General features: G+C 45.5%; 1 protein-coding gene across 2 annotated transcripts; it reads left to right on the top strand.

The window, feature by feature from the left end:
• The first annotated feature begins 41,453 nt into the window (after nt 1-41,453).
• On the top strand, nt 41,454-98,826 carry pcdh17 (protocadherin 17). Of its 2 annotated transcripts, none has more exons than XM_052062631.1 (5): nt 41,454-42,022; nt 42,726-45,331; nt 67,328-67,386; nt 67,721-67,893; nt 97,888-98,826. In XM_052062631.1, the coding sequence occupies exons 2-5, from the start codon at nt 43,046-43,048 to the stop codon at nt 98,577-98,579; spliced, it is 3,210 nt and encodes a 1,069-aa protein (XP_051918591.1). In that variant the 5' UTR covers nt 41,454-42,022; nt 42,726-43,045; the 3' UTR covers nt 98,580-98,826. The 2 variants fall into 2 exon arrangements, with proteins under 2 accessions (XP_051918591.1, XP_051918590.1); XM_052062630.1 differs by having other exon boundaries at nt 42,726-45,541.
• Nucleotides 98,827-144,179: the final 45,353 nt, after the last annotated feature.

Genomic DNA, 144,179 nt, shown 5'->3' with positions numbered 1-144,179 from the left:
AGTGTTAACCCCCTGGAACAAACGCATACGAGACAGGCCGAGCGTGTTTCCGTCAGTGAAATGACCGCCTGCCACTGACGGACCCTCCGTTAGATAATCGGGTGTCCGTCAGTGACAGACTGAAGGACCTTCCGGGACAGACAATATACGTGGAGCATGCGCCATCTTGATGTGTTGTTGCTTATGATACTTTGTTCAACTTGAGAGGAAAAACAAATAATAATTGTGGTTGCATCCCTTGAATCATGGAGTGTAAATCCCACAAATGGCAGTTGATGAATTTTTTTTTGTGGGGTGCGGGGGTGATAAAACGGATGCTCCATAGCCTATTGATGAAAGGAGACTCATTTAGAGATTGTGTACCTGGGCAATGAAATACACCTGGCGGTCTTATGTTCCTTTAATTCAGTACTAATTTTAAGAATTAGTTCACATTGAACAGGCAAACCCTGGAAGTGGTTAAGGACGTCAAATACATTGGGTCCTTTGTGAGTGAGGATGGCAGCTCCACAAAGGAGATTAAAGCAAGAATTGGCATCGCAACATCAGCCATGACAAGACTGGCCAGAATTTGGAGGAGCAATACCATCAGCTTCACGGTGAAGGTCAGGCTGTACAAGTCCCTGGTACTCTCAACCTTACTATACGGCTGTGAGAGTTGGATACTCACAGCAGACACGGAACGCAGGATTCAGTCCTTTGAGAACAAGAGCTACAGAAGGATGCTCCATATATCTTATAGAGAACACCGGACAAATGACTATGTCAGACAGCTAGTCACCACCCTCGCTGGAGAACAGGACCCCGTACTGTCAACGGTAAAACGTCGCAAAATGGCCTGGTATGGCCACGTTACAAGGCATACCTCGCTATCCAAAACCATCCTACAGGGGACAGTGGAAGGGAAACGGAGAAGAGGCAGACCGAGAAAGTGCTGGATGGACAACATTAAGGAATGGACTAACTGCAGCTTCCAGACCCTGCTACGAACAGCTAAGGACCGAGAGTGCTGGAGATCCCTGACTGCCCAGACCTCCACCATGGCACCCCGACGGCCTCTTAGGCCATGAGATGAATAAGAATAAGAAGAATTTTAAGAAAAGGGGTCAATTCGGAATTGTTGCTATCATCCGTTTTCTTTTTTATAGCTACATGCTTCGGGTCTACTGGGATCATCGTACAACATGTTCCATTCTTTGGAACAGCAGAATGTGCTCCGCTTCCCTCCAGAGGTGAGGAGGCAGCAATCCTGACGCTTCATGACGAAGCACACGCAATGATGAAGTGTTTGTCTAGGAGGCGAGTCATTAAAAGTCCTCTGACCCGGTCGGGCCACGGCAACACTGCAGGATGGTTGGAGGGATGAATGCCGTCGGAAAATGGATGAAAAGGAATTAAGATGACGGGGTGAGACAAATTCTCCGCTGTAGAGACTGCGATTAGAAAATATTATGAACCGCATGGCCACAGGGGACTTAATCGTATGAACGAAAATGAAGATAAAGCTCCATAGGAGCGAAGAGAGTAAGAAAAATTACACATGGGTTTACAAACATTATTCCTTGATGGTCGTGACTATAGAATATTCCATACTTTGCTCCGGGGTGTATTCAAGTCATCCAAAAGGAACTTTTCCTTTGCAAACCCTTTGACACCATCATGATTACGTTGATTTAACCCTCGTAGTGCACCGCTTGCGATAAATGTAAAATGATGTCTTTGAATCAAAGGCAAAGGCATTCAGAAAAACACGAGAGAGCTGAAACTTATGGAGGGGTTCTAAAATGGCCTAAATTTCATGACGTCACCGGCTGATAATTCTCAGGCATTGCAGCAATAATAAAACAACGTTTTGATACCTTAATCTTCACAATTTACATATTTTGCACCATAGAGACCCATTATAATTCATATTTTTGAATGCATCGTAAACCTAATGTGTATACATGCATTTCACGCGATTTTTACGTCAATGGCTTTTTTTCGCTTGGACAGACGTAAGCATGCCACATTGTTGGGTTGAGGTCATTCCAATTTTGCAACTTTAGGTGGCGGCAGAGGATCGCAAATGAGTTTGCCTTTTTGCAGGAGGCTTCAAACCAATGCATTTTACATGAACACGTCCGGTCGGGATTGTTAGTAGGGCTTGGTTGGGACCTCCAGACACAATTTTTTTCCCCCTTTTGCAAAAAATAAAGAATAAAAAATCCCAAAGAACTAATAAAAACTATATATGTATTGATAGCAAGGATGCCTCTGAACATTTTGAGTGTTTGAAAAAAAAAAAGAATGTTTTTATAACACAAAATACATCATTACAAAAATTGTAAAATGCGTAACTTAAGGCCTTTTTAATTTGGAACACACAAGGGATTTAAACAAATAATCATAATAAGCAACTTTATTCTGAGGCATATCAAATTAAAAAAATTAAAAAAGTAACTTTGAGTACTCCCAATATTGTGTGCTCCAGTGCCGTATCCTTTTTGAAAATGTTCGCCAGTGTCTTCAAGAAACATCATTTGATGACGACAATTACAATTTGTTATGAACCGCTTGTTGGAGGAAAAAAAAAAAAGAAGTATCAGCAGCAGGATTTGCATGGACTGAAATAAAACTGCTCAACTTGACGAACTGGCCAAGACCCAGAATGGTCTTAAGGCAGCGGCTTAATGGGCCGCGGTACATTAATCCCCTTTCACACTGCGCTTGAACAACGGCGACCAGCACGAGCGTGTCCGTATTTGACACTGGCTGCTCAGCTACCGGATAAGGAGTAACCTCACGCCCTTTCTCACTGCGTTGGCAATAAAATCATTTGCTTAAAATGAGGAGGAGGAGGAGATGCAATACAAGTGGATCAAGTGTTGCGATGCCAATCTTTTTTCATTCATGCTAACACACATTGTTCACAGCAGAAGTAAAAAAAAAAAAAAAAGGTCCGTGGAGCTGAAGAGTGGATTTAAAGCGCCCGACTTAATAGTTGACACCTTCCATCGGATTGGAGACATGCAAATTTTTATTGACGTTTCAAAAATGTTTCGACAAGCAGGAAAGTTCTGCCCAACCCCCGTTCATTTTAATAATACAGTAATAATCATACATTTTATTTGTGGGCGCCTTTCTAAGAACTCAAGGACACCTTACAACAAGCAGTTAAAAAACACAAATACAATATTAAAAACAACATCAAATAAAATAAGATAACATAAAAATAAATAGAGACAATGGATTTATGGTTAGAGTCAAGTCAAGTCAAGTCAACAGTATTTCTAGAGCACTTTCAAACAGCCATCGCTGCATACAAAGTGCTGTACATGGAGCGATTTAACATACACAATAAACAGTAAGACAAATCCGTAATAAAGGCGGTAGAAAGCACCAAGCAGTAAAATCAAGAACAAATCTAAGTCATGCTGAGTCGAACGCCAAGTCTAAACAGATGTGATTTGAGGCTGGATTTGAAAAAGTGTTAATGAGTCTGTGTTACGAAGGTCAGCGGGGAGTGTGTTCCAGAGTTGGGGAGCAGAGCGATCCCCCCCCCCCCCCCCCTGGCACCGCTTTGAACGCTGATTCCACGTGCTACTTGAAGACGCACATTCAGCCTACGCATTTGGTCTCGCGTTTGATAAATCACCGAGTGCGTGAAATCACAAACATGTAATACAATCTAATCATGTCAATTACAAATACGTGTATACAGTATGAAGGGAAAAAAAAAAACGTTATTAGACATGAACGCATGTGCGCCGTGCCCCCGGAAGTACAACAAGGTACGTATCCGGTCAATCAGTAGTTTACAAGGGAATGCGCGTTGTAAATTTTGTTCCTAAGCAAGGTCGCGGCGGCAATTAGCTTCCCGCGGTTCGGTGTCACGAAGGCCTTTTCGCGACTTTGTGGGGAATATCTGCTCGTGATACTGAAGTTAATGTTCTCAAGGTGTTTGTTGTGAGCAAAATCGGCAAATCGAAAATGACTGACGTGAAATCGTGACTTTGAATTGTGAACGTTGATGGGGTGGAAACATAAACGGGGTATGTTGAAATGAGGTTTGACTGTGATATGAAAAAAAGGGTTATACTTGCTCCAAGCAAGTATCCCCCCCCCCACCCAAAAAAAAAGTACGGTATTTTCCACACTAAAAGACGCAGTGAATTAAGAGGCACACCTTCAATGAATGGCCTATCTTGTAATTTTTTTCATATATTGGACGCACTACATTATAAGACGCAATATACAATACATCCACTAGATGGAGCCACACTCTAGGAAATGGCAAAACACTCCACTACACTCTGATTTATATTGTGAGGATCAGATGTCAGTAAAACTTATTTGATAAAACAGCGACACAATTTACTTAGCCAACAGCAAGTTATAACAGTGAACTCTCTTGCTCTATTTCCTTCTTAAGTTTGAACTCTGCGTTGTAAGCACGTCTCTAGTACCATTGGGATTCCCAGAGATTTTGGTGCTCCCTAATTTTACCAGTGGTCTCCCCTTTTGGGACATAACATATTTGCCCGGATGTTAGCCCTTATACTCTGACCACAGTGGGATAGTCTTGGGGAGGATCCCAGGGGGAATCAAACATGGATGACCTTGGGTGTTCATGTGCTAGCAAGGAGCCATTTTGGGGTTGACACATTACCGTAATGACCATACACAAAGCGCATCGGCTTTTAAGGCGTGCTGTGAGCTATTAAGAAAATTGAAGGTTTTTCAGTGCCCCTCTAGTGCGGAAAATACGGTAATACTTGCCCCAGGCAAGTATCGGTACACTCAGAAGCATAATGAACACAATCATTATCTTGGCCAGTTCGCTAAACCTTGGTCTCAATTCCCTACGCTATGGAGGCATCATTATTATGAGTCGGGCCATGTCTGCATTCTCGAAGGGTTACGTGTTCTATTGTAATTGACCACTGAGGAGATTTTATAAATGGTTAAGCATTATTTTTTTTAAATCAAGCCATGTAAAAGAAAAAAAGTGACCTACAAAGTGTTGAATAATTTACGATGAGAATAATGATGCCAGAGAATTCCCAGTTTGAAAATAAATAAACAAATAAATAAATAAATCGTGACAACAATGAAATGAAACGTGTAAATAAGGTCAAAGAGATGCCAAAGCCTCGGTCAAATTGAAATGGGCTTTCCCTGGCTAGAGTGCTTTTCTACATCAAGATATTTAAACCCCTTGACGGCACAAGGAGTCAAACCGACGCTCTTCAGGTTTTGGGACAATCACTCTGCCATCTGAGCCATGTGTGGCACCCTTAAGTTATAAATAAATTAAACGGACGTACCACCTTTGCTCGCTACGACACTGCAACGAGCTAGTAGCGTTGCTAGCCAGTTTCCAGACTCAGTGTGTTTCGCAGCTTGCGCGTTGATTTAAGAGCTAGCTAGCAAGATTCAGGGTGGCCCGGTAGTCCAGTGGTGAGCACGTCGGCTTCGCAGTGCAGAGGTACCGGGTTCGATTCCAGCTCCGACCTCCCTGTGTGGAGTTTGCATGTTCTCCCCGGGCCTGTGTGGGTTTTCTCCGGGTGCTCCAGTTTCCTCCCACATTCCAAAAACATGCATGGCAGGCTGATTGGACGCTCTAAATTGTCCCTAGGTGTGATTGTGAGCATGGATGGTTGTTCGTCTCTGTGTGCCCTGCGATTGGCTGGCAACCGATTCAGGGTGTCCCCCGCCTACTGCCCGAAGGCGGCTGGGATAGGCTCCAGCACCCCCGCGACCCTGGTGAGGATTAAGCGGTTCGGAAAATGGATGGATGGATAGCAAGATTCGGAAGTCTGTGGATTGCATAACACATTGGCCATCATCACTTCATACATATTTCGTGGTAAGATACTTCAGTTCTGTCAGGATTCGGTTTGGGACCAACAGGTGGCACTGTAGGGCTTCGTCTGCAGCTGCACACCTGTTGGTTATTAGATAATTAGTGGCTTTAAAAGGACTCCCAGCCCGAGAACTCATTGTCGGGTCATTGTTGCTGTTTGCTCTTGCTACTGTCATGTTCGTTTGTTTGCTGTTGCTGTTGGCTACTGTCATGTTTGTTTGTGGCTGTTTGCGGCTGTCATGTTTCTTCTGGTCATGTCTCGGTTGTTGATTGTTTTTGCTTCAGTCACGGTTTTGTTTGATACTTTGTATTCTTTTTGTTTCGTGACTTTGTTCTGGATTTAGTTTTCTGTGTTTTATCAATACACTTCTTCAAGTACACCCTGCTCCTCCCTCCTGCCTGCTTTTTTTGGGGGTCCACCACCACCTTGCAAACGTGACAAGTTCAGTGCAGACTATTATTTATTTTAATATAGATTTGAAAGAATCAGAACGTGTTACGGGGAGTAACGTGTGAGCATTTCAGGAACATTTCACAGTTTTTCATTTCAATGTCTTTGATTGAAGCACAAAATGCAAAGCTTTGCTCCCGGAATGCAATGTGAAACTGCTCATTTCGAGTATTCGTATTATTGTTTTTTATGTTATATGTTCTGGGAAGCGTTTTTTTTTCTCCCACTCTTAGCTTGAACGTAAGCATTACCTTGGAGTGTCAGCACATAGCTCTTTTTTGGTGAAATGTCAGCCCAATGCAGCATGCTGTGAAATGAACGGAGCTGAGCTGAGTTCGTTCCCACCATCAAGAGTATCTCAAAAATATCCGCCGAGCGATGTCTCGTATTTTGAAAAACTCGTAAGAGCTGGACCACTCCTAAGTGAAGATGCCGCGGTTATTTGTTGACCAATTAAGAACCGCATCACTGCTAAAGGTTATAATTAAGCTAAGCGGGGAAACGGATATTCATCTAGCCATGAAGCTTGACCTTGCTGAGTTGTTATTGATCCCCTCCGCTCTGCCGAATGGGGACGAGATGAAAGACGCAGCGGTAGTCATCAAGCAATAGGACAGAGACTGCAGCAAAAGGGATCGGATGTGATGAGTTGGGGAGGGTAAAGAAGCCACGTCTGTGTGATGTCTGAAAGACTGAGGCATAAAATCAACCACCTTCAGCTTTAGGTAAACAACACCGTTATTTTTTTTTTTAAAGTACAGATTGTTTGTTACAGAGAGCAGAAACTCAGTCACTCTTTGACATGTGATGGGAAGAAAAGATGAATTCATTGGCATTGAAACATTTCAATAGTAACCAACGAGCGCAAAGTGTTTTTGTAGCTCTGCGCCTCACCCCGATCATCTGCCTTTTTGTCTGTCAACAAAACGGCATTTATTGATTGTAAAAACTCCACCCCAGCACTCAAGTGTCAGGGCATCAATGAAAACACAGCCCACCAAGCAAGGAGGGCAGTCTTCAGCCTGATGAAAAATGATGATAAATCTGTAGGAGCGAGAGCCTTAAAACGTGTGTGAGGGAACTCGTCGCTGATGAGAAAGGTACGTGACTCACAAGGACACTCCATTTTAAATGGGCTTTCGAGCAGCACAGAAATTGAAGACTTGAGCAGCAGTCGGTGGCAAGGACAACGAGTAGTGGGTGTGAGAAGGGCAGAAGATGAGCGGCCGGGTTCCCATCACAATCACATTTTCTGAACCCATTGAGAAGATACTTTGAAAATGCAATTTGATACGAATCGAGGCATTAAAATGGCAGCAAAGTGTACAAGTGAGAAATGCAAACGGGGGGGGCAAGAGTATCGTAGGAGAAGGGGTGGTGCAGGAGAAATGGCAAGTGATGACCGAGAACAAATGGGTGCGCCGGTAATGGTCAAGAGGAAGAATCTGTTTGCATTTGATTACTTTTCATGTTTATGGAAATTGTTGAAGGTGAAGATGAAACTGCAAACTTGCTTCATGAACCAGTTGTTGATTTTCTTTTCTACTTTTCTAGATGGCATTGTTGGTTTAGCCCACTGCTGAACAAAGGCTGCCATCCAGAGGAGTCAAAAACATTTACCAACTGGTTTATGAAGCACATTTGAAGCTTCATTTTCCCATCACTCCCGAATATCAATACTGGGTAAAAAGCCACACACAATGTCTTGTATGGTTGGGAAGATGTAGAAAAATATGTCAAGAAACATAGAGTGGTTTTCGCGATGAATCCGTTCCAAAAAGTCTTATGAACAAAAGAAATATTTCACTTCCGAAATAATGTAAATCCAATAAATCCTTTTCGCTCACCATAAAATACTACCAAAAAATATATATATTTTTTTTAGAGAATACCTACTGTTGGATTAAAATACAGAATACAATGTGAAATAAATTTATATTAAGGAGTCATTAAATATCACTTTCACCTTATTGAAGACTCGGATTGGAGAATCCCCCGTTCCCTTGCATGTTTGTAATTATTTCTTGAAATATTTTGTGTTTATTATGTAATTTATCAAAAGGCTGCTTGGTCTCGTGGTGGCACTCAGTCACATTCAATATATAAGTAGAAAAAAATCTATGGTCGCGCTTGCGCCGAGCGTGCGGGGTGGATTGTCAGTGTCGCTCACTCATGAGCAGGTGCTGCACCAGTAACATAGCAACAACTCACCGTACTTAAAATTCATCTGACACAATCTGAAGGGAACAGAAAGACAGACGGAGGAAACACCGTGGCAGCACACGTTGACATATTAAACAACAGATCGTTAGCATCATTAATGATGCGTCTGTCTATAATGCCATAATGAAACGGGGTGGTAGGAGGGGGGTGAAACACCAACCCCCACCCCGAAAGGGCTGGTGGAAGTGGGATTGCATCGGGGACCTTGAAGCTGATGAACAGTAGGTATGTCACTGATTTTCCTTGAAATGCGCCAGTTTGTAATTCGTAGCTACAAGGTATGATTAAAATGCCCTTTTCTGAGATGCGCTTTATTGGAAAAAGAATCCGGTTGTGAGGTCATGAAGCTTTACGGCCGAAAGGCTGAAAAGACATGCGGCCGTCACGTCACATGAACAAAATAAGGCTTCATCTCATCTTCTGTTGTACTTCACGTATGGCATGTGGGCAGTGTGGATCAGTGGTAGAATGGCTGTCTCCCAACCGAGGGGGTGGCGGTTCGATCGCTGGCCATTTTGTCTATGAGCAAGATAATGAGATACTCAGTTGTGGAAAAAGGGAACAGTGTTGAAGCGCTTTGAGTACAGTGAAACCCCGCTATGCGACCACCTCATTTAAACGACCACCTTAAAAATACGACCGCTTTTGTACAGTCCCAAATAGAACGCCTATGTATTGATCGCCTATGATTGTATGATTGCCTATGTATAGATCTATAATATAATAAATACATCTACAATCCATCATTTATTACTCATTGTGTGTACATGACGCTACAGTACATTGTTGCATGTGAGCCACATTACTTCTGCATTATCATTACTGCATGCCACTTCAGAAATCAGACCACCCCGAAAATAAGACCACCTTGAGCAGTAACATAGGTGGTCTTATTTCTGAGGTTACACTGTACCTGAGAGAGAAAAGCGCGGTCCAACTGAAAGTCTGGGAGCCACGTTGTGGTGGTCATGCCAGAACTGCAGCTGGCCCCCTTTCGTCATCATATCATTTGATACGTTTCAATGAATATTTCCAAGTTAACATCTCTATGCTGTATTATTTACACCCTTAAGAAAATATTGCTTCTGTGTCGTTACTTTTTTGCATGACACGTTTCCCCGCTCCCCTTCTCAACATAAAATATAACTGAAAGTTTTGTTTGTTTTTTTGTTTTTTTTGTTTATTGAACATATAAAAATGTACAGTAATAAATTGACAGAATGTGAAGGTAAGGTAAATTAGGAAAAAAGGAAAGGAAAACGGTCATCATACAGCACAATATGTTCAAATCATACTATATGTTTCTGGCCTTTAAATCCTAATTCCATTCCTCATTAATATTTAATCATAAATATTTTTGAACATGTTGAATTAATTGTATTTATTTGTCAAAATGGCCCCAGGCTCCTGTTAATGTTAAACTATTGGGTTTATTATTATTTTTTTATATTATTTATTTTATTTTTTAAAGATTGTTTTTCCAAAAGATTACTCAAAGCTTGTGTAAGATGACAGGCTTTTCAAAATTTGTGCCACAATTCTATCTACAGAAGGCTCTGTGGACCCGTGCCCGGTCACTGCAAGAGATAATGCATAAAAGTAATATTTAAAGGCAAAGAAATTAAGCCAAAAGGTCAAAGCAAAGGCGATAAAGATGTTTGAAGCAAAGAAAAAGAGCAAGCGCTTAATATCGAGAAGGAATGATCTAATCTCCCCAGAAGATAAAGGAGAATGGGGATTGGACGACTTGTGTTTGCCCAGCTTTGGGCTTTGAGAAAGTTACGCAAGACATCATCTCCGTTTCACAGTTGGCTGCCAAAGCAATCTATTTTCCGTCATTGGACGATCCATCTCGACTCCTCATTAGGTTCCGTACACAGAAGAAGAAAGTGTCGGGCGCGTGTGCGCTCGCATGCGTGCGAAAATGCGCACACGATTCTGTTTGGCGGTGGACACACGAAGAGATTAGAAAGTTGTTCTCTTTCACTTTGCGCTATCCAACGCTTCATCAGTGAGTCATTTTCCCCTTCATCATCAGGCTGGCTAATTCCTTGAGGAGACGAGAGCATTAACGCTCTACGCCAGTGTTGTGGCACATTTCTTTCATTGAAAAAAAATCCCGCGGCACACCACTCGCTGAAAAAGTGAAAAAAAGAAGCTTATTTTAACAATTAAAGTGTTATATTGTTATTATAAGCGTTTTTGTACTTTTTTTGTAATAATGTTGCATCTCCGGTAAAAGTCAATCCAAATGAAGGCACCAGAAACTTCCCTTGTTTCGAAGCACAAGGCCATTAGCTAGCTGCTAGCTTGCTGCTGCTGCTACCTGTCAGTACGGGAGAGTGCTACATGATTACTCTGCCAGGCGATAGACCGCACAGGCACACAATTTGGATAATTTCCCACGGCACACCTGACAATATCTCGCGGCACACCGACAGTGCTTGAAAAACACCGCCTTACACTTTCATTTGTACGGATTTATCAGCATCTAATCTCAGGGCTCGCAACAGAACGCTAGCTCTACTTTTATGCTAAAGGGATTAGCTTTTTGTTTTTTACTAATCTCTTCATTTCTTCTTTTTTTTTGTCTCTTGTTGTTGGCAAAAGGAGTGGCGCAACTAAGCCAAACATACTTGCATTTTGGAAGAAAAAACAAAAAATCTGCTCAAGCAGATTATCGTTGTGACAAGATCGGGGTCTGTAGCACGTTCTGTTTTTTGCTTATTTATGAAGTCGGCATCCCACCGGGGATCGGCTTGTGTTGATATCGTCTTGGTTTTGTTCAGCTATTTTGAACTCCTTTGCTAATTGGTAAAGCGTTCACTGGGCAGACAACAGGTGACACTCTTTCCCTCTCTTTCAGTCAAGAAAATTTGATTTGAGGATCTCAGTCGTTTGATGAATCACTCAGTTAACGCGCACGCAATTCTCCGCGCCGGTGTTCGATCGCGTAAAATTGATTGTTTTGGGCCACAACGTGTGATTTGACTGTTAACGTGTCACCGATGTACGCAAATGGGGACAAGGACAATTATTTCTATTGGCTGCGGGCATATGGGGCAGTTAGCCCAGCAATTACAAGCAGGTGCCTCTGTCCTAGATCTTGAAGGATAATAGAGGCAGTAATTATTGTGTTCGTTTTAATGGGGTTTTATTGACAAGCATCATTGCAGCCTTGCAAGCGCTTGTGAAAACAGCTTTGCAACTCAATTAGCTTTGACATTGCATTTGACTTCATCACGCCGCTAAAAAAAAAAAAAAAAAAAAAAAAAGGAAACGGAGTTACGCTGCAATTATTCGGCTATTCGGCTATTTAAAGCGCAGAACAATGCTTCATGATAAACTTGAAACACGATGAATTAATTGGATTCACACTCGATAATTTTGCTCGATGGAAAATTATCAGGAAAGGTCAGAGGATGTTGTGAACTCTTTCTCGCCAGCTGGCTGGAAATGTAAATTTCAAGGTAAACTCATATGTTGAAAGTGAAAAATGACTTATTTACTGGAAGGACTTTACCGTACCCTCATTGATTGGGTGGGAGAATTCGTACGGCGCATGTGGTTCAGAGTGAGGCATTTACGACGAGAAATAAACTTGCGAGTGAGGAATAGAAGCTTTGAAACTGCGAAGCGGCTGATTATTGCCATTCCCTCAACTCCTCCGCACGGCCTTCAAGTTACAAACCAGTATGACCTTTATATCGCTTCTGTGATGAAACAAGGGGGAAAAAAACACTCGTAACTGTTATGTAGTAATATAAATATTTCCATAACAGGGCAGGACGGTGGACGGCTGCTCCGCCTCACGGTGCAGAGGTCCGGGGTTCAAATCCAGGCTTCAGCTTTCCTGCGTGGCTTTTCTCCAGTTTCCTCCCACATTCCAAAAAAAATATATGCTAGGTTAAGTGGAGGGCGGCCCGGTAGTCCAGTGGTTAGCACGTCGGCTTCACAGTGCAGAGGTACCGGGTTCGATTCCAGCTCCGGCCTCCCTGTGTGGAGTTTGCATGTTCTCCCCGGGCCTGCGTGGGTTTTCTCCGGGTGCTCCGGTTTCCTCCCACATTCCAAAAACATGCGTGGCAGGCTGATTGAACGCTCTAAATTGTCCCTAGGTGTGAGTGTGAGTTGGTTTCACAGTGCGGAGGTACCGGGTTCGATTCCAGCTCCGGCCTCCCTGTGTGGAGTTTGCATGTTCTCCCCGGGCCTGCGTGGGTTTTCTCCGGGTGCTCCGGTTTCCTCCCACATTCCAAAAACATGCGTGGCAGGCTGATGGAACACTCTAAATTGTCCCTAGGTGTGAGTGTGAGTTGGTTTCACAGTGCGGAGGTACCGGGTTCGATTCCAGCTCCGGCCTCCCAGTGTGGAGTTTGCATGTTCTCCCCGGGCCTGGGTTTTCTCCGGGTGCTCCGGTTTCCTCCCACATTCCAAAAACATGCGTGGCAGGCTGATTGAACACTCCAAATTGTCCCTCGGTGTGAGTGGTTGTGCGTTTCTGTGTGCCCTGCGATTGGCTGGCAACCGATTCAGGGTGTCCCCCGCCTACTGCCCGGAGACGGCTGGGATGGGCTCCAGCACCCCCCGCGACCCTAGTGAGGATCAAGCGGCTTGGAAGATGAATGAATGAATGAATGAATGAATGAAGGTTAAGTGGGCACGCTCAATTTTCCCGCGTTGTGAATGAGAAGGTTTGTTGATCTACGTGTGCCCTGCGAGCCTGCGCCCCTCGTGAGGAGAAGCGGCTCGGAGAACGGACGGATGGATTTCCATAACGTGACCCACTCGCCGCCTTTTATTCCACTTTTAGGTCAAGTGAGTGAGCCCAAGCATGATGAAGCGTACCTGCACGTACTTCAGCCAGCATGTCGCACCTCCAGCGTACCATAATACTCTTGTGTAGCTCTTTCAGTTTGATCATCTCTTTTGAAGCCAGAGTACAGGGCAGGTGCACTACAGCAGAACGCTGACTAAATGAGACAGCGCTGGCCCGTCACATGATTCAGTGAGCAAGCACCCATCGTGCGCGCTCCCAAGTCCAAGGACACTGACGTAATTGGCGGAAGCAGAACTTGAGCGATGACTGTTGTCAATGTCACCTTAGGTTCTGCTTAGCTGTTAGCAATGTGTGCTGAGTGTCCCGGCCTGCCATCCTCGAGTGGAACGTCGGGCAGACGGCAGCCGAGTGAAGGACAGCGACGCTTTAAAAACCTGCTGCGGCTAACGATGTGAACGCAACGGCTGCAAGAATGTGTGTGTGTGTGTGTGTGTGTGTGTGTGCATGCATGTGCAGAGGTATTGGATGCATGTACAGTACATCCCTTGAGGGCAGGGGTAAGGGTGAGGGGTGGAGGGGCGGGGGGGTTGTTTTGTCATTGTATACATTTAATTTAGCAATAAAGACACTGTCCATTAACTTCCTAATATGATTTTATTCATCTTCCGTACCGCTTGATCCTCACTAGGGTCGCGGGGGGTGCTGGAGCCTATCCCAGCTGTCTCCGGGCAGTAGGCGGGGGACACCCTGAATCGGTTGCCAGCCAATCGCAGGGCACACAGAAACGCACAACCATCCACGCTCACACTCACACCTAGGGACAATTTAGAGTGTTCAATCAGCCTGCCATGCATGTTTTTGGAATGTGGGAGGAAACCGGAGCACCCGGAGAAAACCCACGCAGGCCCGGGGAGAACATGCAAACTCCACACAGGGAGGCCGGAGCTGGAATCGAACCCGGTACCTCCGCACTGTGAAACCAACTCACACTCACACCTAGGGACAATTTAGAGTGTTCAAGCAGCCTGCCACGCATGTTTTTGGAATGTGGGAGGAAACCGGAGCACCCGGAGAAAACCCACGCAGGCCCGGGGAGAACATGCAAACTCCACACAGGGAGGCCGGAGCTGGAATCGAACCCGGTACCTCTGCACTGTGAAGCCGACGTGCTAACCACTGGACTACCGGGCCGCCCTAATATGATTTTAATCTAGAGATAAAAATAAAATCAAAATAGCAAACATAACGGCATGCAATAACAATAAATTGAATGTTGGTCTTTTGATATATGTTTTAATAAATGCCATTTGGGGGGGGGGAGAAAAAAAAAAGGCGGAGTGGAGGAATGGTTATGTAGCACTCCCCGGTGTACATGGGGAATGCCAACTGGCACGTACACTCCTAGCGTGACCCTCGAGTCGGTGAACGCCGTGTGACTCGGGTCCAAATTGTAATGGTTCAAATCACAGACAGCCAAAGACCAAAGATGCAAATGCCGGACATGCTCAGCAGCTGCCGTGTGTGTGTGTGTGTGTGTGTGTGTGAGTGTGTGTGTGTGTGAGCTGCGTGTCATCGTCGGTCGGATAGACAGGCCGACGCTAAGTAGCACGCGTGCCCGGACGCCCTGTTAGCGCTCCCTGGAGTGCGGCCGATCGGATTTAGCTATTCTGCACCAGCTGGGGCCAACCGATGGGGCAATAATGAAAGGCCAGATGACCAGCCAAGAAAAAGGAAATTCGGACTCGGTGCTCGACCGTTGAAAGTAACGTTTGTTGACTTTGTTCGCGCCAGGACTGGAACGGCCGCGTCATCCTCTCAGGAAAAAAAAAATGTTTGTGAGTTGGTGGCGTTTGAACGTTTAGTCACTCTGGGACTTTCGAAATAAATACATGTATAGTGGATACATTTTGCCTCCCCTGAATGGGGTTTACTGACAATTTCAACATGTGTTTCATTTCATTTCAGAACATGTGAACACTGAGGCACAAGACCAAAAAAAAAAAAAAGTCATTAAATTTCCATCCAGGGCGGCCCGGTAGTCCAGTGGTTAGCACGTCGGCTTCACAGTGCAGAGGTACCGGGTTCGATTCCAGCTCCGGCCTCCCTGTGTGGAGTTTCCATGTTCTCGCCGGGCCTGCGTGGGTTTTCTCCGGGTGCTCCGGTTTCCTCCCACATTCCAAAAATATGCATGGCAGGCTGATTGAACACTCTAAATTGTCCCTAGGTGTGAGCGTGGATGGTTGTTCGTCTATGTGTGCCCTGCGATTGGCTGGCAACCGATTCAGGGTGTCCCCCGCCTGCTGCCCGAAGTCAGCTGGGATAGGCTCCAGCACCCCCCGCGACCCTAGTGAGGATCAAGCGGTTAGGAAGATGAATGAATGAATAAATATATAGTGGATACATTTTGCCTCCCCTGGATGGGGTTTACTGACAATTTCAACATGTGTTTCATTTCATTTCATAACATGTGAACAAGACCCAAAAAAAAAAATGTCATTAAATTTCCATCTAGTGAGTTTATTAACACATTTACTACAGCCGCTTCATAATTTTGATCGTGTGCGCAAACGGGAAACGGTACAAGTAAAATGTTGAAAGTTACAATGACTCCTAAGTCGCTGAGATGTTATTGACTCAAGTGCAGATCAACGGAAATGTCATCATTGAGCACTTCTTTACGCTCAGTATAAAGAAAACATTCATTCATTCATCTTCCGAGCCGCTTGATCCTCACTAGGGTCGCGGGGGGTGCCGGAGCCTATCCCAGCTGTCTTCGGGCAGTAGGCGGGGGACACCCTGAATCGGTTGCCAGCCAATCGCAGATAAAGAAAAGCATGTGTGAGTATGAGATGGGTCAAAAGGTTCTTCTCGCGTCAGCGGGCCGAGTTGGACTCACGACAGCGGCTCGGCTGGCAATATGCGCAAACGACCGATCCACAATCTGTGCATTCAACGCAGCATTTAACTTGGTCAAAAACAACGATGAGAGAAATCGTGACTTCAACGGCCACCCATATCAAATCTTGGGATGTTCATCTGGCCGGTTTGTGGGATCCCCGCGACTTCTCTCCTTGACAAATTTTCAACATTGCATCGCCGTATCCAGTTGCCAGGATACCACTCTTCTAAAGCCGAGTCTTAATGGTTTTGACTGAGTTACAAGCTGTTTAATAAAGGCACCTTGTACAGTGTTGTGATGCAAGTCATGCACAAGCTTAGCCAACCAATTTGACTGGGGGGGGGGGGGGGGGGAGAAGGGGGGGCCTGGCTTTGCAAATGCTACCAGATTAATCTCTTCAATCCAAACAGTTGCACAAACGGTTACGAGGGTGTTTGGGTTCCGGCACGTCACGTGAGGACCAGAGTATGATCAACACATTTCGAATAATATCCGAACAGTCTCGTCCAGTTCTGTTTTTCTCAAGTTACCGGAAGTAGATGCCGTGCACTGCCTGTGTATTGTCGGTCGAGCATCTCGGATCCACTATGCGCGGAATACTCTTGAGTACCGTCTCAGAAAAAAATCCATAGAGGTGGTAGTGGTTAGTGTGATATTGATCTATGAAATTATGGACCGTCATTTTGGTAAACATTAGACTGTACTCCCAAGTATTGATGCGACCACTCCCCACCAACTATTTGAATGTTTATTATTGATGATGATGATGATGATTATGTTGATTGCATGATAATGTCCACTTTCTCGATCAATCCGGGGTTTTTTTTCAGGGGTGTTGTTGTTTCATGATGTCAAAGAACACCAGAGTGAAGGTGCAGCTGCAGACGGCACAAGTTCGATTCCCATGCGGCTTCTCGAGATCAAGCCAATCTGGATAAAGATTGGAAGTGAGATTTGGTTCCAGACACTTCGGAATTGCCAGCCTAGCTAATGGCTCGAAGGACTCAATACAGAATCGCTGCATGGATTTGAAATAAATAGATAAACAAGTACTATATTTTTGATTGGCCAGTAAATCTCGCTTCCAGTCGAGATAAATTAGTCATCGGTTAAGCATCGGGATGCAAGCGTGCCTGCTGCATGCAAATCAACGGGTTGCCTGGCCTAAAGGAAATGGAAAAACGTGCATGTTATTTAGGATGCAATTCAGATTGGAGCCATACAAATGTGAACTCGCATCTGGTGAAGTGAGGGGGCTGTCATTGACATGCGGCAACAGGAAACCACTTCGCATGTGACGCGATCGCCTTGCCAAGTCGGGCTTCCTCGTCTCGCAGGTAGATTTGCCCACGTGTTCTCCTCTACTCTGGGAGGCGGCTGATCGTGCAGCTCATTTCAAAAATCGGTCATAGGTTTCCTTCAAAACCATCCAGAAATGACACCGGAGTGAATCGGCCGTATGTAAATGACACCGGTTTTGAATGCCTTCACCTTGAGGCTGACCCTGGACCTGAACACCCCTCGAAAAGTATGGCCTGTCATACAGAGTATTCAATCTATAATGTTGTATTTTCATATACATTTACTTGACTTGATGAAATGACTGGCTAGCAAAACAAATTATAAATCTTTACATTAAAACATCATAATTTTGTTATGAAAATCAACTAGTTTCCACACATGTACTATATATACAGTACATATATATACATTTTGCCATTTCTGACTGATCACAACTCAATGAGAACCCAGGTTTGTCGCTTTAAGGTTTCACTGACAGAACCAAAAAATGTGTGAGAATCAGAATCTGTCACGTTGTACCCGAAGCGACAGAATAAACGCTTCGCATACAACAAAATAACTGAAGTGGATCCCCGAAAAAGCAGACACAGAAAGATGTTTGTCAGAAAACAAAGGAGTTTTAATACCAATACAAAATACCCGTCCGGGTGAATAACAAAAGGCGCTGGTCAAAATAAGGACCAGGAATACAAATAAGGAGACAACAGAAAACGCTTGCTGATTGGAGAATGCTTATAGTTTCCCACGAAAGAGAAATAACAACGCGCAATAACAGCCACAAGGCTAAGAGGCAACGAATAATTAGAATAGGAATGAATGGGCGAGAGAATTTGGCACGGCGTGGAATACTCCGGCAGTGAGTCGACTGCCACAGCCCCCAAATAAAGCATGAGAAATTAGTCACCAATGGGTGACGGGTGTGCAGGCGGCAGGCAAGAAGCCTGCCCCTGCTGGCAAACACGGGACGTGACAGAATCAGAATCAATTTTATTGGCCAAGTATATAAAACCCGGCGGCCCGGTATGTCCAGTGGTTAGCACGTCGGCTTCACAGTGCAGAGGTACCGGGTTCGATTCCAGCTCCGGCCTCCCTGTGTGGAGTTTGCATGTTCTCCCCGGGCCTGCGTGGGTTTTCTCCGGGTGCTCCGGTTTCCTCCCACATTCCAAAAACATGCGTGGCAGGCTGATTGAACACTCTAAATTGTCCCTAGGTGTGAGTGTGAGTGCGGATGGTTGTTCGTTTCTGTGTGCCCTGCGATTGGCTGGCAACCGATTCAGGGTGTCCCCCGCCTACTGCCCGAAGACAGCTGGGATGGGCTCCAGCACCCCCCGCGACCCTAGTGAGGATCAAGCGGCTCAGAAGATGAATGAATGAATGAATGAATATATAAAACCCCCAAATTCCTTACTTTCCCAGTTACAACCTGTCCAGAGGAACATGAAATATAACAATGCCCAACAGGGGGAGACAGAACAGGAAGTGTTAAGTAAGAGGAAAAAAAGTGCCCTGAAATATTAGGATGACAGCTGATGGACTTACTTTTGCAGTCCAAACCAGAACTGGTGTGATCAGGACCTTTCGATCAAATGAAAAAAAAAAAAAGAAATAACATGCAAGAGCCCCCTGCCCCCCCTCACATAAAAGCAGCAGCCGTCATCATTTTGCGCATTAGGTATCTAACACCTGCACTGTATTACTTGTTCGCAGACTGTAGATACTCACTACTTAGGAGGCAGGCGCAACCGCCATTTTATCAAATGGATTTCAGTCACAGCAGGTGGACTGGATTGCAAAGAGTCGCGAAGGAAAAGAGCGAGGTTGGCTGTGTTTGTAAACGATAAGTGGTATGACTCCAGGCGCATCCCCATCACAGAAAAGCTTTGCTGCAGGGACGTTGAGCTTCCGGTTGTAAGCGGCTGTCCTATCTGCCACAAAACTATTCAAATGTTTGACCCTCGTATGTTCTCCCCCTCTGCAAATGGCAAAGCGGCCTGCGATGTTCGCAACTTGCCCCTTTAGCGGGCTGCAAACACAAAGATGCAAACGCTCTTCCTCATCTCTGAGGACCGAAATCATATTTCTCTCTTATCTGCTCTTCCCACCTTCACGCGGAACGTAAGCCGCCGCAATAACAAAATGACTTTGTATATGCCAACATGGAGGTTTTGCGTACAGCTCAGTCACCATTTGTCAAACTTTGAACCGGATCTTGGACTTGGCTCACTGACTGTCCGCAGATGTCAGGAGCAGTTTTTCAGATCTGGTCCTCTAGAGTCTGGGAGTTATTGCGCTTGTATTTTGGTAGACTCTCCGTGGCCTTGTCAAGGAGGATGAAGAGTGCAGAGAACACATTTTGGACTTCTTCATCAATGCGGGATGATTAAGGAGAAGGCACACACACACACACACACACACACTCAACACATCCAAGCAAAGGACATTGAGAGAGCAGACCTACAATAAACTGGACATGCTGAAAAACGGAGAAGACTTTTCTGACGCCACCGTGGCATCCATCACAACAGCCATCCATCCATTTTCTGATCCGCTTCTCTTCACGAGGGTCGCGGGCAGGCCAGCAGTCCTCAGGCAGAAGGCCCGAGCCGGCCAATCGCAGGGTGCACATGGACGGACCACCATTCGCACCTCAATGTGATCTTTTTTTTCTCCATGTACCCCATGTACTTCTCCGATGTACTTATTACAAGGCGTCGACTAATACGTCATGCATGTGCTGCATGTATTTCATCAGCCCAATTCAGTAAGCCCCGCCCCAGCTCCTCAAATAACTCAAACACACTCTTCTTCGGGGCTTCACAAACTGCCAAGTATACCATAGGATACCTTTTTGCTCCTCTATGGTAAAGTTTTCTGTACCCTGCACCGTCAATTATTTTTCGGCAAGTGATGGCCACCGTCCACGCACACGTCCCTGGATTTTCCTGGGAGCGAATATAAAATTCTGAAGTAGCAGTTAGAACAGAATTCCCTTTGGTCTTTTCTTTCAATAATATATAGAAATGATTATGAGAAAGTCCAAGACATTTATCGTCTTTGCATGTTGACTTGCAACGCTGCAAGACAATTGCAGCATTTAGAACAACCCCGGGGGGGGGGGGGGGGGGGATGCTTGTATGCTTATTATTTAAGCCTGTGACTCATCCTAGTGGGAGAATAGGTGAGGATAGAATAATGGGGGGGAAAAAAAACGATGCCTCTCCTTTCAGTCATTTTCAAAGGAAACAAGCTGTGACTACTCAATGCAACACACAGCGAGAGAGTAATTTGTTAAAAGCTAATATAAGCAATTTAATAAAAAACAAATACTCTCTGTGTACTTCAGTGGGTACTCCGACTTCCTACCAGATGTGCTGTATGTTAGCTTCATTCAAGGAAAACTGGAGAGTAAAGAGGCGGCACGGTGGTTGACTGTTGAGCACGTTTGCCTCACAGTGCAGAGGTGCAGGGTTCGGCTCCGGGCTTCCTGTGTGAAGTTTGCATGTTCTCCCCCGTGCGTGGCTTTTCTCCGGGTACTCTGGTTTCCTCCCATGTTCCAAAAACATGCATGGCAGGTGAATTGAACACTCCAAATTGCCGTTCGGTGTGCGTGTGAGCTCGAATGGTTGTTTGTGTGCCCTGCGATTGGCTAGCATGTAACCCCGCCTACTGCCCCGAAAACAGCCCGCCACCCTTGTGAGTGCCTGCGTGGGTTTTCTCCGGGTACTCTGCTCTCCTCCCATGTTCCAAAAACATGCATGGCCGGTGAATTGAACACTCCAAATATTCGTTCGGTGTGAGTGTGAGCTCGAATGGTTGTTTGTGTGCCCTGCGATTGGCTAGCATGTAACCCCGCCTACTGCCCCGAAAACAGCCCGCCACCCTTGTGAGTGCCTGCGTGGGTTTTCTCCGCGTACTCTGCTTTCCTCCCATGTTCCAAAAACATGCATGGCAGGTGAATTGAACACTCCAAATTGCCGTTCGGTGTGAGAGTGAGCTCGAATGGTTGTTTGTGTGCCCTGCGATTGGCTAGCATGTAACCCCGCCTACTGCCCCGAAAAAAAGCCCGCCACCCTTGTGAGCATAAGCGGATTAGAAAATGGATGGCTGGATGGATAGTAAGGGTATTCAGAATTGGTTGAGAGAGTATATGACCCCAAAATTATCCACTTGCATGATAAAAAAAAATTCTGTACAGTGACAACTGTGCTTTTAATTAAAAAAAAAAAAAATCTGGATCGACTTCCAGACCCAATGCTACAGTGGTGCAAGCTAGTATTTGCTCAAGCGCCCCTAATAAGGGTCTACAGTATAAAGACTCGTGTTCCTGACAGTTACGTAGCAACGGAAAGCGCGCATTATAACGAAACATCTCCACAGTTTAACACCCCTGCCACACGAACTTACTCATGCATCACCTTTGTAGCTTTGCTGCCTCACATTACCAGTAAAAGAGAATCCATCCCCTTTTTTTTTTTTCTTTTTTGTTCAAGGTAAATGCGAACGCTGCAGTGAGCACTGCACCAATACGGTCAAAGAGAACAAAGCCTGCCGCCGTGCCCTTTTACTCATCGGCGCTTCTTGTCTTTCTCAATAGTGCCACCTACAACCAACGAGCACTTTTTATTCAAGGGAACATTTGCAAAGGTCTTCCCGAACCTCCTGATGGAAGACAAAGCTCTGCCATTAGTCGCAACAGCCTTTGTTATCCTTCTTATTTGTCCTCAAATACTTCAGGTAAGCCTGTAAGTCAGGGGTGTCCAAACTTTTTGCCAAGGGCGCCAGATTTTATGTGGTAAAATGTCGGGGGGCCGACCTTGGCTGACATAATTTCAACAATCTTCACTTGACTTTTTCTTAAACAGAAGTCTCCTGAGTGCAAATTGATTGATTTGAAAAATAAAATGTATCACCATGACTTTTCAATAGTCACAAAACCTTTGACTCGAACAACAGGGAAATGAACAAGCAATACACATATCCACAACTGCAAGGATCATTTGAAATGTGACATATCAGTCAATATAAACACGGAGTGATGTCTTGTTAACTCGTGAGTGATGCCCTCTAGTGTCTAAATGCTATTACTCATTTAGTGAATGCTATTACTCATTTAGCCACTAGAGGGAAGCAGTACTGTATGAAACATCACTCACCAGTCTACGAGACCTCAGTCAATGCAACACGTGTTCCATTGCGCCCAACCTGCGGGCCAGACGGCACTGATTTTATGACGGGGGCCGAGGGCCGGATGAAATTCGACCGCGGGCCGGATTTGGCCCGCGGGCCGGACTTTGGACATGAGTGCTGTAAGTGAACCAAAATCAAACCTTCGTGTTTTGACAGCTCCTCTGTGCAAAATATGCCATTTTGTAAGGACGTTTCATGACTGAGATCATCCTGACCTGACACATCAAATGGTTTGTTTCAGTGTTTCTTTCTAATTTTAACCTGGGATAAAAAAAAAAAAGTTACAGAAACTATTTGGGAACGAGGAAGAAGCCTAAAAAAAAAAATAAATAAAGACATACAATGCACATTGTATGTCTTTATTTATTTAGGCGCGGTAGTCCAGTGGTTAGCACGTGGGCTTCACAGTGCAGAGGTACCGGGTTCGATTCCAGCTCCGGCCTCCCTGTGTGGAGTTTGCATGTTCTCCCCGGGCCTGCGTGGGTTTTCTCCGGGTGCTCCGGTTTCCTCCCACATTCCAAAAACATGCGTGGCAGGCTGATTGAACACTCTAAATTGTCCCTAGCTGTGAGTGTGTGTGCGAATGGTTGTTCGTCTCTGTGTGCCCTGCGATTGGCTGGCAACCGATTCAGGGTGTCCCCCGCCTACTGCCCGGAGACGGCTGGGATAGGCTCCAGCACCCCCCGCGACCCTAGTGAGGATCAAGCGGCTCGGAAGATGAATGAATGAATGAATGAATGAATGAATGAATGAACGAACGAATGAATGAATGAATGAATGAATGAATGAATGAATGAATGAATGAATGAATGAATGAATGAATGAATGAATGAATGAATGAATGAATGAATGAATGCACATGGTCGGGGCCGGGGGGACACGATCTGTCACATTTTGAGCAAGGCAAGCAGATCAACCAGTAGAACAAAAAACTGAATCAGTTGGTCAGCACAAAGGAATTTGACGATCGCTCTGATACTTGAAGTTGTCCCGCTCACTCTTGTACTCTTTTTTTTTTTTGTACAATATTTATTTATTTTAAAAAAACAAACAACATATCTGTTTACAATTCCCGACTTTGTTCAAAACACTGGTGCTTAGCGCACCATCGGAGACAACTCACCACTCCAGTATTTCTTTTATTGACAGTTGGCAAGCATCACATTTGATCATTTTCAAACACTAAAAGCGCCTTTCAAAGTCCCATTCCACCCACTGCCAATCTTCTTTCTTTCACGGTGCTTCTTGTTTTATCCCAGCGCTTCTTTTATCCCTATATTCTTGTTAGCTGTTTGTGTTTTGAACATCTTTAAACCCTGTGCCACATGTAAGAAAACCGAGCATACACACACACGCACACACACACACACACACAAAAAAAAAGCCTCAATATGTACTTATTGAATTCAAAGGAAGAACAAACTGAATGCATCAATGTGAAGGGCAAGGAGGGTAAGCAAAGAATGCAAGACGACTAATTTCTGTATTCCTCTTACAGTAAATGAGGGCACGGTGGGGCAACTTTTTTATCTTTGCAACCAAGCAATAGCGCACCATACTGTGTATTCATCCATTTCTTAATCCTCACGAGGGTCGCAGGCGTGCTGGAGCCTATCCGAGGTGACTTTGGGCATTAAGCGGGGTACACACCCGACCTGGTTGCGAGCCAAAAGCAGGGCACACATCGACTATATATATTCATTCATTCATTCATCTTCCGAGCCGCTTGATCCTCACTAGGGTGGTCCTCCTCGCGGGTGGTGCTGGAGCCCATCCCAGCCGTCTCCGGGCAGTAGGCGGGGGACACCCTGAACCGGTTGCCAGCCAATCGCAGGGCACACATAGACGAACAACCATCCACGTGCACTCTCACACCTAGGGACAATTTGGAGCGTCCAATAAGCCTACCATGCATATTTTTGGAATGTGGGAGGAAACCGGAGCACCCGGAGAAAACCCACGCAGGCCCGGGGAGAACATGCAAACTCCACACAGGGAGGCCGGAGCTGGAATCGAACCCGGTACCTCTGCACTGTGAAGCCGACGTGCTAACCACTGGGCTACCGGGCCGCCCGTCGACTATATATAAATAAATAAAAATTAAAAAAACATTCTCGCCCACAATCACACCCAGGGACAATTTAGAGTGTTCAATCAGCCTGCCATGTATGTTTTTGGCATGTGATAGGAAACCGGATGACCCAAAGAAAACCCACACATGCACACGGAGAATATGCAAACTCCACACAGGAAGGCCTGAGCCCGGAATTGAACCCAAGAGCTATCTATTGTGAGCCGGACATGCTAACCAGTCCCACCGTGCCGCCCCATCCTGTCGATGTAAAATGCTATTTCAACTTGGTAGCTGACCGTAGACAATATGAAATATCCAAAGTCTAATATCAGAGCAACAGATTTTGTCCCTTACAATCATTCCAGATACGCCCCCACCCAATGTGGTGAATAACGACACAAGTAGGCTACTTAAATTGGGAGTAAACGTGAACAATGGACTCAAGTGAAACAATGGTGTGGTGAATTTACTCAATTATATTTCATCAAATGGTTGCACAAAATGATATCCAGTTGACTTTAAAAATGTATGTGAGTGCGGGTGATTTTACTTTGTGCGACCACTTGATGAAGTAAAGTTGAGTAAATCCAACTGCAACTTTTTTATCGGTGTGGATTGGAGCACCAACGCGGGTGCTGTTTACAGGAAATTACTGAGCGGACTGTATTTCCTGAAGAAGCTGAGATCCTTCAGTGTGTGTGCGGCAAGATGTCGGACTTGTAAGTGTCACCTACTTTACAGCTGTCTGCTGGGGGAGCAACAAAACGGATCAATAAACTCATCAAGAAGGCTGGTGACATCACTGGACTAAAGATGGAGACGCTTGAGCGAGTGAGTGACCGGACATGACCGAGCAAACTTCTCCCCATCTTGGACAATCATTCACACGGGCTCCACGACACTCTACAGCATCTAAGGAACTCTTTCTGAAATGGACTTTTTCGCCTTTGCTGTTAGAATAAATGATTCAGATAACCTTTAAGATGGTTCTGCATTTACTTATATAACATTACTTCTAGACACCACGCAACGCCGTATTGAAAAAATTTCACATGTTCAATAAATATTGGAAAAGCGAACACAAACACAATACATATTTACTGTTACTTTGCATGCTACTTTGGATATTAGGACAATTTAATTCATCAACGCATACCTTCACTGCCAATACAATACTTTCCTTTGGCACATATATTATAAATATATAATATAGTATATAATATAATATAAATATTGAACTATATTTATACTTTACTAATTACTTGCCATGGTCCAACAAGAAGCAACTTAAAGTCTCTGTCTCCTTTTCTTCCTGCTTACATTAGTTAAATTTTCCTCTATGTATCTCTCTATCTTTCTAGCTAGCTCGCTAGCTAGCTAGCTAACTCGTCCATCTATCTATCATATTGTACAAAAGGCAATTTATTTGGTATTATGTGTCGTAGCATGAATTGTTGCTTCAGATATTCATGTCAGCGTTTCCATTTAAAAGAAAATATTAGTTCATCGTTGGAATATAATGATATTGAATTCACAATTTTGTGGCACCGCCTCAAGGCTAAGCTACCGCATTTGTTGCAATGCTGCTTTCCAACCTTCCAACCACAGCACCAATCTAAAAACACAAATAATTAAAGAATGAACTGTTTTCACTTTACTAAACAAATTGATCCCGTCAGTGTCAAACCTGGGCTTGTTTATTTGAGCAGAAAGCTTATTTATATACCCAGTGGAGGTCATGTTGCGTGAAAAACAACGTGGTTACACAAGCTTGTTGAGTCTTCTGCCACCTCAAGGAATTGTTCTGGTTTTCACTATCACTGGCAAGATGGAAAAAAAAAAGATGTAATTCGCTAATCTTCAGGCAGTCGGTGAAATTGGATAGATTGGGTTTCTCACACCACACTAGGGTGCCACAACGGCAAATCACTGGCCTGTTCAAATCTATTCATCACCAATGACCCCCCGACCCCTCCTCACAATCTAAATTGGTAGAGAGCAATCAAATATTTGAATTGTAACTTTCAAGGAATAGCTGTTTATGACATATTTGGGATCACACAGACACACACACACGCACACACCCTTAAAAGACGCGCACAGATTAATCACCACTAGATGGTGTTAATGTTTTCCCTCCTGTATTGGAATTCTATAACCATCTAAGATGTTGAGTGAATGCAAAAGATGTATTGCCAGTCGCAGAAATCCCAGCTCCTTTTGCTGTCAGAGCAACAAGCTCTCTTTATAGCCGCAGAACGAACAAAAGCTGTGTTTGTTGATATACGCGGTAATGAGGCGAGAGCCAGCAGTGTTGCGTGACGTTGTGAATAGGTGCCGGAAAATGAATGAATGAATGAATACATAAAGGAGTCTTTTGGTTAGCTCCAATGGAGCCCTGAATTTGTGTCTACCCAAACAATGACTTTAAAGGCGCCTGCACTACCTTATACGTGGACAGCCAAATATTCGTGGATATGCTGCCAGATTAAGATAAGATAAGATAAGATATTCTTTATTCGTCCCACACTAGGGGAAATTTACAGCCTCCAGCAGCAAGAATGTATGAAGAAACAAGAAAGAAGAAAGGGAAAAAAACAACAAACATCTTTCAATTAAATGCAATATGAACAAAAAATGGATAAATCGCAGTACTATTTTTTGTTTTTTTTCGCCCCCCCATGCGATGATTGCCTCTGTGGGTATGTAGACAAACGACGAGTAGATAATGGGAATGGTGCATTTACATATTCCTTGAAATAACTAACTGCAGCGCGACTGCTTCAACATTAATAATGACGATACCGATGATAGGATTGGAATGAAAAATATATTTCTGGACCCGAAATGGACTAAAAGGAAGCATGGATGTTGTTTGTCATGTGAAAAACATTGTAACACCACCCTGCACGTCACATAGAAATCGCTGTTGTGCACACCTCAACTCTGAGAGCCGACAGACATGATTGCAGCTGTGATGGATTTGATTTCCATCTCCAATGGTTCTGATTCACCACAGAGAGAAGGCATGGCGCCGTTCTTGTGGGAGGGGAAGGGTTGCAGTCTCTGTTTTGCTTTCAGCTGCTTTGATATCACCTGGAGGCATTGTGTGTGTGTTGGGGAGGGGTGGGTAGGGGAGGGGGGTCTGAAATTTCAAACAGAAGAGTGAAGCAGAAAAAAAAAGACATTTCATTTGCCTCCTCTCTGAAACACTATCCTTTGCTTAATGGGTGATACTGATCAATGTGCGGGATAGTCTTTATTTATGGCTATTTCTAATGGCCATCATCACAGATGGAATGAATTGATCGATATACAGATACTTTTCATTTGTGTGACTTTCTGATTTTTGTCTTGCTTGATTTCAAGCCACACGTCCTGCAAGTTCTGATCGGTTTACCAGGTTACTGTTTGCGTCAGTAAATTTTGGCTTGCGTTCTCCGCTGTAGAATGTCAAGGCAGGATGGCAACAGCGTGGCAGTTCCGTAAATAAGTATGACATCTCGGCGATGTGTGTGACAACGTGGAACTCACCCAAAAATTACACAAAAAGATGAATGCCACTCAGGAGGAAACGAAAACAGGATCAAACTTAATTCCTCTCACTGTCACCATCTGTAATATTTTATTGTTTTTTTTTAACCTTGTGTACTCCAAATTAAAAAGGCCTTAAGTTACGCATTTTACAATTTTTGTAATGATGTATTTTGTGTTATAAAAACATTATTTTTTTTCTTTTTTCAAACACTCAAAATGTTCAGAGGCATCTGTGCTATCCATACATATATAGTTTTTAATGAATGAATAGTTCTTTGGGATTTTTTATTCTTTATTTTTTGCAAAAGGAAAAAAAAATTGTGTCTGGAGGTCCCAACCAAGCCCTACTAACAATCCCGACCGGACGTGTTCATGTAAAATGCATTGGTTTGAAGCCTCCTGCAAAAAGGCCAACTCATTTGCGATCCTCTGGCGCCACCTAAAAGTTGCAAAATTGGAATGACCTCAACCCAACAATGTGGCATGCTTACGTCTGTCCAAGCGAAAACAAAGCGATTGACGTAAAAATCGCGTGAAATGCATGTATACACATTAGTTTTACGATGCATTCAAAAATATGAATTATAATGGGTCTCTATGGTGCAAAATATGTAAATTGTAAAGATTAAGGTATCAAAACGTTTTTTATTATTGCTGCAATGCCTGAGAATTATCAGCCGGTGACGTCATAAAATGTAGGTTCTTTTAGAACCCCTCCATAAGTTTCAGCTCTCTCGTGTTTTTCTGAATACCTTTGCCTTTGATTCAAAGACATCATTTTACATTTATCGCAAGCGGTGCACTACGAGGGTTAAAACGGAACTTGTTGTTTTCAGACAATGCCACGGAAAATGAAATTCATGCCACACTCAACATCAAGTCTGGGCCCCACCCTGAGTGTGTCCTACAATCATTCTGTACTGCGCAAGGTACGCTCAATCACACATTGTACATCGGTGATACCTGTCCAAAATCATGTCAGATATGAAAATAAAGTGATTTGGTTGATACAGTGAACTAGGTGATTTGTCGCAGCTACTCTCGTCTCGTCTCGTAGGTCCGGACAGATGGCGCTGTTCTAAACTGGTTTTCCTTTTCTGTTGTCTCACTGTTTCAGATTTTCAATGAAAAAGAGCAGCTATGCTATGCACTGTTAACCGTGGCGGCATAAAAGTATCGGCGTGTTAGCCGACAAGAACTCCACTTGGAAGGTGAGAAGAACCATACATCAGGATGTCTTGCTCTGTTTTTTGCAAACGCTCGGCGGAATAAAACCGACAGGTCAACCACAGCACCCGGACGCAAATTGCAGTTCATCCGACCCACTCGGACCCGTTTGAGTTTTTTTGCTCCTTGTGAGAGAAGGAGGTTGTGCGCATTCAAAAGAAGGAAGGAGAAGAAAAAAAACAACTCGCAAAGCTTGCACAGCACTGAAGATAAAGATTGAAAATGGCAGAAGTCGTGTTGTTTGGAGTAATGAAACAGATGGATTTGTTGATGAACGTGGGTGAATCCACCTGTCAAAGTTGAATATAATCAGATGATTCCCCCCCCCCACCCCCCCGCACGATGTGATTAAATTGGGGGGCATATTTTGTTTCATATGTGTAAACAGAGTCAGTGATTGAATTTCCTAGCATTTATGTTGTTTTATGAAGACACTGTTGTATTAAAGTCATTTTGTGGGGCAATGTTTGAATTTAGACGTTTCTTATTTTACTGTCGTTGCTGGACTGTCCCGGGGCGCTTGTGTCTTGCGCCTGTAAAGGGCAGCATTTTTCACAGCCCCGCTTTGTTCAGTGGAGAGATCGGTGCTGTCGCGGCTTGGAGTTTGAAGCGGATTACGTGGGACAGGAGAAGTGAACTCATCTCTTTTCGTCAATGGACGCTACGGCTTTGTGTTTGCTTTCAAAACTTAGCTTGTAGCAGACATGTGCCCATTTTCAGCATGAAAGGACACTTTGATCCTCTCCTCTTTCATCTAGAAATGCTTCAGACAACAAAGTGTATGCAGAACCGTGGTGAAGATTGCATGACTGTCTGTGTCCTATGTGTTGTGTTGTGTTGTGTTATTTTCGTTATTTTGACTTCAAAATGGCGCCGCAAGACTGGCTGCCTTTCCAGCAGCTCCTATATTTTGTTGTTCTACTTCTTCCTTTCATAACTTTGCTGCTGTGAATTGGGAATTTCTCCATTGCGAGACTAATAAAGGGTTTCTTATCTTATCTTATCTTATTTTATGTTTTTGCCTTTGATGTTGACACGCTCTTTAAAAAAAATTGAAAACATTTTGGAGATGCCCACCAGTTACTGACTAAATGATTAGTATTCTGACTGAGTACCTCCTGACTCCTAATCAAGTGATTCTTTGAAGGACTACACTGAAAAAAAATGGCGCTTTGGTGTATAATCACCTGGATATACATTTTTTTTTTCTTCCTTGGGGGAGTTATTAATCAAGGGGCCACTCAGAGCATGCAGGCCACCAGTTGCCAAGAGATTGGTTTATTTTCCTTAATTCCACCACACGTTGGGGAGTGGAAACACAACATATTTACATGGGTACTGCTGTCATAGTCATTACTAAAGACTTATTCCGGCTAAAATAGCAATAAGGTCATTACAATGATTTTTTTAATGATTTTAGGTAATGCACACATGCACCAGATCCACAGGGAGCAAGCTGCTATAAAAAATAATGCAATTGGATTCATATTTTATTTCTGATGGTGACCAAATATAGATGCGGGCTAATTCAGACGGGGCTAGCTTTGTAAAACATGGGTAGTGAGAACCTAAATGAATTGCTCCCGCAAGCGATTTACATAACCTCAAATTGCCTTTAAATTTGTGTTACTATGAGTCGGAAAAATAGAGATTACGACCCATTTATAGGAGAATTGGTCAGAGTCTCTCACTGACGTAGTCACTCTTCTTGTACTACAAAATGGTACTACAAAACTACTAGTTACTCTAAAATGGTTCAATGATTTTGTTGGTTACGATGATACTAATGCAGCGTGTTATACCGGAGACAAATTCCTTGTGTGTTCTACATACTTGGCCAATAAAGATGATTCTGATTCTGATTCTGGGCGGCCCGGTAGTCCAGTGGTTAGCACGTCGGCTTCACAGTGCAGATGTACCGGGTTCGATTCCAGCTCCGGCCTCCCTGTGTGGAGTTTGCATGTTCTCCCCGGGCCTGTGTGGGTTTTCCCCGGGTGCTCCGGTTTCCTCCCACATTCCAAAGACATACGTGGCAGGCTGATTGGACGCTCTAAATTGTCCCTAGGTGGGAGTGTGAGTGTGGATGGTTGTTCGTCTCTGTGTGCCCTGTGATTAGCTAGCAACTGATTCAGGGTGTCCCCCGCCTACTGCCCGAAGACGGCTGGGATAGGCTCCAGCAGCCCCCGTGACCCTAGTGAGGATCAAGCGGTTCGGAAGATGAATGAATGAATGATTCTGATTCTGAGCTACCTGAGATTCAGGAACTTCTGCAATCAGCGAGATCTGACGGATGTGCAAGGCAATTGACCGGCACACTGAAAAAGACGGTGTGTTGAATTTACTCAATTTTATATCGTCAAACGGTTGCACGAAATAAAAATCACCTGGCTCAGGTACTTGTGCATCATTTGATAGCCCCAACCAGGGTGAATGAGCGAGAAAAGGTGCTCAAGTGAATCCAAGAGAATTTTGCCTCCATTTTTAAAGTTCTTGCAGTGTGCGGTTTTTCAAGAACTGGTGGGTGGATATCAATGATTCTGTCTCCAGTAATTCCAGCGTTTTGCACCACAATGGTGGTAAATAAAGCAAGTTCACAGAGAAAACATTTGCTCGGTCTAGAAAAGGCAGTTCTCAGGCACCGTGAGCGGGTGTGCAAGCGCGGTCATGGAGGACGGGAGAGGTTCATTTGAGATCCGCCTGTCGCCATGACATCCAGACTGACCCCGAGTGAGTGCTGGGCAGATGTGGATGGTTTGATCGAGTGGAGCGCTGTCAGACCACCCACTTGGGCCGACATAAGCTGTAAGGCCTAAGCGTATTAGAAGGCGGGGGGTCCACTGGGACCATGGAGACACTTCAGAGTAATAAACTCATCAGGGGAGAGACGGATACACCTGTTCGCTACAGGGTGACTGAGACGGAGGCTACAAAGTATGATGGGCTCAAGAACTAGGCAGGGGACTGGTGGCTATATGAAAAGTCTGACGAGAATAGAAATGAGGAAACGACCATCTTCCACCACATATGGAAAGAGCTCAAGTCAAATATAGACGCTTTACTAGGTCACCTATATAAATTGCTTGATCATTTTCCACAATCCTCTAAGTCTTTTCTTTCTGAATTGCCATTAATAATGCAGTGACCTATATCATTTAATTGTATGGGTCTATTTCCATGCAATTTGGTTCACGTTTTTATTTTTATGCTAAATGCACAACTTACAGATGCATGACGGAACTGACACGAGTGGGGAGATATGATAGTGAAGTCATCAGTTTGGAAATAAATAGTTGCCGAACACAAGCACCGTTTTCAGAACATAAACCGAAATTGTTTTGGTTGAATTTACTCAAATTTATTTCATCAATTGATTGCGTGAAATTCAATCGTCTGGATCCAAAAGTTGCCCTCTTGAGGGGATACCTTTCAAAACCTCCGCACAAGCAACGGTACGGAACTGCCTCGTGTCAAAACGTTAGCTTCATCTTTGAAGCTAACGCCCAGTCATGTGTGACTGGACTGACATCAGTGGGAAGATCGTAGTGAGGTCATCGCATTGGAAATAAGTTTAGTTGACGGACACAAGAAAAGGTTTTTGGGGCTGAATTTGCTCAATTTTATTCCATCGAGTGTTTGCTTAAAATATAATCGTCTGGATCCAGAAGTTGCCCATTTTTGAGAACATAGTTTTCGCAACCACCAAACAGGCAATAGTAAGTCACATTTGTGGATTTTTGGGACCCAAATGACAGGGTGTTTGCACCTGAAAAGTGTCACCAAAAAACATGTTTGAGGAATTTTGGAAATTGCCATTGGCCAATTTTTGAGAGGAGAAAATACAAACTGGGTCAGAGATTTCCTTTCATCAACTTTGTTTTTTTTTTTAAACCCTTGCAGAATCCTTACATTTTTCATGTACAGTCATAACAATAAATGTATCTTTGTTTGAGACTGTCTTACAATAGGGCAGCCCGGTAGTCCAGTGGTTAGCACGTCGGTGTAGTATCTTGCATGTTGCAAAAGTGTGAGCACCCCTGGTGGTGATTCTTTTGTTAACCTGTCATGCATGCAACCTACCAAGGGTGTTATTTGGTTTGAAACACAAACCTCAGAGCCACAAGGCAGGTGTGGTAGACGCACATGCGCCGCACTCCTTTCCGTTATATGATCATTCGGACACCTTTGTTGTTTGTTTGTTCCATCGAGAAATGCTACCATCGAGATGGTCAATGCTTTGTCTGTCTGTGAGCTTTTCTTATATCCACCATCTCAGACGAAAACATAACACGGCTGACATTTCCATTGGGATTTTTTTTCTTTAGCAGCAAAATGTCACCTGTTTGACATGCGCTCACTTCTTCTCTCCCACATTTTTTTTTTCCTCGTTACAATCCGAATCTGTTTCTCTCTTTACAGTGTTCGGCGCTCTGAGAGATATTTCGAGTGCATGCCGCTCGTGTTTATGAAATACGCTTGGCACAAAGGGTATTTTAAGCAGGTGCACCTCATGGTGTCATCACAAGCGAGTTGTTGTATAACAGTTTGGATGTTGTCTCATGGCAGGCTGACACCGCATACTGTATTTGACATTTACAGAAGCAAAGAGAAAACACTTATAATTTGGATGTGTGAAGTACTGGCAGAGCGAGCATGAATAAAACAACAACTTTCCCCACTTCTTCACTTGCTCTCCGTCTGTCTTGCCGCGACATTTTTAGACTCCCGAGACAAACATTCCAAAGAGGGTGGTTGAAATAGTCTTGCAAAAGCACGTCTAATGATAAAAGTGAACGTGAATTAAAAAAAAATAAAAATAAAAATGAGACCCATGCAGGGCGGCCCGGTAGCCCAGTGGTTAGCACGTCGGCTTCACAGTGCAGAGGTACCGGGTTCGATTCCAGCTCCGGCCTCCCTGTGTGGAGTTTGCATGTTCTGCGTGGGCCTGCGTGGGTTTTCTCCGGGTGCTCCGGTTTCCTCCCACATTCCAAAAACATGCGTAGCAGGCTGATTGGACGCTCTAAATTGTACCTAGGTGTGAGTGTGAGTGCGAATGGTTGTTCGTTTCTGTGTGCCCTGCGATTGGCTGGCAACCGATACAGGGTGTCCCCCGCCTACTGCCCGGAGACAGCTGGGATGGGCTCCAGCACCCCCCCCGCGACCCTAGTGAGGATCAAGCAGCTCGGAAGATGAATGAATGAATGAATGAATGAATGAATGAGACCCATGCGAAATATGGCACCAAATCATTCGTGTTGTGGAGCGGCCATAAAATCTTGAGGTGTCAATATTTTGTGCTCCCTTCATGACTCTAAGTCAGTTTTTTTTTGTGTGTGTTGCACTGTTCACAGGGAACGAGACAAAAGTAGTTGCATGTAGAATATAAATAGAGCTTGGAAGACGAGTCCGTTTGTTTGAGCTACATGCCTCCCGGGTTCAGTGCAATTTCAACCTCAAGAATAACAATTCCACACATGCTTGATGTATTTTATTGTGTCCATGTGGATGGAGAAGTTCGACTAAAAATGAGGAAGTCGGATGAGGTAAAACAGTCTTGCCTTTTCAATCCTCAATTCTGCTTGGACATTATTGTATGTGTCCTATTTTTTCCTGCTTGATGCCTGTCTGGCTCTTTTTCCTGGTCTCTTTTTATACAAATATAGAAGGACGTTCTACTGCATGCCAATGTAATGAGACAATGCAATGAAGGACAATTTTGTGGGGGAGGGGCGCATTTTATGTTAACTTTATGTGGCTGTGAATGTGCATCTGTATTCCGGATAAATACTTTTCATCTTTATTGAAAAATAGGAAGAAAATTCTGACATTCAAAGGTAGGGGTCAATTAGTCCCTGTCAGAGATAGTAACCTGAGATTGGGGAATGATGTCTATTGTAAGACAGTCTCAAACAAAAATACATTTATTGTTATGACTGTACATGAAAAATGTAAGGATTCTGCAAGGATTAAAAAAAAAATCCACAAATGTCCCAAAAATCCACAAATGTGACTTACTATTGCCTGTTTGGTGGTTGCGAAAAGTATGTTCTCAAAAACGGGCAACTTCTGGATCCAGACGATTATATTTTAAGCAAGCACTCGATAGAATAAAATTGAGCAAATTCAGCCCCAAAAACCTTTTCTTGTGTTCGTCAGTCCAGTCACGCATGACTGGGCGTTAGCTTCAAAGATGAAGTTAACGTTTTGACACGAGGCAGTTCCGTACCGTTGCTTGTGCGGAGGTTTTGAAAGGTATGCCCTCAAGAGGGCAACTTTTGGATCCAGACGATTGAATTTCACGCAAGCAATTGACAAAATAAATTTGAGTAAATTCAACCAAAACAATTTCGGTTTATGTTCTGAAAACGGCGCTTGCGTTCGGCAACTACTTATTTCCAAACGGACGACTTCACTATCATATTTCCCCACTCGTGTAAGTCCCGTCATGCATCTGTAATTTGTGCATTCATTCATTCATTCATTCATTCATTCATTCATTCATTCATTCATTCATTCATTCATCTTCCGTACTGCTTGATCCTCACTAGGGTCGCGGGGGGTGCTGGAGCCTATCCCAGCTGTCTCCGGGAACCTGAATCGGTTGCCAGCCAATCGCAGGGCACACATAGACGAACAACCATCCGCACTCACACTTACACCTAGGGACAATTTAGAGCATCCAATCAGCCTGCCATGCATGTTTTTTGGAATGTGGGAGGAAACCGGAGCACCCGGAGAAAACCCACACAGACCCAGGGAGAACATGCAAACTCCACACAGGGAGGCCGGAGCTGGAATCGAACCCGGTACCTCCGCACTGTGAAGCTGACGTGCTAACCACTGGACTACCGGGCTGCCCTGATTTATTATATTGATTTTAAAATAGACTTTAAATTCTTTATGTGTACGATAGACATTAGTGGACCTTGCATAAGTGCATGAGTCCATATTGCACAATACAACAAGTGTATCGAGTTATCTGGATGGTAAGCGGCTCCTTTCTTTCCCACGCTTTCGACCCTTTTAATGAGGCGCAGTTTATTCAAGTTTTTTTTTTACTAACGAGCTTCAAGCCACCTGTAAATTTACCCATAGTCTCGTCACATATGACCAATAAATTGACCAAACACCTCACAGTGGACCAATGAAGAGTGATGACATGATCGGCTGATACATAGAATCCAATGAATGAAATTCAAGAAACAAATGATCTGGAATTCACGTTTGCTTTTGAGCACAGCGATATATTTTTGTTTTAACTCATTTAATGCCAGACGTCTTTCTCAAATTGGGAGCGCTGGTGGCAGCCATTTTTGAGGCCAAAGGAAAACGAGTTCTGTTTAGCTATAAAAGCATGAAACACAAAGAGGGCACTTTGATTGCAAAATAGCAATTTATTGCAAAAAAAAACCACTGCACTGATGCATAATCTATGCATGAACTTTGCACGAACTTTGAACTTTATCCATGTTCTCACCACCACACTGCTTTCGCACTTGGGATGGCCGTCGTATCCACACGAACTCACACGGTGTGGACTTAAGATCTGATGAAAACCATTCTTACAATATAGTGGCGATTTCTCATCCTGAAATGTAATCCCCAAAGCCATGATGCTTTGCGCAAAGTCCTTTTATGATATATTTTTATTTACCCACCACCAGAGACCAACCAGCCGAACGCCAGCGAGCGTGAGGGAGCCGGAAGACCCACTTGACACGTTAGAAACACCCAGCAGCAAGCCCACTGGACACGTCACAAACTAGCATACAACCGGCTAGCAACGAGACCCGACAAAATGTCACCCAAACAGAAGCAAGACACAAAGCAGGAAGAGGATTCCCTATTTATATATGTAAAAATAAAATTAAAAACACCCAAAAACGCAATGTAACATTTTGGCACTAAACGGTAAGGTTTTTACTAATGTAATTTAATGTTTTGATATCCATCCATCCATCATCTACCGCTTATCCGGGGCCGGGTCGCGGGGGCAACAGCTTTAGCAGGGAAGCCCAGACTTCCCTCTCCCTAGCTACTTCCTCCAGCTCTCCCCGGGGGATCCCGAGACGTTCCCAGGCCAGCTGGGTGAAATAGTCTCTTCAGCGTGTCCTGGGTCTTCCCCGGGGTCTCCTCCCGGTGGGACATGCCCGGAACACCTCACCGGGGAGGCGCTCAGGAGGCATCCGAATCAGATGCCCAAGCCACCTCATCTGGCTCCTCTCGATGTGGAGGAGAAGCGGCTCGACTCTGAGCCCCTCCCGGATGACCGAGCTTCTCACCTTATCTCTAAGGGAGAGCCCGGACACCCTGCGGAGAAAACTCATTTCGGCCGCTTGTATCCGGGATCTCGTTCTTTCGGTCACGACCCACAGCTTGTGACCATAGATGAGGGTTGGGACGTAGATCAACAGTTAATTCAATCGGTGGCATGAAAAAAAAAAGAATCTGCAAATGGCTGGGTTTATAACTGAGGAAAAAAGGCAGTCATTATTCAAATGTGCCGCAAAGCATTGTTCTGGGAAAAACCAGCACATTTGAATCTTGTTTTGCGGCAATGTGATTCAAAGGAAAGAGGATTACGTGACTTCATTCAAGGTTAAATTGACTGATTTCCCCCCCCCACGAGATGCTAATCATATTGTAAAAAGCGTGTTGGAGCTCGGCATCTCATCTCTGCTTATGTGATTCTAGACATTCCCCCGGTGACTTGCAGAGGTCATCAGGTACACACAGAAGCATGTCATGACGCCTCACGTTTCGACGCGCAACAAAGCACACACGTTATATGCAGATCGGGACGGCGATGTGACATTTACTTTCATCACTTATCAACAGTGTGGCATTTGCACATCAACAACCGTTTAATAATGCGTGCTAGTCGCCATGAGACTAATCAATGATTCCGACACTTGTCACTGGCTCGTGTCAGGCTGAGAGGTCAAAAAGGTTGACAGCCGAGTATCTCGGTTGGGCGGACTTCATGATTTAGCGTCATTCCATAATTGAAGGACATTTTGGCTTCAAAACTCAAAATAGACTCTTCTGGTTCTCTGCCACATGTTCATAAATAAAGCTAATAAACTATAAAAGGCTTGATCAGGCCGCGAGAGTGGCTGCCTTTCCAGCAGCTCCTTTATTTTGTTCTTCTACTTCTTACTTTCATAACTTTGCTGCTGTGAATTGGTAATTTCTCCATTGTGAGACTAATAAAGGTTTTCTTATCTTATCTTATCTTATCAATTCAGCTTATATCAATGGTTCAATATCTAATACGTGATTTATTTTGTGTTTACACTGCCAGTGAACGGCCCGGTAGTCCAGTGGTTAGCACGTCGGCTTCACAGTGCAGAGGTACCGGGTTCGATTCCAGCTCCGGCCTCCCTGTGTGGAGTTTGCATGTTCTCCCTGGGTCTGCGTGGGTTTTCTCCGGGTGCTCCGGTTTCCTCCCACATTCCAAAAATATGCGTGGCAGGCTGATTGGACGCTTTAAATTGTCCCTAGGTGTGAGTGTGAGTGCGAATGGTTGTTCGTTTCTGTGTGCCCTGCGATTGGCTGCCAACCGATTCAGGGTGTCCCCCGCCTACTGCCCGAAGACAGCTGGGATAGGCTCCAGCACCCCCCGCGACCCTAGTGAGGATCAAGCGGCTCGGAAGATGAATGAATGAATGAATGAACTGCCAGTGAATGTAAACTCAGGGTTGCAGGTAGGAGGGTCATAAATCCGGATGAATTTTCACTCTCTCTCTCTCTTTTTTTTTTAGCTAGTTGTTACTGTTGAACAAGAGCACAAATTTAATTATGTAAATAAGTCAAGAAAAAAAGTATTATCTTGTTCCGATCATTTGCATAACAGGTTGGCGTGAGGTAGAGTGAGACATTTTAAGGGGGTCCTTTAAACTTATTGATGTTTTTACAATTATTTTCAAACATTCTTTTCTCTTAGGTTTTTATTTTTTATTTTTTTTAAGAATCGGTCTCAGGACAAGTACATGTAATCATACACTGCGCTTTTAGTATATTGTATGTGAAGTATTACTTAAACTGTGATGAGTGGCACGTAGCTGAACGTAGCAATCTCATGTGGGGTGGTGGTGGTGGTGGGGGGGGGGGGGTCCGAAGTCAGACTACACAGCGTTGGTCTAGCGCTTTATTTCATAGCAGTGGCTGGACCCCCCCAAATTTCAAATGAAGGTCCCTGGTATGCAATCACAGTTTATCCACCTACGTAATATACAATAAAGCCACAAATAATGGACCAGTAGTTTATTAGCCCTGTTTTGATTTACATTTTCCAATGCAGATTTTGCATTTTGCTAAATAAGCGGCGTCGTCGAATGAAAAATATGCATAATGCACCTCCGCAGAGCACATCTATCTGATACACACGAGCAAACTGCAGGTGCTAAATTGCATAGATAACACGATAAAGTATCCTAAAACCTCAAGCAGGCACAGTTATGTACAGATTAAGATTTTTTTTTACCTCATCATAGCACGCAATCACGTCGTCAATTATTGTGATTCACAGGCCACGCCCCTCAAACATGCACTGTGAATAAGCTAATTTTTGCCATGGCTGCAACATTGAATGTGTGACACATCCATCATGGAGTGTTGCAAAAAAGGCTCTGTTTGTCGAATATGCACACGTGCTAACGTTCAGTGTTCTATCCATCCCTTTTTTTTTTCCGAGTAGGAGTTTTTCCTCATTAAGGCTAAGCTATAAAAAAGCTATCACTCACTCATACTACTGCACGACAACTGTCAGTTTTCTTTTTCTTGCCTGAACTACATTATTAGTTAATTAAGTTGCTGAAATGCAGTAATCGATTCAAAATGTGCTTTGACAGGCATATTACAATACATTATTTTTACCACCTTGAATTCAAGAATCTTGTTGTGTAAATAGGACTGAATACATAAATCCAAGGCAAGTGCTAGTGAAGTTTGATTCAAAAATACTGGTTAGTGATACTGTAGCTCACAGGGTCTTAGCCAGGTTTTATGAACACGGGAGGAGCGACTTCCTTTTTCCATCGATTTAAAGTGGGGTTAAGAATATTTTAGAGTGGGTAAAGCCCACTAAAATAGGCCCAATGACGCTACTGCTGCCTCCTATCACATACATGCTACACATATTCAGTACAGTGCATAGTTTTCTATTACCACAGAAAGGTTTGTAAGAGTCTTGCATGTCCTGCTTTCTGCAATTTTTTTTAAAAACAACTTGTGACTCAATGGCGGACGTTCACTTCCAGAGTGTTGGATAAATGGATGGATGCTGCCTGTCATCACTGTAAAATGAACACGTCAAGATTCGGTGCCTTTCATTGCCATCGAGAGCTGATGAATTACATTTGGCGAAGATAAACTCAGCCACCTACGCTCACTTCAGAATTACCAATACACTCTTTGCATCTCACATCAATTTCCAGGTCTCATTTCATTTTCTCATTTTCATCTCTGTATCGTCAACAAAAAAATTGATTAGCAGAGCAAAACTAAAACCATTGATATTTTTTTAATAAAATATTTCCTCCTGCGCTATAAAACGATAGAGATATTTTTTTTAAATCAAAAGTGTGTATTTACAAATGTGTTGAAAGAGCGACACTGAAATCATTTCTTGTTGCCTAACGGCTTAACGGACATTTCTTTTCCCGGGCCCCGCAGGCACAGACATCTGCTGGCTTTCCTGGATCGTAACAACAATGAAGTTGAGTGAGTAATGAGGTGTTGGATTGTTTTTTTTCCTTTCTCGTCCCTTTTTTTGAACAATAACATGTATTGCGGGGTGGCCAACGAGCCGCCCGTCATTTGTAGTCCGGGCTGGTGGCTGCGTTTGAATCCCTCCTTCTTTGCCCTCCTCCCGAAAGCGATTGGCTGCCTCGCGAGCGCAGAAAACATTTTAATACAGCGCCTTCGTGCGAGGACTTCATTCTTTGCTCGGAGGCGCTCTCTCTCGTACTAAGGACTCGTCCAAACGTGCACAACACACTTTTGAACCAGCGTGATTAGCACAGCCGACCACTCACCGGTTCGATAGGAACAAGCACAGTGAGTTTGAATCCAGTATGGAGACGAACTGTTGCCTCTCCGCTCCTCCGCACTTTGGATGAGGACGCCGGACAAGGACACCGCCGTCGCTGCTGCTGTTACTGATTGGAAACCGGTTGCCCTTTTCCCTTTGGATCTTACCTTGCCAAAATTTCTGGATGCCTATCGTTTGTTGAACGAAGGTGACTCACTGTCGGTAGAAGGCGAGCCCCCCCACTGCATCCTAATCACACAGAGGAGAGGACTTCGGCTCATTGATATCACAGTCAGACTTTTCTGAAGCCGTCTTAATTTATTTACACTGCGGTGCTCTGTAACCATCAACCCAAAAGGGATACGCACTCATTCAAGGGGGGGTCAAAATCACCCAAAACCCATTTAGGAACTGACTTTGGATCTTTACCTTTTTCCTCTTTTTGGGATTATTATTTCAAGTAATATGGGTAAGTTACCGTTTGTATGTGTGTGTGTGTGTGTCTGTTTATCCTTAAATCGTGTTTTTGAGTGTCGTGTGTGTTCTCTAAATCTTTTTTTTTTCCTCGGAGGGAGCATGCGGAGCAACAGCTTTTACAGTTGAGTCTTGCAGAGAAAGACACAGAGCACCAGAGGACAGAATTACACGGTTGTGCTGATGGCTGGCAGCTCGTTTTTTGAATTTTTATGAGGCTCATTTTAAATATCCGGATTATGCGGATTTGTTAATGCGTGTAAGAGGCTCATTTTCTACTCACTTGTTCGAATAACCATGACAAAAGGCCATCTCCTGTTGTATGCCCGCATAGTCACCATATCATTAAAGTTAAGACGGCTTTCATCTTGATATTTTTTCAGCATATTGAATGGCCAGGTAGAAAGGCTGACTGGCTCTTGATGTAAGTTGCGACATTCAAGGGGAATCATTGTTTATCATTGAATCAGAACTGTGTTTGGGGGGGGGGGTTGCAGGGGGGTGTCTTCCCAAGGTTAACTAATTGGCAAGCTCCACCCATAATTGTGGAGATGAATTACATACGAGCCCGGTTTCAATGTTGGCTCACTCGCGGATTTTATTTCTCCCGGGGTAGAATGTCCAATATTTTTCTGTCTACCTTCCACCAACAAAGTGACATTCGGATAATGCCTCTGTTTCTTTGTGCTTTCTCCTAGGTGGTTATCCGTTTTTGCTCACAATGAGTGTTCAATTTGGAGAGTGGCTCATGATTATTGCTCAGATGAGTCCGAGTGCTCCGCGGAATATGAATTAGGCATTCAGCGCCGCAGATCGCTGGGAGAGGCAGAGGAGGAGCGCGACCGATCAAAGGCAATCTACCAAGACCAATGTCAAGACCTCACGTGATGAACAGGACTCTTCATTTGATCCTAAGTAATAATTGTCAGATTTAACAACACGTCAACAGGTCAGAGGCAGAAGAGAGAGAGAGAGAGAAAAACCCGTCTTTTTGCCACTACTGTATTTCAGAGTGGGGATGCATCTTTCCATTTTCTTTTTCCTCCTCTTTTGGGCTCAAGCCCTGACATTGAAAAACTTGACTTACTCTGTCCCAGAGGAACAAGGTCCGGGAACTGTCATTGGAAACATTGCCAAAGATGCCAGACTCGGACTGGAGCAGACTGGGCCGGGCGGGCAAGGAAAGAAAGCCAACTTCAGGGTGTTGGAGAATTCGGCCCCGCATCTCATCAATGTTGACCCCCAGAGCGGACTACTCTACACAAAGCAACGCATTGACCGAGAAACGTTGTGCAAGAGAAACCCCAAGTGCCAGCTCTCGATGGAAGTGTTTGCCAACGACAAGGAGATCTGCATGATTAAAATAGACATCCAAGACATTAACGACAACTCGCCCGTTTTCCCTTCGGATCAGATTGATATTGACATATCTGAAAATGCAGTTCCGGGGACGCGTTTCCCTTTGACGAGTGCGCATGATCCAGATGCGGGTGAAAATGGACTGAAAACCTATCAGATCACGCGCGACGACTACAATCTCTTTTCCTTGGAGGTGAAATCCCGTGGGGATGGAACCAAGTTCCCAGAATTGGTGATCCAAAGGCCACTAGACCGGGAAGAAAGAAGCCATCACACTCTCATATTGGCAGCCACTGACGGCGGGGAATATCCGAGGTCGGGTACCATGCAGATCAATGTTAAAGTGATTGATTCAAATGATAACAGCCCCGTGTTCGACCAGCCCTCCTACGTTGTTGAAATTCCTGAAAATTCACCTCCGGGAAAAGTGCTGATAAATTTGAACGCCACGGATCCCGACGAAGGAAACAATGGCCAAGTCGTCTATTCTTTTAGCGGCTATGCCCCAGAGAGAATCCGGGAGCTGTTCTCAATAGATTCCCGAACGGGGGTCATCAAGATTCAGGGCGAAATGGACTATGAGGAGAGCCCGGTTATTGAGATTGACGTCCAGGCAAAGGACCTCGGACCCAATCCGATCCCCGGCCATTGTAAAGTCACCGTTAAAGTGCTCGACAGGAATGATAACTGGCCCTCTATCGGCTTTGTGTCTGTAAGACAGGGAGCCATCAGCGAAGCGGCACCTCCGGGCACGGTTATTGCGCTGGTCCGTGTCACAGACAAGGACTCCGGCAGGAATGGGCAGCTTCAATGCAGAGTGCTGGGTAATGTCCCCTTTAAACTGGAGGAGAATTATGACAACTTCTACACGGTGGTGACAGACAGGCCGCTGGACAGAGAGGCGCAGGATGAGTATAATGTCACCATCGTGGCCAAAGACAACGGCGTTCCCCCCCTCAACTCCACCAAATCCTTCACTGTCAAGATTCTGGATGAGAATGACAACGTCCCGCGCTTCACCAAGGCCGTGTACCTTCTCCAAATCCCGGAGAACAACATTCCCGGCGAGTTCTTGGGTTCGGTCCTTGCTCACGACCCGGATCTGGGCCAGAACGGCACGGTGTACTACAGTATTATTAATTCCAACGTGAGCGGGGGTGATGTCAATACTTACGTCAACGTCAACGCCGCCAACGGAGCCATATACGCGGTGAGGTCGTTCAACTACGAGCAAATCAAATATTTTGACTTCAAGGTTCTCGCCCGAGATGCCGGATCGCCGCACCTGGAGAGCAACGCGACGGTGCGCATCAGCGTTCTGGATGTCAATGATAACATACCCGTCATCGTTCTGCCCCTTCTGCAAAACGATACGGCTGAAATCCACGTACCGCGGAACGTCGGCGTCGGCTACATCGTCACCACCGTGAGAGCGGTGGACAACGACTACGGCGAGAGCGGGAGGCTCACCTATCAGATCTCGGATGGGAACGAAGAGCACCTTTTCGATATAGAGCCGGTGACTGGAGAAGTGCGAACGGCCCACCCTTTCTGGGACAACGTAAACCCCCTCGTGGAGCTGATTATCCGCGTATCAGACCACGGCAAGCCGAGCCTCACCGCCGCCGCTCGGCTGATCATTAAGGCCTCGGACGGACAGCCGGCCGATGGACTCCTGCACGTCGACGGCAATCAGAACTGGGACATGTCGCTGCCTCTCATTGTAACTCTCAGCATAATCTCAATCATGCTCCTCGCTGCCATGGTCACCATCGCGGTCAAGTGCAAGAGGGAAAACAAGGAGATACGGACCTATAACTGTCGCATTGCAGAGTATTCCCACCCACAGCTGGGCAAAGGCAAGAAAAAGAAGATTAACAAGAACGACATCATGCTGGTGCAAAGCGAGGTGGAGGAGCGGGATGCCATGAATGTGATGAACGTGGTAAGCAGCCCTTCCTTGGCCACCTCTCCCATGTACTTTGACTATCAGACACGCCTGCCACTCAGCTCACCGAGATCGGAGGTCATGTACCTTAAGCCCACTTCCAATAACCTCAGCGTGCCCCAAGGCCACGTGGGATGCCACACCAGCTTCACAGGCCCAGTCACCAGCACTACAGACACACCTACTAACCGCATGTCCATCATACAGGTAAGGGGGGAATTGCCCTACTCTCCCACACTGTTATGCCCGCTCCCACGTGACTACCCTCGCGAAGGAATCCGGGTTCTTGTCTTGTAAAATGAAAGACGGCGAAACCAAAGGCGCGGAGAGGCAGTAGAGTACGGAAACATAAGACGGGGGGAGGAGAGATCATTCGATGGATCAGATAGTCCCGTCCCCACTCGCGGGGTGATCGAGCGACAGCCGCACAAATTATTTGCGTTTGAAATACATCACGGCAAGCTTTTCAAATCACCCCCCCCCCCACTCCTACAATTAGCAATTTCTGACTAAAATCTACACACGTTTCTGCTCAATCTGACACGGACGCTTTACATTTTCAAACGTTGCATTTCTTATTCTTATTCATCCCATGGCCTAAGAGGCCGTCGGGGTGCCATGGTGGAAGTCTGGGCAGTCAGGGATCTCCAGCACTCTCGGTCCTTAGCTGTTCGTAGCAGGGTCTGGAAGCTGCAGTTAGTCCATTCCTTAATGTTGTCCATCCAGCACTTTCTCTGTCTGCCTCTTCTCCGTTTCCCTTCCACTGTCCCCTGTAGGATGGTTTTGGATAGCGAGGTATGCCTTGTAACGTGGCCATACCAGGCCATTTTGCGACGTTTTACCGTTGACAGTGCGGGGTCCTGTTCTCCAGCGAGGGTGGTGACTAGCTGTCTGGCCGAAACGTTGCATTATCCTGATTATTACCATTTCTCCAATGTAGACTTGTACATCTATTAATATATATTACAATTTGCTCACATTAGGGTTGTGGGTAATTACATCGGTCCCCGCTGACTTTGGGCGAGACAGCCTGGTCTAAATGCAGCGCACTTATAGACGAACAGCCATTCATACTCAAGGTTCACATGGATGGGGCAGTTGGGAGTTTTCAACTAACCTAAGGAGTCTCTCTCTCTCTCTGTATATACTGTATATATCTATATATATATTGCGCGTCGTCCCGCACGCGGTCTGTCCTTCCGTCTGTCCCTTTTCAAAACATACCTACTTCACCGCGCCGCTGTGCGCCGCCACTGCGCCGCTCAGGCAGTGGCTCACTACGATCGCGCGGGCATCTTAGCGAAAAAATGTTGTCTACCCACAAGCATTGCAATGAAATTGTTAGTTATTTAGTAGAGCTAAACATCTCTTTATTTTCGCGATAAGCAATGAAGATGAACAAAAAGTTGACCCAAGCAACAACACTTTTGTGGGCCGAAGGCCCACCTTACCAGCCTTCCGCAGGAACTTGCTGATGAGCCGCCCAAACGGGTATTTGCAAACTGCGACTCGTGGAAGACTCACAATTAATTATGTTTTGAATTAACCATGAAGAGATGATCAGATTGAACATATTTTTTTTCCAGCGACTTTAAGCATCTTTGCGGGGAGTATGTAGGTCTGTAAGTCTCTAATGTGTGAAATTTCCTGAGTCTTTTGGCCTTAAGCTCATTAGAAATCTGTTGTGTCAGACAGGGCTTAAGACCTGCAGCGCTACGTAATGCTCAGACAATGGTCAGTTGGAACAGACCGAGTCTTGGGTTTGTTTACTTTTTTCTTGTCTATTATTATCATGGTTTTTATTGTTCACTTCAGGTGTCGGTATCTTTGCATAACATGAGATATAGTTTTGAATATTTAAATGTTCTAGCTTGCGTTATGCTAGCCCAAGTCAGACTTTCTTTCTTTCTTTCTTTCTTTCTTGCCATTTGTCTCTTAGTTAAGCTGTCTGTTGTTATTTGTAGCCCCCTATATGAGCTGGACATTTCTGTGATGTTGACCGTGATCAACTGTGACGTGTTCCCACCAGGGAGGAAAGCCACTGTCTGTTGTTCTCACTCTCAAGCAGGCTTCTATTATGAGCCAGCTGCAAAGGGCAAAGGCCAGCTCAAAGAGCATTAGTAGGACTTCCTCATCAGGGCGACAGGGTCATTTCTGGCTGTTTCCTTACTCATTTGGTGATGATGAATTATACCACGTTACATTTTCTGCACCACTCATCGCACGCAGTCTTTTCCCATCCGTCCCCCGACGACAGTCGGGAAAACTAGTCGGAGCAGCAACAAAGCACGCGTTGGTATCTTCTTTTAAGTGGGTCCCCTGAAAGTGTGAGCTGTGTAGGGTGCTCTATTGTATTATTCAAAAGAAACCAATGTAGAGAGAGATGCCTTGAGGCATTAAGTTTCTTCAGAGGCTGTAAAGAAGCAGATCATTTTCTTTTCCACCCTGCCACCGTTCTCCCTTCATGTGGACAGGAAGTAACCCGAGTCAGAGCAAAGTGGCGACGGAGAAAGATGTCAGGAAACAAAGACAAAATTCCTCCTTTATCGATCCTCGAGCTCCACGGCCCATCTGTCAGTACAGTTGCGAGTGAAGGGACAATAAATTTATCAAGCGGAAGAGATATACGCCCGCTCCTTCACTTTCACAAGAGCAACTTTGTGGAGCTGGTTTGACAGGCACCTGCATTCACCCGCACTCACAACACTCCTCTTGGTCTCTCATGATGTTTACAGGCACCGCTTGGACTTTTGCTTCGAGCGAGTAAGAACACAAACGATTCTTCAAGTTATCCGGGTACCTCCGTTCATAAAATGGCTCGAGGCATTTTTTTTTTCTGCCTCTTATTTACGTGTGTCAGAAAGAAGTAATCAAGCTAACCGCAGCGACCACGGTTTATGCTACGCGCGACAGTAACATGCCGTCAACACGGTGAGAAGGCCTTCAAAATAAACCATACATAAAACAACACATAATACATTCACAATACAATCGCTCATTAAAATAATGACTTAATTACGTTGACAATGTATTGTACGGCGCCAGTTGCCATCGTTTAGCGCCAGCTGCAGCGTTAGTGGCTAGCAGCGCTAAAGTGTCCCATATAGGCTTATACGAGACTACTTTTCAAGGCAGTTTAACAGACGTAGATGACTGCACACTTTGATGCTGATGGCCTGACATGGTTGCCATTCCTTTTGATCGCTTTGGAACAAATCAGGTTTTGTGAAGTGTGTTGTTTTAGCCGGTAAAATCACTCATGCTTCTGACGTCCCTTCGTCTCATGGGCAAAAATATAATGGAGGGAAATGACTAAAATCATACTGTTTCCAGTGAGGGAAATCACTTTGTAAATTTTGACAATCAAAAATTGAAACCCAGTTCGGCATTTCTTTATAAGTGGAAATGTTTTTTTTTTGTCTTCGATATTCATTCATTCATTCATCTTCCGAGCCGCTTGATCCTCACTAGGGTCGCGGGGGGTGCTGGAGCCTATCCCAGCTGTCTCCGGGCAGTAGGCGGGGGACACCCTGTATCGGTTGCCAGCCAATCGCAGGGCACACAGAGACGAACAACCATCCACGCTCACACTCACACGTAGGGACAATTTAGAGTGTTCAATCAGTCTGCCACGCATGTTTTTTTGGAATGTGGGAGGAAACCGGAGCACCCGGAGAAAACCCACGCAGACCTGGGGAGAACATGCAAACTCCACACAGGGAGGCCGGAGCTGGAATCGAACCCGGTACCTCTGCACTGTGAAGCCGACGTGCTAACCACTGGACTACCGGGCCGCCTGTCTTCGATATTTATAACCCAAAAATGTTGTCCCCCCCCCCCCCCATTTATCCGATATAATTTTCAGTAGGATACACAATTCCCAAAATATTCAATAGCTGCAGCCCTAACATGCCCATATCATAGTCACAACTGGACCAGCAACCAGACCGGTGGAGAGCTTCATTCTATTTGCAAGGAGAATTCCTGGGATAAGTAGATGAATGATACGCACAGTAATGACGCTTAATACTGCTTAAGGCGTTGAGAGAATTACTTAGCGCAGGATGAAGGTTAAAGCCAATCTGTTGCGAAATTCCTCAATGCTCAGAAGGCGATTGCTGTGACTCGAAAGCATGCCCTCTGTCATGTCATATGCCCCGTGTCCAATACAGGTGGGGGGGGGGGGGGATTTTATTTCGCATTGTTAAGTTTCAGCACTTGCTGACTCTTTGGGGAAATTGCACTCATTTTCTCCAAGGTTGTGGAGATGTTGTTTCGCCGGATGTAAAATGATCGCATCCGTTGTTTGGATACAGTGTCGTTTTAATTGAACAGACATGAAAGACTGCAATTTTAAGGTCACGGGGCTGCAGGTGGTACAAATGGGAGACGCTGACAGATGCCACACTGAGGCAGTTTACGCTGCCTCTAGGTGGCAGCGTTCTGCTGTGAGTTTCAGTTCAGTTTTTCCAAGTTAATTGTGGTTCTCACCCCTTGCAATTAGGGAAGGGTTGTAAATCTACTGTCCTAACACCAGCAGCAACATGCCTGATTTTCAAGCCATGTTTAAAATTCACGCCATCTAATTTCAATCAAGGCGGCCCGGTAGTCCAGTGGTTAGCACGTCGGCTTCACAGTGCAGAGGTACCAGGTTCGATTCCAGCTCCGGCCTCCCTGTGTGGAGTTTGCATGTTCTCCCCGGGCCTGCGTGGGTTTTCTCCGGGTGCTCCGGTTTCCTCCCACATTCCAAAAACATGCGTGGCAGGCTGATTGAACCCTCTAAATTGTCCCTAGGTGTGAGTGTGAATGGTTGTTCGTCTATGTGTGCCCTGCGATTGGCTGGCAACCGATTCAGGGTGTCCCCCGCCTACTGCCCAAAGACAGCTGGGATAGGCTCCAGCACCCCCCCGCGACCCTAGTGAGGATCAAGCGGTAAGGAAGATGAATGAATGAATGAATGAATAAAACACCCAACAATGTCTAAACCTTTTTTTTCTAAAGTGAGTGTTAAAAATTAAACAAATATCATAATTTAGAACAGTGTGAATTTCTAGTATTGTTTAGCCCTCTATTGATTTGTGATCGTTGTGCGTATGCACATCAACATTGTTGCCGAAGTGAATGTTTAAAATGAATTCTTCCAGGAATGGTCTCCGTCTGCATAATTCAGGCAGATTTATGTGCGTGGGTGGGTGGGTGTAATTTCATTGTGTATTCCAGGCATAGGATTTAGTCCTTTGGAGCCAGAGCCTCTTCTCTTTTGTGAGCGTGACAATCTTGCATTTGTCCAAACCTTGAAACACCCTTCCTCTCAGAAAGGCACACACACACACACACACTTAAGCACGCAAACACACTGATGTGCATAACAGCACCGTCCGTGTCTTATCACATCCTCTGCCATATATTATATTGAAATTGCTCCCACACTTGAGAGACCACTGAGGCAATGGATTAGAAAAACACTCTTTATTTAATTTTTCTTTTCCCCTTCATCTTAAGATAACCGCTCTCCTCCGGAGCCTCCGGTGGGATGGGATAAAATATATAAAGTTACCTGGGAAAACTAACAGTACTTTTAGAACAGACTTGGCAGTTGTTTCAAAGTCACTCGCGTACTCCCACAGTTGACTTGTTAAGAACCAGAGTGCGGGTATCGTAAAACTGCTTCATTTCGCTTTTCTCGATACAGTACGAATTCCTAAATCCCATAAGAGAAAGTATCTCTGAAAAAAAATCAGCGAATGTTTGTTTATTCAATTCCTATGACTGTTTTCTTTTTTTTCTGGCAGACTACCAGACAAGCTTGTTTTCAGTGTAAATTAAGCAGCTACTTGGCTGTGTGTGTGAGTGGGGGGGGGGGGGGGGTGATGTGAGATCTTATTAGTATTTACATTAACTCACTGCTCTGTTTTGTCATCTGTTTTGAAGCGCCCACAAAAGTCGCTGCTCTGACTCATATTTACAAATATTTTATATTCCCTTGAACTCCGTTTTTGAAGATGGATTTTTCCAAGCTCACAGAAATTAAATCAATGTGAATAAAAGGGTGCAAGTGAGTTTATTCTCAATTATTTATTCTTGAAAGATTCCTGCAAATCAAAGTAGTGAAAAAAGTCCATCCATGCATCCGTTTTCTAATCCGCTGATCCTTACAAGGGCTGCGGGCTTGCTGGAGTCTATCCCAGCTGTCTTCGGACACCCTGCACTGGTCGCCAGCCACTCGCAGGGCACATACAAACAAACGACCATTTGCGCTCACACTCACACCACGGGACAATTTTGAGTGTTCTATTCACCTGCCCGCGCATGTTTTTTTTTAATGTGGGAGGAGTCCGGAGTACCCGGCGAAAACCCACACGGGCATGGGAGAGAACATGAAAACTCCACACAGGAAGCTGGGAATCAAACTCCACACCTCTGCACTGTGAGGCGGACGTGCTAACCAGTCGCCCACCATGCCATTACTTAAATAAGTAATGTAGATAGATGAAGCAGTGACTATAATTGACTCACCGTGTGTGCCTAAAACTGTCATTATGACAAAAGGACTTTTGAAATTGAAATACTGTATTTTTTATTTTAGCACATTATTAGATAGAAATTTATAGACTAACATTTCTGTAGTACATTGCCCCTTGCAGGTAACTACAGTTTGATTGATTCCACGAGAGAGGATATGTTGGCTGTCGGATCGCAATTCTTTGCCCAAAAGCTATTTCAAATCATTTTAATGAAACGTGATCGCTGACTCTTTCGCGCCTGTGCGAGTTTAGCCGCTATCGGGAGGTTGGTCTTGTCGGGCATTCATTTTGTAATCTCATGAAAATGAAAGACCTCCTGATCTGGCAAAGGTCGAAAACAAAGACACTTTGTGTTGTACAAGTGTTAAGAAACAGACAGGATATGAGAACACAAGTTTGCCTCTGTGAGACTCAAATGGGCTGGACACATTCAAGCAATTAGCCGAGTTCAAAAGGAAGCGGCCTATTGGAGATGACACGGCCATGATAATAACTGCCTTGGCAGTGTATCCGTGGCGGAAGGGAAGTGGATTTTCAAGGCTGCACTGTCTAATTTATTGACACCCGCGTTTCAAGTCAATAACCTTTGGCCGTTTTATTTTTGGAGTCGGTGTGATTTGAATTGTCTTTAACTGCCACCGACAGCATGACTTTGTTGTACGTCCCATTATTTCCCGTTTTCTTTTTTTTATATCTTATTTTAGTCGTATTTTTTGTTTTTTTACTAATCCCAGATGTATCATTTTCCCTTTTAGCGGCTGATTTTTCACTTTGTCTTCTTATTTAATACAAACACCCTTCAGCTCCTGCCGGTTCTGCAATTTCATCCACACAATTTTTATTTTTTTAAAACACTGATGCATGTGACCAAATGAAATGTTGATATCCCCAGGAGACCTGAGGCATTTACCCTCTCACACCTGGCATTTTGCTCAAAAAAGGCAGCCAAGAAGTCAATAGCACCACCAAAGGTCACATAAATCACGAGAACAAAACATTGACTGTGCGGGAATCTCGAATTGTGCTGCCAAGTCTGTTGACAGGCAACATACAGGCTACAGTGACACAGGTGATCTCGCTAGCAGTGCTAGGTTGAAGTACTGATCTTGCGGGTTCCTTTAATTGGAATGGCCTTTCCAAGGGATCATTTACCCCTTCACGACTCGTCGGGTCCTTCTACAGCCAATTTATGATCGGTATAGATCAGGGGTCAGCAACCTTTGACACTCATAGAGCCATTTCCACCTAGTTTTACGGTTTTAAGAACTGGCAAGTCAGCGTGCTTTCAGCCCAATGTCGAACAGAGACTGCATTCTAGAAGAGTTAGAAAAAAAAATACACACACACACACACACACACACACACAATCTATATATATATTGCGCGTCGTCCCGCACGCGGTCTGTCCTTCCGTCTGTCCCTTTTCAAAACGTACCTACTTCACCGCGCCGCTGCGCGCCGCCACTGCGCCGCTCAGGCAGTGGCTCACTACGATCGCGCGGGCATCTTAGCGAAAAAATGTTGTCTACCCACAAGCATTGCAATAAAATTGTTAGTTATTTAGTAGAGCTAAACATCTCTTTATTTTCGCGATAAGCAATGAAGATGAACAAAAAGTTTGAACCAAGCAACAACACTTTTGTGGGCCGAAGGCCCACCTTACCAGCCTTCCGCAGGAACTAGCTGATGAGCCGCCCAGAGGGCGGCGAACCAGCTAGTTGGTTCATGAAGCAAAATTTGAAGCTTCATTTTCCCATCATGACTTTGAACTAATCGTCAGTCATCAACATTCACATAAACTCACCAATAAAGTCGGCATCAAATGTTTCACTGTAGTTCTGCTTGAACCAAAAAAAAAAAAAACTGATACGCTGCAAGTGGTGGAAAGTGAGACAACAGTGCAATATTCTACTGATAACATAACTGTGTACGTGCGTGTGCGCTTGTGTGTGGGCGGGGGGGGGGGGTGGCTTGGAGGATTAACATGACAAAATATTTTCCAGGAACACCAGCGTGTTAATCATCTCACGACTTATGATGGACGAAAACAGTGTTGTTGTGTCGTGTTGTGTCACATGCTGGAAAACTGTTTGGTTTCTCAATCTTTGCTCAGCACGACCTGTACAAAACCCCCACCCCGGTTGAGATCCTCTTTTTTGTAAATCCAAACCATCGGAGGATGATTCATTACTTCACTCGAATTTCCCTGTGGTGTATGAAATGCAAGTATGCCTCTGTTGGATGTTTGTCGTTGGCGGGCTTCAGACGTTGTGCCGTGATAAGCATGAAATGATGTTTGTAATTGGCTGGCGTGAGTGTAAAAATGCCGTTTGCAGCTGTAAATGCAGGGCGAGCGAGAAAAATCGTGGCTCTCGCTGGGTTTTCCGCTATCAAGATTTTGACGGTTCACACCAGCACGTGGAAGGCCAACGATGCGGACAATGCACTCTGCGAACTGGCAGTAGTTGGGGCAGCGAGTTGCAAATGAGACACTTTCAAAGTCAATGAAAGTGGATCTCACTCCGCAGTGCTTTGGCGTCGGTTCAAGCAACACTCTGCCCTCTAGACATGTGCCACTACCGAAACGCCATGCGGCTGCAAGAAGGAATTATGGGGATCTGTTCTCACCTTCTCCCTCATTAGTTGAAGGAAATGATTTATCCCTCGCGCCGTCCTTGTCCTTGTCTTTTACTGCTCAGCACTTCTCCAGCTCCATCAGTGATGTGATTAATTGATCGACTGGACATACTGTACCATGAAAATCATCTCATTTGCTTGAATTTCGCCAAAGTACGAATCAAAACAAAACTGGCTCTTTGCCCACATGATGACATTGTGGTCTCGATCACGTTTTGCCCAGTATTGCAATTAACGGCGAGAGCCATCGAAAGACTAATTTCGAGGAGGCCGACGAGTTATTTCGCGCAGCAACGGGTGGGTGGTGCTAACCTGCCAAGTCCGCTGCTTCCATGTGGATCCCGGTTTGAAATGTGACTCTCGCGCCTTAAAGCCTTTTGCGTGTCTGAAGGGAAATGACAGCCCCCGGTGCTTTGCTGTGACTGTTATGTGTTTATAGCAACAAAATCGGCCTGAGTCGGCACGTCGACACGGTATTGCCAAAACAAAAGGCTGGCGGCTCGGCAGAAAACAACAACCCCATCGCCCCCCCCATTTCCTACCTTCTAGGGTTGAATGCAATGACGGCAAATGCTAATGGAGTATGAAAATGCAGTATATTTTCTATTGCATTACACCGATTCACTCAATTGGTCCCAAACCAGCGTTATATCTCAGAGAGGGCTTTTAACTTTCCGATCAATTCCTCGTCTGTTCTGTTTCTTATTGACGATGCAATATTTTGTCCCGAAACAAAACATTTGATCGTCTTTTGCTTTTGAGCCTTAATAAAAAGGATATCAGGAAGCGAGCTCTCTCATTTCCAAGCTCTCGTTTCAACCTTTCTCTCTCTCCGGCACTTGTCATTGCTGATAACTGTTGCAATTGCTCATGTTACTGACGACCCGGGCCAAATTCATAATGATGAGATTATCTTGTCAACAGTACAGTGTATACGTCTGCCATATTGATCTCTGCACACGGTCTTAATGAATAAAGTGCCACGGAAGAAGCACTAGAAGCTCAATGTTAACTCTGAGCAGATCTTGCTATTTATACGCTCTCAACGCTGCGCCGATGATGAATGGAATTGTGGAGTGCCGCAGCTTTCTTTGCCTCCTTCCCTTTCCGTGACTTTCCTTCCTTCCCTGTCCAGATTAGTAAGTAAAAACAGCTCTCTCGCACGTTGCCGGAAAAGTGTCACACCGACATCTTGAGTCCGTGTACTCCCAGGTGGAGAGGCGTAAGTGGTCATGTGGGTGTGTGGGGATGGGAGGCGATTAAAAGCTAGGCAGCCCCATTGCATGTGTCTTTAAATGTCAATGGTTTATTTTTTTTTTTGGTGGTGGGGGTTAGGGGGGGTTAGGGGATTATTTCGACTGTTCTACAAAAAGGCCCTTCTTGATGTTACTGGCCTTCAGAAAAAGAGATTGCACTTGATTGTTTTCTTGTATGGGCTTGCTAATTATTGCCGAATCTGGTTTGGCGGATTGTTAATGCACTATGGACACACTTCTTAACTCTTTTATTCCCCATAACGTATAAACACGTCTTGAAAATCACAACGGCCGCCTACCCATGACATATTTCTACCTTCTTTTGCGTCATCGTGTGCAGAAGAGTCTGACGCAGCCCTTGACTCTAACTCGGGTTTTTCCGCATTGGAAATCATTAAAGATCTGACCAGCGGGTGGCAGCGGTCAGCCAGGATCATGCTGCCGAAGAAAAAGAGGAGGAGGAGTTGCAGGCTAGCATGGAGTTAGGAGAGAGTGCGTTCGAAGATCGTAGCGAGGTACAAATCAAAAAAATTAACTCTTGATTATGCTTTTGGGGAAGAAAACTAAGCTTGACACGGGAGCTGAGTTGACCACTGGGAGGCGCTGCTAGGGCGATTTCTTCTTTGACCAACTGGGCCGATTATTCATCTTGTTTTCATCTTGGACTTTAAATGGACTTTTATGTCATTGTAACAATGACATAAACTATATATAGTTTATATATATAAATTTATAGTTTATATATATATAATAACACACATTGTCTACCAATATTGTGTCAAATGTTGCCCACTTAGTATCCATTGCAGCACGGTCATCCTGAAAGAGGGATTCCCCCATCTGCGGCCCCTTCTCAAGGTTTCTCGTTTTTCCCCAGAAGGGTTTACAGTATTATTTTTTTGGAGGGGAGAGGGGGAACAGGCCAGCTAACGCTTGCATGCTGTAGCAAAGCATCACCCCGTGAAGCTTCTTTGAAGGAAAAGAGGTGTAAAGCTGTCTTCTTGCCTTTCCTATTCGCCGAGAAACCTCATCACCACTGACCTAATGCAAGCAATGAGGTCACCTTGAACGGAAACAGGACCGCGTATTTGTGCTTGTGTTGAGAGATGGAAAGAAAAGTTATCCAAATGGATGCTGCATGTGCATATGTGAATCATTGCATGTATTGATAGAAGATGCGCTCGTTTCATAGATCTGGCCTTGGTTCTGGGCTTTGGGGAGCCAGAGAAAAGCCTTTTATCCCAGAATGGCTCTTGTACTATCAATTCCAAAGGGATTTTTGTTCTTGTTTTCTGGTTCACTTCTCAGCTTTTATGCATTTTATTAGTGATGGGGTTTTACCGCCCTGTTTGTTTGTTTAATTAAAAAAAATCGTATTCGTTTTATTTCGTTGCAGTAGAAAGTCACAAATGTGGATAAAGGGTAGACAGGTTTATAGTGGATGAATTCAGCGTGAGGGCTGCAAACTGATGCAAATGGCAGGGATTCATTTTGAATGCCAACGCCTCAATCAAAATGAATTAATTTTAGCTACTGCAAACTCATTATTAAATGCCAAAGTTAAATGACTCTTGGGTTTTCTAAAATGATGATGTACACCAGGGATGGGCAACTTAAATGTTGAAGGGGTCAACAATTTTGCATCAGTGCTACTCGGAAGGGGCAGGGCACATAAGCACATAACTCTTCCAAACCAGATGTAGGACAAAATTACCATTCATTCATTCATTCATCTTCCGAGCCGCTTGATCCTCACTAGGGTCGCGGGGGGTGCTGGAGCCTATCCCAGCTGTCTTCGGGCAGTAGGCAGGGTAGACCCTGTTGCCAGCCAATCGCAGGGCACAGAGAAACGAACAACCATTCGCACTCACACTCACACCTAGGGACAATTTAGAGTGTTCAATCAGCCTGCCACGCATGTTTTTGGAATGTGGGAGGAACCGGAGCACCCGGAGAAAACCCACGCAGGCCCGGGGAGAACATGCAAACTCCACACAGGGAGGCCGGTGCTGGAATCAAACCCGGTACCTCTGCACTGTGAAGCCGACGTGCTAACCATTTTCAATATAAACAAATTATCTGCACAAAAATAAGAGCTTTTGATTCATATACTTTACATGTGTAAAAAAAGATTCAAGATCCAACCTCAAGAACAAAAGGAGTTGAAGCAAACAATATATTAACCGCGTGCAGTCGAGTTTTTTTCTCCCCCACCTCAAAGGGCACTCTCGCATAAAAATCAATTCAAGGATGGCACAAATTTCTGGAACAAGAAAGCAACATTGAGCGTGTGAACTCATTTTGAGTGCATGAAATCAAATTCTTTTTTTTTGCAATACAGTGTCTAATTGCACGTTCACTATTTAAACGGTTCCTAAACCCAAACCCTTTGCTATGCTCATTATCACTTCATGAATGCCGATTGATGCATGCAGACCTTGATAAGTTGGTTCCCTCTTTGTGTTTTGGGCTGAGTTAGCAGTGGTTTAAATGAGGGCAAAACAAGGTCAGTGCTGAGTCAAGACTTAAGTTAACGACAACGATGCACTAAAGTATTGATGAGGATGCACGGAATGATTAGCAGCACCCAAAACCAGGATCGCATGCTGCGCCCATGACTACTTTCTTCACAAGGGCAGTTGAACAATTAAGCATCAAGCAGCAGTTTTTATTTGTATATTTATTTATCCCCCCAACCACCCCCCCCCCCCCCCCATTCTTAATCTTGCCCTGCTCTCAGTTTATCAGCAGCCAGGAAGCTCGGTCCTCTTCTCTGAACCACATGGTTAAATATGTGGCATGTCAATATGTTTACTTGAACTCTTTGCCTGCTGTTCTTGATATTTCGAGTGTGTTTAAGTAAATGTCTGCGCCCGAAGCCATCATTTCCCTTCACCCCTGCGGCTAAACAGCCACACATGTAGATAATACACATGATGCGTTGTGTCGCTGCTCCCGTTTGAAGCGCACTCCTTCCTCTGAGCTAAGATGACTGCTGTGTTGGTGTCATCAGTTGGATTGAAACACTCTCATGCTAGGATTTGCGCACAGGAGGAGATGAAATTAAAAACGGGGAGCGCAACTTTCCCTACATTTGAGTCAAATAGACTCGGGTGTGTCGATAATGAGAAGGCATGGAAGTATTTTTTGCATTGATGTCCACGCAGAAAGGGTTAAAGTCACTGACAACACACAAACATGTCCTCTACCCAGCAGCTCATGCGTTGTGTTAACTCTCCACTTGCATGCACATAATTACCCGGTCTGGTGGAGGATTTTGGCAGAAATCCGGTCTCAAAGCTCCGAGGTCAGTCACAGCAACTCACTCAATTTTGGTCACCTTCTTACAGGATTTGCATGAATGACACCGTGCTGAAATACACATTTGCCAAGAGATACCGCGTATTAATATGATAATAGAATAAAGTACTGTCACTAGACTCCTTCTGAGGAGAATTTAAAATTGGATTTTTTGGGGGGGGCACTATAAAAATTGTTACTTCAAAGATTCAGTTTATCCAAAAACTGTTCAGAACACAAACCCCATACGATACCATTCTGGACCACTTATCCAGGGTCCGGTTGCTGAGGCAGCAGCTTTAGCAGGGAAGCCCAGACTTCCCTCTCCCCAGCCACATCTTCCAACTCTTTTGGCATGATCCCAAGGCATTCCCAGGCCAGCCGGGAAACTTCATCTCCCCAGCGAGTCTGGCCTATTGCCAGTGGGACAGGCCCGGAACACCTCACCAGGATGCATCTTAATCAGATGCCCGAGCCACCTCGCCTGGCTCCTCTCGATGTACAGGAGAAGCGACTCGACTCTGAGCCGCTCCCGAATGACCGAACTTCTCACCTTATATCTAGGGGACAGATCCCGACACCCAGGGGAGGAATCACATTTCGGACGCTTGTATCCGGGATCTCGTTCTTTCGGTCATGACTCACAGCTCGTGAGCATAAGTAAGCATAGGAACGTATAACGACCGGTAAAGTGAGAGCGTCACCTTTTGGATCAGCTCCTTCTTCGCCACCACAGACCAATACAGAGTCCACATCACAGTAGACGCTGCGCCGATCCGCCTGTCTATGTTCCGCTCCGTTCTTAAACTCTTATACTTAAACTCCTGCGCTTGGGGCAGGATCTCATCCCTGACCCGCATAGGGCACTGCACCCTTTTCCGACTGAGGATCACAGTCCCCGGTTTGGAAGTGCTGATTTTTATCCCAACCACTTCACACTCGGTCGTGAACTGCTCCAATGAGAGTTGGAGATCCCGGCTTGAAGAAGCCACCGATAGAACACAAACTCTTTTGTTTTCATTTTGGCAGCGCAATGCAATCTTTCGTTGAAGATATGTTGATCAGGCCGGTTTTTTTTTCCTTTGGTAAATTTGTGTGATTTATTATTCATCCCGTGAATTCAATGGAGTTACATTTAGGATTATGCAAATGTCTTTCGTCATGTCTGGCAAACAGAAGCATTATGAAAAGATCGCTCATTAAGTTGAGACTTTTGAGCCACTTTGTTGCACGCCAAATTCCATTTGGCCCCTCGCTTAGATTTTCATGGAACATAAAAGAGCCCCCCCCTAGTATGTTGTTGATGTCGGTTTACACTGCGTAAGCGGGAGAGAGAAGTGTCGACAAATAGAAGGTGTTAAAGAGGTATTTACTCTCTGGAGGTTTGCCTTTCATTATTTCCACGTGGGTTGATTCTCGAGACAATAATGACGGGCTTTGTTGACCAACTCGAAGGCCCACTTCTGTTTATCCCTTAAGTGTTTTCTTTTCATATACTTGAAAAGGTAAATTAAACGACAGACGTTATTACAAAGGATAGACGCACGACTCCCTCGCAAGCGGTTCAATACCGTTTGTCTTTCCCAGCGCAAGTACACTGTAGCTGTTCATGCCCGTTTCGCTTCGCGACACGGTACCTTAAATGTGACCAAAGTAGTCATTTATCACCACAGAAGAAAGAAACATTACCAGACTTTTCACCTGGCCTGTTCCTCCCTGGTGCCTAATATGGATGGCTTAGGATTCTGTTTTGTGCAGCGCAGATCTGGCAACGGAGCGATACGTACTTGTTATACTGCGCCGGAAAACGGGAGCTGGTGCTGCTCGAAGAGATCCTGACCAGAGTCGCGAATGTTGTCAGAACCGATGACGCATAAACAAGCTGTGAAATTGGACGAAAAGAGCCAAAAAGAGCACCGTAGCGGCTGCAGCGTTATCGTGGGTCTCACTCTGACTAAATAGGGGTGGTGGGGGGGGGGGGGGGGGGGGGGGCGGACGGAATGGTACACATGCAAAGCACCCTATTAAATACAGTATGTTTACGGGTTATATTAAAGTCAATGAATAAAGCCATTCTGGCGGCCCGGTAGTCCAGTGGTTAGCACATCGGCTTCACAGTGCAGAGGTACCGGGTTCGATTCCAGCTCCGGCCTCCCTGTGTGGAGTTTGCATGTTCTCCCCGGGCTTGCGTGGGTTTTCTCCGGGTGCTCCGGTTTCCTCCCACATTCCAAAAACATGCGTGGCAGGCTGATTGAACACTCCAAATTGTCCCTAGGTGTGAGTGTGAGTGCGAATGGTTGTTCGTTTCTGTGTGCCCTGCGATTGGCTGGCAACCGATTCAGGGTGTCCCCCGCCTACTGCCCGAAGACAGCTGGGATAGGCTCCGGCACCCCCCGCGACCCTAGTGAGGATCAAGCGGCTCGGAAGATGAATGAATGAATGAATGAATAAAGCCATTCTATAGCGATTGTTTAATTACCTCGACGATCTACAATCAAAGATCTGAAATGTTGCCTGGTCTATTTATCGGGCTCGTTATAATGAAGTCTTCCAGAAGAACAATCATCTGGAAAACGAAACGGCTTTGCGTTTGCCTTTCTCTGCAACGTTGTTTAAATGGGGGTGTGCCGTCGGACTTCCCCCGCGACGATTCCGAAGATCGCCAAGCAGGCAGCAGACGCCGGCGACTTTGGCTTGACTTCAGCCCATTGACTGATTTGTCTTTTATCTCCTCCGCTAATTAGATGTGATCACTTCCAATCGCTTTGAAGTCACCAAGTAATCAATGCGGTCTAATTATTGTTCAGTGTCCCGAAGCGAAGCCCCTTTCCGTACACAATATCCTTTCTCATCCTTGGCTCTTTTTCCTCTCCTCTTAATTCTTTGTTTGTGCCGCTTTTCCCGCCCAACGCCAGCCACGCTTTCTATCTGCTAACCTCATTTTGCTCGTGTTTTATCCTTTACCAAGTCTTGCGATTTGGCCCGCTTGCTTACTTTGACAGTTTTCCAAAAGGAATAAACAACGGTTCCCCTGGTAGAAACACTCTCTATCGCCTCCCAACCCCCTTCCCTCATTCTCTTTCTGCCTCTCTACCTACCTTTCTCTCCCTCCCTCGCTCCCCCTCCCCCTTCTTATCTCTTTCTCTCTCTCTCGCTGTTCCACCGCCTCCCCCTCTTCATCTCTCTCTCTCCCCGTCTCTACCTTACTACCTCTCCTTTTCTCTCTCTCTCTCTTTCCCTCCCTCACTGTCTCCTCTTCCCCCCCTCGCTCTCTCTGACTAACTCTCTCCCCCTTGCCCTCCATCTGTCTCCCTCTCTCTTTTTTCCTAGTTCTCTCTCTTCCTCTGCATCGCTCTCCCCCTCTCTCTCCCTCTCTCTCTCTCTCTCGCTTTCTTTGGCTAACTGACTGTTGTGGTCCTGATATGAATCCATTTTCAAGCGTGCTCATGCAGTCAATAAAGAACAAACGGGTGTATCATAGCCTCCAGAGGAGGTGAAGGTGTTGCCTTTTTCCTTTGAATGAACCATTGCAGTCCAATCATGTGGAAAAGAGAAGCTGCCACTTTTTCTGTTCACTGACCATTCCTCTGACAGCTTAAACTCTCTCTGTCTCTCTGTCTCACACACTCACACACACACACACACACACACACACACACACACACACCTGTGCACACCTCCCTGTACACTGGCCCCCGTGAAAACGAACAAACCGCAGCAACATGGCCTGAGAGTGAAATAGCAGTCTGATGTGCTTGTCCCATTTGTCTCAATCGTTCCTCTGTCTGCTTGGTCAGTCTTAGGGCCTCCGTGGGAATAGAGAATGGAGTGGAGCTTTTTACACTTACTCAGCCTCACAGTACTGAGTATCCCTCTGACCCCCCCTCCCCTCCCCCTCCAGATCCCCCCGCACCCTTGCTGCATACACTAGAAACCGTACATCATTCGGGACGACGCGTTTTTTGCGATTCTCAAACACAGCTGTAATCAAAACCCGATCCCATGTGAGGTGCAGCGACCGAGAACTGCGAATATGTGGCAGGCATTCACTTATAGCATGCATGTCCAAAGTCCGGCCCGCGGGCCAAATCCGGCCCGCGGTCGAATTTCATCCGGCCCTCGGCCCCCGTCATAAAATCAGTGCCGTCTGGCCCGCAGGTTGGGCGCAATGGAACACGTGTCGCATTGACTGAGGTCTCGTAGACTGGTGAGTGATGTTTCATAGAGTACTGCTTCCCTCTAGTGGCTAAATGAGTAATAGCATTCACTAAATGAGTAAAAGCATTTAGACACTAGAGGGCATCACTCACGAGTTAACAAGACATCACTCCGTGTTTATATTGACTGATATGTCATATTTCAAATGATCCTTGCAGTTGTGGATAAGTGTATTGCTTGTTCATTTGTTCGAGTCAAAGGTTTTGTGACTATTGAAAAGTCATGGTGATACATCTTATGTTTCAAATCAATCCATTTGCACTCAGGAGACTTCTGTTTAAGAAAAAGTCAAGTGAATAAGCAGTTGCATGTTTCAAATGAACCAAAAGAAATTCTTAAGATTGTTGAAATTAAAATAAAAATGGAAATGTGAAACAGACTGGCTTACTAAAATTTGCTGAACAATATTGTTGTTCAATGTAAAGAATGTCAGCCAAGGTCGCCCCCCCGACATTTTACCACATAAAATCTGGCCCCCTTGGCAAAAAGTTTGGACACCCCTGACTTATAGGTATGCGTGTGTCATTTATCGTGTAGTCCTTTGCCAACTTGATATTGCTACATGAATTGAGAAATGCAAAAGAGTCGGACAGAATCCACGTTGAAGAAAAACGGAGCGTTAAGATTGCCCCCCCCAGACTCTAGCAGGCAAGAACAAGGTTGCCAAGCAGCGTCCGTACGAGCTTTTGAGTTGCTCATGTTGCCGCAGTGATGACAAACCATTTCTGTAAACGTCCTTCCACGCTGATCAAATTCAGGTGGAGTCGCGTCACGCTGATTGAAAACCATGTCCAAGGATGAGTCCCTGGATGGCTACAAAAAGAATTTCATCTCCATTTTTTTTTCCCATCTCAAAGCTTCGCACTATTATCATTTCAATGCCAAATAATTAAAAAAAAAAAAACGCTCTTCCTTCTGTGTCCAACCTTTTGATATATTGTCTGGGTGTTTTCTTTGACTAATGCCCGTGGAGGAATGGAGTGTTCAGCGTAGTGGTAAAGGTGTGAGAGTAAGCGGCGCATAGTACAAAGTATTGAGGTTTCCTCTCTGACCTTCAAATGCTCCTTTTCATACAGAGCCAAAGAGATTGAAATAGTCTATCGACTGTGAGTCAAGCTGTGCATCTGAAAAACCTTAGCGAGGAAGAACACATTTGCTCTCTGATCGTTTCACTGCCATCCGTTCAAGACGTGATCCACGTGATTTGTGTTACCCTGATGCATATTCGCGACTTCGCACGGATAATTAAGCAATTTTTATCAACCGAGTCATTTCATTCTTCCTCTAATTCGACACTGTGATTTTTTTAATCGCTTTTCAACTGTTTTTTTTTTTTTTTTCAATGTTCACTCTCTTATATGGGTGACAGGAATTTCTCTAAAGGCCATTCGGCGCTGCAAGATAATGGTGACCTTTTACATCAATTGCCATCATTAAAAACACTCCCAAAGTACACTTTGCTGTAATTACTGACAGCGAGCGATAGCTGTTGCGAGCAGTGCTCAGATCAAGTCTGTTGCGCTGAGGCGAAGTGACTTCACAGTTGATGGCTTCTTGGTCAGTCACTCCGTGTCGTTGGGTTTCCTGAATTGAACGGACACAAATGCGCGAAGGGCTCCTTTGATGCCTCCCACCCCCACCCCATCACACCCACCCGATGTGCATGATCAGGCTGGCTGCAAGTCAGCCTGATCATGCTTGTGCCTTCGGTGAATTGTACACGAAGCAAACTCTGAATGAGTATAATGACGATAAAAGATAGAGCGCAACAGTTCTGATCACAAGCTGCAATTGCAGACTGCTGAGAGCTAACAAATTCCGGTGATGTAATCACGCGCCACCATAAATTCAAAATTTACCTGCTTTATTTTATTTTTAAATATTTTGAAAATTTGAAAATGAGACTGAGAAGATGATAAGGGTGCAGTGTACATTAACACAAGATATATATTATTAATATGTACAAGGGCAGCCCGGTAGTCCAGTGGTTAGCACGTCGGCTTCACAGTGCAGAGGTACCGGGTTCGATTCCAGCTCCGGCCTCCCTGTGTGGAGTTTGCATGTTCTCCCCGGGCCTGCGTGGGTTTTCTCCGGGTGCTCCGGTTTCCTCCCACATTCCAAAAAATATGCGTGGCAGGCTGATTGAACACTCTAAATTGTCCCTAGATGTGAGTGTGAGTGCGAATGGTTGTTCGTTTCTGTGTGCCCTGCGATTGGCTGGCAACCGGTTTAGGGTGTCCCCCGCCTACTGCCCGAAGACAGCTGGGATAGGCTCCAGCACCCCCCGCGACCCTAGTGAGGATCAAGCGGGACGGAAGATGAATGAATGAAATGAATGAATGAAAGACACACAAATGGTTGTTTTTTTGTTTTTTTTTCTCCTCGACACTCCTCGGATCTATTTGGGACCTGTCTTAGATCTAGCGGTAGATCAGGATCTACCTAATGGGCACCCCTGTTTTACAGAAAAACAATTTCTGTAAATTTACCGTGTGTTTAAAACAGGATCTTACTCTTTCGGTCATATTTGTAAAATACCGTTAACTCTTCATCCCTACGTGTAAATGAACAGCTAATGCTTGGATTAAAAAAAAAAAAGACGAAACTATTATACAACAGTATCAAATCATATTTTCCTGCAAGCGGTGGAGGAACTCCATTGCTATCTCCACTGCTTGACTGAGAATGTATTCCACTTCTAAATCAAAATTAACCACTGGGATTGGGGATGCACACAAGACACAAAGATGTCCCGTTGTTATCAGAATCAGAATCAGAATCAGAATCATCTTTATTGGCCAAGTATGTAGAACACACAAGGAATTTGTCTCCGGTATAACACGCTGCACTAGTATCATCGTAAACAACAAAATCATTCAACCATTTTAGAGTAACCAGTAGTAGTTTTGTAGTACCATTTTGTAGTACAAGAAGAGTGACTGTTTAAGGAGTTAATGGCTCGAGGGAAGAAGCTGTTTAAGTGTCTACTGGATTTGGTGCGCATGGATCTGTAGCGTCTGCCAGAGGGGAGTGGCTGAAAAAGGTGGTGGGCAGGGTGCGGGGGATCCAGGAGGATTTTCCGTGCCCTTGTCTTGATTCTTGCTGTGTGCAAGTCCTCAAGAGTGGGTAGGGCGGTGCCAACGATTTTTTCTGCCGTCCTAACGTCCTTATGTACTGTAAACACCCCCCCCCCCCCCAAAAAAAACTGTACAATACTTTTAAAGTAAATTAAAGTAGGAGATGCATTGTAAAATAACGGCACAGTAATTGACTGTTATTGTACAACAAAATTCTTGACAGCCGTGGTGGGCCGTGTATTCGGGACTTGAACCTTGAGCAGTGATTTACCCCATTTTAATCCACCTCTCAATACCGCCACGAGCAAGTCACTCATGGTGTGCAGACATTTTGCCAGTGAAATTGCTGCCGTTGTTAAATCCAGCTTCTTTCATCTTTGGCAGCCGGCTAAAGTAAAACCTGACCCCCCCCCCCCCCACTGAACATCCGGCAAGCCCCCTCGCTGCCCAACTCATTTCTATTCTTAGGCTTTTGACTCAGCATGACGCGATTTTTAGTATGACCGTTTGTGTGCTTTGTTATTAGTGAATTGTTTTATTGTTTGTTGTTGTATGTATGCTAATTGCTCCACATGCAGCACTTTGTATACCAGCAATGGTTGTTTTAAAATGCTCTAGAAATCCAGTTGAGACACACATTGTGTAAATTAGCATTACTTTGGTGCAATATGGTTACTCCTGGTGGTGACTAAGATAAATATCCTACCCGTTTTTCATCTTCCACTTTCTGCCACATTTGGGAGTTTTGCTCGGTGATGTAGCTCATCATTGCTAATCTGCTCAATTTGCATGGGTAATAAAAATGGTCAGACCTGAATAAAGAGCAGCTTCAATTCTCATTATTCCGTTGAAGCAATCTGTCCTTTTACACCATTTTCCTGTATAATTAATCACCTGGAGATCTTGTTTCACAGTAGGAGTGTTTTCTGTAGTGTCCAGTACATACCTTTTTTTCTCCCCCCCCCCCTCTTTTCTCTTCAGACGGACAGCTTCCCCGCCGAGCCTAATTACATGGGAAGCAGACAACAGTTTGTTCAAAGGTAGGTGTTGGCGTTTTCAACGGTCACTCCATCTCTGACCGGATTATTATTTTTTTTTCCCCCACTCCTCTGGCAGCTCCACCACAGCACTTTCGCAACATCATGTATTGTTCATGATTTACAAATAATAAATTTTATTTATAAGCGCCTTTCAAGACACCCAAGGACAATTTACAATAACAAAAAACACCAAAGGAAAAGTAACCAGTAGTTTTGTAGTACCATTTTGTAGTACAAGAAGATTGCATGCAGGATGAACACGTGTCTTAGTAAAATATATTTTTTTAAAGCATTCAGGGGTCCTGACGCTCTGTTGTTGTCCGTCTTTCTATAGTAGTTCCACATTCAAAGACCCAGAGCGAGCGAGTCTCCGAGACAGCGGCCACGGTGACAGCGACCAGGCCGACAGTGACCAGGACACCAACAAAGGCTCCTGCTGTGACATGTCGGCCAAGGAAGCGCTTAAGTTGAAGGCGACGGGTGTTCGACCGCCTCCGTTGGAACAAGGTGAGTCATGAGGCTTCCCAATTTTTTTACCGTGCCTAAACCGCAAGGTTCCTCTGAAACCTAATGACTCCCAACCCACAGTCTCCACCGTTATTATCTGTAATAAATCTCATGCAAGCGGGGGGTCTCTGATTGTGGCCCACTACATTATCTGCTCCTTAATTTTACGTTTCCCTTTTCCCGCACCTCTCCCCATTCAGTGTGTGCGACATTTAGGCGCTATATGCATCTCTGTTTTATCAAAGGCGACAAGCCCATTATGTTTTCATAAGCCCGACTACTTCAGCCTCTCCATTTAGTCCCTCAACCCGAAGCGCACGTCTCTGAAATTTTGATAATGGAACATGGAAAATAACTTAGTGAGCAGCGAGCGACGTGACGCCGTGATGTGCTGATGAAATATGAATAATTATTCGAAGCGCTGCGGGTCGGGCAGATTACACATGACATGTGTTGAACAATAACTCCCTGGATATGAGTTGTTGCAGCCATCTTGCGCTGGTTTACTGCCGGGGGTTTTGAAAAGCCAGCGTAAAAAGGCATAAAGAGCCCTAATAGCACAAGTGGCGCGCTGAAGTCTCTCCGTTGCTCCAAACAACCTTGCACCTCACAGGAAGTCATTACCTGCTTAGAAAAATAGATATTCCCAGAGAAATCCGCTCTTGTCATTATGGCACGGCGTAATCTTACTAACGGGCTTTTTGAGCTCCACTATACTATATTGAACATGGATTCTTTGTAATGGTGCTATTAATCCAAGGAACAGAAGGGCCATTTTACTCCTTGCGGAAGGACAATGGCAATTTGTCCAACACTGTGTTACATTATGCATGTCTGACTCCATGCTTTTTTTTTTTTCCCCCCTCCCGTTTCACAATTAAAAATACAATTCTGCACAAAACAACAACAACAAAAAAAGCTAAGTAAAATGTCTTCAACAGTTTAAACGCCTTAGTGTGTTTTATGGACTCAAAAATGAATCCCATATGCGCGGATGACAAAAGAAGCGTCTCTGTTAGTCAATAAAAATAAGTCCCGGTGCGCTGAGGTGATGCTTCTGCATTCAAGAGCCGACCCCCAGCCACTTCATCCAACTTTCTTTGTATGACACTGTATACTCTTGTGAAGCTTGAAGAAAGTCAGCACGGGCCCCGTGCACCAATCAAACACACGAGCGCTACAAGTCTATAACCTGCCTTCGATAACCTGCTTTTCACTCTTCACTGCGCTTCCATTTATTCGCCCCCCCACCCCCCCCGCTCCACTCGAGAACTTTCAGTCCTTGTTTAGGGAAATTGCTTGATGTGAGATTAGGCAGTTAACTTGGCTGCAGCTGTCTCTGTTTAGCCAATAACATGATCTTATCCAAGAGGTGTGTGTGTGGGGGGGAGTGGGGGCAGGGGGGGGGTTGAAACCGGGAGACGAAGGCGCAGGAGCAGTTTTGAGTCGTAATGTGCGGCGGACGACACATTGCGTCAGGGTGTAATTTTCTCCCTGTTAAATGATTGAGAGAGGTCCAGCTTCGCCTTCCACGTCGTACGGTCAAGAATAAATATCGAAATGATTGCCTCGGCCCGTTCGAGTCAACTATTTTTTTTTTTCCAGCAGGCGCACTTATGTACAGGGACTATATTATCACACTTGAACAGCAAATTAATGAGGCTTAGGAAGTGGGAAATGACTTTAAAAAATAGCAACATGAGCTGCCAAAAGCAAATATGGCGAGCATGCAGACCGGCGAGCATTACGCACTTTACATCTACTTTCAGGGGGGGCAAAAGAGAAAGAGGAGGGCTTTGGCATTTATTATTATTTTTTGTTTTTGTTATGGGAACGCCAATATAGGCTTGTATTCTATACAGCACATCTCAAGTGTTTCGCGATGCCGAGCCATTGCAAAGCGTCATGCAGTTCATTCCCATGTGCTTTCTACTATCTTCGTTTTGAATTTATTGTTTATTGTTGTGTATATATTTGCTAATGTGCATCACTTTGTATACAGAAGTGGTTGTTTTAAAGTCCTCTATAAATACAGTTGAGTTGAGTTGAGATAAACAGCTCGAACAACTTCCACACTTTTTGTTTCTTTGTCCATTCAGAACATTTGAGAGATTAGAAGTCATTAATGTAGGGCCTGATGGATTGTTGTTCTTCCCAAATGTGATTGATGTGGTTGACAGAGAAGATATGCTCTTCGCGCTCATGCTAAATTACAGTTCTTTTTAAAAATATATATTTTCTTAAACAGGGCGGCCCGGTAGTCCAGTGGTTAGCATGTCGGCTTCACAGTGCAGAGGTACCGGGTTCGATTCCAGCTCCGGCCTCCCTGTGTGGAGTTTGCATGTTCTCCCCGGGCCTGCGTGGGTTTTCTCCGGGTGCTCCGGTTTCCTCCCACATTCCAAAAATATGCATGGCAGGCTGATTGAACACTCTAAATTGTCCCTAGGTGTGAGTGTGAGCGTGGATGGTTGTTCGTCTCTGTGTGCCCTGCGATTGGCTGGCAACCGATTCAGGGTGTCCCCCGCCTACTGCCCGGAGACGGCTGGGATGAGCTGCAGCACCCCCCGCGACCCTAGTGAGGATCAAGCGGTACGGAAGATGAATGAATGAATGAATGAATTTTCTTAAACAAAATGGCGGCACGGCGGTCAACTGCTTAGCACGCTGGCCTCACAGTGCAGAGGTGCAGGGTTTGATTCCGGCCTTCCTGTGTGGAGTTTGCATGGTCTCCCCTGCGTGGGTTTTCTCCGGGCACTCCGTTTGCCTCCCACATTCCAAAAACATGCTTTCCAGGTTAATGGACACTAAATTGTCCCGAGGTGTGATTGTGAGCGAGAATGGTTGTTCACCAGTGTGTGGAGGATAACGTCGAGGAGGTCAACGTCTCTGCTGAGTGGACTGACTTGTCGAACCGTCAACTAAGAAAACGTTTAGCAGCCAACACAACCAACGGTCACCAGATTGACGAGCAATGTAATAACTTTTTCTTTGTTTTTGTTGAAGGAGCACCTCCTCCTCTCCTCTTCTCAGTTCGTAAGGATAAACAAAACCGCGGTGTGCAAAACATATTTGTAGTACTCCAGCCAATTTCAGTTTCCAGCCGTAGGAATTAGGTTTCATATTCATATACAAATTCCCAACAAACAAACATTCACACTCTCCTTCCCACCTGCGAGAAGTTTAAAATTTTCAGTTGACCTAAAATGTTTCCTTTAGGAATGTGGGAGGAAGCCGCGGTGCCGGGACACAACCCACACAAGCATGGGGTTAATGTGCTCATCGGAAGGTTTATGCTGAGATTCAAACCAAGAACCTCTCAACTGTGAGCCAAATATGTTAACTGCTATCCCTCCACTGTTGCCTCGTGAATACTTCCCCTCTGCAATTTTCCTCCAGACGTACGCTTACAACCTGGAGGTCTTCACATCATGGCTCATTTTCCAAATTGATTAATTAGCCCTGCAAAATTGCTAGCAATTTATTAATTAAGCTTAAGTTTATCAGATGTGTGGGTTTTGTTTTTTTTGCCAGTTTTAATTAGCGAATAATTGATGCTCCAACATGATCTCAACAGACACGGATACAGTCTTGTCTGGTTCCGGCAGTGCGGCTGCCAGTATATTTTGCTTGCTTCTGTCGAAATGACTGGCCGAGACGCTATCGCAAACAGACAGGCAGCAGTGGTTTAGCGAGATGTTTCCCACCGATAGCGCTTTTCAAGGAAATGATGAGAGAGAGAGAGAGGCGTGAGGGAAGAGGAGGAGTTGGGGAGGGACTCAGGCGGTGTGAGTGTACCAGAAGACCGCTCCTAATTAGCCATGATCCCAGTTTGATCATCAAACTGCCTCCGGCTTTGTTTTAAAAGCATGTGTGAGTAGGAGAGAACGGAAGCGGCTAGGTGAGAAAACAAGGACTTCCTGGATACAAGAAGGGGAGGGGGGAGTGTGATCCGTGCGCCTGTAAGAGCGCGGAGCGAGCGCAATGAAGTCGACTTCTTCCTGTTATTTGTTGCCAGGGTGTACAATTCCCTTCCCCCCGGTCCCAGTTCTCAGCTTGTGAATGGCTTCAATAAGAGAAACGTCATCCTTTTCCAATGGCGCTCACTTGCGTCAATATGCAATCTTTGATGTAAGGACAAACGCCCACACAAGCAGATATTGAATGTATGATATCCGCCAACATTTTAGTCACCTGGCATTCATGATGTGATTTGCTCCAAGCGTTCTTTTGAAGCGTAATTTTCGGTGTGAAGTTGTCAAGAGCTTGATGCATGTATGACACATCAAGCGTTGGTAATGTGTGAATATCTTAAAGCACGTTGGTGGGAGACAAGTGGGGAGTCGGTGGGCCAGTGGCTACCATCAAAATGCAAACATGCGTAAAATGAGAGTATGGCGCGAGGTTCCGGCTCCAAACGTCAAGCAAAGTTGAAGCTCATTGGGGGAATGTCATGAGCATTGCTCGGGATAAATATATTGATTAGCGTCATTTAAATTTTGACCTTATGCGCGCACGAGATGAATATTTTGCTCTAAATGTCAGAGCAATTCATCCAGGAGCTGCTGCCATGTATCATTAATAACGTTGCTGATTATCAAGTGTACGGTTATTTCATGCTTCAGTCGGTCGGGTTGGGCAACAAACACCTTTGCTTCTAAGATGTCGATTTCCTCCACTTTCAAAACGAATCAAAGTGGAGGAAATATGTCATCGTCGGATCAATTTGGAAATCAAATGCATAAGAAAGAGGAATGTTATTACGGTATCATCTCCAGGCTTAATGTAAAATTCTGTGGGGTCCCCGGCCTTTTTACACCACAGCCAGGTTTCATCAAAATTTATATTTTGACAAATTGGCATAGAAACAAACGATTACCAGTCCGCAAATCATCTTCAGGCTAAACGTAGTTTTCTTAATTGGTGGGAACAGTGCGCTTGTTTCTCTTCATTGAGCTGGTCCAGTCTTTGGGATTTTTTTTTTCTTCTTTTTAAAATATTTGGCCTGTTCTCCTTTTCGAAAGAACTCTCCAAAACGTGTTTTTAATTCATTCATTCATTCATCTTCCGTACCGCTTGATCCTCACTAGGGTCACGGGGGGTGCTGGAGCCTATCCCAGCTGTCTCTGGGCAGTAGGCGGGGGACACCCCGAATCGGTTGCCAGCCAATCGCAGGGCACACATAGACGAACAACCATCCACGCTCACACTCACACCTAGGGACAATTTAGAGCGTCCAATCAGCCTGCCATGCATGTTTTCGGAATGTGGGAGGAAACCGGAGCACCCGGAGAAAACCCACGCAGGACCGGGGAGAACATGCAAACTCCACACAGGGAGGCCGGAGCCGGAATCGAACCCGGTACCTCTGCACTGTGAAGCCGACGTGCTAACCACTGGACTACCGGGCCGCTGTTTTTAATTCTTCTTTTCAAATTTTGGCTTCTTCACGCGATCGAGATGAGCATTTTGACAGAAGCACGGGTACACCCGATGTTCAAAGTAAAACGTCTCTCGTCATCTGATAATCAATAAGATACTCTGTGTTCTGACCGAGCGGAACTCACCCCGCCCAGCCCCTCACCCCCAGTCTCTTCCCCAGCCGCGCAGCAAGACCGAGAGGTTTCATGTGGCCCACCCGTCCTCCCACGCAACCTGCCGTCTCGTTGTCAAGCACAGCGGTTCTCGAGCAACGTCTGCTGCTCTGCTGTAAAAAAAAAATATCAATAGAAACTTGTTCTGCCCCCCCTGTGTAGCCCAATACAAAACGGCTTGCAACTTCTTACCGGTGCTTGGCCCAGTTGGGACCCATCGTGCTTTAGACCAAAGTGGTGAATAAGTGGCGGGAATCGAACCCGGTACCTCTGCACTGTGAAGCCAACGTGCTAACCACTTGGCTACCGGGCTGCCTCAGTAAAATAATATATATTTTTTTCTTTTTCAGTCATCTCTATGCTGCCGCGCACGGTGGTTGGCTCTCCTGCTTTCCAGTAGGTGGCTCCACTCTATTAGCTTGCTAATTTTACAGTCAGGCATGGGAGTGATCGGTCTAGCCGGAGAACTGAGCCTTGATTTCAATATCGACGAATGCCAACTTTTGGCCAAGCTTATGTCATGAAATTGCCGGGAAGAAAAAAAAATGGCAGTGACGTTTTCAAGACATTTGTTAGCATTAACGCACATGAGAGAATATGACCCAAACAGTGTCAGTCATGCCTGGTTAAAATGCGATGCTCACACAGGAACCCGTCCTTTCGCTGACAACTCTTAATTTCGGTGCAGAGTAAAACCTCTCTTCCGAGCCGCTTGATCCTCACTAGGGTCGCGGGGGGTGCTGGAGCCTATCCCAGCTGTCTTCGGGCAGTAGGCGGGGGACACCCTGAATCGGTTGCCAGCCAATCGCAGGGCACACAGAAACGAACAACCATTCGCACTCACAATCACACCTAGGGACAATTTCAGAGAGTTCAATCAGCCTGCCACGCATGTTTTTGGAACATGGGAGGAAACCGGAGCACCCGGAGAAAACCCACGCAGGCCCGGGGAGAACATGCAAACTCCACACAGGGAGGCCGCAGCTGGAATCGAACCCGGTACCTCTGCACTGTGAAGCCGACGTGCTAACCACTGGACTACCGGGCCGCCCTCAGAGTAAAACCACATTTCTTTATTTATTTTTTGATATAAATAAACGACATATTGATTCACACACGGCTGACAAATGCATATTTTCTCCTCCATTAATCACAGTTTTTTTTCTCCCCCCCATTCTGAAATATCAGCACGTTAGGATTTGAAAAGGGCTTTGTCAATGCCCGATTCTCGCAGAAGTCATTGTTCTCCGTGTTAATGGATAAACATCTGTTGAGCTTCATAATTAGTCGGTTTACAAACATTGCTTCAAACAGGTAGCATATGGAGGAGTCAAGGTTTTATGAGATTTTATTTTATTGCATCTGTCAGTTTAAAACGTGATTAACGGAGGAGTGCGTTAACTCCTTGATGGCATTCGACGCACTGACGCACTGACTGCTGCTTTCGTTTTAAATTGATTCCCCGGCAATTTTATTTTGGGAAATCGTTTCCGTTTAAATCTCCGACTCTGCCGAACCATCATTCGGAAACGGTGCCGAATTGCTCCGGAGAGTAGATATGACAAGAAAACAGCATCCAGATGCTCATGTTTCTTCCATTGGACAGAGGATTTGTCTCTGAGCCCTTCATCTGTCCGTGCTCTTCATCTTCTCAGCCGTCTGTGGCCTGTGCCCGGCTGGGCCGATAGCCGGATTCACGGCGGCGTTGCCAGTTCCTTCCCTGGTGGTGGGAAACGGGAATCATTAGCAGTTTTGCTTTTTCCGCAATTCCTCCCTCATGGTCAAATCGTGTGCCCACACACGCGCCAGATTGTGTGGTCACCACTCTCTTGGAGGATCTGGCCCTATCACACAACAGCGAGGAGATTTGTGGCTAAGCTAGTCGAATCCCGCCGAAAGCCGAAAATCTTGTGGGGTGAAGGGATGGAAGATATCACAGTCTTAGGATTCCTTCTCTCTCTCATTATGGAAGATTTAGACGGATTAGTCTACTTTTCGGAAATACACAAAGATGTTTTAAATGCTATTGTTGTGATTGAAGTCCTACGAAGGTTAATGTCCAGTTTGGAACATTCCTTCATGTTGTGTGGGTGTGTGTATGTGTGTGCGTCTGTGGGGGTTGTTTTAACCTTTGAGCCTCAGCCAGCCTGCTTTGAGGATCACCCCGTGATTCTTCTTCTGCCAGTGGAGCCTCTCTCAAACACGGCGGCATTGCTGTGTAGCAATTGATGGATCACTCAGACTCCTTGTATTTCCACTATAAATCTCTGGCATTATCCGTTCTCCTAGGTCACCGCAGTGAATAATTATAGGGTGTTTATGGAAGCAATGAGTCAAAAATTTCACCGGGCGCACCATTATGGCTTCATCATTGCATGATCGTGTTTGTCACTTAAACTATCCCGGCGATAAAGCCTTGTGATGCTGCGGTGTTTTCATGCACTTTAAATCCTGGTTGGTAAGGTTTGCTCCGCGCATAGTTTTTATCTGCAAGAGTAACATTACACGCTATTGTAATTGTAATTAATGTTGTTGTTTTTTTGTCCAATCTCAATTGGATGATTGTAACACATTTGACTTTGGAGTCAGTCAATCCTCCATGAAGCATCTCCAGTTGGTCCAGAATGCTGCTGCCCGCCTCTTGACTGGTACTCAATTAGAGGGAGCACATCGCCCTTCACTGGCTCGCTATACATTTGAAAGTTCTATTTAAGATTCTAATCTTTAAATGGCCTCACCCCACCTGACCTCTCGAGGTACCAAGGACTAAGCAGAGGTGATCGAGCCTCCCCCCCGCTGCCCATCTTTAAAACACATCTTAGAACTCATGTTTATACTGCGGCTTTTGACTCCGTATTTTTAGTTTTGTGCTTATCTGTCTTTGTTATTAATTTATTGTTTTATTGTTTGTTGTTGTATGAATTATTTTTGTACAGTACGTACTGTGTATTTTTTTAAATCTTAAATCGTTACAATGATTTTTTTTTAAAAACTCCTCTTTTCAACCTTGCAATATCTAATGGTGTAGGGCCTTGTTCAAGCAAGGTGACTATTCATTCATTCGTTCATTCATTCAGTCATCTTCCGAGCCGCTTGATCCTCATTAGGGTAGCGGGGGGTGCTGGAGCCTATCCCAGCTGTCTTCGGGCAGTAGGCGGGGGACACCCTGAATCGGTTGCCAGCCAATCGCAGGGCACACAGAAACGAACAACCATTTGCACTCACACTCACACATAGGGACAATTTAGAGTGTTCAATCAGCCTGCCACGCATGTTTTTGGAATGTGGGAGGAAACCGGAGCACCCGGAGAAAACCCACGCAGGCCCGGGGAGAACATGTAATCTCCACACAGGGAGGCCGGAGCTGGAATCGAACCCGGTACCTCTGCACTGTGAAGCCGACGTGCTAACCACTGGACTACCGGGCCGGACGAAGGTGACTACAAGGTCAAAAAAAAAGTAACACTGAACATTTTTTTTCTGTCATCCACTACAAAACTGAAAGAAGCAGCAGTCTTAAGGACCCCAAGATCGATTAGCAATCTGGGGAAAAAGATGGGATTTTTACAAGGCATTGCTTCTGTGCATTTGCAGTCTGCATGATTCGGTCCTACATTGTGGAAATGATTGTCTTTGAAATGACCTTTCTTTTCGGCTTTCAGAGGGTTTTTAATGTCAAAGCATTGATAGAGCTATTTAGCTTGTTGCCGCAGCCCTCCACAAGAGATTTTGTGAGTGTGTGTATGTGTGCGTGTGTGAGAGCGAGCAACACAAGTGCTGTTCTAGTTTCTGCCCGCAGTGGGTGAAACATGTTGTCCAGCGCGGCAGTAGGGAGGATACTGAGGGGCAGTTTATTATGACAGAGAACATCGTCACTTCTTGGACCGGGGCCACTCCATCGCCATCTGTTCTCAATCCAAAAAAGAGCAGAGCATTTTTCGACGTGCATTTTTGTGTGTTGTGAGGTTGTAGTAGTATTGAGAATTATTTATCTCACTCTGTTATGTTTCTGAAAGATGCTTCCAACCCCCCCGCCACCCTCCCCCAAATAAATACGACAACAACAACAACACTGAACTAGATGTCCACTAGAGCTTGGACTTGTACCCTAAATTTCCATTCATTCATTCATATTCCGTACCGCTTGATCCTCACTAGGGTCGCGGGGGGTGCTGGAGCCTATCCCAGCTGTCTCCGGGCAGTAGGCGGGGGACACCCTGAATCGGTTGTCAGCCAATCACAGGGCACACAGAGACGAACAACCATCCACGCTCACAATCACACCTAGGGACAATTTAGAGCATCCAATCAGCCTGCCATGCATATTTTTGGAACGTTGGAGGAAACCGGAGTACCCGGAGAAAACCCACGCAGGCCCGGGGAGAACATGCAAACTCCACACAGGGAGGCCGGAGCTGGATTCGAACCCGGTACCTCTGCACTGTGAAGTCGACGTGCTAACCACTGGACTACCGGGCCATTTTCTATTTTTGTTGTGTTGACGGCAGGGAATAATTTCCAAAGGGTTTTGAATGTTGCTCATTGCAGATTTTAACCAACATCCAACAAATGTCAAATCCAATTGGATCAAAATGCTAAACGAAGTCCACGTATAAAGCACTTAATTGGCACCATAGCGCGTCCAAATCGCTTTACAGACCTTCGCAGTCACTTAAGTGTATTTGGAAACGATGTCTCGAGAGGACGTTTGGCTGCGGACAAGTTTTTTGTGTCGAATGTATAGTTTAAAATGACTTCCTTTGCCTGTTGACAAAAGGGTTGTTGTTGTTTTTTTCTTTGTGCTTGTTGGTGCTGTAGGTAGATTCTTGTTCCGCCAAGCGGCTGCTAGCTGCTGGTTGCTTGCTAGCTGTCTCTTTTCTCCAGTGGCTGACTTCCGCCACATTACAGAGTGAGTTAAGAGGCCTGCAGCGGACTATCAACAGAGGCGTCGACGCAACTGTCGAGCTGGGCTTTGTTGACCATTCTATCCGTTCTTACAGCAGCTCTGTTCTATTTTTAATTAATACGCGTTAATTTGTGTGCGTGATGTCACGGTATTTGTAGATAGGTTTGAGATAGATTGAGAGTAGATCGGTTTGCTGGGGTTGTCGGCTCAATTAAACTACAATAAATGAGGTAACGTTCTTAATTACAAAGAGTGATTATTCCATCAATTTTGCGAAGAGGGTTACAAACTAGCACGATCGGTTAGCTTGATGATGCATAGGCTGAAAAAGCAACCTGGAAACTGAATTCAACACGACCCCCCACCGCATCCTTCGGATCAGGTTGTCTGGCCTATTTAATTCGAATGGGAATGAATATTTGTGGTACCCTGTGGACGTTGTTTCCTGTTGTCCACTGCATCAGGAAACAAAGAGATCAAAGGTCCCGGTCTTTTCAAAGATTCTGGACTTTTTGGTCTTTCAATTCTAAGAATGTCCTTTAATCTACAGGCGACAGTGGTGTGGGTCAGAAAGGAAGGTAAAGGAAAAAGGATACAGCGGCGGATGGATGGTCACCATGCCGGCTTCATGTCGAGATGGTTGAAGTCGAATGGCGCGAGGCTCCCTGTTGTCAGTACAAATAGGAAAGAAAAGCCGTCTAACGAAAAACAGTCTGCTAAGGCACCCCTTGCACTCAGTCTACTTCTCCCACACACTGTTAACTAGCATTGTTATACATACTGAGGTGGCATAACAAGATGTCATTTAGTTGCCCCCCCCCCCCCCCCCGTAGCCATGTTAAAGGAATATTTTAACGGCGGCTCAGTATCTGTGCGGCTTACGGATGTCAGATTCCGTTACTTGAATATTATTTATTCAATGTATGCGGCTCTGTGCTCCACATTAGCCCCCTTCAATCGAGGTGATCTTAGGAGAACAATGCGGGTAGCTTTATGTAGGATGCAAAGATATGAACGGCAACTGTTTTTCTCTGATAACCTCAGCTGGTTACTTTTTGATCCTGCTAAATTAAGATAAAGGACTTGGTTAATTAAACTGTCACAAGGCAATCCCTTGAGGAATTGCAAGGCCAACACAACTTTAATTGGGTGACTCAGATTGTCCCTGCGTTGCCTCCTTTCTCAGGGCAGCAGCCCCCGGGAGAGAAAACAACACCCTCCTTGCTGCTGGCAAATGTTGAAGGGAATGTCAAGTGTGAACATTTGAATATGGAGGGATAAGGGTCAAGATGTTGACGCCATAGATTCGTTAATATGCTAATATATATATATATACAATATACAATATATATACATACGTAGATAGATAGATCTTACTCTACATTTAGCCATACACCAATCAATAAATTGAAAGGAAAAGAAGTGTGCTGCATGGCAAGATACAAGTGGTTCAAATTCATGACTACTTTTAATTGGTGTTTTTGTATTCAGGGGTGAGTTGTTTATTTATTTATTTTATTTGATTTTTTTTTTATTTCTACATTTGACTAATCGCTATGGTTTGCAAGATAGGTCGCCAAAACCCTTTGGGCATGTTAGCGAGCTTAAGCTGCATCTGTAATTACCAGCAGCCAATTAATACACGTCCACGACCTTTCATCCAAGCTCAAAACACAACTCAAATCTGTTATGAGGATTTCGGATGCTGGCTGCACATCAATGCACCGTTGTTTTTCGTGTACAGTGCTCTTGGGAATGTTTTTTATTTTTATTTTTTATTTTATGTACACACACACACACCTCTGTAATTATTAATTTTCAGGTGTGTTTAAGTAAAGCAAGTTACATATTTTTTATTTATTTATTTTATATTTGTTTTTCCACCTGGGGTGATAGGTGAGGGGCATACCTGGTTTCCACTCCTTACCAGTAGGTGGCGGTAACACAGCCTCTTGACAACCGCCATACAATCTTGTAAAATGAAGAAGAAGTCTGGAAAAAAAATCGTTTCTGCAGAAAAGATTCGTTGTCCTTACTGATTAAATGTAGCACTAATATGAATATTTGAACCCCGTAAAATCTCGTGTATCATATGGACCCGTGTCTAATACTCTCCCACAATCTACCTTTAAAAAAAGTAGTTTAATAGTAGTAGTACCTCTTGTTTACAAAGCCACAGTAGCATCCATTTAAAATTGCTCCTGCAGCCAACCGCATCCCTGTACGGGACATGAGCAGTGAAAAATGGATGGATGGAATAAACAAGTGAAAACATTTGTTTTTTCTGCGAACCAGATGCAATCATCAAAAGATCCAGATCTGGCTCGCAAGCCATAGGTTCCAGACCCCTGGTCGAGGCACTGGTAAACAACTATACATGGTGACAAATTTTTATCATATTCATATGAACACTCTTGTATAATACGGTTAAGGATTTTAGGGGGTGGGGAGGGAGTTTACAGTGCATATTAGATATTGCATCACGCAAAGGAAACAAATGACATCATTGTAGATTGTAAGATTAACTGTTTCTTAAAAAAAAAACAGTGGTGTTGTTGTTGCTGGAGCGCGCTTCCTCGACAGCATTGTCTGCGGTGATGTTTTGAAAACCGCTGTCCATCTGGCGCCGAAGGTGATCGAAATCTATCTTGATTAACAAGTAGGAAATCTGGGTGATGGTGCCCCTTGCATTTTATCAGCGCCCAAGTGGGGATCAACCGGGATGAAGTTTTCATCCGAGGGATAATCTAGTTTCCTGGATTGTGATAAAGCTGCTCAGGATGATCAGGAGGATGAAATCGGGTTCGGGTGCCGTTGCTGAGGGGGTCACGAACGCCTGCGAAAGCGTTACCTTTTCTGCTTGTGTGTTTGTGGAAAAAAAAAACAAACATGGCAGTGAGAGAGTGAATCGCTATCCAATTTGATGTCCCACCCTGGCCTCTTTCTGATGTTGGTGTCCAGCTGTTTCATCAACATGACAAGTGCTTCAGGAAACTCCCTCATTGTTCAGTGACCAATTTGCAAACAAACCAGAATGCTGTCAACAGGCGTTTTCTGCCCAGCGGCTTGCGTTTCTCCACACCCGTAGTTTGATGAGGGGTTTGTAGGGTAGGGGAAAGGAGGGGTGGACAGGGGGGCTTTGGGGCGGAAAGGCAGTCCACACTTGGATTAGGTTGCCTCTCTGTGTCGAGGTTTAATGGAATTGTGTACTTTTAAAATGGTCGAATTTCAAAGGGAAAACATTTCTGTGTACCTCCATCGCAGAAGTTGTGTTTTTAATTTCTAAAAGTATTTCGGAGAGTTCTAAAACATTTTGGAGGGTTGGGGGCGGAGGATTCGTCAAAACCTTTTTGCATTTCAGAGCAAATCTTCAGATATTCCCTGCATTTCTAAAGCAATAATTTAATCATTGTCGGTAGTCGTGCCTCACCTTGTCACAGATCACTTTTCGCAACGTCAACTGTGTTGCAAATTTTGCATAGCTAATTTTATCTCGGCAGATTGTTCTTTTCTTTTTTTTTTTTTTTGCTAAATTGAGGGATTTTTCAATAAACCGTAATCCAAAATTTGGGCTCATTTCACACGTTTCTCACACACACACACACACACACACACACACACACACACATACACACACAACATAAAGGAGGGTACCAAACTGGACATTAACCTACCGCAAAGCAAAACTGGCTGACAGAATTGCATGTCTACGTTAAACATTGTTCGCTAATTTAACCTAGCCTACTGCTGCTCGTCAGAGTGATATATAATCCTTCCGGAGGTGTCAAGGATACACCGCGTAATTTCAATCGCTCTCAAACAAATGGTAACAAACTAATCTTAGACTTGCTTCCCTGTCTTTCAGCAAAGAAATTTAGTTAATTAATGTGATGTTGATTTAATGATTGATGCTAATGCTAATGCTAATGAGTTGGGCGCGTCATTTGCTCGAAAGAGGCTATGCAGGTCATCGTTAGGCCTTCCCAACAATGAAACTATCGACTTCTCGTTGAATACATAAACTGGACAAAGTCGTGTTTTTTTTTTTTCCAGATTTGATAAACTGCCATTTGCATGCGTGTTTGTTTACATACTGTATATCATCAACAGTCAACAATAGTCAACCTGCTCACCTCTGTGGGTGGTGAGACACACACACACACACACACACACACACACAGAAGGTGAAAACAGCATGGAAACAGAGAGAAAAAAATTTGCATACTCAAGGCTACTTTTTCGAATGGCTTCAGTTGTACAATTCCAGAAAGTTGAGCAGCATAAATGTAATTAGTCCTCAAGCCTAATGCCGCAATGGGAGCGTTTTGAATCCAAGCCAGCTGAATGCCAAGTGGGCCGCTCACGTCAGCGAGCCGCTGTCGCGTTTGTTGAAGAAAGTCACAACACAACAAATGCATTGAAAGCACAACCGTTGCAGCCAGTTTCTTCGACTGCTAAAAAAAAAACGCACACACACACACACATGCACGGCAATTTCCCTGCAGCTTGCAATTATACAGTCGCGCCTCACATATAGCGTGACTCCCTTTATAGAAAAAGAGATGCAGCCATTCAACACTGTTGCGAAACCGACATTTGAAGATATGCCGCAGTACCAATTGCCTCAAAAGACGTGCAGGTGAAAGGAGATGCTGTCAAGGAAAGACAAACATCGATTTTAACCTGCCAGTACGGAGATGTGGTTCAATGTGCTTGAGAAAAGAGCAACATCAAAGATTGCGATCGTTTCTGGGAAAATTTCATTCACGTCGGATGACGGAGGTATGCGTTGCCCTTGAGCAAGTCGTAGCATTTGGACTGTTTGGGGAAAACCCGCTAACACAGCCTCACGTCGTAATTATGCACGTTATCGTGTCGTGTTTCGTGGCATTTACTCTTTGTGCTACTTGTGCTAGCTTTGCTTGTGAAACTTTTCAGAATTGTGATCAGGCGGCGGGTATGTGCGCGCATGCGTGCGCGCGTGCATTCTTCCAGGCATCTCTCGAGTCCATTAATCCCAAATCTAACAGATTTACTGCATAGGCAGCCTTTGATGTGTGCCGAATCCCTCGCTGGAATCGCGGAGGCAGCTTCCAGAATGAATACTCACTCCCCTTTCTCTTGTCAGGAATAGATTGCTTACTTTTTTTTTTTTTTGCGAGGCCTGTCCGGCAGGACAGCTGCTGCCATGTTGTGATTCAAAAAATCCAGGTGCGCTTTCAACCACCGCCAGCGACTGCGATCTGTAATTTTACATGAGTGATCTCCTTTTAATCCCATTCTTATTTTATGTAAGCCTTATAATCTTTGACCCTAATCTTAAACCGTCACACCGAATAGGGCGGCACGAAGAGGAGTCGGTTGTTTTTTTTTTTTTTTTTTTTCCAATCCCATGCAATTGTTTAGCGGAGAAAATGACCGTCTTCAAACCTCCGGGCTTTCTTTTTCAGCAGCTCGATGCGAGTCTATTACAATGTCTATCCATCTATTGGTGTTTTCGTTGCAGCCAGTTCAACGCTGCCTCTTTTAAAGCCGCCGTTCTCCAGCGTAATGAAAAACGGAGATGCAAAGAAAGTTTAAATTAGATGGAAAATACATTTGTATTGGAAATGATTATCCACCCCCACCCCCCCACCCCCAACCCCTCTCGCGGCTAGACTAATAGCCCGTGATTGCATTTCCTGTGCATTCCTGTTCTTTTAATCGAATCACACTTCTAAGCAGACGAGTGAGCGTGAGTGTTTTATGTTTATCCATCCTGCCATGCAAGCAACCAGTGTCTAGACTGCAAACGCCAATTTGGCCGCGGCGCAGGGAAACATCAATGCTAAAGCAATGTTTGCTGAAACACACCAGGCAGGGTTCTCAGTCTCCCCACGAGAGCGGAGAGTGCGGTGACAGACAGATGGCGATAGGAGGAGGAGGAGGAGGAGGAGGAGGAGGAGGAGGAGGAGGAGCGGAAAAAGACGACTTGGCAGAGCTCGCCGTGGCTAATACATCCAAAGTGTGTCAGTTAGCTCTCGAAATGTGTTCGGCCCCGGGGTTGAGAAAGCCAACACCATCCGCTCAACCTTCCTCCCGCCACCTTTTCACTTAACCTCTCTTGTAATTCAGCCAATATCCTTCAGGGAACGACATTCCTCTTCAATGGCCAAAATAATCAAATGCCAACATACGAGTGGACTGTTTTCTTATTACCGGGCGTCTCATGAGACGTCTCAAAAAATAAATAAATAACAATCATAATTCATTCATTCATTCATTCATCTTCCGAGCCGCTTGATCCTCACTAGGGTCGCAGGGGGTGCTGGAGCCTATCCCAGCTGTCTCCGGGCAGTAGGCGGGGGACACCCTGAATCGGTTGCCAGCCAATCGCAGGGCACACAGAAACGAACAACCATTTGCACTCACACTCACACCTAGGGACAATTTAGAACGTCCAATCAGCCTGCCACGCATGTTTTTGGAATGTGGGAGGAAACCGGAGCACCCGGAGAAAACCCACGCAGGCCCGGGGAGAACATGCAAACTCCACACAGGGAGGCCGGAGCTGGAATCGAACCCGGTACCTCTGCACTGTGAAACCGACGTGCTAACCACTGGACTACCGGGCTGCCCTCATTCATTAATTAGTTCATACAAAAAACAAATACTTTCAATTTTTTATCCTCTTAATTGTTCTCCATTCACTTGACGGTTCCAAAACCTGACACCATCACAAAGAAACGACCGCCCGCCCGTCGCATCTTTCTATTTCTGCCCGTCCCCTGCCGAAGGTCATGCATTACACGGGGCAGATATTGATACGCGGCCACTCGACACCGTACTCGCGCATATGTGATGTTGCCTTTGCAGCGATGATTCTGAAACGGGGGGGGGGAAAATGAAGCACTCCTCGTAATCCCGCTAAAGCAGTACACATGGGGATGATTACTCGCACAAAGCCACGGCACCCGGAGTTGTCGAAATCCTTTTGTTCAAAAGAGAGCGACAAACAGAGAGGCAGACGGGGGAACAAGTGGGAAAGAAAATGATTTAATTCGCTCAGTGTGACAGGATTGCGTGTCGTCAGCTGCTAGAGTTTTCGTTTTGTATGGGTCGGCTGAATAAAACCCCGCGCGGGGATTGTAAGACAGACAGATGTGCTGGATAGTTTCCTATTTCATGCTTGGCTCATACTTAGCACTCTCGCTCTCTCTCGTGCGAGTATCTTTTGTCATTGACTCCAATAGTTTTTTTGTTGTTGTTGTAAAAAGGCTGCGATATGACTGACAGCCTATTTGATTTTGCTAAATATACCCACATACACTGCGTCGGGTGTCGTGTGGTGAGCAAAGCCGCAAAACAACGCGCGCCTTCGTTTACGTCTGTAAACAGTAGTAGTGGGAAGCAAGTCGTGATGCAGGCAAGCTGTGCTGTTTAAGTTGCGTCTGACTGAGCACGCTGAGCTGCGCACAATAAAGCCCGGGCACATGCACGCTAGGCTATATTAAGATGACAATCTGCCATAAACTCAGGCTAAAGGAATAAAAATACCCAAAAAAGAAGAAGGGGGGGGGGTGTGGCGAGGCAAGGCGGTCCAGAAGAATCCCCTGTCACGGTGCAATCCCCCATGTCCTAATTACACAGGCTTAGAGGAAGCGACGGATTAGCTACTGATTCACCACGCTTCTCGTCTCATATTTTAATAAGTCTCCTTCTTGTTCCCTTGTTGCCGTCCTACGTGTCTTTCCTCAGGTACAAGTCGCATGTTACAATTAACCGGCGGCGGCGCCCTGCTTTGCTGGCTTTGCGATTTTTTTTTTTGTTGTTTTGTTTTGGGGTTTTTTTTTTACACATATCCAGGCCAACGACATACGGCATGAACCGCCTGAGAAAAATACTGGAGTGTCTTAAAAACAAAACAAAACAAAAGCTCAAAACCAAAGGGCAACCCTTGTTGCTAGCAGGGGCACAGCCGGAAATTCTTCAGTGGGCGTGGCCTTGGTGACACAACAGCATCATTCTTGATCGGACCGTCCACCGTCAAGGTTTCATCAAGTGAAATTGACGTCCATCCGGAACAATGCCCGCCGCGCTCATTATCAAGCAGGAACAAATGTCGGTAAAAAGCGACGTTTCGTTCAAGAAAAAGCGAACACGTTTCTTGATTCTTCCCAATTCTAAGCGCTGCGTTTTACTTAACCCTTGTGTGCTCCAATTTAAAAAGGCCTTAAATTACGCATTTTACAATTTTTGTAATGTATTCTGTGTTATAAAAACAATCTTTTTTTTTTCAAACACTCAAAATGTTCAGAGGCATCTGTGCTATCCATACATATATAGTTTTTATTAGTTCTTTGGGATTTTCTATTCTTTATTTTTTGCAAAAGGAAAAAAAAAGTGTCTGGAGGTCCCAACCAAGCCCTACTAACAATCCCGACCGGACGTGTTCATGTAAAATGCATTGGTTAGAAGCCTCCTGCAAAAAGGCAAACTCATTTGCGATCCTCTGACGCCACCTAAAGTTGCACAATTGGAATGACCTCAACCCAACAATGTGGCATGGTTACGTCTGTCCAAGCGAAAACAAAGCGATTGACGTAAAAATCGCGTGAAATGCATGTATACTCAATAGTTTTATGATGCATTCAAAAATATGAATTATAATGGGTCTCTATAGTGCAAAATATGTAAATTGTGAAGATTAAGATATCAAAACGTTTTTTTTATTATTGCTGCAATGCCTGAGAATTATCAGACGGTGACGTCATGAAATTTAGGCCATTTTCGAACCCCTCCATAAGTTTCAGCTCTCTCGTGTTTTTCTGAATGCCTTTGCCTTTGATTCAAAGACATCATTTTACATTTATCGCAAGCGGTGCACTACGAGGGTTAAGCGTGCTCCTGCTTGCATTGTAAGTGTATGAGGTGTACAGTATTTCATTTCATGAAACCGTCACTGTGGATGGTATGATAAACAAGGACTTCTCAGCCATGGTGTGAAAGGCGTGACTTTGATTGACGTTGGCTGTAAGAAATGTCAGTCCTTTGAGTTAAAATGTTAATTATTTTAATGTTTGCATCCAGATCAATTGTATATTCCCGCTTGAAATATGACATTCATAAAAATAACTTGTGGTAGAGGATGTGAAAATGTCGGAAAAATCACAAAGATCAGCATTTTGCCCAAGGTGGCCACGGCTATCCTGGTTAGCACCTGGTTGCTAGCGTTTCACGCAGTCATCATTAAAATGACAAGAGTTGCCATATCTGATCTGATTTATATTCCAACAAGAGATGCCTTTAAAGATGAATCTCTGTGAAACATAAGAAGAGCCGCTCCGCTTTAATTCTGGTTGAAGGGCACAGCGGGAATGGCGTCGTTTGCATGAAGGTAACCCAATTTGAGGCATAACTTTCACCCAAAAATGTTTCTATGCAAAATGAGTCAATTTACGAATCGACTTTGACTTGGCTGACTTCTTTGCACTCTACATCCAAGTTAAGCCAACTATAGTTTGATCGTGTTTGATAGCAGGAACACGGCGCCGGGAGAAACCTTTGGTCCTCTCAGACATCGACAGCGAATAGCTCGCCTGTGGCTGCTCTCCTGAAATTGCTCCGTCGTTAAAACACTCAAGGAGTGCGAGAAGGATGAGTTGAAAAGTGAGCCGTGCGCCCGAGGACATGCGAATAGCAACGGTCTTTTTCCATCCAGTGACTTTAAAACCCTCCATCGGTTTGGCCCACGCGACAGCCTTGCTTGACCCCGCAACTTCGCTCAACTGCGCTCTTGAAATAAGGTCAAGAGAAAATCTATCCACTGTGAATTGCGAAGGATGTTGCATGCGCATGTCCTTGAATGTCATTTGTTGTTGGTCTCGTGTTTGTGAAGTACCCGGATGCTACAAAAACGGTCACTCCCTCGCTTCTCGACAGAAACCCAGACACCTGTCATTGAAATGACTTGAAACTGATGAGCCCCCTCTTTGCCAAAAAAATCCTGATGACAAGCCACAAAGCTTCTGTGAGAATTTCCTCTGCGCAGATGAGTCAAAACTGGATCTTTTTGGCAAGACGCTTCGGCTCTCTATTTTTATCGATGTGAAAATAAAGCATCTAAAGAAACAAATGCTATCTCTTGTGAAACATCAATAAGATCTTGGCCATATTTTGGGAGCTGATTTGCTCCATCTGGCACAGAGTATGGTGAAAAAAGGACAAAATCCGACTTCAACGGACAGTTAGGACGGCAGAAAAAATGGTTGGCACCGCCCTACCCACTCTTGAGGACTTGCACACTGCAAGAATCAAGACATGGGCACGGAAAATCCTCCTGGATCCCCCGCACCCTGCCCACCACCTTTTTCAGCCACTCCCCTCAGGCAGACGCTACAGATCCATGCGCACCAAATCCAGTAGACACTTAAACAGCATCTTCCCTCTAGCCATTAACTCCTTAAACAGTCACTGACATAGTCACTCTTCTTGTACTACAAAATGGTACTACAAAACTACTGGTATACTCTAAAATGGTTCAATGATTTTGTGTTTACGATGATACTAGTGCAGCGTGTTATACCGGAGACAAATTCCTTGTGTGTTCTACATACTTGGCCAATTAAGATGATTCTGATTCTGATTCTGAATTTGTGCAGGCTATAATCAAATCTTAGCCCGATGAAGCCGTTCTAAAACGAATGCCGCAAAGTGTCAGAAAGCTTTGCCGCGGTCGCATGTCATGCTCCCAACATGACTTAAAACACTCAGCTGAAAACACACAAAAAAGACCAAGAATAAAACAAACTGAGGGTGACCTAATTGATCAGAAGTTGGTAGAGTAGCCCAAAAAAATATGCAGGTACTGAGTTAGAGTGGGGCGGCCCGGTAGTCCAGTGGTTAGCGCGTCGGCTTCACAGTGCAGAGGTACCGGGTTCGATTCCAGCTCCGGCCTCCCTGTGTGGAGTTTGCATGTTCTCCCCGGGCCTGCGTGGGTTTTCTCCGGGTGCTCCGGTTTCCTCCCACATTCCAAAAACATGCGTGGCAGGCTGATTGAACACTCTAAATTGTCCCTAGGTGTGCGTGTGAGTGCGAATGGTTGTTCGTCTCTGTGTGCCCTGTGATTGGCTGGCAACCGATTCAGGGTGTCCCCCGCCTACTGCCCGGAGACAGCTGGGATAGGCTCCAGCACCCCCCGCGACCCTAGTGAGGATCAAGCGGTTCAGAAAATGGATGGCTGGATGGATGAGTTAGAGTGTGATCATTTTTCAAAACTTAGCAGAAACCTCAAATGGACCAAAAATATACAATAGGAAGGTGCAAATTTTGATATTTTATAACTAGTAACACTAAGTAAGCTTTCTATTTTGGGCTCTGAATTTGTATCCGGATAGAAAATTCTAACCTGCCAAAATCTTTACTTAACTTTCTTGGTTCACTGTTGTGAAATTGGTTCAGCAGGGTTCAGTTTACATCGAAAAACAGGAACGAGGCAGTTCAGCGCCTGCCAGAACTGTTCTTTTCTGTCGCGTGTAATGTAAAGTTAGAGTGAATGCGAGGCCACGGGTGTCCCGCTTTTTCTGACTTGTGAGTCACACGGCGTCGTTTTCTTCATTGTTTCTGACACGCGTCACGTAAATGAGCCACTTTGGAAACTTTGCCTTAGCGGAGACTTTGTATGCTCTCGTGTGATGGCCCGTCTCAGTTAAATTGGTGAAATGGAGTCAAATGTTGCGAGCGGTTACGTTGAATTGGTAAAATACACACTGACAGCACTCGTGACAGAAGTCGCGCCAACACACTCAAACAAACAGATTGCGCGAGGTAGATAAAAAAATACAAGTCACAAATAGACAGCTACTACACTGAAAAAAGATTTTGTGGAATTTACAAAGCGGATCAGAAAATGAATGGATGGATGGCTATTACTTTTGTCACTTTCTGATTATTTCAGGGCGGCCCGGTAGTCCAGTGGTTAGCACGTCGGCTTCACAGTGCAGAGGTACCGGGTTCGATTCCAGCTCCGGCCTCCCTGTGTGGAGTTTGCATGTTCTCCCCGGGCCTGCGTGGGTTTTCTCCGGGTGCTCCGGTTTCCTCCCACATTCCAAAAACATGCGTGGCAGGCTGATTGAACACTCTAAATTGTCCCTAGGTGTGAGTGTGAGCGTGGATGGTTGTTCGTCTATGTGTGCCCTGCGATTGGCTGGCAACCGGTTCAGGGTGTCCCCCGCCTACTGCCCGAAGACGGCTGGGATAGGCTCCAGCAACCCCCGCGACCCTAGTGAGGATCAAGCGGTTCGGAAGATGAATGAATGAATGAATGATTATTTCAGTGACGATGTTGGGATTTCCCTTCTTTCTCAACAATGTAATCCTTGTTTGCATGTTGTTTTAAAAAAAAAAAAACAACAACAACGAACAAGAAATACCAAGCAGCAATTTTCAGCGTGTCGTCACACATCATTGATGAAGTTCTCAGATAAAGACCGAACGATCGTGTTGCCAGCCCCTTCCGCCGTCGACGTTAGCAAACCAGTTTGGTCAGATTTTAGTTCTTCCCACCTTGGATTGTTAACCGTTAAGAAAACAACCTGGCGTGACACTTACCCGACACCCTTCATGATCGACAATAGCCATGCTGCGTACAAAGTAGTGGTGGTTGTGTTTATGCCGCAGTTTCAATTGTCTATGGATGCTCGATGATGTAACATTCCTGTTTTGAACCAGTGGTGATTTGTAAAAAAATGGGTTGGATCGGACTTTCAATGACAGATTTTCGTGTCGTGTTTGTGACACACTTCCCATTAATTCCGTCTTGAGTCAGACAGGAAGATACATATCCACCCGCAGATCTGTCACAGCCATGATAAAATACGGTTGCTAACATGGAAATCTTCCATCCATCCATCCATCCATCTTCTACCGCTTATCCGGGGCCGGGTCGCGGGGGCAACAGCTTAAGCAGGGAAGCCCAGACTTCCCTCTCCCTAGCCACTTCTTCCAGCTCTCCCCGGGGGATCCCGAGGCGTTCCCAGGCCAGCTGGGTGACATAGTCTCTCCAGCGTGTCCTGGGTCTTCCTCGGGGTCTCCTCCCGGTGGGACATGCCCGGAACACCTCACCAGGGAGGCGTTCAGGAGGCATCCGAATCAGATGCCCAAGCCACCTCATCTGACTCCTCTCGATGTGGAGGAGAAGCGGCTCGACTCGGAGCCCCTCCCGGATGACCGAGCTTCTCACCTTGTCTCTAAGCGAAAGCCCGGACACCCTGCGGAGAAAACTCATTTCGGCCGCTTGTATCCGGGATCTCGTTCTTTCGGTCACGACCCATAGCTCGCAGAAGCTATGGTTCCAGAACCATGGAACCATGGAAACCGTTTTTGATTTTATCAGCCCACGTTGTGCTTTGAATGCTATCGTTTGTGCTTGGTTCAAAAGAAAATGGGCCGTCGTGCGGCAATCAGCCCCACCACCCGGCACCGCTCCACTTCCATATCCGCCGGACCTTTCCCGTCACCCGCAGCAAACAGCGCCGCTTGCTCACCATCGATTCGGCTTTGTGTGTTTGTTTTTGTTTGAAGATGAGCTCGCGCGCCCGGTCCTGCTCCGCTTGAGTTTTGTGTCCCGCGCTGTGCTCTGCATAAACGCTTTCTCCTCGGGGTGTTCTTTAAACAACTTAGCCGGGGCATGAGCTGATGGAGGGCCCTGCGGTTTGTAAAGGAATGCCTGATGAGAGGACATGTTTGATCCTGAGATACACGTCCTTGCTTGAGTCTCAGTATCGCCAACCACCAGGCTCCCCTACTGCTGCTGCCGCCAAGCATTTCCCGCTACGCATCGCCATTCTATTGCCTCCCACTGCGATAAAAGTTATTATACACACCCCCCCCCCTCGCTCCCCCGAAAAAAAAAAAAAAGTATCCCTTTCTTCTTAATCCCCGGCTAAACCGCCCACAGTGCTCTTCTCCTCATACTTGACCACATGCTCGAGGACTTTGGAATGAGCAATTATGTGTTGTTAAACAGAAATGTATCGCAATACTTTTTATGAATAGTGTTTGATACAGCGTCATGGCCTGCATGTTTACGGTGCACTTCTAAACGGTAAAGCAGTGGTCCCCAACCACCGGTCCACACAGACAGACCTGACCTGTGAGCAAATTTACGCCATCGGACGTGGCGGAAATGGGCACAACTCTTGCCAATTGGAGCCCCCACTTCTAATGGTGTGCAAATTAAAATAAACAGAGTCTGCCAAAAAATGAAAAACAAGAAGCGGTCAACAGAAAGTAGAAAGTAATCGTAAGACATTGACCCAAGGTAAAGCTAAGTGCGCAGCTAAATGCGCTAAGTGCATGACTTAGCGCATTTAGCTAATGACTTCCGAAGATGATGCCATTTTGACAAGAGAAATTTCTCCCCTGGCGACATGGAGGAGGAAGCTGTTGCGCAAGGTATGTCGTCCAAATCAAGGTGATACAAGGAACCCGTTGAATCATTTGAACAAGCGTAAACCCCCCCCCCCCCCCCCCCACCCGACCCCCGACCCCCTCCAAGTGATCAAGTGGAAAGCATGAAAAATGCGAGCAGAGTTGGCACAGCCTGCCCACGTAAACATCAGCAGTGTAGTCGCTAACAACTAGCCGGAAGCTAGTAGCAATGATGCTAACACCGTATATATATTATTCTCTTTACATTATAAGGTGTATTCGTCATTCCAAATCGGTCCATTTCTTAGTAGTTCACTGTTATTCTATTCTACATTTGTCATACAGTTGTATAACACAGTTTGAAATGAATGAAACAAATCTGTGCTAATAAAATGTTCAATTACTCTATAATCATCTTTGCGGTCAGTAGCAGTGGTTTAAAACAGACAATTTAAAAGCAATGAAAAAAAAAATGGTTGCCAGTCCGTGAAAAGCATACACTTGCCTCAACTGGTCCGTGACACAAAAAAAGGTTGGGGACCACTGATCTGAAGTATTTATTTGTCATAGCCCCAAGTGTGAAATGACAGTTCCCACAGCCGTCACTTGACTGTGACGAGAACAGCAAAACTGCAAGTCAGTGTAAATATACTTGTATGACCTCAAAACAAACGGAGGAGCACCACCCGTATTTATACTTCGGGTGGTGAAAAACAATCGCATGATCAAAGCGGTAGGATGTTCCTGCGCCTGTTGTGATATTATAAATTTCACCTTTAGTTAACAAAAATATGAACGCTGTTTTTGCCCTGCATTTTCTTTACACTCACATACTAAGTGTCACATACTAAGTTAAAAAAAATGTCACTGCTTTTTTGCTGATAAATAAATAACTTATATATAGTAGTCCAGTGGTTAGCACGTGGGCTTCACAGTGCTGAGGTACCGGGTTCGATTCCAGCTCCGGCCTCCCTGTGTGGAGTTTGCATGTTCTCACCGGGCCTGCGTGGGTTTTCTCCGGGTGCTCCGGTTACCTCCCACATTCCAAAAACATGCGTGGAAGGCTGATTGGACGCTCTAAATTGTCCCTAGGTGTGAGTGTGAGCGTGGATGGTTGTTCGTTTCAGTGTGCCCTGCGATTGGCTGGCAACCGATTCAGGGTGTCCCCCGCCTACTGCCCGGAGACAGCTGGGATAGGCTCCAGCACCCCCCGCGACCCTAAAGAGGATCAAGCGGTTCGGAAAATGGATGGATGGATAAATAACCTGTGAGTGGCCAATAAATAAATCGTTTTTTTTTTTTTTTTTTTAATGCAAAGTTCTGTAGTTTGCAATGCACTCGACAATGGTCCTCATTTCATCAAGCGGTGAACCGAGACCTGGTCTCTATTGAACATTTGCTCTGGATGTTTTCATCTGTGCAGTTCCAATATTTAGTTAGCTGATTCGGTTGGAGCATTAGAAGAGAAGGCCCCGCTATGCATCAGATGGGCTCAAGAGCAGTAGGCGAGGAGATTAAAAAGACAATAACACACACATGGAGGCATGCACACACACTCGACGGTCTCCCTGAGGTGAGCAGGTGCGTCTGTGGTGTGTCACAGATGCTCTCCGCAACTTGTCAGCTGCCATTCCTCCTGTCCAGCATGGTTTCTGATGGGCAGGGGGGGTTCATATGACGCTTCCCAAATCACTTGACGTGTTTTGGGATTACAGCACTCGTGTGTCAGCCTGGCAAGCAGATTATTCTCTTTTTTTTAATGTTTTTGTTATGCTCAGGCTGAGAATTTGAAATGGAAAGTTCCAAAGCATTTTCTCCATACATTTTGTAGCATCATAAAACGTGTTGTTTCAAATGGACATGGCTTTTTATTAATTTTTTTTAATGCTTGATTGGAGATTTGCCTCACGCACGCACGATAATGCTCCTGACGCTCGAGAATAGTCACTTGGAATTCATTATCACATTTCATCCAATTTCCCGTTCAATACTTGTGACAAGACCATCAGTCCATCCCCGTGCTCACTACAAACGCGCTCAAAACCGTTTCCTCCCAACCCTCGCCGCACGAGAAGAGCCGCGTGTGACAGAGGGACATTAATCACATGGATGGGTAATAACGCAAAGAGGTTTGGGGAGGAAGCGCCATGGTGGCAAAAAAAAAAAAGTGTGGTTAGGGAAATCACGCATTGCTTTATGACACACACTGACGACGCAAACGCGTTGCCGTGCACAACATCGCCGTACTATATTGAGAGCTTGACCTAGAAATTGGAACTATTGAATCGGGAAAAGAAGGGAGGGGGGGGGGAAAAAAAACGTCACGGGATTATGGGAACGGTGACCGGATTTGGGCGGATCTGTGTGTGTTGCGTTGAGGAAAAGCTCTGTGCAATTCTCACGGCATGTGGCCCTTCTTTAATTAAGCTTTGATTATGTTTCCCTCTTTTTTTTTTCTCTGTCAGGGAACGACTGAGGCATTTTGTAACATTTGGAGAGAGATAAGAGATATTATCAGACTCAATAGAATAATTGCTGCTCACCCCTCTACCCGGATACTAACAAATCTATTGGCAAGATGAGAATCTCCTTACACTTTAAGGCTTGCGTTGCACACTGCAGACAACGAAGATCTTAATTCTAAATTGTGGATGTTCACACGTGAAGCTACTGTAACAACAAAGATGTCCGATTAATGATTTCATATTATTTATGATTGAATATAGTATTGACTGGCGTCATGCTGGATGCCCCGTTAGCACGTCGGCCTCCCAGTGCGATGTGCAGAGTTCAATTCCGGCCTTCCTGTGTGGAGTTTGCATGTTCTCCCCGAGCCTGCGTGGGTTTTCTCCGGGTCCTCCGGTTTCCTCCCACATTCCAAAAACATGCACAGGCTGAGTGAACACTCCAAATTGGCCCTCGGTGTGATTGTGAGCGCGGAATGTTCATTCATTTCATTCATCTTCCTAACCGCTTGATCTTCACTAGGGTCGCGGGGGTGGGGGGTGCTGGAGCCTATCCCAGCTGTCTCCGGGCAGTAGGCGGGGGACACCCTGAATCGGTTGCCAGCCAATCGCAGGGCACACATAGACGAACAACCATCCACGCTCACACTCACACCTAGGGACAATTCAGAGTGTTCAATCAGCCTGCCATGCATATTTTTGGAATGTAGGAGGAAACCGGAGCACCCGGAGAAAACCCACGCAGGCCCGGGGAGAACATGCAAACTCCACACAGGGAGGCCGAAGCTGGAATCGAACCCGGTACCTCTGCACTGTGTAGCCGACGTGCTAACCACTGGACTACCGGGCCACCCTTCAATCAGAACTGCCATGCATATTTTTGGAATGTGGGAGGAAACCGGAGCACCCGGAGAAAACCCACGCAGGCCCGGGGAGAACATGCAAACTCCACACAGGGAGGCCGGAGCTGGAATCGAACCCGGTACCTCTGCACTGTGAAGCCGACGTGCTAACCACTGGACTACCGGGCTGTCCAGCGCGGAATGTTGTTTATCCCTTTGTGCCCTGCGATTGCCTGGCAATCGGTTCAGGGTGTCCCCCGCCTGCTGCCCGAAGACAGCTGGGATCGGCTCCGGCACGCCCGCGAGCCTCCTGAGAATAAGCGGATTAGAAAATGCAGGGATGGATGCATGGCGAAGTATTGACTGAAAGGCAAGTCGCCCCCCGAGCAGACAATGAATTCGTGCAGGCCAAATGTTCTGAAAATATTTTAATATATTATTTTAAAAAAAATTTCCATATCGGATATGAAACATGTTCTAAATTCTTTTCTTGGTGCTGCATTGAAGTGCAGATAAACACGGGCGCACGCACTTATGTGGGAGTCATTTACAGATGCATGCGCCACCTCAAACCACCGTGACCTTTACTTTTCAGCCAACCTCGGTTCTTCCTCAGATGACTGCCTCACCATGGGAAATGTTAGCCCCCCCCCCCCCCCCCTCCTTTGCCAGCCCTGTTTGGCTTCTTCAATCATTTGCAAAGTGTTAAGCTTGTCGCGATTGCTCCGGAGACGAGTCTCTCAGGACCGCGGGTGTGCCGACCCGCTTCACGGGAAAGACAAGCCCAACACATGCACTTGGGCACATTCACTTGGGATCGCGCCAATAAAATGGATGTATTACATCTTTTTTTTGGGGTGGGGGGTCGGGAGGCAGGTACTCAATATTGGATAATGCGATTGACATATGCTAGCTACACAATAAACTAATGTCTTACATGTGTTCCAGAATCATTTCATCATGTTAGTTAGCACGTCGGCCTTAGCATGCAGAGGTGCGGGGTTCGATTCCGGCTTTGGCCTTCCTATGTGGAGCTTGCATGTTCTCCAGATGCTTCGGTTTCCTCCCCTCATCCCGAAAATGCGCATCTCATCAAGTGCAGAAAAAAATTCCTCTTTGACACGTTTATCTCGTTCGACGCACCGAGTCGATGTATCGTTGGGGTCGAACGCTGCATGCGGACGTGATTTTGTTTGTCAGCATTTAGACCGGCGCACATGAATGGCAAGGCGTCCATTTTTTTTCTCTTCTGTTTTTCACTTTAAGCTCAGGAGGAGAAATGAAAAAAAAAATGTTTATTTGTCATGATTGGATTCATTTGACACAAGCACGAACGCTCCCATAATCAGCCAGTGTGCGTCCTTCTGATAGAGATGAAAGAATAGAAAACACACTCGTGTACACACACGCACACACACACACACACACACACACACACACACTTTGACACACTAAACAGGAGTTACGCAAGCCATTTGGTACCAATTTTTTTTTTTATCAAGGGAGCGCTTCAAAGTCCACCGACATGAATTTATGATAACGGTACGATGCCTTTGCCAAACGGCAACCGTTGTTGTTTTTCTCTCCCTCCATCCCCATCACGGCTGCCAACGCATTGATCAGAGCTCGGAAAACGCTCGCTGTCGCCCCCCTTCGCAAGTGTCTCGGAGAGACGCGGTGGTGTGTGCGGGCGTCGTCGCTTTGCTGCGACTTTTCGACTTTTCTAAACACGGGCCTCCGACTGCTTCCGCCATTAATTCCTCTCCGCCTTGTCTCCGCAGATGAGGACTGTTTGAATTGTACGGAGGAGTGCCGAGTCCTGGGTCACTCGGACCGCTGTTGGATGCCGCAGTTCCCCGCCGGTGGAAACCAAGCGGAGGGCGTCGATTACTGCAACAACATGTTTGTGCCGGCGGGGATGGAGAGCCTGCCTGAGACGGAGACCTACGAGACCGTCAACCCCAACGGCAAAAAAACCTTCTGCACATTTGGCAAGGAGCGCCGCGATCACACCATCCTCATCGCGAACGTCAAGCCCTACTTGAAGGCCAAGCGGGCCCTCAGTCCGTTACTCCAAGAGGTGCCCTCGGCGTCGGGCAGCCCGATCAAGGGCGGCCCCGCCACGTGCGCCTCGGTTAAGAGTCCGGCCGACGGCGCCGAAGGCAAGCCTCCTCTCGCCACCTGTTCCGGCTACTACGGACCTCCCGATGGCCAGTACCTGTCGCCCACCAAACAAAACCGGGAGCAAGGGGTTTACCCGCCGTTGCCCCCTTCAGACCCGGTGGCCAAGGTGCTCGCCGAGGCCCGCTCGAGAATCAGCCAAGAGAGCCGAGGGGAAACGGAGTGCGCGCTGGAACAGGCGCAGAATGACGCGAGCCGCGATGGGATGGATGCCGACCGGGCGGTGAGGGACATTGACAAGCTTTTGCAGGACTGCAGAGGAAGCGAGGCCGCCGGCACGCTGAGGAAGTGATCCCCCCCCCAAAAAAAAAAGAAAAGAAAGACAATAGGGGAAAGGAAAGAAAGGACGTTGAGTGCGGAATAAGAGCCTGTTCCAGAAACTCTCCATGCCAAAACTCTCACCCAAAGTAATACAGACGTTGACGTTTTCTCTATCGAAGGACCTTTTTCCTCACGGTATGCAAAAGTACCAACACTGAATTGAATTTGAGGACATTTATCCACAGGCAGCAGTTCAACAAAATCCCCCCTCCCCCCCACGGGGTCATCTGAAATCTGCTGAAATCTATTTGTTCCTCGTGTTTGGGATTTTCAAGAAAACAGCAGAGGATTGAGCCTCTGGCAACCTGGCAAGGTATGATCAAAGTGCCCACCAGCCTCATGAGTTTGTTTTTTCCGAGTCTCTCGTGAATTTGTGTTTGGAGGTGAATTTATTTTCCGTGCGATGGCCATAGACTATGGAGGAAAAAAAAGAAAAAGAAAGAAAGAAAGAAACGACCTCATCAAAGGTCAGACGTGACAATCGACGTGATGACAGACAAACGGATTCTACTGGGACAGTAGCCGGGCCAAAATACACAAAAACCATCCTTACGTTTGGCGACTTTAACGTCGACATTTTCCCATGATGGATTGTGAGTGTGAACCAGAGGGAGCGATTGGTCATCAGGGCTTTTGATCGCGAAAGATTGGTCTCTTTGAAGTGGTCAAGATTAACGGGCACTGGTGCTGCTCCGCTGAACAAGAATTTCGAAGGAACCGCGTTTTGTGTTTTTTTCCTTTCCCCGCCTTCCATTTGTAGGTGTAAAGCCGCGTCTGTCTCAAACATCCGCGAGGATGGTCACACACACACACGCACCGCACGATCCACACACACACACTCACAAAGCACTGACGCGCCGCACCACACGCTTGTGTAATTGTCGTATACATGTTCATCGTCAGCTTTCAGTGTACAGTGAATTTTCGTGTGTGTGAGTGTGTGTGTGTGTGTGTGTGTGTGTGTGTGTGTGTGTGTGGCAACGCCTTAAGGCAATCACAAGTTGTATAAAAAGGGGACATTTTTGCTCAACTGTGAAAAAAAAAGATCTATATGATTATAGAGATGCCTATATGTAAGATTCCATGTAATTCCATGTAATAACATATTTATACACTTTTTTTTGTATTGGAAGAAAAAAAAAGAAAGAATTGTGGAATCTCAGCAAAAAAAGTGTCCTTGAGTTCAGGCCAAGAGCGGCGTCAGGAACTCGACTCGACTCAAAGGACGTCGCTTCTGTTTTGACGCCGACTATTCAGAAATAATCCAGAAAATGTCCCTTTGCATTCTCACTATACATACGATCATTATATGTGTAAATGTATTCAAGTTAGATGTGTCGACATGAGAAAAAAAAAAACAACAAAAAAAGGCATCTTTTTATTGATTTCATGACAGTTTCCGTGCATTTGAGCCAAATTGTTCCGTGTACAAAAGCTATATTGTGTATTTTATTAAATTAATATATAGTTGTGTTGCAATATACATGGGCTTATATTGTATTTGGCAAAGGTTGCCTTAGTAGCTGTCGAACTCTGTGAGTTTGCTTTAGTTTGGGGTTTTGCTGTTTTTTATTTTTATTTTTTTTGTGTGTTTTTGTTCTTTTCCTCCCTTTTCTGCATCTTTGCCGACCGGCTTCAGTGCTTTTGAGATGTTTTTTTATTTTTTATTTTCCATGAGATTCAGCAGGATCGCACACAATAACTGTTGAAAGCTTAATGAGCCAGCCAGATGATTTACAATGCAGGTCAAACACCACCGACGATAACACGCACACACACACACACACACACACACAAAAAGCAACGACCAGAAAATAATTATTAGGGTACTTTTACGGAGACGATTTTTACCGGGCAGCTATTATTTTTTTTTCCACAAGAGCTCGTATGCATATTTTTGTGTTGATTTTGTTTTTTTTACTTTCACCCCCCCCCCCCCCCAAAAAAAAGTAACCTGCCATATGGAAAATGGAGTGATTTTCTTGCTGATCATCAAACTGCCTTACTGTCTCTGCGGAGCGCTTACATTATGACTGCTTACGAGAACCCCCCCCCACCCCCACCCCCACCCCCGGTCCACCAGAATGTGTATTTTCTATGAAGGGCCAATGGAGGTCCGCCCCTTCAGCGGTCCCCCGCTATTTATGTATGTACTGCTTCTCAACACATTGCTAGAAAGTCACCTAGAAACCGGACGTGTGGAATTCTTGATGTCTTAGCTATTTAGGCGACGCCATCCAGTCGTTAGAAATCACATTGAAGTTTTCTTAAACTATTGACAGACGTTTATTTTTGCAAATCTTGGCAAATTTTTGGCCACGCTGTGAAATAACGACAGGTGCTTTTTCTAATGTTCTTCGACGGTCACATCAGCCCAATTCGAGGCGTGCCTCGTTGTCCGCAAATCCAGGGACGACGCAACCAGGAGAGGGAACCGCCGACCGACCGTCCCCGTACGTTTTGTTGAGCTCGTGCCGCCGTGTCGAGTTTTGACAGCAAGAATAAGACATTTCATCCCGCATGACAAGCATCATCGGAATCTATTTCCCGTTCCCGTGTTTCACATTCCCACTGCCGTTTTTGAACATCCATTCCGCTTTGCTCGCATTGGATATTTCGCTTTTGTTTGCCCGTTTTGTCCTCGTGTCGCCGCGTTTGTTTCATTGCCGACGAATAGCCCCGGATTGCTTTTTGTTAAGTCTTGTTAGTCTGTCAAATATTTGAGTTCTGACACACACCGAGCTGTTTTCCCTCAAGAGATAGCCGCCGCGGCTGCTTTTGTAGTGCGCTCTGAGGATTCGGCTTAGGGAGGAAAAAGTCTTAATGGTAATTTAAAACGGGAGGTTTTTTTTGTTTGCCTCTCTTGGAGAATCAAGTAAGGCTGACACTTGGATCATACGGTAGAAATCCTTCAAATGTGCTGCTCAAAATGCCCCCCCCCCCCCGCGCCACTTCAGCAACTCACTGCCTTTCATCGGAACGCAAAGGCCTTTAAAGGGAAACTCGAGGGTTGAAAGGAGGGCAAAGCACTACCTAGACAACTGTGACACATCATGTGAACTCGACTTTGTGTTATTTCCTTTTTTAAATTTTATTTTTTATCGCATTGTGCCCTATTTCCATGCAAGATCAAGGATCCTTCTCACCATATTCATCGGCTTTATTCATTTCCATGTCGAGTTGAACCCCCCCACAACCCCCCATCCCAAAAAAAACATCTTTTCTTGCTGTTAAACTTCTTGTACCTGTGCTGTACGACACAAACTTATGTTTCCTGCAAGTCTTGTTTTGCGGGGGGGGGGGGGGGGGGGTATTGCAGGATTTGATCATTTGGTATGAGTTTTACAGCCACAGGTGAGCGCTGTCCCCTCGAATGGTCTTTCCCTGGTGTCCGGCGACTGTTCTTTCATGCGAATTAGCTTTAAGGTTTCGCCCCCCCCCCCCACCCCCACCCCCCACACAGACAATGGTCTTTTTTTTTTATCTGGGTGAAGAGAAAAAGTCTTAGCTGGCTGACAGTTTCGGATCTGTCACAGCTTCCTGGTGACGTGTCTTAAAAAAAAACAGCTGAGCGGTTCGGGAAACTTTCAAAATAAGGCTCCCCAACCCCCCCCCCCCCGGCAAGGCGGCGCTCCAACCCCTTGCCGCCGGTGAAGCGAATGTGTCCCGGGTGTGTGGGAAGCCCCTCGTCCCTGTTTGACGGTGCCATCCCCCCGCCTCCTTCTTTCCATTGCCTCCTTTGAATGTGCTGCTTTTTGATTTGATGACTTTTCCCCCCCTCCTCCCAGTCCGTGACGTGATTGCTTCTTATGCAGTGGTTCTGATTTTTTTTTTTTTTTTTTTGTGGGCGCTGAACGTTCGTCCAGTTTCTCCAATCTAAGTTTCATTGCGGGCGGCCCGGTAGTCCAGTGGTTAGCACGTCGGCTTCACAGTGCAGAGGTACCGGGTTCGATTCCAGTTCCGGCCTCCCTGTGTGGAGTTTGCATGTTCTCCCCGGGCCTGCGTGGGTTTTCTCCGGGTGCTCCGGTTTCCTCCCACGTTCCAAAAACATGCGTGGCAGGCTGATTGAACACTCTAAATTGTCCCTAGGTGTGAGTGTGAGTGCGAATGGTTGTTTGTCTCTGTGTGCCCTGCGATTGGCTGGCAACCGATTCAGGGTGTCCCCCGCCTACTGCCCGAAGACAGCTGGGATAGGCTCCAGCACCCCCCGCGACCCTAGTGAGGATCAAGCGGCTCGGTAGATGAATAAGTTTCATTGCATGATTTGCATGGGATTTGTTTTTAATCATTCCGCCCCCCCCCCTCCCCCACATAAAAAAAAGACCATTGTCTGGGGAAAAAAAAAAAAAAAAGAAACCTGAAACGGAATTTAACTACAAGTAGACAAAATGAACGTCATAGCGCCAATGTTGATGTGAAACCCGCAAGCCGCGACAGAGCTGGTTGTTGTTGTATGGAAGGTTCTCTTTAAAGCCATGGGCCCCTCTCCTGGGCTATTTGCTGTCTAATAGCGCAAGGCCACGCGAGATGCGGAGGTCAGCGCATAAGAAGAGATGGAGCGTAATGCCAGGGCCTCTCCCGTCATGCTTATCATTCACAGCTGGCAGTGTATATTTCTCAAATCTGAAATGGGTTCTTTGAGCCCACGCCGAGTTTTTCGGGGCAAGGCCTTGTTGAATGTGGCTCGCCGCCATCGTCTCACTCACACCGTTGCAGGTAAAAAAAATAAAAAATAAAAAAAACACACACACACAGCCACCACAGGTCGCTTTTGGTCAGCGACGACAAGCGTCCGATGTTTGTCGGTGTCATCCCCCCCCTCCGCCCTCCCCAATCACCTGCACCGCACAGCGCTACGACAGGCAACTGGTGAAGAAATCCATGTTGTTGTTTCAACTGCTATTGTCTAAAGGCTTTGTTCATTGTGGATAAAAAGAAGAAAAGTTCAAATAAAAAAAAAAAATTATGAAAAATATTACTCTGACTGTTCTTTTGTCTTTGTCGGTTTTGTCAAAGTTGCATTCATTATTTTTATGCCATTATTTATGGAACTGGGGCGGCCCGGTAGTCCAGTGGTTAGCACGTGGGCTTCACAGTGCAGAGGTACCGGGTTCGATTCCAGCTCCGGCCTCCCTGTGTGGAGTTTGCATGTTCTCCCCGGGCCTGCGTGGGTTTTCTCCGGGTGCTCCGGTTTCCTCCCACATTCCAAAAACATGCATGGCAGGCTGATTGGACGCTCTAAATTGTCCCTAGGTGCGAGTGTGGGTGTGGATGGTTGTTCGTCTCTGTGTGCCCTGCGATTGGCTGGCAACCGATTCAGGGTGTCCTTCGCCCCGAAGACGGCTGGGATAGGCTCCAGCACCCCCCCCCACGACCCTAGTGAAGATCAAGCGGTTTGGAAATTGGATTGGATGGATGGAGATTTGTCAAATTACAGGCCGCATGCACACCAGCGCACCCCTTATTCGCACCCCTGCTCATATTACCGCAAATTCTCCTTTGGTATGATTTTGCTTATTCCGTCGTATGACCGTCTCCTTCCCGACGTCAGTTAATAACAATTCTCTAATTCTCTAACAATTCTCAAAGTAATAACAATTTAAAATAAGATAATTGTTATGAATATATTCATAAAATATATTCATATATTTTATGAATATATTCATAACATATATATTCATAAAATATATTCATATATTTTATGAATATAACCCGCTGAGGATACCTTCCTCATTCGACTCAAATCTGTATCAACGGGGAATGCGTTAAGTTTGACACCGCAGATGAGCTTTTGGAGTCACCGTGAAATCATGTTCGCCTTGGGTTATACAACCAAAAAAAAAGTGCTTTTCCATTTCCATTTATGTCTCTTTTGTTCTCTTTTCATGTTTCTGCCCTTCAGACATCTTGCTCGCGTTCTGCCTTTCCTCCCTTTTCTTCTGGACCACACAGCCTATCAACACGATTGTGAGTGAGTGAGTGAGTGAGTGAGTGAGTGAGTGAGTGAGTGAGTGAGTGAGTGAGTTAGTGAGCGATCGTGCATATGTTGTGCAACTTGGCCTATGTCATTGCGCATATCATAGCCCAGTGCACATCTGAACACCCTCTTTTCAAGTGTCAGTTCCGTGGCGGAGGGGCAGTGACGGCGCCGTGTCAGATCATGCGCCTGACACCATTTGACAGGAAGCTTTCACTTTGCCAGGGACGAATATGAACATGGTAGTTCGGTCCCGGAGTCTTTGTCTGACAACGTTGTCCTTTCTGACTGATTTATTCAGCAATCAGCTTAACAGATCAAGCAACTGGCTGAATACATGACGCTCGTGTCACCAATGCCCAGTGACCGAAGAGATGTTCTTGTTACGGTAAGAGCTAAAAACACATTCCACAATGCATACAATTGGAATTTTGTACAGTAACGGAGACTGTAGCGATTAATTAATTTGCTGCTTCCACTTGCACTTTTCTCAGAAAGGTAAAAAGGCAAAATGGGCATATTGGTGTTGTGCAACATTTCATTTCTATAGCAGCAATTACACTTGATTTTGACTTAGATTTGTTCTTGATTTTACTGCTTGGTGCTTTCTACCGCCTTTATTACCGATTCGTCTTACTGTTTATTGTGTATGTTAAATCGTTCCATGTACAGCACTTTGTATGCAGCGATGGCTGTTTGAAAGTGCTCGAGAAATACTGTTGACTTGACTTGACTTGACTTCACACTTATTCATTCATTCATTCATTCAGTCATTCATTCATTCATTCATTCATTCATTCATCTTCCGAGCCGCTTGATCCTCACTAGGGTCGCGGGGGGTGCTGGAGCCTATCCCAGCTGTCTTCGGGCAGTAGGCGGGGGACACCCTGAATCGGTTGCCAGCCAATCGCAGGGCACACAGAAACAAACAACCATCCACACCCACACTCGCACCTAGGGACAATTTAGAGCGTCCAATCACCATGCCACGCATGTTTTTGGAATGTGGGAGGAAACCGGAGCACCCGGAGAAAACCCACGCAGGCCCGGGGAGAACATGCAAACTCCACACAGGGAGGCCGGAGCTGGAATCGAACCCGGTACCTCTGCACTGTGAAGCCGACGTGCTAACCACTGGACTACCGGGCCGCCGTCTTGTATCTCGTTTATTTTTATTTTTTTTGTCTCCTTCATGGTCAATGGTAAAGGGCTGTCACTTATTTTTTTCACTTACTTTTCTACCTCAGGTCCTCAAAGTGCTTTACGCTGCGACCTCATTCACCGACTGATGACGGGGCAACTGGGGGGGTTCACCGTCTCACTGAAGGACACTTTGACACGGTCGCAAATGTCCAGGGATCGAACCACCAACCTCTGTTGGCGTCCGTTATGCGTGTTGCTCAACATGGCTGGCGTGTGTACGCGGGCTATGCTCTTCGGTCCAAAAATGTTGGGCACCCCTTGTTGTGACATTTATCCCGCATTTTGAAACCTGTATCGTTGGATATGGAACGTTATTTGATTTTTTTCTCCCTCCCCCCCACAGTCCGGTCAATAGCCCTTATATTTTCTCAAAGATCGTGTCGCTTCATTTATTCATCTCTTTACAAGCGTCTAAGTACACGATGATGTGTTTTATTAGCAGCAAAAGCATTTAAACATTAACAACAATCCATCGGAATATATGGGAGCTGTCAAAAGTTGATGCTCCGAGTCGGTCTCGGGAGCACATCACCGAAGCACAGCTGTCTTGTAAGCGAGATGAGGTTCAGTGCAGCAGAAAGACAAAGCATCACTTTGCAGTATTTATGAACAGTTTTTAGAGTGGTGGCGCTGAGTGCTCTCCTTTGTATTTGCCACTCTGCATATCCTGGCCTACATAACTTATGTGTGACAACAACAAGCAAGTCGTCTGTCGAGCGCTGTCTGCTCTCCAAGCGGAAGTCCTGCTTTTGCTGGCACAACACCCGCAGCACTTTCCGCATCTTAAATATGCCTTTGTTGATTCATTGAAATACACGCACACACACACGTACAAAATGAAGAAACCAAGGTTTATTCATTCATTCATTCATTCATCTTCCGAGCCGCTTGATCCTCACTAGGGTCGCGGGGGGTGCTGGAGCCTATCCCAGCTGTCTTCGGGCAGTAGGCGGGGGACACCCTGAATCGGTTGCCAGCCAATCGCAGGGCACACACAAAACAAACAACCATTCGCACTCACACTCACACCTAGGGACAATTTAAGATAAGATAAGATATCCTTTATTCGTCTTTCTTTTGAGTGGTCAATCAGCCTGCCATGCATGTTTTTTGGAATGTGGGAGGAAACCGGAGCACCCGGAGAAAACCCACGCAGGCCCGGCGAGAACATGCAAACTCCACACAGGGAGGCCGGAGCTGGAATCGAACCCGGTACCTCTGCACTGTGAAGCTGACGTGCTAACCACTGGACTACCGGGCCGCCCAGGTTTATTCACCGTACTGTAAATTACATGAACTGTTGTTGACGATCAATCAATTTGATTGCGTCTCGGCCAAGGACAACTGCTACATTGCAGTCGATTCCCAGTCAACCTACACATTGGTATCAGAATTATTCGCTGTCTGTTAAATGTTGTTTTTTTTTTTCCTAAACATGTACTGTAGCCAATTTGTGTCTCTACTGGGCATTTTAATTTGGATAAAATGAAATGAAGTGAAAAGGCATTGCTGCCACCAAACGCCATGGGATGGGTGAGGATGATCCACTGGGTGACAGAAGCTCTCCCCTGAATGTAGGTCAATACGCTTGCATCAGAACGACACATAAATGAGTAAACATTCATTTTTTTTTGCTTTATTAGGGGGACCAAAGATTTCCTTTCAATGCTGGGCGATTTCGTACAGCTGTAGTTATGTAATAATATCATCACTAAGGCCAAAAGCTGTAATCGCTTAATATTATATGCAATTAACAACTTGATTCCCCTCCGGATGTTTTCTTTATTTTTTATTTTTTTACAAAGGAATAAACAAAACGTGTCTAAGGGCTCAAAACGGATAACAATTTTAGGATGTTGTTTGTTTAATTATGTGTGATGAGAGAGAAAAAGCTGAGGGCTAAAAGATTTGCCGCCAGATTTTTTGTTGTTGTTGTTGTCGATATTGGATTCAGTCACTGGCCTCACCTTCTGTCTGTGTGTTTTTCTTGGAATGTTTTACTTCCTGTATCAATAGGTATTGTCATTGCGCATCACGCTTTACTTCCGTATTGATGCCATCAGGGAGGGATATGGTCTACATATCACACAGGCCTCGCAACTGCTTGAAATTTCACGGTTCGCATCAGATGCTTCCGAACCATCTGTTGTTTCGTTTTTTCTTTTTTTTTCTTATTGAATTGGATCGCCAAAGAGCGCGGTACATTTTCCTATGATATTCTATGGAATACATTCCAGTAATTACCTTCCTTCCTTCCATATAACGATCCCGGTGATAATATGGCCATTCATACGACAGTTATATACATGAGAAAATACAACTCGATTGTATAAATGTCCTCTCATGCCTTCTTCACATGATACAACCTCACTGGATCATATTGTCCACGACCATAACCAAACTCCAATGAGCAATGCTTCCTAAAAAAAATAAAATAATAAAGTACCTACTCTCACTAAAATGGTAATTAAGTGTTGGCGGCCCGGTAGTCCAGTGGTTAGCACGTGGGCTTCACTGTGCAGAGGTACCGGGTTCGATTCCAGCTCCGGCCTCCCTGTGTGGAGTTTGCATGTTCTCCCCGGGCCTGCGTGGGTTTTCTCCGGGTGCTCCGGTTTCCTCCCACATTCCAAAAACATGCGTGGCAGGCTGACACTCTAAATTGTCCCAAGGTGTGAGTGTGGGCGCGGATGGTTGTTCGTCTCTGTGTGCCCTGCGATTGGCTGGCAACCGATTCAGGGTGTCCCCCGCCTACTGCCCGGAGACGGCTGGGATGGGCTCCAGCACCCCCCGCGACCCTAGTGAGGATCAAGCGGCTCGGAAGATGAAAGGATGAATGAATGAATGAATAGTTCACCCTTTTGATCCGGCCCTCCATAATATTTTCTGGTTCTCATGTGGTCCGATGCAAAAAATAATTGCCCACCCCTGGTATATACAGTACAGGAAAATAAAAGTTGAGCTCATCGGTCTGATTTTTGTTCCTCCCGTAGAACAATTGAATGTTTGCATTAATTCAATTCTACTTTCTTTATCGAGCACTTTAAAGCCCATCGCAGCTGCATACAACGTGCTGCACGCAAAAAAATAAAATAAAAAGACATAAAAACGAAGCCAGTGAAAACAATAAATTCATAACAAGAAGACAGTAAACAGAATGAAGCACTGAAACAATGCTGAGTCAAAAGCCAAAGAATGCAAATGTGAAGTTTTAAAGAGGGACCGAGAGGGTGCTTGCCTCAAGTTCAACGGAAAGTCATTCCAAAGAGAGGAACTGGCAACGGAAAAAGCTCGATGCGGTTCAGTCCTCGGTCCATCGGCTCAAAATCGGTCGTGGGACATCGGCATAAGGTGGGGCGAGGCCATTTTAAAGTTTCAAAGACAATAATAATGTCTTCGAATGAATGAATGAGATACAAGACAAGACTGAGTTTGTAAAAAAAAAAAATCTCAGCACAGGGGAAACAGGGACGCACTTTTGTAGCGTGTTAAGTGCAGCGTCATCACCATCGTAGCTCGCGTGTACCGTTTTAAAATGCTACTCCTAAGCGCTCCGGGTTCCCCTTCTTAGCCGTCGGTAAATTGCAGATCAAACAAACTTTGAATGAGAACAAAAATAATGATTATAAAGAAATATATCGAGCTAAACAGCTACAATCGCTAGCTGAAATTGCAGCTAGCTGATTGCTAACAACTTCCTGGAATGCAGGAAGTTGTTAGTGATGCACCACCGTTGTTTTTATTCTTTTTGTGTGTGTGTGGGGGGGGGCACATATAGGACGCTTAGGGTGCAGTGTACACAAACACAAAAATATATGATATTAATACCACACACACACAGATACACAAATGACTAGTTGAGGGCACCCGTGTTACACGCTAGCGATCAAGAAGGGAAGTGATGACGGTTAGCTAAGCGCTTTAAGGTCACGGCAGCCGCAACCCGTCGAGCCGATGACTTCTTCAACCAACACGTTTTATTAACAACTTAAAAGCCTTTAGCGGAAGACGAGGCGTCATTAGAAAAAGGTGCGAGTTCAGAAGAAAAAAAGTCTGCTTTTGACAGGAGAACGTCGGCGGGGTCTCGGCAAAGCAGCACACAGCCTGACACTTGTTTACGTCGCCCGCTCAAAGCTGTCCGGCTTACTACCTGATGTGACTTCATATTTGGATGACTGTAAGACCCCCATAAAGAAGTCGATTTGCATAAAACCTTTGATTTTGGGCACCGGTCTCCTGGTTGAGATTAGAGGAGTTGTTGATTTATCCCATTAGTCAGATTTGGCTTTGTCGGTGTCACTTGCGAGCGCTGTGAGCAGAGTCGGAGACATGCAGACGGAACACCCGAGCATTTGGCGGTACGTGCAGTAGACCACAAAGTGAGAATGTAAAGCCATGCGTGCATATAGAAGCTCTCGGCCTCAAAGACGGTAATAAGATGCAGTGCGAATACGCGTGTCCGGTGAGCACCGGTGACAACCGGGCGCACGGCGAGACACGACACGGAATAAAAAAGCTCTTTCTTCACCCTGGGGATGCTTGACACATCAAGGTATGTCTAAGCAGCCCCCGTTAGCCCGAACACTTCTTTAAGATCACTAGCTGGAAGCCTCTAATGACAGCTGGAGGCCTGCGGTTACAAAGAAGGCCTGCCACCGGATGACTTCTTTGGAGAGAGTTGCTACCTTTCCTATAGTTACTCATACAAATGAGAAGGAAGAAGGTGAGCCTACACTTCTTCTTAGCCTCGCACGGTGTAACCTTGGCGATGGGCCGGCTTATCCAACACACCATCACCATTCATAAAGGTCACAATGCAAAATATGTCAACAAAATGGATACTCAGCTGGTGTTTCACAGGCACAGATATTATACATATATACATATATATATATATATATATATATATATATATATATATATATATATATATATATATATATATATATATATATATATATATATATATATATATATATATATATATATATATTCATTCATTCATTCATTCATCTTCCGAACCGCTTGATCACTAGGGTCGCTGGGGGTGCTGGAGCCGATCCCAGCTGTCTTCGGGCAATAGGCGGGGGACACCCTGAATCGGTTGCCAGCCAATCGCAGGGCACACATAGACGAACAACCATCCACGCTCACACTCACACCTAGGGAAAATTTAGAGTGTTCAATCAGCCTGCCACGCATGTTTTTGGAATGTGGGAGGAAACCGGAGCACCTGGAAAAAACCCACGCATACCCGGGGATATATATAGTCCAGTGGTTAGCACGTCGGCTTCACAGTCCAGAGGTACCGGGTTTGATTCCAGCTCCGGCCTCCCTGTGTGGAGTTTGCATGTTCTCCCCTGGCCTGCGTGGGTTTTCTCCGGGTGCTCCGGTTTCCTCCCACATTCCAAAAACATGCGTGGCAGGCTGATTGAACACTCTGAATTGTCCCTAGGTGTGAGTGTGAGTGCGAATGGTTGTTCGTCTCTGTGTGCCCTGCGATTGGCTGGCAACCGATTCAGGGTGTCCCCCGCCTACTGCCTGAAGACAGCTGGGATAGGCTCCAGCACCCCCGCGACCCTAATGAGGATCAAGCGGCTCGGAAGATGAATGAATGAATGAATATGTATGTATATATGTATATATACACACACACACACAAACACGCAAGGGTCCTCCTTTCTCTGGCTGTCAGTTATCTGCATTACCCGAATTATAAAGCAGCCTCCATCCATCATGCATCACTCTGCACCCGACGTACTGTATAATGCATAAGGTAAGGTAATAATAATATTATTACATTATTATATTATTATTATATTATTACATAATTATTACAGAATTACATAATTCTTTGTCTTTTTCGTTGCTGCAGTGGTTGATTTAAAAAATAAATAAATAAATAAACGTCAACAGTTGTGGAAAATATAACAAATAAAAATCCGACATAGCTAAGTACGAGTCCACCAAAAAAAAATATAGAAATGAGGGTAGGGGATGGGCATGTTGTGTATGATTTGTTTTTGTTTTTTTTCACAACGGCCGTTAAGATGTAAGCTTATTAAGTCACTATACACATAGAAAGGATGCTGCAAGTGTGTGCATTGTTCCTTCCTTCCTCCACATTTGAAATGTTCCTTTTCATTCTTCTCTTCTCCCCTTGACTTTACATTCTCTCCTCTTGTGTCTCACGTCCACATTGCCCTTCCTCCGCTTCTTTTTCTCTTCTTCCTTCCCTCTCATAACTGAGTCCACTGAAAAAAAAAATGGTGTCAATTTTATTTTGATAAGTGGTTGCGCAACAGACAATCGTATGTATCCGGATACTATTTTCTTTTTTTAAGTCGTTGGATCGTCTATTTAGAAAATGTAACCTGCATCCACATGATTTTTCTCCTTGCAACCACTCCAAAGAAAAGTAAATTCAACACACGACTTTTTTTTTTCATTGCTGTTTTCTTCGCTGAATCACGTCACCTCTCACCCGAGCGCGTGTCAGGCCTCAACATTTTGTTGTCAGTCAACGCTGGTTACACCCACTCATCCCAGGTTTTGATGAGAAAAAGGAATTTGCCTCTATTCACCTACAAGCATGCAGGAATCCCATCAAGCCCCCCTCCATCAGCCTCGCAGAGCTGTTGGAACACAAAATGTTGTGACTTTCAAATGAAAAATGGAGGTACATCAGTAGTCCTCTCACATCCTTCTCCATCCGCACAGTGATACAAAAAGAGGCACGGTGATGTTATGAATAATAAATCCCGCTTCCATGGTTACCATATAAATTTCTTCAGCAGATCCACACGTCGTGCTGTTTTAAGTTACCTCAATGCAATAACGCACCCATTTGTGGGGCGTTACAATATTTTGCTTCTTTTTTTGCCGGATGTTGTTTTCTCGCTGAAAGCTATCACCCACACAAGGTTTTCTGCTCACGTTTGCCCGGTATGCTGACTTTTTTTTTTTTTTCTTCTTGTTGGCATCAGCGCTGCTCCCCTGGAACAAAATTGGAGTTCAGCCCTTTGCGCAACGGCTCTCGAGATCATAGCCATTGAGGATCAGATTGTTACTCACCCACCATTTTGTTGTCTTTCCAGGACTGGCAAATCTTCACACAGATGATTCTTTCTTTCCCTGATCCACGCTGCTAGTCAAGTCAAGAGTGCAACTTCAAGAAAACTATCAAAGCTTCGAAAAGCACTTTCAAACACAGTGCCAAAGAAGAGCAAATTAGGTTAGCAACTTGAATTGTGGCAGTAGCCCAGCCGATACAGGCATAGGGTGTTTGTTAGCACGTTAGCTAACATGCTAAGGAAACATTTGACTCACATTATTGAATTAGGGTACGCTATTTGTAAATTACTCTTTAAAAGCAGTTTTTTTTCTCTGTACACATGCATTACATCGTCCCTCTTAGCTGGTATCCGCACTCTATCATGTTTTTTTTACTTTTTTTTTGTTGTTGGGTAAAGATGAGTAATTTTTTTGTTAGCTTGCTCACAGTTTCGGTTTTCGTTGCTGGCAGTAGCCCAGCCGATACAGGCATAGGGTGTTTGTTAGCACGTTAGCTAACATGCTAATGACACATTTGACTCACATTATTGAATTAGGGTACGCTATTTGTAAATTACTTTTTAAAAGCAGTTTTTTTCTCTGTACACATGCATTACATCGCCCCTCTTTGCTGGTATCCGCACTCTATCATGTTTTTTTTTACTTTTTTTTTGTTGTTGGGTAAAGATGAGTCATTTTTTTGTTAGCTTGCTCACAGTTTCGGTTTTCGTTGGTGGCAGTAGCCCAGCCGATACAGGCATAGGGTGTTTGTTAGCACGTTAGCTAACATGCTAAGGACACATTTGACACACATTATTGAATTAGGGTACGCTATTTGTAAATTACTCTTTAAAAGCAGTTTTTTTTTCTCTGTACACATGCATTACATCGCCCCTCTTAGCTGGTATCCGCACTCTATCATGTTTTTTTTACTTTTTTTTTGTTGTTGGGTAAAGATGAGTAATTTTTTTGTTAGCTTGCTCACAGTTTCGGTTTTCGTTGCTGGCAGTAGCCCAGCCGATACAGGCATAGGGTGTTTGTTAGCACGTTAGCTAACATGCTAAGGACACATTTGACTCACATTATTGAATTAGGGTACGCTATTTGTAAATTACTCTTTAAAAGCAGTTTTTTTCTCTGTACACATGCATTACATCGCCCCTCTTTGCTGGTATCCGCACTCTATCATGTTTTTTTTTACTTTTTTTTTGTTGTTGGGTAAAGATGAGTCATTTTTTTGTTAGCTTGCTCACAGTTTCGGTTTTCGTTGGTGGCAGTAGCCCAGCCGATACAGGCATAGGGTGTTTGTTAGCACGTTAGCTAACATGCTAAGGACACATTTGACACACATTATTGAATTAGGGTACGCTATTTGTAAATTACTCTTTAAAAGCAGTTTTTTTTTCTCTGTACACATGCATTACATCGCCCCTCTTAGCTGGTATCCGCACTCTATCATGTTTTTTTTACTTTTTTTTTGTTGTTGGGTAAAGATGAGTAATTTTTTTGTTAGCTTGCTCACAGTTTCGGTTTTCGTTGGTGGCAGTAGCCCAGCCGATACAGGCATAGGGTGTTTGTTAGCACGTTAGCTAACATGCTAAGGACACATTTGACTCACATTATTGAATTAGGGTACGCTATTTGTAAATTACTCTTTAAAAGCAGTTTTTTTTTCTCTGTACACATGCATTACATCACCCCTCTTAGCTGGTATCCGCACTCTATCATGTTTTTTTTTACTTTTTTTTTGTTGTTGGGTAAAGATGAGTCATTTTTTGTTAGCTTGCTCACAGTTTCGGTATTCGTTGGTGGCAGTAGCCCAGCCGATACAGGCATAGGGTGTTTGTTAGCACGTTAGCTAACATGCTAAGGACACATTTGACACACATTATTGAATTAGGGTACGCTATTTGTAAATTACTCTTTAAAATCAGTTTTTTTTCTCTGTACACATGCATTACATCGCCCCTCTTTGCTGGTATCCGCACTCTATCATGTTTTTTTTTACTTTTTTTTGTTGTTGGGTAAAGATGAGTAATTTTTTTGTTAGCTTGCTCACAGTTTCGGTATTCGTTGGTGGCAGTAGCCCAGCCGATACAGGCATAGGGTGTTTGTTAGCACGTTAGCTAACATGCTAAGGACACATTTGACACACATTATTGAATTAGGGTACGCTATTTGTAAATTACTCTTTAAAATCAGTTTTTTTTCTCTGTACACATGCATTACATCGCCCCTCTTTGCTGGTATCCGCACTCTATCATGTTTTTTTTACTTTTTGTTGTTGTTGGGTAAAGATGAGTCATTTTTTGTTAGCTTGCGCACAGTTTCGGTTTTCGTTATTTTCATTGGGGTGGTCTTGGTCTCACATCTTGCTCACTCACACACGATATCTTGGAGCTGTAAGTTCAATTGTGACACCCCTTCGATCTGATGAACACACACAATCGAGGGTGAAGCGCTAACATTAGGATTGACCCCAAACGTATTGAGTATTGCTGTTGTATTGTTGTTTGTGTTTGTGTTGGAACATACACGGGAATGCTACAATTCTGCATTTGTTTTCACGCTGACGTATGACGTGACTCACATCAAAGTACAGGAAATGCGCGCATGGCCACGCCGCAATAGCTGAACGGCTGCTGCATTTCACATCGGCGGTAATGAATTCATCTCTCGTTTTTTATAACATGGCCACAAGGCTACATGTGCTGGATTCAACATATACTCTTTGCTTACCTGCCAAAACATCAAATTACTTAAGCAGAAGGTTGGCATACTTCGAGGAGGACCGCATGACTCATGAGCCTAGTCGTTAAAACCCTGAAGATTTGAATTCTGGTGGAAATGAATGTCTTCTTTGAGATTTGTAAAGTATAATGAAGACTGCATGTGCAATAGAATTGCAAGAACATTTTTTTACTCTTCTCATCAAAAAGCCACCAAGGTCGTTTGGTGGGGATGTACCGTGTGTGTGCGAGTAGAAGGTTTGTTTAATGCTTCTAATAATAATGTTACATTTGAAGTATGATGTCATATGAAATCCCAAACTATTTCTCATTGCTACGAATATATCTATGCGAACGCCCATGCAGAGTAGTACGGTAAGAATCCTGTTTGGAGGACACTGACAAATGTGGTTGGGGGCTTACATTCCACAGGTCAAATGGTTAAGCATACAGCGGACTGCCACAGAATTAGTCGGGAAGCTACGTTTAATCTTTGAATGCATTGAATGTGGCCTTTTGACTGTACATTTTTCTCAACGGTCAAAATGAATGTCTCAATTTCATTTTCTCAGAAAATGTATGGAGCGGCTGAGAGAAAAAAAAATCGAAGGCTGTTCTACAAGAATAGATCATCGCCTGCTTTTAGCAAACCTCCACAGTCACAACTAAAACAAGAGTTATCTGTAACAAGCAAATGTGTTTATTTGCGGATCTTGATGAATCATGACGTTCACAAATCAGACCTTGACACAGACAGCGAGTGGCGGATGACATTTTTTTTGTACCTGAAACGAATTCTATTCATACGTGAGGCATTATGAAGAAAAATGTCGTTACTATTGAAGCTGTAAATAGAAAAACTATCAAGCCAATTTATTCGTCTTACTAGGCGTAGAAGTTGCCAGCCAATGCCGCGGACTTTGGCCATATAATACAATGAGGGCAGATTTAACAAGCTGTTTCTCAGCCTCCTTAATTAGCGGGTGAATCTGATTTCGGGAAGGCGTTTTGTTGATGTTGGTAGCAACTATGTGATGGTGGATAAAAGCTCGAATAAAGCAAGCTGAAATCTGGACAAGATAAGACAAGCTAGCTGCCATGCCACCACCCGCGGTGAGGCCCTACTTCCAGTGAAATATTTACTACGTTTATTGCACTGACGTCAATGTATCCTTCGGTAAGCTTTTATTTTGAAGTCACCCTTTGCGGTGGCGGCGCGTCGGTAAGCTTTTATTTTGAAGTCACCCTTTGCGCTGGCGGCGCGTCGGTAAGCTTTTATTTTGAAGTCACCCTTTGCGCTGGCGGCGCGTCGGTAAGCTTTTATTTTGAAGTCACCCTTTGCGCTAGCGGCGCGTTACTTTATCTGCTATCTGGTCTCAGTCACAGTTACTTTCAAAGTCTCGGTTCGTAAATCTCAAGACTTGGATTGCCATTGCCACAAGTCCTCTTGTGTCACTTCCTGGTGCCTGTTCAATGTCTGCCATTAGTTTCACTTGATTTCCTTTGCTTGGCCGTCCCCTTTTGTGTCGCATGCCATCAGCTCCTTACTGCCCTTGCGTCCTTCTCAGCTGTCTGGTCCAGTAATTAGTCGGCGTGTCGTTATTGCCCCCTTTCTGTTCAGTCTTTGCCGGACCTTTATCCTGATGTTTCTTCTGTCATGGTTGCTTGCGTTTTGACCGGTTGGTTCCTATTGCTGCCATTTTAAGTATGCTACTGCCACAAAGGGGTCAAAATTCATTGTGGCTTCCACTGTGCCGTCATCAAGGTAAATTATGCGTAAAAATATTCGGATTTTGTTTTCACTTTGAAAACGGCACCGTGTGTATGTTTACACCTGCGTGAAAAAAAAGTCCGTAAATCCGGCATGCAACTCGTGGGGAATACATAATCAGAGGTAAACAAAAGTCACCAGCGGAAATGACGTCAATTTGCATCACAACGTCCCTGTGTCGCCGTTTAAACCAACTTATTCAAATACGAGGCGAACTAAATGTCTAAAGGTTTCAAAAATTGGAATTTTAACCCACATATCGACTGCATATAAACATGGTTCTGTTGTTGAGACAGCTGGGTGGTCACCAAAGCCGGCAGTGAAGGCCAATTTGCCTTTGGATGCTCAACTTCAGAAATCCCAGTTAGCAGCTAAATATTGAAAAAAAAATCCATCATTGTATCCATTGCTTCCGTAACTCGGGTATTTAAGAAATAATAATTAGGTTAAAAAAAACCAAATAGTGAGCACGTCCCTCTCACAGTGCAGAGGTGCCGTGTTCACTTATGGCTCTGTCCTTCCTGTGTGGAGTTTAAATGTTGTGCTTGCGTGGGTTTTCTCCGGGTACTCCGTTTTCCTCCCACATTCTAAAAACATGCGTGGCAGGCTAATGGAACACTCGAAATTCTCACTCTGTGTGAGTGGCAATACTCGTTTGTGGATGTGTGTCCAGCGATTGGCTGACAACCAGTTCAGGGTTGCCTACAGTCCGAAGACAGCTGGGATAGGCTCCGGTACCCCCCCCCCCCCCCGCGGTCCTTTTGAGGATAAAGCAGATCAGAAAATGGATGGAGAAAGAAAACAGTAGCAACAACAGCAGACCGTTTGTAAATCTGGATCAAACTCTAATTGGACATGTTTTGTAATAACATAATTTGTTTTCTAAGCAAAAAAATAAATAAAGTAGAAGTTATATCGCTAACCGCCACCTCTTCCATTTTCAGCAGACTCTAGCGGTCTTAAAATCAACAGGCCATCTGTGGTTAGATGAAAAGCAGCAATAACTCTCCACTCCAGATGTGACCCTACAGCAGGCTTGGCAGGACAAGGGCAGTTAGCCATGGGGGGGTGGGGGGGGGGGGGTGGGGGGATCAAGGCGAAGGTTATGGGCTGAGAAGATGACTGGGCTTGTTCACAAAATAAAGAGTGCTGCATGGAATGACGAAAATGCAGGGCTTGCCGTTCCATGTGATGCATCGCGGCAACATGGGGAGCGCTGGGAGGCAGCCCAGTTCGGTTTGGGAAAACAAACGACGAGACGAAGATGGGGAAGGCACGCGGAGCCAAGTTGGAGGTAAGCGTAAGTCAGAAGCGACGATCACCCCGTCTCCACTCACTCCGGCGTGTGAGGGCACCTTGGCCCGCTTGGAGCCGCAGAGATAAACACGATCCATACGTCCTCATTTAATGCCTCTCATTAGTTAGAGTGGGATGTGGGAGAGAGGGAGAATACATTAGAATGTTTTATGCAAGGTTGTGTTTTAGGGTGATACTTAATTTTAGACGTATCCTGGTATCCCCGGTATTGTCATGGACGAGGACAATCGTTTGCCGTTGTCCGTGTCATCCATAATCATGTCAAAAGTCTCGAGTTTGGATTTTAAATTTGACCGGGAATTGCTGTTAAAGCCATCCATCCATCCATCCATCATCTACCGCTTATCCGGGGCCGGGTCGCTGGGGCAACAGCTTTAGCAGGGAAGGCCAGACTTCCCTCTCCCTAGCCACTTCTTCCAGCTCTCCCCCGGGGATCCCGAGACGTTCCCAGGTCAGCTGGGTGACATAGTCTCTCCAGCGTGTCCTGGGTCTTCCTCGGGGTCTCCTCCCAGTGGGACATGCCCGGAACACCTCACCAGTGAGGCGCTCAGGAGGCATCCGAATCAGATGCCCAAGCCACCTCATCTGGCTCCTCTCGATGTGGAGGAGAAGCGGCTCGACTCGGAGCCCCTTCCGGATGACCGAGCTTCTCACCTTATTTCTAAGGGAGAGCCCGGACACCCTGCGGAGAAAACTCATTTCGGCCGCTTGTATCCGGGATCTCGTTCTTTCGGTCACGACCCATAGCTCGTGACCATAGATGAGGGTTGGAACGTAGATCGACCGGTAAATTGAGAGCTTCGCCCTTTGGCTCAGCTCCTTCTTCACCACGACAGACCGATACAACGTCCGCATCACAGCAGACGCTGTTAAAGCCATTTTTTAAAATATCTTAAGCAGCTGGCAAAGGTCAAGCGTCTCCTTTCGCAAACAGTAATCTGTGCCTTTGTTATATCGCAGCTGAATTCGGGTCTTAACAATTGTTTTGACTCGGCCAATCCTCCCACAAGCGCCCCCAGTTGGCCCAAAATGCTGATACTCGCCTCAAACTGGAGCTTATAGGAGGGAGCACATAACCGTCAGTTCTGGCCCTGCCTGTACATTTTCGTATTCATTCGAAGACATTATTATTGTCTTTAAAACTTTAAAATGGATGCAGATGTCCCACGACACAAATGTTGCTCGATTTTGAGCCGATGGACCGAGGAGTGAACCGAACCTCATGGAGCTTTTTCCGTTGCCAGTTCCTCTCTTTGGAATGACTTTCCGTTGAACTTGAGGCAAGCACCCTCTCGGTCCCTCTTTAAAACTTCATATTTGCATTCTTTGGCTTTTGACTCAGCATTGTTTCAGTGCTTCATTCTGTTTACTGTCTTCTTGTTATGAATTTATTGTTTTCACTGGCTTTGTTTTTATTTCTTTTTGTTTTTGTTTTTGCGTGCAGCACTTTGTATGCAGCTGCGATGGGCTTTAAAGTGCTCGATAAAGAAAGTAGAATTGAATTAATGCAAACATTCAATTGTTCTATGGGAGGAACAAAAATCAGACTGATGAGCTCAACTTTTATTTTCCTGTACTGTATATACCAGGGGTGGGCAATTATTTTTTGCATCGGACCACATGAGAACCAGAAAATATTATGGAGGGCCGGATCAAAAGGGTGAACTATTCATTCATTCATTCATTCATCTTCCGAACCGCTTGATCCTCACTAGGGTCGCGGGGGGTGCTGGAGCCTGACACCCTGAATCGGTTGCCAGCCAATCACAGGGCACACAGAGACGAACAACCATTCGCACTCACACTCACACCTAGGGACAATTTAGAGTGTTCAATCAGCCTGCCACGCATGTTTTTGGAATGTGGGAGGAAACCGGAGCACCCGGAGAAAACCCACGCAGGCCCGGGGAGAACATGCAAACTCCACACAGGGAGGCCGGAGCTGGAATCGAACCCGGTACCTCTGCACTGTGAAGCCGACGTGCTAACCACTGGACTACCGGGCCACCAGTCATTGACATTGAACCTTAATTGTGTACCAACCTTCGGCGGGCCGGATTAAAAAGACCAACGGGCCGGATTTGGCCCGCGGGCCGTAGTTTGTCCACGTCTGGTATATACCTTAATGAACATTTAAAAACCTTTAATGTGTCAGCTCTTAAGGCATATATTTGCAAATCTCTACTCTGAATAATTTCGAAGAGAAAAAAAATGAGTTCGACAAATGACCCCCCCCGTCCCTGCCCCTCCAGAAAAAGTCTGCGACAAAGACTGAACTGTTCATGTATAAAATTGTCTGTTCTGGAAACTGACAACATGAACAATTTGTCTGACCGAGTACTTAATCCACCGACGCAAACTAATTATAACCAAAACAATGCTCTTATCAAACATTCAACAAAGATAATTTCTTTCATAAAAAGTTTTGATTGACGCGAGCATTTAATAATCCAACACAAACACGCTCATTACTTTTACCATTCCAGTAGTGTAAACATCTCATTCGGATTCGGCGCTTGCCCTTGTTTTGATTTTTCCTTCAGAATACTAATGTAACATTTTGTTTGGAACGTTTGTTATGTTATTCGCACCTGCAGTAGAAAAACAGCCAAAAACGTTTGGATGGTTGGCAACCAAGGGACATTTTAGATGCTGAAAAATAAACAATATATAAATGTCAGTTGATCACATTCGATTCCTGAGCTCGCCTGAATGGAAAGCAGGAGTGCATATCAAAAGGAACCATTGCACAACAACTTTTAATCGTGACCAAACCCGGTAAGCGAGTACTCGGGGGCCCTTCAATGCTGGCCTAAACATGATCAAAAGCACCGACCGGCATCTAAAATGCTTCTAAAAATTCAATTTTATTTCCAGTAGCCTATCTTCATTGCATACACTGAAAAACAAAATGCTGTGTTGAATTTCTTCATATTTGGGTGCGCAGAACCAAATCATCTGGATCCAGATACATTTTCTGAAGTAAATGTATCATCTACTTCCCAAAAAAATATCCAGATGCTTTGATTTTGTGCAACCACTTGACAAGTAGATGTAACCACTTTTTAAGTCGACTGAAAAAAAAAATGTTGTTGTCTGCATCCACGTGATTTGATTTCGTACGAACCACTCGACCAAATAAAATATAATAATAAATACAAAAATAATAAATAAATAATCATTCATTCATTTTCCTAACCGCTTGATCCTCACTAGGGTCGCGGGGGGTGCTGGAGCCTATCCCAGCTGTCTCTGGGCAGTAGGCGGGGGACACCCTGAATCGGTTGCCAGCCAATCGCAGGGCACACAGAAACGAACAACCATTCGCACTCACACTCACACCTAGGGACAATTTAGAGCGTCCAATCAGCCTGCCACGCATGTTTTTGGAATGTGGGAGGAAACCGGAGCACCCGGAGAAAACCCACGCAGGCTCGGGGAGAACATGCAAACTCCACACAGGGAGGCCGGAGCTGGAATCGAACCCGGTACCTCTGCACTGTGAAGCCGACGTGCTAACCACTGGACTACCGGGCCGCCCATAAATAATAAAAACTTTTTTCAACGTAGCATGTTTTGAGCACACAAGAATCATCCTTGCGAGTCGACTTTGCAGAATGCCCGTCTCACAAACCAAAGCGGAAGCCGTCAAAACAAAAAAGAAGTGCGGGTACACTGCATGTGCCCTCATGTGTACTACTTTGTTACTTTGAAGACCACGGTAGTGTGTTTTTCCATCCATCACTTTATTGGTTTCAAGGTCAAAGGGAGATGATGCCTGTCACAAATAACAAAAGGTGGACTCGACCCCGGACTGATTTTCAATCCACGAAACATCCATCCATCCATCATCTGATGTGCTTCTTCTCACAGAGGGTCACGGCTGTGCTGGAGCCTCTCTCGGCTGTCTTCAGGCAATCGCAGGGGCATGCATATCGACAAACAACTACTTGCGCTCACAATAACACCTCGGGAGAATTTATAGCAGGCGTGTCCAAAGTCCGGCCCGGGGGCCAAATCCGGCCCGCGGTCGAATTTCATCCGGCCCTCGGCCCCTGTCATAAAATCAGTGCCGTCTGGCCCGCAGGTTGGGCGCAATGGAACACGTGTTGCATTGACTGAGGTCTCGTAGACTGGTGAGTGATGTTTCATAGAGTACTGCTTCCCTCTAGTGGCTAAATGAGTAATAGCATTTAGACACAAGTCATGGTGATACATTTTTCAAATCAATCAATTTGCACTCAGGAGACTTCTGTTTAAGAAAAAGTCAAGTGAATAAGCAGTTGCGTGTGATATACCCGTTTCAAATGAACCAAAAGAAATTCTTAAGATTGTTGAAATTAAAATAAAAATGGAAATGTGAAACGGACTGGCTTACTAAAATTTGCTGAACAATATTGTTGTTCAATGTAAAGAATGTCAGCCAAGGTCGGGCCCCCGACATTTTACCACATAAAATCTGGCCCCCTTGGCAAAAAGTTTGGACACCCCTGATTTAGAGTGTTCCATTAGGTTGCCATGCATGTTTTTGGGATTGTAGGAGGGAGCCGGAGTACCCAGAGAAAACCAAACGCATGTGTCATTAAACGTATTTCCATGAACTCAAGTGGCTCTGCTTTGAATGCTCGGAAGTGTGTCACCCCCCCCCCCCCCCCCCCCACCACCACCACCACCACCACCTTTTGTTTTGACTACAGCTGTTCATTGGACTGGCGCCAAAACCAAGGGCTGTTTTTATTGCAGGAAGCATGTATCACGGATCGCGAGTTCACCTTGGAAGAGCACCAGGGAAAACAAAACAAATGTGCTAGCCTCTGCTAGGCTCATTAATTAAGGTGCTGTACATTTACCCGCAGTCCGTGTGAGTGAGCAGAGAAGTACTCTCTGCTGGCCACTCACCTTTTATTAGGAATAAATCAGGTGAGTGTATATAGTTCATGAGTCATGTCAGACTGCTGTGCGAGTTACCAAATGTTGGGATCTGTCCCTTCGGTCTTTCAACATCGATTTTCTTGACTTTTTACTTTTAAAAGGGAACTTACCCAAACCCCCCAAAACTTGAAAACGAAAATGCATTGGATGAGCCAGCACAAGTCAACAAATGGTATACTCTGATCTAAAATTGCATTTGGAAACAAATTAATTCATCACTGAACACAGAGTGCCGAGTGAGGGAAAATCGGTGTAGTCAAACCGCTCCAGCGTTTTCGCCGCTATAACCTCAATTTCGTGTGTGTGTGTGTGTTTGTGTCAAAAAATCAAACACAGGAAGCCAACACATAAAAAGGGACATTATAAAAAGGCAACCCACCTACAGAAACAAGAAAGGTAGAGATGAAAATTTAGATTTACGCGATTAAAAAACATAATGCGCGAAATATGACTGTAATTAATTATTCACTATTAACACGACCATTTGACACCTATAAAATATATCCATCCATCCATTTTCCGAACGGCTTGATCCTCACTTGGGTCGCGGGGGGTTCTGGAGCCTATCCCAGCCGTCTTTGGGCAGTAGGTGGAGGACACCCTGAATTAGTTGCCAGCCAATCGCAGGGCACACAGAGACGAACAACCATCCACACTCACACTCATAACTAGGGACAATTTAGAGCGTCCAATCACCCTGCCATGCATGTTTTTGGAATGTGGGAGGAAACCGGAGCACCCGGAGAAAACCCACACAGGCCCGTGGAGAACATGCAAACTCCACACAGGGAGGCCGGAATCGAACCCGGTACCTCTGGACTGTGAAGCCGACGTGCTAACCACTGGAGTACCAGGCCGCCCACCTAAAATAAATATATATACTGTATATACAGTATATGTTGGATTCACCTGGCGCTTTAAGAGGGGCGGGGCTGCCACTAACAGATGACCGTTCGCGTGACGTATAAAATGCAGCATCGCATTATGTTACGTTAGTGAATACACTCGCTTCGTCGTCGTCGGCATGGCCCAATGGTAAGCTACGCTTGTGCTTTTCTTTACCGGATATCTAAAGTTAGCTTTAGATTCGATGATTCGATGACCGGTTGCTTTGTTTGTCTGCTTTGCGTTGTGTCCGTTGTGCTTTACGTTTGCCGGATCGCTATGCAATTGCAGTCAGTTACCGTTCGCAATCGGCAATGTAAACGGCGTGGGCAAAAGTGTTGCTAGAACAGTGGTGTCTTTATTTTAACTCATTTTGCATCGTTGTCATGTTTGTCCAGCTGCAATTCGATGTTTGAACGAAGTACATTGCGTTGCAGCTGGGCCTAATCATGCCGGCGCTCCACTTCCGGTTTGGACCTTTGGGACTTGTAGTTCTTTTGTTCGAGTCGACTTGATATGTTTGTGATGTATGGTTTCATACGTTTAAAATAATGGATAATGATGACTAGAATAATACATAGTAAAATAATGGTTGATTAAAGTATTTATTAAATGTATTAATTAATGTCAATTCTATATCCATTTAAATCGTGATGCAGAAAGAAAGATATATTCATTTTACTGCATTTATGTGTGCTTTACGTTAATAACTGCTACTGCAACTACTTCTGCTGCAAAGTGTCCCAATAAATGTATTAAAAAAGTACAGAAAGAGTGATCCTTCCATGCTGGCCGACGATCCCTATTCAGAGGGCCAAAAACGGAATTAACTGAACAGTATATATACACACACAAAAATATAAATGTGTGTTTGTATGCACTTGTGTGTGTTTGTGTGTTGATAATAATAATAATAATACATTTTATTTATAAGCGCCTTTCAAGACACCCAAGGACACTTTACAATAACAAAAACTCACCCGTATTGTTGATGAAGGCACGACCATATACTGTTTACTTCGGTTTTGTGTACAATGTGTGTGCAGTGAAATCCTTCAGTTTTATGAACTGAACTACTTCTTGCCACAGCAACTTTTCCTTCACTTCTTCAGTGTGTTCCACCAGACTAAATGTCCTGCAGGGAGCTCATGGAAGCTTCCGTCAGTTTGATGATGGCCATTTCTCATTTCCTGCTATTCAAGCTCTAAATGATGAATCTTGGATTATTCTCACCTGCAAATAATCACAGCCAACATCATTAACTTGGCTGACCTCAGTGTTCTGTGTCCAGCTCATTTTCCTCCAATGCTCGGCTTGTTCTCCAGCAATCCATCACCCCGTTCTGACAAGTTCCCCAAACGCAGTAAGGGGAGAAGCGGCGTGTCTTATTGATCTCCCGTCAAAGCCGGCAATTGAATGGAAAAAAAAAAAGTGACGCAATCCTTCTTGCATGGTACTTTTGTAAACAAGAAACAGTGACTGACTCTGAGAGGGATGTTTACATTTCACCAGGCAAGTCCAACTCGCTAACCGAAGTATCATTTTAAAACATAGGCTGGACTCGATTTTGTTTGTTTTATTTTTTTTAAAAGAAAAAAAAATATGCTGACATTTACAGCGGGCACTTTTAATTTTACAGGAAGATTTCCCACTCGCAGGCCCTTTTAAAAGAAGTGGCCAACATCATCTTATGAACACTTACTATGTTGTATGTGCTGATGATGTGCTACTATAAAGCAATTGTGTCGAATTAAAGCGGCGCGTAAAACGGATCAATGAGCTGACTCTGCACTCAAGCAAAGTATGGCATCGAAAAGTTAGCAAGGCTTTCGGCATCTCTTCTGGGGGAAACTTTCTTCTGAATTGTTTGTTTTCATAGATTATCGATAGACTGATAATAATCCTAATTGGCAAAGGCATGCGGTAGCAAAACATGCAATTTTGAAAAGATATCAATCAGGCTATTCTCTGGCACTCGCTGTGTTATTCCCAGTGGATTTTCTTTCAATAGAGGCGCAGAAAAATGCAAACGGCGTTTGTGTGGGGTTCTTAACTGCTGCATCAAATTGCATCTTACCGATCAATAGTTTTCCTGTTATCACAACATTAAGCAGAAGGATATATACTTTTATGTATATATAAAGTGTTTCTTTATACATGATTGGTAACAGTACTTGAGCGGTACTGCACATAAAAAAAGAATAAAATAAGAATAAGTGGTTCTGACTGCGTTTCCCATCGGCACTCATAACACGTCATCATGCTATAGTAAGCAATGTTTGCTGTTAGATATTGATTTTGTGCGGGAAACTTGGTAGAGGAGGGTGTTGAACTATATGGCACAATGTCTGCATGCCCCCCCCCCCACACACACACATCTATCCATCCATCCATCCATCATCTACCGCTTATCCGGGGCCGGGTCGCGGGGGCATCAGCTTTAGCAGGGAAGCTCAGACTTCCCTCTCCCTAGCTACTTCTTCTAGCTCTCCCCGGGGGATCCCGAGGCGTTCCCAGGCCAGCTGGGTGACATAGTCTCTCCAGCGTGTCCTGGGTCTTCCTCGGGGTCTCCTCCCGGTGGGACATGCCCGGAACACCTCACCGGGGAGGCGCTCAGGAGGCATCCGAATCAGATGCCCAAGCCACCTCATCTGGCTCCTCTCGATGTGGAGGAGAAGCGGCTCGACTCTGAGCCCCTCCCGGATGACCGAGCTTCTCACCTTATCTCTAAGGGAGAGCCCGGACACCCTGCGGAGAAAACTCATTTCGGCCGCTTGTATCCGGGATCTCGTTCTTTCGGTCACGACCCATAGCTCGTGACCATAGGTGAGGGTTGGGACGTAGATCGACCGGTAAATTGAGAGCTTCGCCCTTTGGCTCAGCTCCTTCTTCACCACGACAGACCGATACAACGTCCGCATCACAGCAGATGCTGCACCGATCCGCCTGTCGATCTCCCGCTCCCTCCTACCCCCACTCGTGAACAAGACCCCAAGATACTTGAACTCCTCCACTTGGGGTAAGATCTCCTCCCCGACCCGGAGGGGGCACTCCACCCTTTTCCGACTGAGGACCATGGTTTCAGATTTGGAGGTGCTGATTTTCATCCCAACCGCTTCACACTCGGCTGCGAAACGCTCCAGTGAGAGTTGGAGTTCCCCGTTTGAAGGAGCCAACAGAATCGTACGATTTCTCAGCGTACTCACAATCGGATGTTAAAATATTTTATTACAATTGCATCATGATTACTTTAGGACTTTTCCACCTTGATGCAGGTTTTTCTTTATTCAATGCTACCAGTAGGGGCAGCATAAAAAAAAACATACAAAAAACAAACGGGATTAATGAAAAAAATTAAATCTCTCAACAGTACCACGGTGCCCAATTAAATGTCAGATGATGGCAGAAACGCATCTGAAAAATGGATAATATTGACCAGCGTGTGCTCTGCCTCAGGCCAAAAATAACGCAGCTAGCATAGCTCCAGCACTTAATGCGAAGGCGGCATAAAATTAATAACTGAATGAATGAGTACGGCATATTTATGTCCTTTATTTGAAGAGGTAGACATAATACCAAATGTTAGTATTGGACTGTTTGAGCTGTGTTTTTGTCCCTGATAAAAAGCCATGGCAAGACGAGATTTTAGGACTTTTATCAATATGTTGTTAAAATGAAAAAAAAAATTCAATAAAGCTACTCAATGAAAGATTATACATGACATGCTTCAGGTGGATAGACATTGCATTTTTTTTTTTTTGTTGTAATCTGTTGCATTGTGATGTGATTCATAGTGAAAGGTTCAAATATGTATTTAGTAGGAAAGATGAGAGAAGAAAAAGCAACAAGTAACACTCATTTATGGGCATTCTCTCCGTAAGACCATAATTAAATCCACCATTTCATGATTTTTTTAAAATCAATGTAAGTTGGACAGAACACAAATCCTTCTGTTTGCTGTCTACTCTTAAGTAGCAGCACAGCATTTGCTTTGTGTTGATTTAATGGCGGCGGCGGACCACCTGTCAGTTTACCTGCAATGCTGCTTTGATTATTCCGTTTCTTATTTACATAAATACTGTCGATGATCTGATCATCTCCATTATTGTTGTACAGTGTATTTATTCACTCTAATTAAAGGGAAAAAAAATCCCCTCCGTGAGCCGTCACCTTACCCCTGTGTTTGTGTGTCACAATGATCCGAGGAGTTGTCTGGGGGGCGGGGTCAACCATGGCAAACGGGTCCTAGGTGAGGGACCAGAAAAAGCACCGCTCAGAGACCATGATGATAATTGACAAATTTGCAACACATTCTCCCCTATCAGGGGACCCCCTTTTGCATCCAGGCCTGGAGGTGGGACTCGCTGGCGAGTGCCTGGTGTCCAGGCTCAACCCAAAAAGGCAACTTGGGTCTCCGTTCCCATGGGCTCACCACCTGTGGGAGGAGCTAAAGGGGTTAGGTGAGCTGGGCGGCGGCAAAACGGCGGGAACCTTGGCAGTCCGATCCCCGGCTACAGAAACTAACTCAACCTGGACGCCTCCCTGGTGAGGTGTTTAAGGGAGGAGGCCCCAGGGACAACCCAGGCCACGCTGGAGAAACGAAGCCTCGCGGTTGACCTGGGAACGCCTTGGGATCCCTCCGGAAGATGTGACTGAGAGCGGGAGTTGTTGGCTTCCCTGCTAAAGCTGCTTCCTCGGCGACCTGATCCCGTATTCGCGGTAGAGAATAGTATAGTATGCTCTTTTTAAACCGCAGTCCAAGCTAACTTAGCGCAGCAGCAAATCATTTGACCGATAAGGCGTCCATCTCGGCGTTTATGTACTATCGCTATTTCGGATGGAGGTTGAGCACCCTTCAATCGCCCCTGAAAGGACCAATATTGAGTGCGTAGGGGTCAGGCCCAAAGAAATAATTTGGATTCTAAAATTGATTTCCTTGACTGTTTTTCTTTGCCGCAGGCAAATCTTGTCCTACTTTGGCAACTTTTTTGACGCATACTTGTCCTTTTCCCTTCCGACCGTAGTCCAAGCTGGCCATCGTGGCAAGTGCGGAGGAGGTTGTTCCGTAACGGCGCACCCACTTAGGCAATAAGGGAATAAGCTATTTTAGTGGCGTTCTTTAGTATCTAGGGCTAAGTGATTAAAAGACTTGTCTTGACGGTGACATTCCTGCGGAATATGATATTGTTGCGCTGGATATGTTCTTTCGTCCCCTAAGGACCAAAGACGGCGGCGCCTGCATCTCATCAAATGTGTCTTTTTCTTTCCCCATTTATCCTCCGTTTCGATTTAGCAATGAGTTTACATTTGTAGTCGTGGGACCAAATCGTTTATTTTCATGAAGGCGCAAACGTGCGGCGCAAATGCCACGTTGACTCTCATGTGGCCTCCGCGTGTAACCCAAATCCTTCTCTTTTTGCGTGAAAAATTGTTCTCCGCGCAAAGCACAAGGGACGTGCGGGAGAAACGCCCGTTCTGCCGAGCCCTGCCATATTAGCTTGCTTATTGACTGTAACATCTCTCTTCATACTGACATTTTCTTTCTCGTGCCCTCCCTCCTCCACTCCAACCGTCGTCCGCCCCCCCCCCCCCCCCCCCCCCGAGGCTTTTGTGCCACGCCGGCCCGCTCGGCTTTCCACCTCTTGCCCAACACACTTCCCGCAGTCACTAATGTGAAGAGGTTTGGTATGGTAGGCCCAGTTAAAGCGGCGAGCGCTGGGGTAAAGTCTAGGAGGGGGAGGGGGGGGGCTTGAATGGATGAGCTGTCAGGCCGCCAGTTCTGTGACGAGCCAACCAGACTTTGTGCGGACCCAAATGGGGAAAATATTAGAACCTGACAGTCCTTGCGGGGGGAAAACAGGATCCCGTGTCAGGACCGTGTCAGGACTGCGGGCAGAGCTCCTGGATGCAGCCGGAAGCTCTTTTGGGGAATGCGGACTTCATTGTGGCTTGATCAAACCCATTTGCGGGATATGCCCCCAAATGAACATACAACGCCCCGTTTCCCAGGATTACACTTAGACATCCAACTTAAACGAAACGATTTGAACTACCCTTACAACAGGATAGAGCCTGCTGAGTTCGATCTCCGTCCATATTATTCAGACATCCTGTGAGTTGTTTGTGCACAGATAAACCACTGGGGGGGGCACAGATAGTGACAGGCGACACTCCCGGGAGAGGAAGCAAAAGTATGAGGCCAGCGTCGAGGAGATTGATGCCGATGGAATAAGCAGACAAACGGGCTTCCCGAGAGGGCGCCGACGGATGAAACGGCGATTGCCTTCGAGGAGGATGCGGAGTAAATAGACGGAGAGGCATTAACATACAGAGAAGAAGCGAAAGCGTCACTTCCCCTCTTCGCTCAAGTTTACATCCAAATGGTTTTGTCATTCGACGTGCGGCAAACTTCATTTCGACTATTTATAACCGCGTCGTGGATTCAAATACGATCGTTCCACTGCGCTTTGTATTTTGCGGACGTTTCAAGCTGAGGCCGCTCGTTAAAATGTCGCCGAATGATCAGCTTTGGGAAGTGATAAATGAACAAAAGTATTTGTCCGGTCCTCAAATTCTTTTTGAGTACTTGCCCCACTTGTTACATCATCAATTTGGCACCCGAGCCTGATTACCTGCTGACCTGTTCAATCCCAAAGTCACTTGACAAAATCAAATCCGGCAAAAGATGTCAAAAAGCTGCAACTAAATTCTAAGAGGACAGTCAAGAAATAAACTAAGTGCCATCCATCAGTCTGGAAGGGCTTATGAAGCCAAATACTTCAGGACTCCATTTGAGAAGCATTCTCCCCCAAATGGAGAACACGATGGGGACACTGCTCAAGCTTCCCCGGAGCGACTGGCCGACAATAATTAGCCGAGGAGCGCAGCGGCGACAAATCCCGGAGTTTAAACGTAAACCCCAGACGACTTGTAAAGGGCGGCACCCTTCCCTCACCTCACTTAAGGTCAGCGTTCAGGAATCAACAATAGGGAAGAGACTGGACCCCCCCCCCCCCCCCCCAAAAAAATGACATGGATGGTGTAGTTGCCAGGCGGAAAGGCCCGTCTTTATTTTTCAAAACAAAACACCCACACGCGGGGATTTGACGAAAATCAAGATTTGAGATTGTAAACACTGAACAGGTTGGAGACTTTTTTTCCGAGCGTGCCAGTGTAGAAAAGTCAAGCTCTGCACACCCCCACGCCACCGGAGCACACTCGGGATTATCTCTTCATCAGAGAGACGGGACTTGTGCCTTTGCTGATGTCATGATTCGGGTTGGGACCGTCAGCTGGCGCTGTAGGGCTCCCCCTGCAGCTGCACACCTGTTGGTCATTAGGTAATGAGTGTTTTGTTTTGCTACTTTGGATTAGTTTTGGTTGTTAGCACTTTGTTTAGGATTCAGTTTTCTTAAATAGAATTCGTCAAGTTGACCCTGCTCCTCCCTCCTGCCTGCTTTTTGGGGTCCACCACCACCTCGCAAACGAGACAGCCGACTTGAATCGAAAGTCAGAAAAAATGAAGCTGAAATTATAGCCGAATGCCAGGATGTGTGCAACCATTTCGGAATGATCCCGTCATCTTGCCTACGCACCTCCACAGCCATTAGTTTCTTGTTTTAAATGATTTTGACACAACCATTTCATTTCCCTTTTTCGACCCCCGCTCACCTCGTCAAACGGCATGAAAGTCGGACATTGGTGCCGTGTAGCGAGTGTTCTATGATCAGGCGGTTTCTTGTCTTCTGTTTGACTGTATGACAGTTTTCTTGTGTGGCAGGCTGAAATCAGTGCAGCAGTCGTTCGAGCTCTCAGTTTGGGTACTTACAAATGAAGTCCTTGCTCATTATTTCACACATACTGTAGCTTCGCTTCACAAGCAACAAATAAAGGGACACACACACACACTAGGTTCAGCACACTTAAAAAAAAAAAAAATACAGTGTACATCTGGAAAAAAAAAAAAAAACACACCTTGCTGTGGCCAAAGACGGGCAAGGAAATAAGTGGAAGCGGCAGAGCTGGAGAAGCATGAGCGGAGAGACGTGAGCGGAGACCTCATAAGAATTGCAGCACGGCTCCCGGCTTGTACCGCGGGAATCCCGTCGTTGGGGCTCGGAGCAGGTAATAGGAAAGATCCGGTCGTTAATGCAGAGTGAGGAGGAACAGGGACCGGGGGGGGGGGGGGGGGGGGGGTGCTCTCTGGAAGCCTTTCTATTGCTCACCTTAGATTCAACACCACACATCGCCCAGTGCATTAAACACGGTTCATGGTGGGAATGGTCGCCGGGTTCCATGCAGGCTGAAGAATCTGTAAAAAAAAAAAAAAAAAAGAAGAGACCGAAAAAGCCTTTTGTCCCTCGAAACCAAATTTCTTATCATTATGCACCTGCTAAGAAGGGTTTTAGTGTTCATGGGGGATTCAAATTGCAATGGCAAAAGCTTTTTGAAAAGCATTAAATTAACAAGAAGCCCCTCCTTCCATCCATCTTCGTTCGCTAATCGGGACTCGGGGGTTGGGGGGGGGGGGGGTGGCAGATCAAAATTCCCTTTCCTGGCAACTTCACAGAGGACAGCCGAGAGATGTGGTCCTCCCCAGCGTGACCTTGGCCCCCCCCCCCCTACCGCGGGGGGCCTGCTCCCGGTGGGGGGGGGCATGCCTCAACAAACACCTCAACAGGCAAGCGTCTTCGGAGGCATCTGAAGCAAACGCCAGAACCATCCTCATCTGGCTGTGTGTGTGGGGGGGGGGAGCAGCGCATCGACTTGTCAGCGCCTTCGAAATAACCAAACTTCTCACCCTATCGCTGAGGATGAGTGCAGACACTCTGCGCAGGAAGCTAATTTTATTTTTTTTCCCCCCTGCTTGTATCCACGATCTCCGTTTTCACTTGTGAGGGCGGGAATGTGATCGACCAGAAAATTGAAAAAAAAAAAAATCCAATTTCTGCTCATCAAGCCAAGTCATATTTATTATCACAGCGGAGTCTCAAAGGTCTTGACAAATATTCACGGTCCAAAGCCTCCGGGAGGGCAAAGAAACCTTGAGAGAACTCCGGCTCCCTCCTCACTTCAACATGACCGATGCAGAGTCCACATCACAGCAGTCAATCGGCCGCTCAATTCTCCCCAGACTCGTGAACCACAACCCGAGATACTAGACCCCTGTGGACCAAATTCCGACAAGGGCCATAAAAGGACCGAACACCCCGCTCAGGGGGGGACTGGTGCTCCGTTTTCAAGACTCCTTCTTCCCTGGTAGCTGGTGCCCGCCAACTGGTCCGGAGATGACTTGCCAACAGCAGGCTACAACCAGCAGACGGGAATTACGGCCTACTCGACTCCCTGCTGCTTCTCGGATCTCTGCGCGACGTCCCCGCCAGACTCTTACAAAATGTTTAGACCAGGGGTGCCCATTAGGTGGATCTTTATCTACCGGTTGATCTAAGACAGGTCCCCAAGTAGATCCGAGGAGTGTCGAGAAGAAAACAAAACAAACAACCATTTGTGTGTCTTTGTACATTCATTCATTCATTCATTCATTCATCTTCCTAACCGCTTGATCCTCACTAGGGTCGCGGGGGGTGCTGGAGCCTATCCCAGCTGTCTTCGGGCAGTAGGCGGGGGACACCCTGAATCGGTTGCCAGCCAATCGCAGGGCACACAGAGACGAACAACCATTCACACTCACACCTCGGGACAATTTAGAGTGTTCAATCAGCCTGCCATGCATGTTTTTGGAATTTGGGAGGAAACCGGAGCACCCGGAGAAAACCCACGCAGGCCCCGGGATAACATGCAAACTCCACACAGGGAGGCCGGAGCTGGAATCGAACCCGGTACCTCTGCACTGTGAAGCCGACGTGCTAACCATTGGACTACCGGGCCGCCCCCGTGAGGTTAGTTGATCAAAAATTAGATCTTCGATCCAAAATGTTTGGGCACCCCTGGTTTAGACCATGTGGTGACCACCTGACGGCTCCGCCCCTTTCTTCACCCGAGTCTCAGACATGCGGCCGCAAGTCCGATCACATGACCACAAAATCAGTAGCAGAAAGTAACGTGACGTCCGAATAACGTGACGTGCGTCGTGATGTCCGTGCGTTGCCATTTCCATCCGGTTCTTCAAACGCGGAAGTTGCTCTATCCGCTCGCGTGTGGAAATGGATTACCCGCATTTTTTCAGGATATTGACCTAAGCCCTAAATATTGACCTCTTGTAGCATCGTTACCTTATGACTGTTCGGGCCAGTCACGTTCCGTCCAGAATTTTTCGTCCAGATGGAAGAATCAAGATCATGATCAGACGTCTCGGAGCTTGTCAACGAGCTGACACGTTTTGAGTTGGACACCCCTATTCTGAAAGAATTGTCAACACTCAGAATGACCACATCCAAAAAAAATGCTAATCCTCTGGTGATCATTTTGAAGAGAAGTAAAAAAAAAAATGTTTGGATTGAAGCGCCGGTGATGGAAATGCGTATTATGGAGATACTATGATCATAACGGACAGTTTCCAATCGGCGCAAGTAGCTTCGAATGACGTGGAAGGAGGAGCTTATCCCTGTAATCAAAATGAAAAAGAAAAATGTGTCTGTGTGCGTTTGGGTGAGTGTCGAGCATTTCACTCGAGCCTTTTGGGAAACCAGTCCTATGTATGATTTTTTTTTTGGGGGTGGGGGGTGAAATACTCGTGAGACGTGCCGGCTGTCTTCTTTCTTCTTTTTTTGTGGCACATCTTGTCAGAGGGCTTATTATTGGACTCCAAGGTAGCGGCGCTATTTTTGGTCTCGAGCCGGTGTGCGGCTAATGGAGAAAAGAAGAAAGTTCTAGCCAACATCAGCTGAAGTCTGATTTGCGCCGAGCCATTTTTCACTTTTCTCTTCATGAAACCCATCAATGTCCTTCACCTGAAAATTCCGCAGCCAATTTGATGCCTTCTTGCACACCACTTCACACACGTGCAGGCGTGCCGAGCGAGATCAAGACTCGGAGAGGAGGTGCGCCGAGGCTCTGCATGCTGTCTTTACAGTCGATGCGGACGTGAAGGCGGATCGTCGCTCGTCTACGTGCGACCTGAAGTTGACTGACGGCCACCAAAAGTGTGTACTCCGCCCTCGAGGTCGAAATCCGACGGGACCCGGGCTCCGACGCACCCGCAAGGGTAAGCGGCATCGAAGATGGATGGTTGGCTTGAGGTGGGGCAAAGAGTGTTCAGAATTTTAGGGTTCAAATTCAATTCAGGGATGCATTAGGATTTGAATGGACTCCACGGCACAGGGTGTGGAATTACAGTCCAATGTCCAAAAGGTGGGAGGCCCGGTAGGTGGGAGGCCTGGTAGTCCAGTGGTTAGCACGTCGGCTTCACAGTGCAGAGGTACCGGGTTCGATTCCAGCTCCGGCCTCCCTGTGTGGAGTTTGCATATTCTCCCCGGGCCTGTGTGGGTTTTCTCCGGGTGCTCCGGTTTCCTCCCACATTCCAAAAACATGTGTGGCAGGCCTTGATCCTCACTAGGGTCGCGGGGGGTGCTGGAGCCCATCCCAGCTGTCTCCGGGCAGTAGGCGGGGGACACCCTGAATCGGTCGCCAGCCAATCACAGGGCACACAGAGACGAACAACCATCCATGCTCACACTCACACCTAGGGACGATTTAGAGTGTTCAATCAGCCTGCCATGCATGTTTTTGGAATGTGGGAGGAAACCGGAGCACCCGGAGAAAACCCACGCAGGACCGGGGAGAACATGCAAACTCCACACAGGGAGGCCGGAGCTGGAATCGAACCCGGTACCTCTGCACTGTGAAGCCGACGTGCTAACCCCTGGACTACCGGGCCGCCTTGATATGAACTCATGAAGACTATTCTTATTTTTTTTTTCCATTGATCTTGAAATTGTTTCAGACGAGCCGTTGGAGCCAAATGGTGTCGAACAAACATTGACAGATGGGAGGTAGAAGGAAGCCCAGGGGGGGGGGGGGGAGCTTTTGTGTCTCAGTTTCACTGCAACAATACAGCACGCGTGCTTGCTATTGTTGCTGTTGTTCACTCACGCAGTGGGCATCAGCTGAGCAAGAAAACGACATCACATCCTGTCCAAGCACCATTGATCTTGAGTGACGGGGGCGGGGGGGGGCTCAAAGTATTTTAACGGTCGGCGAGGTTTCCTTGGCAAGCCGGCGCCCGGAGTGGGGCCCCACCCAGAAAGTCGGGAGTCCTGGCGGTTGCATCTTTCAAATGGGAGCATGAAAGCCATGCTTTAAAATTCCAACCAATCACATCGCGGCATTGTGGCCCGTCGTGCTGTCTTCATAGCAACGGAATAGTTCCGCTTTTTCAGACGCACGTTAACATTTGTACTTTCATATTTTAACAACACTAAAAAAAAAGGTGTTTTATTTTAGTTGAAGTGGTTGCACGTAATCGAATCATTTGGATTTTCGATAAATTTTTCTGGGGAACTAGATTTTATTTTGTGCAACACCGTAACAGAAAATATGTGATTCACTTTCTCACTTCCTTATTTTATTGTTTTTGCTCACCTATTTCTCACTTTGCTCTGTTTTTCTATTAACTTGATGCATTTTTTCTTGTTTTTTTTTTTACACCTTTAATTTTAAGAAGGCTGGACTTTAACTTTCATCCCATGGCGTTATAATATAAATCACAAGGTGTCAACAGGCAGCTGTGTTATCAAGTAGAATAAAAGCAGCTGGGCTATTGACCAAGTTAGAAAAGAAAATCATTCCGGGAAGAGGGGTGAGCTGCACTCTAAGCTCCCCTCTTTTGTTGGCCATCTGTAAGCGTGCCTCTCACACACACACACACACATTTTTGGACATGGGCCAGAGCGTGGTGTGAATAGTCCCACTGGAGGAGGGGCTAGTTCTACCGTTAAAAGTAATTATTTTCCAAAAGACGTTTTTGAAAGAAGGGGGTTAAGAGGTCATTTGTGGAAATGTAATTAATTCCACTGGTTGAAGAGAAAGTTGTCAAAGAGCGTTAATGGGGCACTGGAACTTTTTGTTGTTGTTTTTTTTTTTTTTTAGGCATGAAAGTAAACAATTCAGTTTTACTTTTTGTCACTTAGTTTTATCCTGCACCTCGTTTTTGTACTATGAGGTTTTTTTTTGTTTGTTTGTTTGTTTTTTCGGTGTTTGTTTCGGTCATCCGGGAGGGGCTCCGAGTCGAGCCGCTTCTCCTCCACATCGAGAGGAGCCAGATGAGGTGGCTTGGGCATCTGATTCGGATGCCTCCTGAGCGCCTCCCTGGTGAGGTGTTCCGGGCATGTCCCACCGGGAGGAGACCCCGAGGAAGACCCAGGACACGCTGGAGAGACTATGTCACCCAGCTGGCCTGGGAACGCCTCGGGATCCCCCGGGGAGAGCTGGAAGAAGTAGCTAGGGAGAGGGAAGTCTGGGCTTCCCTGCTAAAGCTGTTGGCCCCGCGACCCGGCCCCGGATAAGCGGTAGAAGATGGATGGATGTTTTTCGTGCGACACAAGTAAATGACAAAGACAAGTTAGACCAGTAGTCCCCAACCGCCGGGCCGTGGACCGGTACCGGTCTTTGGGGCATTTGGTACCGGGCCGCACAATAAGAACTCACATTAATTCTGTCGTATTTATTTTGGAATACGAAATATATTTTGTTTTGAAAAAATTACCGGATTCTCCATAACATCCATGAAAATATTGTCTGACATAAAGCGGTCCGGCCAAAAAAGGTTGAGGACCCCCTGAGTTAGACCACAATGCAACCTTCCAAGTTCCGTCAAGTTGTATCACTTGAATTGTCTGCATTTTTTTTTTCTAACAGCCAGTAAAGTTATTACAGTGTCGTATACAATTAGAGTATGCCAACAGAATGAGTGGGTGTGATATTTCCAAAACGTGGGCGACATTAATTACATTTTAGAATTCATTTGCTCTCTCACTAATATCTCAAGGGCACGTTGCCAATTATATTCTCGCAAATAAATTCACCGTGTTATGTTTGAAGCCATATTTTGAACAAACCACAAAGGGAACCGAAGCCCGTGACCTCATTTACACATTAGTAGGTCGAAGAAAAGAGGCGTAAACTCAAATCTTGATTTCTCATGGCTTTTTCCGCTTGGACAGCCAATGTCTACGATTGCTTTCTTTGGCGGGCCCTGGTACACTCCCATTAAAGGAAGTCTCTCAATTGAAAAGAAGCAACCATTAAATAAATACCCACACGAATAAGCACTCGACTACCCAGTTGCCATCAGTCTTGCGTATCGCCTTGAGTTTAGAAATCTTCGCGGTTGCTGTCCGAAGGGTTAAGGAAGTCCATTTTTCACATTTTGTCCTTTTACGTAACACGTCTTTTACGACTTCCCGGCACTTTTGCTCTCGTCGAGCTAAGCCAAACGGCTGCTTGGTTTGAAACGAACCAACAAACAAACCGTGCTAGACCATTGCCTGCTAATAAATGCGATACTTACAAAACTAAGGCAGCCATTCACAGATGATCAACGATAAAAACCACTCATCCAAGAAGGGGGTGAGGGGGTGGGGTGTACTCTTTAAAACATTCATTCATTCATTCATTCATCTTCCGAACCGCTTGATCCTCACTAGGGTCGCGGGGGTGCTGGAGCCTATCCCAGCTGTCTTCGGGCAGTAGGCGGGGGGGACACCCTGAATCGGTTGCCAGCCAATCGCAGGGCACACAGAGACGAACAACCATCCACACCTAGGGACAATTTAGAGTGTTCAATCAGCCTGCCACGCATGTTTTTGGAAAGTGGGAGGAAACCGGAGCACCCGGAGAAAACCCACGCAGGCCCGGGGAGAACATGCAAACTCCACACAGGGAGGCCGGAGCTGGAATCGAACCCGGTACCTCTGCACTGTGAAGCCGACGTGCTAACCACTGGACTACCAGGCCTCCCACCTACCCGGCCTCCCACCTTTTGGACATTCATTCATCTTCCTAACCGCTTGATCCTCACTAGGGTCGCGGGGGGTGCTGGAGCCTATCCCAGCTGTCTCCGGGCAGTAGGCGGGGGACACCCTGAATCGGTTGCCAGCCAATCGCAGGGCACACATAGACGAACAACCATCCACGCTCACACTCACACCTAGGGACAATTTAGAGCGTCCAATCAGCCTGCCACGCATGTTTTTGGTATGTGGGAGGAAACCGGAGCACCCGGAGAAAACCCACGCAGGCCCGGGGAGAACATGCAAACTCCACACAGGGAGGCCGGAGCTGGAATCGAACCCGGTACCTCTGCACTGTGAAGCCGACGTGCTAACCACTGGACTACCGTGCCGCCCTTTAAAACATTCAAGTATACTATTTTGACTGAATGAATCGGGTTTAAATCATTTCCTGCTCAGGATTTATCTTCCAACTAATCTGAGAGTGATTCTTTTCAGAGTTGAACCTTTCATCTAAATCTTGGCATGAAAGATTTTTACCAGTTAGAAACTTTATGTCTTTAATGACATTTCTTTCAACGGAACACACGTTTGGATTTCTTTTCCCCCGTTTCGTAATACTTTCTCCTTCTTATCTCTCGACCGTAAGGTCACAAGGTGGGTCTTGACATTTGGCTCAACTTTCTGATTTGCGGTTTGAACAGATTTTGATTCTGAACTACAATTAGGCATCGGTTTTATTTGGATATCACCCGCGTGACCCGCCGACTTAAATTAAGATGTGCGTCTCATTTACCGCCGAGAAGGAGCTGAAAGCTCATTTTAAACAAACCGGCATTACCATAAGCCGTTAGAAAAGAACTCACCTTTCTAATCCTTCGCAAGTCTCAGAAGACCGTCTGCACACCTTTCAAAACATACCCTAAAATAACGTCCCGTTAGGTTTTGTTCCACTCCAGCAAATGTTTCAAAAAGTTTTTAGTTTTACTAATTGGACTTCCCAGTGGTTAGCACGTCGGCTTCACAGTGCAGAGGTAACGGGTTCAATTCCAGCTCCGGCCTCCCTGTGTGGAGTTTGCATGTTCTCCCCGGGCCTGCGTGGGTTTTCTCCGGGTGCTCCGGTTTCCTCCCACATTCCAAAAAAACATGCGTGGCAGGCTGATTGAACACTCTAAATTGTCCCTAGGTGTGAGTGTGAGCGCGGATGGTTGTTCGTCTCTGTGTGCCCTGCGATTGGCTGGCAACCGATTCAGGGTGTCCCCCGCTTACTGCCCGGAGACAGCTGGGATAGGCTCCAGCACCCCCCGCGACCCTCGTGAGGATCAACCGGTACGGAAAATGTATGAATGAATGAATAATTGGACTTCATTTGAAGGATCAGAAAAAGAAATTGGAAAAAAAGAAAGAAAAATCCCGAAGCTGCGCCTGACTTCGAACGAGGCAGCAAATGGTGTCACGATTGTGGTGATGCAAGACAGTCTGAGTGTCATATTGTGACAAATTCCGAGTGCCCAAACGTTCTTCTCCTTACTTGGGCCGAGCGATAGATTGGCATGAGGAGCAAACTTGTTTTTCGTCAGGTTCAGGACGTACGTGGTTGTCTAAAAAGCATGATGGTGTTCTTCCTTCAATCAATACCATACACACCCAAGTGAATTAAGATGGTCAAGTGAATGTCAATTTCAGGCAGACGTGTGAAAACAAGATACCGGGGTCATGAAGCTCATTTTGAGTGACGCTTGAGCAAATCAATCATATCTTTTTTTTTCTCTTCTTCTAAATTGATAGATTGCGGCCTTCTCTTCATAAACATTTTACGCACGTGTCTGAATCGGATCCGTGACGACTTCTTAAAGGTTAGGCTTGTTACTTGCAAGCAGCTTGCCCCACTACTGCTAATTAACACGCGGAACGCCCTCCGGTTCGGCATGGGAGGTCTTCAGATTGGAGAAGATGCTGACGGATGCACCTCGATGTTTAAAAAGCTTGGCTGCCACTTGGAGGCTCACTTTGCAATGCTGCTTGAAAAGAAAACTTGCCCTCCCGCATTCCATGAATTGTCCTTTGACTTCCTTCGGGCTTACCCGAACTTTCCAAACGAAAGATACAGAACTTATGCATTCATTCATCTTCCGAGCCGCTTGATCCTCACTAGGGTCGCGGGGGGTGCCGGAGCCTATCCCAGTTGTCTTCGGGCAGTAGGCGGGGGGACACCCTGAATCGGTTGCCAGCCAATCGCAGGGCACACAGAGACGAACAACCATTCGCACCCACACTCACACCTAAGGACAATTTAGAGTGTTCAATCAGCCTGCCACGCATGTTTTTGGAATGTGGGAGGAAACCGGAGCACCCGGAGAAAACCCACGCAGGCCCGGGGAGAACAGGCAAACTCCACACAGGGAGGCCGGAGCTGGAATCGAACCCGGTACCTCTGCACTGTGAAGCCGACGTGCTAACCACTGGACTACCGGGCCGCCCGATACAGAACTTAAAAATACTAAAATATTTGAAATGTTCATGTTTTTACATCTAGACATATTCAGACTGCATTCTGCATCGGAGTTGGTGGCCATTTTGCAACATGAGCAAAACGACGTGCAGATAAAAACACGTCGTGGTATCGTTTGTGTTGCTTTGGGGAAAAAAAAACAACAACAACATATCGATCTTCATTTAGACTTGTACTTGGCTGTTGATGTTGCCCACGGCTTTCCGATCGAGCAAAACCGGAAAAAAAAATGGATCATCTTCATCTTGCAACGCAGATGACATTATGGCCTTAAGAGCAAAAAGCAACGGACACAAATTTATATTTTAATTAAGCTTATCAGTCAGTCATATAATCGCCGACTTCATTATAATTTTTAGCCGGACCCCGGCATAAGAGTCAGGCGGCAGTCAATATCACAAATTGCTATTCACGCCGTCTCCTGACTCTGTTCATGTTCTAGAAGCGATAACTCACAAATTCCTGACAGGTTCAAATGTGCACAATGGAGCAAATGCTGTCCGAGACAAAAAGGGTCTCCATATTCGAGTGGCTTTGGACCTCCAAAACTCCGAGCTCGTCATTTTAGCTGAGGATTTACACAATTAGCAGCACAAATAAGCTTGGTAACAGTGATGATTTATGCCAGCTGGCTGAAGTCAAGCCTCTCCTTTCTCAGGAGCAATTTCAAACAGTCACGTGTGCCTTCGTCACGTCTCGGCTGGATGACTGTAACGCACTTGACTTTGTAGTCAGCCAATCCTCCAGTTGCTCCAAAGTGCTGCTGCTCGCCTCTTGACTGGTACTCGTAAGAGGGAGCATATCACTCCGACTCTGGCATCCATTCATGGGCTCCCTAAACATTCATTCATTCATCTTCCGAGCCGCTTGATCCTCACTAGGGTCGCGGGGGGTGCCAGAGCCTATCCCAGCTGTCTTCGGGCAGTAGGCGGGGGACACCCTGAATCGGTTGCCAGCCAATCGCAGGGCACACAGAAACGAACAACCGTTCGCACTCACACTCACACCTAGGGACAGTTTAGAGTGTTCAATCAGCCTGCCACGCATGTCTTTGGAATGTGGGAGGAAACCGGAGCACCCGGAGAAAACCCACGCAGGCCCGGGGAGAACGTTCAAACTCCACACAGGGAGGCCGGAGCTGGAATCGAACCCGGTACCTCTGCACTGTGAAGCCGACGTGCTAACCACTGGACTACCGGGCCGCCCTCCCTAAACCTGTTAGAGCTTTTTAAAAAAAAACGTATTATTTGTCTTCAAATTTAGAAATGGCTTCGCATCACCTGACATCTCTGAGCTCCTGGGCCCCCACGCACCTGCCGGGTTACTCAATGTCTGCGGACCAGACACTATTAGCGGGACAAGAACTAAGTAGAGGCTCAGAGGGGATGGAGCCCGTGGCCCTCTCTCTGGAATGACCTCCCGTCCACGTTAGGCAAGCTGCCGTCTTTTAAAGCTTGTCTTAAAATTCATTTTTATTCTTTGGCTTTTGACCCAGATGGAGTCTTGAGTTTTAGTTTGACTGTTTTGGGGCTTTTCTACCGTCTTCGCTATTGTTGTGTCACGTTGTGCCCGAAGCGATAGAATGATCGCTCCGTGCACAACAAAATAAGGAAGTGGATCCCCGAAATAGCAGACACAAAAAGAGATCTTGTCAGATAACAAAAGGAGTCTTTAATAACGAACACAAAATAACCCGACAGGGAGAATAACAAAAAGCGCTGGTCAAAATAGGGACCAGGGATAAAATAAAAGAACAACAGAAAACGCTTGCGGAAAAAGATGGCAAGGAGGGTCAGATTAGAATAATGAATATAAGTCTCACTCGCAAGAGGAAACAACGACGCGTAAATACAGCACAAGGCTAAGAGGCAATGAATAAATGCAAGTTGGAATTGGGCGAGAGAAATTTTGGCACGGCGTGGAATTCTCCGGCAGTGAGTAGACTGCCGGAGCGTCCAAATAAAGGCTGCGCAATGACTCCCTAATGGGTGACAGGTGTGTAAACGGCGGGCAGAAAGCCCGCCATCTGCTGGCAACCATGGGACGTGACATGTTGTTTTATTGAAAAAATCACTGAAACCAGATTGAAACACCGAAGCTGTCGTGCAAAAAGAGGACAGGCTAAATTTAGACAAAAAATGTCGCCGCGACTCTTTGTTTTCTTCAAATGGTTCAAAGACAATACTGGAAGACAGAAAGGATCATTCTTCTCCCAACCAACGAACATTAAAAAAATTTAAAAATTTAAAAAACCACCCATGCTTTGCCTGTTTCTGCAATTTGTGG

This window comes from Hippocampus zosterae, chromosome 4 (genome assembly GCF_025434085.1).
Source record: "Hippocampus zosterae strain Florida chromosome 4, ASM2543408v3, whole genome shotgun sequence".
NCBI lineage: Eukaryota > Metazoa > Chordata > Actinopteri > Syngnathiformes > Syngnathidae > Hippocampus > Hippocampus zosterae.
This window is presented reverse-complemented; position numbering and strand designations above follow the sequence as displayed.

Bases quoted from the DNA above. Each gene is read 5' to 3' on its own strand.
- pcdh17 (XM_052062630.1), top strand. From the start codon at position 43,046: ATGCATCTTTCCATTTTCTTTTTCCTCCTCTTTTGGGCTCAAGCCCTG. The intron at 45,542-67,327 runs GTAAGGGGGGAA...TTTTCTCTTCAG, and splicing joins ACCGCATGTCCATCATACAG to ACGGACAGCTTCCCCGCCGA. The intron at 67,387-67,720 runs GTAGGTGTTGGC...GTCTTTCTATAG, and splicing joins AGACAACAGTTTGTTCAAAG to TAGTTCCACATTCAAAGACC.